This window comes from Aythya marila (assembly GCF_965140915.1).
Source record: "Aythya marila genome assembly, chromosome: 14".
NCBI classification, from domain to species: Eukaryota; Metazoa; Chordata; class Aves; order Anseriformes; family Anatidae; genus Aythya; species Aythya marila.
The window spans coordinates 19315450-19437345 of NC_139055.1; the positions used below are offsets into that span (position 1 = coordinate 19315450).

At 49.3% G+C, this 121896-nt stretch overlaps 3 protein-coding genes across 4 annotated transcripts; 1 reads left to right on the top strand and 2 right to left on the bottom strand.

Moving 5' to 3' along the window:
- Nucleotides 1-48642: 48642 nt before the first annotated feature.
- On the bottom strand, nt 48643-67224 carry PRELID2 (PRELI domain containing 2). 2 transcript variants are annotated; one of them, XM_082771622.1, is made up of 7 exons: nt 66892-67045; nt 62056-62113; nt 60010-60083; nt 58769-58929; nt 56287-56392; nt 50853-50918; nt 48644-50397 (listed from the first exon to the last, which is right to left on the bottom strand). In XM_082771622.1, exons 1-6 carry the CDS (start codon nt 66964-66966, stop codon nt 50874-50876), a joined length of 519 nt encoding a protein of 172 aa, XP_082627748.1. In that variant the 5' UTR covers nt 66967-67045; the 3' UTR covers nt 48644-50397; nt 50853-50873. The 2 variants fall into 2 exon arrangements, with proteins under 2 accessions (XP_082627747.1, XP_082627748.1); XM_082771621.1 differs by lacking the exon at nt 50853-50918 and having other exon boundaries at nt 48643-50397; nt 66892-67224.
- A 1458-nt stretch (nt 67225-68682) lies between these two features.
- GRXCR2 (glutaredoxin and cysteine rich domain containing 2) lies at nt 68683-73093 on the bottom strand (the record flags this gene model as incomplete). Its single annotated transcript, XM_082771316.1, has 3 exons — nt 68683-68862; nt 70504-70719; nt 72839-73093. 3 exons carry the CDS (start codon nt 73091-73093, stop codon nt 68683-68685), a joined length of 651 nt encoding a protein of 216 aa, XP_082627442.1.
- A 10864-nt stretch (nt 73094-83957) lies between these two features.
- On the top strand, nt 83958-121387 carry SH3RF2 (SH3 domain containing ring finger 2). The gene is made up of 10 exons (XM_082771852.1): nt 83958-84708; nt 97167-97436; nt 99869-99964; nt 101722-102045; nt 107126-107220; nt 109221-109391; nt 110978-111210; nt 113094-113461; nt 114118-114413; nt 118386-121387. Exons 1-9 carry the CDS (start codon nt 84337-84339, stop codon nt 114409-114411), a joined length of 2223 nt encoding a protein of 740 aa, XP_082627978.1. The 5' UTR covers nt 83958-84336; the 3' UTR covers nt 114412-114413; nt 118386-121387.
- The last annotated feature ends 509 nt before the right edge of the window (nt 121388-121896 follow it).

Consider the following 121896-nt stretch of genomic DNA (forward strand, 5'->3'; position numbering starts at 1 on the left):
ATCATGCGTGATGTGTAGAAATAAGACGCTGACAAGCATTCAGCTGGTAAGATCGTATCGAGTCTTGTGGGATTCTTAAACCTCCTGGCTTGATCAAAAGGACTAAATCCTGATGAATCCTGTTATAAAGTATCAGAAATGAAAGCTTAATACTGGGCTTAATTTTGACATCCTTATCTTGGAAACATTCCTAAGCACATTGCATAGCCAGAGCCAACAGCGTCAGAAAAGCTGTGAATTTCCATGGGATTTTCATCAGCATATCTAGACAGAGAAGTCTCTCAAATCATTAGAGAAGATGAAAAAAAAAAAAAAAACTTTAAGGGTATTTTTAAGTACTTCTCTACAGTAGGATAACTGATTCATCTTTCTCTCTGCAGATACAAGATGGGTTGTTATCTCTTTGATGATTTTTAACCAAGAAGCAGCCTCTTTAAATAGTTTTTTATCCCATACTGTAGATCATTAATTCCACATTACCTTGCTTATCTGCAACTGATAAAATAAGTAACAAGGCCCAGTTTCGTCTCAGTAGCTGTGGGAAGGACAACTCCCACTGTAGTTAGTCGTGTGTTAGAATGCGAAGGGCTGTTTCTATGAATACACACACATCCTTTAAAACAGGCTTTCAGCAAATGTTCATCCTTAGAGAACCGCCGTGCTGGCAAGTTTCTGGAAATCTCACATGTAAAGGAAAAAAAAATCATTTCACAATAAAGTGAATATTTGAAGATTCCCCCCCCCAATAAAACTCACATTTCTCATTGAATAGCACGTGCGGGAGGCGGCAGCAGGGATGGCAGCACGACCGGCTCTGGGTGAGTCCGCCAGGGCTCTGGGATGTGCCACTCGTGTCCTCTGTATTAATTCGGTCTGCTCCCATACTGGCCCGCCAGCCACCCAGTCCATGCAAGTGCACAGTCCCACCTGTTCTCTGCATGCTCATGGCCAAGTTCGGAGCACAGCACAGACAAGGGACTCTCTGATTTTATCTCCTAGAAAGAAGTTAGGCGGCATCTGGGTGTTTTGGCAAGTACGCCTCTGTCTTGAAGGAATGGCAGACTCCTACTGAAAATGACAGGACATTAAAGGTCAGCGTTGGGCAGTTCTGCAAGTCCAGTCCAAGCCTAACGTTTCTGCAGGTGGTGGGAATTATGAAAATAAAAGCCTTTAACATAGCCCAAAAGATTTTCAAATCAACGTGTTCTATAACCATTTAAGTGTAGTTTTGCTCATTTGCACCAGGAGGTAGCCAATTATCTTAGAATATTAAAGCTTCAAATTAAATCTATTAATTGAGGATATTAACTCAATTCTGCAACCCAGACTAGCAAACTAACATTCCCTATGGCATCCAGAAATTATCTCCTAAAAATATAAAAGAAATTATAAATCAAATTGCTGTTGCCTCCCTACCTCACCTGCTGTGAATTATTCCCCAGCCATACCAGCTGTAAGAGCCTCACACAGATGCTGCCCATCAGCGTCCAGCTCCCAGGCCATTGGAGGCACTAACAGCAGTCTTTGTGCTGTGCTCCCCACAGCCCTCCTGTCCAGAGGCACTTGTGCTCCTTTACATTTAAGGAGATCAAACATTAATGACTGCAGAGAAAGGAGACGCTGCTGTCCCATTCTGTGCGCTCTGGAGCATTGCTCGGCGTGGCACTGATCTCCCATGCAGACGCCTTTGTCCTCAGCACTGCTCTCAACAGATCCCATGTAGGGCCTGCTGCTGAGAGCAACGAGCCCTGCAGTGCTCACAGCCCTGCTTTGAGCTCGGCTCTCGTTGTACACACATCGTACAAAATGTCACTCTTAGTAACACTGCCAGCCTGTTATCACACCAAGAGACTGAGAGCAGCCTTGGTTAAACATTATATGAGCATTAAAATAAACATTATATACTGTGTATGCACATTTTATGTATTAAATATATATCATTTATATTAAGTATTAATAGAGGAACAAAAATACTTCAAAAATAAAAACATAGATGGCGGCAGGCCTCTGCAGGTGCACGTGCGCCAGCAGGCCAGAATGCTTCTCTGCAAAGCTCCCTAACGCCTGCTGACCCGAGAGGGAGCTCCTTCTATGCAAGGCATGGAAATCTGTATGTAAGTAAGACTTCGTTGTCTTGTATTTGGTTTGGTTTTAAGCAACAGCATGGTTATTCCCAAAATGAGTTCAAGCTTTTTAAAAAAATGTATCTTATATATAAAAGATCTTATCTTTCCTTCAGACACTCTAGCAGCCATGCTTTGGGGCTAGCAATCGAAATATTATTCTCCATGAAACTAGTTATGGGCTATTAGTTATTGGCTAATGGGCTGAATTAGTCTCCATGAAAAATTACCCCCGTTTGACTTTATCATAAGCCTTCGGCCACATAAGCCTGCTTAGAAAAGATAGAGATCCATTAATTAATACTCATTACAGTGGCCTCAGGCAATGTTAATTCTGTCTTAGCTCAGCCTCTTGGTTTTGCAATGAAATTTTCTTCTTGGAACACGCGTGCACCAGGCACCGGGACCAGCGGGGACAGCCCAGTGCCCAGCAGAAATGCCCTCGGAGCTGAAAACTGCAACTGCCACCTGCTGGAGCTCCGGGGGGGCGAGCCCTGAGATGGGGCAACAGGGAGCACCTCAGGAGTTCGTGGGTGTTCTCAGGAAAAAGTTGAATATTAACATCAACCATTGAGATAAACAGCTCTGCCACATTTAAAAGGATGCTCTGTTTACTCTACAGATTTTTAATTATAAAATCAATGAAGTGTTAATGATTGCGAGCATTACTTCAGCTCACTGGGAGTTCCAAACAACTTTTTTTAGTCTATGGCATAAATTCATAAGTTGCTCAGTTTGACCAATTTGTCAAGACAATTTCCATTAGTAGACATGAATATTTAATGAAAGGGAAAACTGGCATGAGCAACTTCACTTAAGCGACTAATGACTTACTGGAAAACAAAGGAGATACATTAATATGCCACTTGATTAAGTATTTGAAGAGCGCAACAATCTGAATATCTCAGCAAAAACCTCCTTTATTCTGCCTGTCTTTATCTATGTATCCACCATCACCACGGTATATAGATGGCAGCAAATCAGCTCAGAAACAAACACTTTGCAACTTTAAACAAATTACTGCTTTTTGTTTACTCGTAGCCTTCACAAGAAGATCTAAAAGCATTTTCGATTCTTTTATTCCTAATTTAGCTAGTATTTTTTGTTTGTATGTTTAAAGGTAAATACAAAAGCCTTGTGACTATAAAGCACTTGCTGTTAACATATGTGGAAGTTCTGCAAGGCGCTGAAAATAAAAAACCTAAGTCTCTTAATGCCACAGCACATCCAGATTTCCTTCAGACCACAGCTTCTCTGCCCAAGCCTCCCAGCGATGGAGATTTCTGTTGCACAAAGTGAGCTGGCACCGAAACCTCTGGCCCTGCATGAGCTGCTGACACTTCCTCCCTCTTCAGAAAGGTCCATGGGGTTTGGTTTCAGGAGATTTTTAATCTCAGACTGCAGAGCAGGCTGTGTGTGCCCTGAGAACACCGAGCCAATGCATATGCATTACATCTGTAAAAAGTCTGACGAATTCAGGTGAAAGTCTGATAATTCTAGTGAACACAATTATATCCACTTGAGAAGGAAGCCTGCTTTCTGCAGCAGGAGCTCCCTACCCAACTGACCTTTCTTTGCCACAAATCTCTTTTGACAGGCGCTCACAATTACTAAAGTGAAAAGCTGTTTCCTTTCGTCACTATCCCCATAAAACACACTGACTCTCTTAATTACATGCTTAGTTGTTTTCCAAAGGCTCTACCCATGCATGTAGGCAATAATTCAAGCTCCGAGGCAAGACACCATGTCACAGAGCAAGAGCAGCACAGGCAGATGGAAACAAGTGGCCACAGAGCACGGAGGGAGCAGGGGCTCCAGCAGGGTCTGGCCCAGGCTCCTGGGGCATCCCTGCACCCCGCAGATATCTGCTGCATGGGGGGTGCTGGCCCCCTGGGCTCTGGAGCCACAGACCCACATTTCAGGGGCTCCCAGCCACTATGTTCACATGCAGGTTGTGTTTTCAACTGCTGCAAGCCCGTGGGTGGCCAACCAGACTAAGGACCTGGGAGAAAATCCCTGCCAAATTCAGCTGTGACTCCCAGTGCAGAGCATCTCCTCTCTGCAGCTGCAAGTCCTCAAGGCGTGAGCCCCTGCTGAAGCTCCCAGATGGTCAGAGGCACTCGGTGCTCAGCACAGCTTTGTGATGCTGCACACCAAGTTAGAGCAAAACAGCCAGCGTCAAGTGATGCTGAATTATCACAGAATCACACAGAATCACAGAATTTCTAGGTTGGAAGAGACCTCAAGATCATCGAGTCCAACCTCTGACCTAACACTAACAGTCCCCACTAAACCATATCCCTAAGCTCTACATCTAAACGTCTTTTAAAGACTTCCAGGGATGGTGACTCTACCACTTCCCTGGGCAGCCCGTTCCAATGCCTCACAACCCTTTCGGTAAAGAAGTTCTTCCTAACATCCAACCTAAAACTCCCCTGGCACAACTTTAGCCCATTCTCCCTCATCCTGTCACCAGGCACGTGGGAGAACAGGCCAACCCCCACCTCACTACAGCCTCCTTTAAGGTATCTGTAGAGAGCAATAAGGTCACCCCTGAGCCTCCTCTTCTCCAGGCTGAACAAACCCAGCTCCCTCAGCCGCTCCTCGTAGGACTTGTTCTCCAGGCCCCTCACCAGTTTTACCCAGAGAGGTGATGGGTCCTCACCCATCCCACCCTCCCAACTCATCACTATGTCTTCAGGTCCAGTACTAATAAAATTATCAACACTGAGATAACATTTTGGAGCTTTGCCAAGCCTGTTTCCTGTGTGCAAGCATCAAGATATGATGTCTCATCATATATTAACTTGGGAACCAAACTCGAATCCTACACCTCTCAGAGCCAAGTGACCCAATGCTCCCGTGGGAATTCGGTCCCAGCTGCACCGAGTGCCGAGCCCCTCTGTTACACCTCATGCTACAAAGCAGGCAGCTGACTTTGAACACCTAGACCAGACAGGCATTGCTAGTATTCTGTCTGGAAACTGCTGACTCCAGTATCAAATTTTTTTTTACAGCAAAGTAGGAAGGGAACATCTTTTTCTGCCTGCACTGCTGGCAGTACTACTTTTGGTTCCTACAATCCCCTTTAGTAGCAGTGTCTATGCTGATCAGTCTACCCCAATCCAGTACTATCAAAGACATTTACAAACTCAGGTGCTAATGCTTCATTATTATAGTCATCAAGAACAGCAAATATGTAAAGTACTTCAAATTTCTACGGCACAGACAGTGCTACACTCTCTTCTAGCTGGGACAGTCTCTGATGCAAGAGCGTGGCGCAAACCAAAGAGCAAAGCACAACCGAACTGTGAAATACCAGCACTGTGAACTCTGCTGGCCTTTCTGAGCCATTTCAGAGAGATGGCAGGACTGGTTGGAGGGTTTCCTTAGCATTTAAAGAGGGCTTTAATGCAAAAGCTTTGCGTCATCCTAGGTGGAAGCTGTTCAGTAAACACTTTTTTTTTCTTGTTTTAAATATCTTGTTTAAAAATATTTTCACATCCAAACACTCAGGTTTGATTAGCTTTCCCTGCAGTGCCTCAGTCCTGCAAACTTGGTGTGCACCAGCAGTACCGTGATGAGTCCTCAGTTTTCCTAACAGGGAGAGGCAACTCCCCACCAGCTACAGACTGCCTCATCCCCCAAACCCTTCCAGAATAAAACTCCCCAGTCATGCATAGATGAAAGTGAGCAACTGTTTTCTCCGTGTTATTTCACTAAGACCCATGACCGTATTACCTAGCAATCCAGTGGCCTTCCATAATATTTTCTTCCTTATCACTCAGCACCCAGCATGGAAAGGGTTTACTTTACCCTTTACATTAATAGGATCAGCTTAAACCTTTCACCCTCCTGAAGGCACAGCTAGTAGAAGGGAGAAAGCACAGAGATGCCCATATATTTACAGAGAAAAAAATGCAGCTCCAGAGTCTTGACGCCATTCTCCTCTCTAAATTAATTTAATGATAATTTGGGAAGGATTGGGGAACAAAACAGAAGCAGTTTCCCTGGAGTACACCATCATATCATCCGGTTGGTGATCACAGGTCATCAACATCTTTAATCTTTTGAGAGAAATCTGGGTCAGTTTAGGACTGCCTCAAGGTGAGTGAGCCTGCCTGGGTGCCTGGCAGCCAGGGAAGGGAGGGCTCCCCTTTGGACCTGGGCCCTCCAGAGAGGGATTTCAGTCATCACCATAATCCTCCACCTAGGAGTAAAATAATAATAATAATATTAAATACTCAGAAAGGGCAGACTCCCTGAATTTCAGTAGGGGTTTAGTGTTTTTCTTATTGGTTTTTATGTCTTTTCTTCTCTGTTAACTGAGAAATCAATGCACAAAAGTCTGTTGGGCAAGCCAGCAGAACACGACACCCTCCTCAGGCAGCACCGCTTGCTTCTCAGCAGCAGGATGGCCTCCTGCCCACCCTTAGTAGCCCCCATACAAACACACGTCCTGAACACAGACCTGAACTCAGACCCCCGTGACACGTGGGCACCGCAGCCCCTGTGAGAGGCAGCGAAGGGAAGGGCAGAGCCGCGAGGGAGCGGGACCCTGCCAGGCCCACAGCAGGGTGCTGGATGCTGCCTTTGGGTTGCAGCAGCCAGCACTGCACCTATAAATATTTAGGATACAAAAAGAACATGTTGGCATGAGCACAGACTCCTTATTTTTAAGGCTTTGATCACCAGGAGTTTAAATGGCATTGTGTGGAAATATTACTTAACTGGACTTCAAATAAATTCAGCCCTTTCGTTATTGACCCTTGCTACCAGGAACTAGGGATCTATTTTTGATCTTCAGCCTAGAGAGAAATCAGCTAATCCAATGTTCAAAGGAAAGGGAGGGTAAAACTCATTTCAGTTTCTTTGCCCCTGGGCAGAAGCTTCAGTGAGAGGAAGCAGAGGAGCTGGGGGGAGGCAGGGTCCTGCCCGGCATAGCCCCACCGAGGGCTGCTCTGGGAGCTCCAGCTCTCCAGCTGGGGCCAGACCCAAATTCTCAAGGTTTGCCCCCACCCCTGCAGTGGGTCCCCTCACTGATGCTCCTCACCCCACCCCCTCCTCTGGTGCTCCCCACAGAGCCGCCCGAGCCCTGGCCCCGCAGCCCAGCATCCCGCCGCTGGCAGCAGCTTTCCACTCGCACACGGCTTCACCAAAGGGCTGCAAAGCATCAGTCAGCCCGAATAAACGTTAACTTTGCTCCTCTGGGTTATTTCAGAAACAAGCCTATTTTATGAGTGCTAGGAATAAAGAGAAATTTCATGGCTCTCCCAAGACCACTTCCTGGTACATCCGAGGACCCGGCGCAGAGCCACCAGCCCTCACCAGCAGCACGGCTCGCTTCCAGCTAACCCAGACATTTACAGCTTGGGTCAGACTGGAAGGACACAACTTCTCAGAAACATAAAGTCTTGATTAATAAACCCAGTTGCAGAGTATTTTTTAATCATCTCTTGCTTCCTTCATAGCAAGATGGTTATGAGAGAGATGGAAGAAGGAAAAAGTAGGGAAAATTGCATCCTCAGAACTGCACTCAGGGAACCAAGACTGCACCCCAGTTCTGACTTCACAGCACAGCATCCTTCCTGTTACATCACACACTAATCGCAACATCAGGTCACTGATTTCTTAACAGCAAGCTCTTCTGGTGAAAAAAGGCAGAGGATGACATAGAAAACACATTTCAGTCATGAATGGTGCGTTTACCCAGCACAAACGGGAATGAAAGCAGGGCTTTGGTTAGCAGCTGTCTGAGGGGTAGGAGGGTAAGGCAGAAATAACTGCAAACCATCTTGTGTCAGACATGAAAACCACATTCATAGTTTTTGAGAACAAAGTGAGGGAGGGAGCATGGGCAACTCCATAGTCCACTGCTGGAATCAGCCCTTCTGCAGGTAAGTGATGGAGCTAACTGGAGCTGCTGCTTTGTTCTTTTTTAAATATACATATTTAAAGAAAATGCTCCTTCTCTCCAGAATCATGCAAGGAAATAATTTAGGCTGACGAACTGATAAATACTCCTGGATTCCTGCAAGGCACCAACAGCCTCACTGTTTTTGGAAGTCGGCACGCGTGGATGGACAGCAGGGAATCAACATGCCTGCAGCACACTGCGAGCAGTCACCTCGTGCCATGCCTCCTACCACAGCCGTTTGTGCAGCTGCAATATTAAAAACACGTTTCCTGGACCCACGTACACTGGGTGCCCTGGAGACAGCTGAATTAGTGGAAATGCAGGCTGCTGTTGTCATACCATAAGTAGTGCGGGATGGAGTTGCCTGACTGCATTTCCCCAGTGAGCTCTTTACATCTATCCAAGCTGATTGATTTTCAGTCAGTTTTCCGTGGGATGAGTTCAGATTCCCCAGCCTCAGGTATGTGGTAAGAGCATGTAAGTTAATTCACTAAACCACACGGTAATCCATCCACAGCCTCTTCAGGAGATGCAATGTATGAAATGAAGATTAAGTGCCCAAAGTTGTTGGGGTTTTTTATTATTTTTAAAAAGTTATCTAACTCTGCCATCATGTTTTCTTCCAAACCTACTCCCCATAAAACCAACAAAAACATCCAAGTCCTTACAACTTTTCAGAGTTCCCTCCAGTTCTGAGTCACAGTCAAAATTTCTATTTGAGGCAGTTACTTATATATAATTTTATTACCAGGGAATGATACAATTAAAAATAATTTATTTTCTGGTCAGAGAGCGCATTGCTGTTGTTTCTTTTATATTTCATTCTGAACCTCATTTTTTTCCAGTACATTCTTTTTTTCAGAGCTATCATTCACAGAGCTGATATAAGCAGGGTGCTTCGACAATGGCTTTCCAGCACAGGGAATTTATTTGGGAGGGTATAAAACCCTAAGAGCTGATAAAATATTCGAGACTGCCCAAGGCGAAGCATGTGCAAGATAAGAATGGTCTCCCAAACGGATTACAAACACACACCATACATCATGCTTCTCCAAATTCCCTTCCCTCACTCCACCCACTTTTTAACACGAAATAAGATAAAATACAAAAACAGCTTTGAGCATACTCGGAATGTTCATCCAGCAGCAGTAGATCTGCAGAGTGCCGCTCCCCTTGCAGCCTGCTCAGCTGCAGCCCGGATTAGAGGAGGCTCCCCCCTGCCTGGCCGCCGGGCAGCCTTTGCTGGGCTGGGATGTGCCTCTCTGCAGCCTGCTGCTGCAGGTGTGAAGCAAGCTTATGGCAGGAGCAGCGAGGAGCAGGGGGAGATGCGAACGAGCCTTGCGGGATGCAAAGCAGGACTGCAATAACAATATCACCAGAAAACAGATGCTGGAAAATCTAATGTTATTTCCTCACAGCAATGACCAGACCCAAATCCAAGTCAGCACAGGAACGAGGCCGATTCACACTGAAGGCCAGGCGTGATAAAATACTGGAATTCATTGCACATATATACCCACACACACTTCAATTTAATAGGTGTGAGTAAAGCTTTCATTTCCATTAACTTGCACGATAAACATCTTCACTAATTATAAACTGTGCTTACACTAATCACCTGCCTGAAGCCATCAGATTTTATGCAGGGTTCCTGTCAGATCTCATAAACCAAATAGGGCTGGATCAGATACTTGGATGAAAAGCACCTTATGATACACCATGGTGCTAAAATAATGTAATCAGTTCCAATTCTTCCTTCTCAATGGGCAGAACAGCAGCTACTTCTCAGCTGAGTCTCCCTGTGATACTGTCCACTCATCCTCAGGGATTGGTTATTGTTTTTTTTTTCCTTCGTTTGGATGCTCATTGTTCCTTTCTACCCAAAATCCAGTTCCCTGCTGGTTTCACCCTCCTTATGTTCCTCCCTAGGACACCTTCTCATTCAGAAACGGGCACATTTCAGGAACAGATGTAGCCTTCTGTGCTTTACATATGATGATGAGAGAATTAATAAAAAAGACTTAAGACAAAAGACTCTGAGACTCTCCTTGTACCTTAACAATGGCTCACAGCTATGGTATACAGACACCGGTAAGACTGATGCTGAGGAGGACCTCACACAGAAACCAGGGCGCCCACCAGCAGCCCCCCCGCCCTCTGTTTCCCCCAGCTGCAGCAGAACACCTGGGGCGCAGCTCCTGCAACAGCGTGGGCTGCTTGCTCCGGGTCTAGCAGCACACACACCTCCCGGCTGCTGCCATGGCTCCCCAGGCAGCACCCACAAAAAGGAGGTGATGCGTTAGAGCGTCTTGCTCTAAACTGATGTGTGGAAACACGGGGAATGTCAGAGGGAACATCACAGGGAATGTCACCACCCCGGCTAACCCTGCCCTGCTGCCAGGCCTGGGCACCAGCCTCTGCACAGCAAGCTCAGACTCCAGCATATGACCAGGGCTGGATGAGTTTCTGTCTAGTTTGTAGAGAGAAAAGGGGGGGGGGGAAAAAAAAAAAAAAAAGAAAAAAAAAAGAAAAAAAAAGCAACCAAATTTAACAAATGGACAAACTTTGTCCTGCTACTTTTTTTTTGTATGCTCAGAGCAAACCTGTGATACCTTGTCACTTCCCCACAAAGAGCTGCACCACAGCCCCAGCACAACTCGCACCAAGTAGCTAACGTGAAGACAGGTTCTTAAAATTCAAATGCCCTCATCCTCCTCCTGCCACTCTTCTCAATTGCCCCGAAGCAATCATTTGTTTCAAGATGATTAACTCTCTGCCACAGCAGCAGCCCCACATGATTCTGAATGCTCTGTGCAAATGTTCCTTTATTAATGAAATTAAACATCAGAGACACATGCTGTCAGGATAAAGTGATACAGTAAGCTCTTCCTTAGCCCAAGTCTGATAAGTCACGTGCAACATTTAGGAAAAGATTTGTAAGGGTATATTAAGAAGCTCAGCTACTTTTCAAATCCCAGGGTCTGATCCAATGAGGTTGAAACTAGTATCCCATTAAAATTAATTGGAAGTGCTGAACCATTTCTTGATGACTTCATTTTATACTTAAATATACATAAAAACAACTGGACTGGAATGACCTCTGGCCATACATATCAAATACCAAAATTACCGTGTAGGCATACAAAGTAAAATGACTTCTACAATTTACCAGTACTTATAGTGATGGCAAGAGCAATGATATACAGCTCAGAATTTAACATGAAATAGTTTTGAAAAGGATGTAGGTAGCTGCAATTAAAAGTTTAGTTTCACCAGTCTGGAGGAGTTTGGTTTCCTTTGTAATAGCCAGCCTTCTGTGTACTGCCCAGCTGTACCCTCTTCTCAACCAGGGGACAAACACAATCTTTTCTTCTCTTATTTCATTTTTAGAGCATTTTCTTCTGGTTAAAATAGGTCTTCTCTAACCATCTTTTTTTTTTTTTTTTTTTTTTTTTTTTTTGGAGGAGGAGGAGGAGGAGTGAAGAAGGGACAATAAGTTTTGGAGTGGAGTTGTGGTTTTTTGGTGGTTCAGTAAAATAAATCAAGATGTAGAACCAAAATATATGTGTTTTAGAGATTCTAAAATGGAGTTTAACAAAAGGACATTAAAATTTTCACAGTATGCTGCAGAATCGGAGTCCAGAGGTAGAATTTGCTCTTGCAGTGCTGACCACCTGTGAAGATCAACCTGCTGTAGAGAAATGAGCTCCAACAGAAGCCAAGGCCATTATCTTCACAGAGCAAGTGATTTATCACCAGATCACAGAAGAGAAAACAGGCAGTAACATCTAGGCGATGAATTCACCTTCTTATTCCATCCCAAAGCCCTTTCTATACCCACAACTTTCAGCTCTATACCCACCTTACACAAGCACTTCATTGCCAAGCATTAGTGTTCTTTTATGGACTCAGGAGATTCCATATGTTTTAAATATTTTAGAAAATATCATTACAAAGACTTTACAAATGCAGCACTTAAGCATGCAGTTCAGCTATACAGAATGCAACAAACGTGAGTGCAGGCAGGCACTTCAGAGGTCTGCACTGGCATTTCAGATTCAGAAAGAAAAAAGTGCACAGAGTCTTTCAGCACTTTGCTCAGATACTCTCCTAGAGGGCTCCCACACACATCCATTGATGTGTTCAGGACCGCTTCCCTTTGGAAAGTGCTGTTTCATTAAGGGCACAAATTCCCCAGAAATGCTCATTATAGTGCGCAAGGTTCAGAGATCAAGATCTGGATATAATTGTCATTCGCTTGCAAGGATCTCCAAAGTAGCTCTGCATTTCTCATGAGCACTGGGAAAAGTTCAGAAGCTGACCTCTGAGTATTATTGCTACTCCATTACGAAAAAGGCTGAGCCATTAACAAAACACAAAGTCAGAGGCAGACTTGAGGAGAATGCTGCCGGAGCAGGACCTGGGGAGGAAGGATGAGAGCACAGATAATCAGACAGGTAGATCTGGAGCACTATTAAAGGAATATAACTAGACATGGAAATGGGCCTCTTGCTGCTTCAAGGCCTGCCAGCAAAGGAAGGGTTTCTGGGTTTGCCTGTGATGGCAAATTCGGGGTTTCGGTGTCATGCACTTCTTCTAAAAAGCCTATCTGCACCTTCTGTGTGTTCCTTAAAGCCTCCTTGGCAATTTATTCCCTAATTCTCACTGAAATTCATGAGAAGTTCTGCAAAAAAGTGATTTTTTCCCTCTTGCAATGCACAAACACAGCACACCATACCCCTCTGGGATGGATCTATTTGGACCCAGGCCAGACCAACCACTCATTCCAGATCCAGCTGCTCCCAGCTGTAGCTGGAGGCTGCCCTGAGCTGCCGCCCCTAGGCCTGAACCCTGAAAATGCAGCTGAAAAAGCAAAAGGCCGTGTCTAACAGAGATTTGGCAGCTGCAAATTAGAGTGGATTTGACAGGACAGAGCCTTAAAGTTACACAAATGTTGTTTTCTGTAATGTAAAATCTAACAGGAAAATAGCACATCATTATAAAACCTCCCAAGGAAAAGAACGTGATGCACCTCAGGTAGAACTAAAATTCACTTTCTTCCCCAGACAGCTGGCAAGTTTATGCACAAAGGTGACATGCACTCTCTGGAAAGGATCAGCAAAATAGACCATAAGAGGCATGGAGCAGTATTAATGATTTCTGCAGACCCCAATTCTCACTCAAACAAAAGAAATAGCAAACAAAATACAGCCATGGGTAGGTACAGTGGTTCCACGTGATTATCCACTGACTGTAGTGACTGATATTTATTTCTGCAGGGAGCAAACACGTTCATGACATTGAAAGCCTGGATATCGGTGTGCCATGATTCATTCTTTCTCCATCGCACCTGCAATATTTGGACTTCTACCAAACGCTGTTTTCACAGGAGTTTGGAAGATGGTTAATTTCATTTTTAACTCATTGAAAGTCATGTTATATATGTGTGTGTGTGTGTGTGTATATATATATATATATATATATATATATATATATATATATATTAAAGCAGCATTGTTTTTCTATTACCTACGTTAAATTCTATTTGGTCTGAAAGCTTAAAAATCTACTTCTGGCATACAATGAAATATTGTGAGTTAAATTCAGATGAGAGTTTGCAAGCAGTGTCTTGTTTAATTAAAATCAAAATACTTACATAGGAAACTATTCAAGTTGGCATATAATTTCAATATTACTGAAGAGTCTGTGGAAATGGAAGTAAAACAGGCCATCTTGACTGAGAGTTTGTCACTCCACTCATCCATCAGTGCTTTCTACACTGCCATGGAAATGCCATGCCTACGCAGAGCCCAAGAAATAAGATGTTGTTATGCATTTAACCAGCTGCCTTTAAGACCAGGCAGCTCCTTTCCCCTGAGCTGCCAGATTTTTCACCTTTTCCATCAGTTTCAATAACTGAGAGGACATCACACCAGGTCCTCACGACAGGGACATGGGAGGTCCCACTGCCAGCCCTTACTGTTAATCACTGCAGTTTTATCATCATGTATATGCTCCACCATAAAGAAGAAATCAATTTTTATACTTCTTTATAATACTTAAATTCTGCCAAATCAGGGCTGCAACCTGATATGTGCACTTGTGAGTCTAAATGTGGTCAGAAGCAAAACTAAATTAAACTAAATAAATAATAAAATAAAAAGTCCGATTCAAAACACATTTACAAATAATTTTCAGGAAAAAAAATATAATTCTTTAATCTGTATTTGAGCTTTCAAGGGTTTTGGGAATTGAGCACAAAAGAAACAGGAATGCAGTGAAGCTGATGCTCAATTTTCCACATGAAAGTACTTCATTGAACAATTTTCCTGCTGTCTACTGGAACTTTGGTTATTTTGTTATTATTTATGAGTTGTTGTTTCTTTAATTTGAACTTTTCCACATCATGGTTCAGCAAACTATAGTATGTTAAGATGTCATCTGAAGCTGCTGGCGTGCTGAGTTCTGGTATGACGTGTCTAAAATCCCTTTCATACGCCAGAGCCCGGTTCTGGAGCTCCCCCACAATGTGCGAAGAATGCCGCCAGGACAACACAGATTTAATCACACGCAGCCCTGTGGCCCACACAGCCCCTGTGAGCAGATCCTGCTCATGCAGCAAGGCACAGAAGCCATCCTGAGATGCCTGTTCCCTGATGAAAGCAAGATAAAGAGGAGAATGGTGGGGGTTGTTTTTTTGTAGTTTTGTGGTGTTTTTTTTTTTTCCTCCCATCAAACTCCCTGGTTTTTCCCCATCAAACTCAGGAGGTTGATGCCAGCATGCTAGCTGGTTTTTGTGACTGGTGGATTATTCATCTAAGCAGGGTTTGCAGATGATCATTTGTCTGTATTTGAGCAGTCTCATTTCGCTTTACAAATGTCCTTTTCCCCTTATTTATGAGCCCCTTCACTTTTCCACATGAAAACACAGGCTCAAGCCTTTCCTACTTGCTACACTGCACTATCTTCTTATCTCCACAAACATTTTTGAAGCTTTGTAGGGGATATGCAAGAGGAATGTTACGATCTCACCTTTTTATACTTGCTGAATATTTAAAGGTTTTTAGCTCCCTTAAAATAAATCTTTTCCATTCGGAAGGACAGAGGGCTACTGTTTCCATAACAACCACTCCTCAGCAAATTTACTTTTGGTAAATACAGTAGAATTAACTGCATAGTTTTAACATTTAATCATATTCTACTAGACACGGACTAAAAAAGGTAAACTTTAGTTCACCTTGCTTCTCTATCATCTGTCTCATTGACCAAAATACGGCTCCTTTCAAACAACTGAAAGACAGTAAAAGAAAAGCACCTGTGAACTCATTCATTATGCTGTTAAGCAAGCTGATAGGCACTGCCGGAAAAAGAAATAAGACTGAAAATTGCTGAAGCATCCTCCATCATTGCAATTTCCACAAGGTTAGAAAAAGTCATATTGGATAAAATCTTGGAAGTGCTAAGGCAATGGTCTGGGAAATAAATGCAAATAGCCATTTTGTATTAGGTGCAGAGAAACTGGAATTGAGTGCTCCTGGCAGAAAACCTGAAATCGAGGTGTGATTTCTGCAATCTGAATACGACAGGAGAGCAGGCAGCTGGGGGGGCTGGTGCCCAGGCTGGAGGCGTGAAATGCACTTGTACCCATCTCATCACAGATAAAAAAGTCATCTCACCCCCTCAGTCATCCTTCCCATGAGGTATCTTACTCAATATCCACAGGAACTGAACCGAGGTTTGTGTAGTGCAGCAGACTTGTGCAAGTCAGCGTTCCCCTGCTGGACTGCTGGCACTCGCACATCCCAGGCACCAGCTCTGCAAGGCCCTGAAGACATCAGAATGCAGCGAGTTGTTACTGCGACTGCTTATCTTTGCTGTCACACAGCTGGTGCCCAGTACTCCATGTTCAACACAGTAACAAAAAGAGGGGGGTTAATACTCCTTAAATCAGTCTACTTCATTTCTGAAGTTTCTGTCTTTGTATGTTCACTTCTATAAATACTCCAGTAAACAATTCATTGTCAGAAATGTTTACGTTAAAGGAAAATATTTTCTGTAGATGACCTGTAGAATCCAATTCCAGATGCCTAACCATGAGCCTTCACGCATACTGAAATCCAGCTCCAAGCTCAGTTTCTCCAGTGCAGACCTGGAAGACCACTTGACCCACTAATCAGATCATACTGCTCAGATTTCAAATTAACTCCCTACACATGAATGAAATATGAAATTGGAATTCACTGTCTAAAACTTTTAGACAAAACTCAGTTTTTACTCACTACAGTAAAAAAATGAAGTGATCTTAAGATGCTTTTTGTGAAGTTCAGTAGATCATTCCGTAGACACTTCTGCCCATTTTTAATAAGAAGAGCTCAGCATAAAACATAAGACAAGAAGTGGGTAGAATATATTTACTTTATATAGCTTTATTAAAAATCACTCTCATGACATTCTATGTTTCTGTTGCAAAAAAGCCTTTGGCTTCAGTCTCAGAAAAGATGAAAAAAAGCATCTCCCTCCTAAGTAAGTAGAGAGAGTACTATATAATGACCTGAGAAGAAAGAATATTACAATTCATCTATTTTTTAACCTCTCAGGATAATAAATATGAAGATCTGACTTGAAACCTCAACTAAAAAGCCTCTTCAAAGCTCCTGATAGAGAAAACATTTCATAAAGGCCATTTCATGCTCACAGCACCATTTACAGAAAATAAGGCGCAGTTCTGGTTGTGCCAGAACATCACTGAACATTATTCTGGGCCACTCAGCTTAAGTGGAGCCTGGATGTTTTAATCAATGCACAGATACCAGTACTGCTGCATTCTCTCATAGAAAAAGGAGCAGAGAAAAAAGAAATCAAGAGGTAGGTATCAAAACACTCGGTGAAAGAGATGCAATAAAGCAATTAGTCTCTCTGAAGTTAAAAGCTACAGAAATATTGTTATGGAACCTAATAAACCATAAAACAAGATTAAAGGATGTGCCCCTCATGCATCAAGAAGCCAAAAGGAAGAACAAAGACCACGGTAGGAGCTGGTTACTTCGTGCAGCTTCTCAAGTACATCTCTGAAGACTAAATAACTTGTTCTAGGACACGCTGTTAAATGCTGGCATAACAGCACCTGCCCTTACACAGCGGCTGCTTTATGAAACACGGCTCATGTAACTGGAGGCACGTCTCCATCGAGAGGAATCTCAGTGAAGTTGTCAGCAGGTCCCCAGGTGCTGCACCATGGGCGGAGAGCAGGGTGCCCAGCAGGGAGCTCGCCAGCTGGGAGCAGATCCCTGAGAAGCACAGGGCTGGAGGATCTGTCAGCTGTGTCCCCAGTGAGGCACCTCAGCGACTGGTCAAGCCAGCAGCTTTCCAGCACTGAAATGAGCTCATACATCTCTGCACGACAACACGTGGAGGAAGCTGACTGCTACTGCTCTTTCACCCAGGGTCAAGAAGATGAAATTGAAAATGGAAACGCTTGAGCAACCTGATTGCCTTACAACACGGACAGGTTGCCCAAAGGCCACCAGGCTTCAGGAACTTCCCATTTGCTCCAAGAAGACAGTCGTCAGGCAGCTGCCTCCCACAGTGCTGGGGCTGCGCCCGCTCTCATGGCAGCTCCCAAAACTCCATGCTCTGACAGGTTTCTTCCCCCACAGGTGCTCCAAGTCGTTATTTTTCACATCCTATTCCACTTTGACTTTCTCATGGCCTTGGGTGGGCACCTCACACGTGTCTCAGGCCAATGGATCTGCCACTCACTACACCTCCATGCTCACCAAAGGTCACTTCCAAACCTGATTCATCTAGTTTGAGCCCTAATTTCCTGCCGTGCCATTTTACAATCCAACCACAACAGTGCTACTCAAGACTCCCAAAGCTGAGAGGAGTGCCCGCACCCAGTTTGTCTCCAGCGCTCACAGAAACCTAGGCAGTGGCAGCGTGGCCATGAGGAAGAGGCTGGGCAGCTCTGCCTCCTCAGCTGACACCTGCTACAGCTCTTGTTGAAGGAGCAATTTACATTTCTCCCCCAGGCTCCCCCCTTCTCACATGCCACATGCAGAGGCACCGTGTACAAATGGCATGGGGAAGGCATGAACATGGATCAAACCCCACATCAGCTGCTGGGCACCCGAGGCTCCTTGCACAGCCACATCTCTGCTCACCAGAGCAGAAAATTCATCCTGCAGCTGAGGAAAACAACAACCTACCCTCTTCTCTCCTGCAGCACCTTTTTGCTGCTGCTTCTTCTTCAAAATGTTAAGTGCACTTTCCATATCAAAGGCAAGAGGCCGATCCAGCTGCATTTGACGTGCCGAGGGCTTTTTTCTTTTAACAAGCAGCACAGAGAGGATCCAGAGGATAGTGTAATCAAGGAAATACCAACACAATAGGCTCCCTTCGTGAAAGCTGCCTGTGTAGTGATACCTTATGGCATCTGCAAAGTAATAAGCAACGGAAAGAGTTGTTCAAGCTAAGAGAAATGTAAATTGCTGAATTTGGCATTATTGTACAATAAAGCAAACCTCAGCACAGTAGATAGCAGGGAAGAAAAAGCCATATGAGAAGTTACACGACATGCAGTAGCAAGCCAGGCTGTTTCATGCTTCTGAAGGCTGACATATTTACCAGCCAGCAGTAACTTTTTGCTTTATGTTTAGATATCAACGCATGCAATATGTTTCTGTTTCTCAAGCACCTTAAAACAGCAGTTGGTAATTATAATCAAGAAAAAGCTCATACAAAGAAAGCATCCAGGTTTTCTAGAGGACTTCAGCACTCCTTTATGCATTAAGATACAGATCCTCCTGCAGAAGTCCTGTAATTGTACATACACATCTCGCTAACTGGAGAAAACAAGTTCGGAGGGCTATGGGGAAGGCACTGTCCTGCCTCCAGACCCTGTAACATTACCTATTTGTGCACATTTCCTCCTCAAAACTAACATGTTCATATGGCCCCTTGACCAGGCCCTTCCCCACACCTGCCTTCACAGCCACTCTCCTTGACAGCAGCGTGGCACCAAGGACAGCTGTGATCTTGCCTGCACGTGAAATTGCAGCTGAATTATGAGATAGGGGTCGGGTATGAGTTGTTTGCTTTGGAAGCAAAAAGCTAAGCTACAGTCCAGTAGTTTTCACCTTCCACAAAGCCATCCACGTACCTCAGTCAGTTGTCTGAGGAAGCTAATGCCAATGTGCTACTGCGAAGGTTAGGCAGGGGCACCAAAGTCAAGAGGAAAGGGATCTGAGCCTGGTTTCTGAGGGCAGAATTCAAGGAATACCCAACAAAGCTACCAAAAGCTACAAGAAAATACATTTTTGAAAAGGCACCAGTCTAATAACTCCCTGGCACAGGTCATGTGGCAATAGGGCTTCTCACGCTGTCAGATTTGGAAAAAATGAAAGGATTGGAGCTAAGAACGTGAGTGTGAATTTCTGCAAAATACACAAAACTTAATCTCTTGGGAAGTGCTGCCATCCTATGAGGAACTGAATTCCTCCCACTTCCATAACATAGATGCAAATTACACACATTTAGATGTTTTTAAAGAGTTTGATTTATCAAGGGTCTAGGAAGTGGTGAATAAGAGTGAATCAGATGTAAATCAGCTGTCACAAACTTGGCTCAAACCACCTACAAGAAATTCAATCCTAGTTTGCTAATGCCATTATTAAGTAGTTTGGCAACATGATGTTACAGGGACTGAAAATGCGTTGTGTAATTGATGATTTTACACCGACAATACATCAAAGCAGCAGGGATGAGGAACGTTTCGCAGCAGGGTTCACCCCTTCGCTTTGCAAACATGTGGGGAACCATGCCAGCAGTAAGCACCAACAAGAGCGCTCTTGGGCATCTTCTTAAGGCTGTTAAATCAAAAGGAAGCAGTACGACTTTTATACAAATACGAATGCACTAATAGGAAACCAAAAGCGTGTCCATTGACCTGATGGCTTCATTAAACTGAAATGCTGTGTAACAAGTCCTGCCGATACAGCTTTGCATGAGAACGCCCCACAGTCTCCTGGCGTTCCATTGCACGCACTCCGTTGGCCATTACGGGTGGGTTTTTGCCTCCTCAATCACACACCTAACAGAAGAAGCAGCCTTTAGATTTTCTAATTTTACTTTGAGGGAGGATCCCACTGCAGGCCTTTTGTATTTCCATTTTGTGTTTTCTGCCACACAAGAATTGCTTCCCCAGAATGCTATTGCTCCCGGAACTGGTGCTTTAGGCCATTACTGAAATGAGCCTTCCCAAACAGCACCAGCAGTTCACGTTAATAACTATATGAAAAACTGTGCAGTCAATAGTATGCTCTACACACACATTTTTGGCCCATATTAAGAATTTTGGAAGCTGATTAAACTGCCATACATAAAGATTAATGCAGATTTAATGTCACAGTGTAAAGTTACTTGCAATGTTTCCTCTTAAACAAGTTCTGCTTTGAAAAATCCTTATCTGGACTGTTTTCAAGTTTTAGTATAAGCAAGTTCAAGAGCCTTCTGTCACTAAATTAGTTGCAACCGATTTTACTTAAATTTCTGTATGCTGCAGTTCTTAAAGGAGATGCAACAACTTCGGTTTAGAAAAATCATTAAATGCTACCGTGCATGTTTAAAGGCCAACAAACACAACAACCATTTGCCTACTGCTATCTTCCAGCTCTGTATAACATGTAAACAGGAATTTGCTTAAATTAAACTGAGAATGATTATTACATAGCAGAGAAAGCATAGAAATAATGCAGATGGCACCATGCTGCATTAAGCAGTTAAGGTCACACTAATAGCAACAGTTTCTTTCATAGGATTTTTGACACAAAACAGAATGATCCAGTGAGAGGAGAAATTGTGCCTTATGGATGTGGGCAATTGCATGTTCTCTCCATTATTTTTTCTCTTTATTTGTTCTCCTTTGTGGGAGGATTTTGTAGAGTACTGTTCGCTTGACTGACAAGTATATATGCACAGTTAACCTTCTCATTAGTTAAACATCTCCTTGGGGAAACCTGAAATCCTTCAATAATGACCAGTATGTATACTTTCTAATGCAGTTGATGGGTTTTTCCTTAAGAAGAGCTCATTTTAGCCCTCAGCCAAAATAGTATATTACTTAGAAATCCTCCTTTACTTTTCAAGCACAGGCTTAAGAGAGGTTTTAGTGAGCTCAGCAACGTTAACCCTCTCATTGCTAATGATGGGTACATTCACTGTGATGTCCTCAGTGGTATTCAGGAGAATATTGTAATTTAATAAATCAATATAGAGTATTTACGTAGGTGTCTATTACTTAACACATTCAATTATCTGTGAGAATCAAGACAAAATACATTGACTAAAGGTATAGAAACTGGCCATGGTTTAGATTTAAACTGAATGTTTGTTACCTGACAGGTGAAGGTGAGCTTTAATTTTATTTCCTGGAAAATTCATTTGTGCCATTTCAGACAAAAATAAAATGAAATGTGTTATATGTGAAGAAGTGGAAATCTCTCTAGTTAGCGGCTGTGGAAAGCAAAGTGATACCACAAGCAAAAGTAATGTTTCAGATAAGAAAACAGCAGAAGATGAAGGTTTCAGAAAAAAACGTGCCTATGATTTATCAAAACACAAGACCAAGATTTTATTGCACTTGCCCTCATTATAAGATGGAGTTGTTTTCTGTTTGACACATGCAGTGATACCTGCATTCGATTTTTAGTTGCCCATACTCAAATTTAAGAGTTTTGTGTAATGTAAGGGTTGCTCACCTGAACTACACAGAAAAGAATAAAAGGTAGCTATATCTAGGAGGGAACAGGAAGATGACAGATCACTGAGGTTATCTCCAACTTTGTCATATAGCATTGGGAATTGAAGGCAGAAAGTCAGTGACAGGTCCGTATACCATGGGAACAAAGGGTTTCTTCCAGACTGACTACCTAAGAAATGTTGAGGGTTTGTTCATGTAGCAGAATACACAACAGAGGAAATTAAAAACTGGAGGTAAATTAGGGTCAAGCATGCAAGAAACTTTTAGTTTTGCTATCACTTATGTAAATCAATTCAAGGTCCAAGATATGGAAGGAAGAGAACACTACCAAATACAGTGCCTAACGTAATCAGAACTCCTCACACTCAATATTTTTAAGAGGGAAGAGGAATTGGTTCTCTTCACAATTAACTGCACTGGGCTGTGATCTTATTTACAACCCACTTGGGAGGAAAAGTGTTGAGAAGAATGAAAGTGTCTTTGACCTTCATCTCCTCAGAAGGATGGAGATAGTGCAGCTATTTCCTGTTCCACCCTCATTTCCATGCCGTAGCACTGCTTATTTGGGAAACATGAAAAATATGGTTGAGTCAATTCCTCTGAGTTATTCTGGAGGAGTTAGGCTCTTCGTAAGATGGAAGGTGATTGAAATTCTATGGCTCCACTTTAAGTTATTGAAAACAGAAGACTGTCAGCTACACAGTACTGAAAACAGTGCAGTATCTTGGCAGAATATATTAGAGCCCATTATTTTGCTATTACTTATTATCCATTTTTAACCTTTTGTGTTCATGCAGGAGGTTCTTCCAGCCCATGTTGACATGAATGCGCACACAGCCATCCCCGCAGCAGTGGCTGTCCAGCCAGCCATCTCACCTGAACAGCACTGACCTCACAGGACTTCTTTTCACCTTAATGTCCTCCAAAAACAAACATGCTGAGGGGAAACTATGAAAGTTTGGGGAAATCAGGCCCTATAGATGTTATCATGTTTGACAAGATGCCTCAGCAACCCCTCAACAGAAACAGCCTGATGTGATTTCAGATTATTTCAGATTACACAGCTCATGCCTCCTGGGAGAAGAGGTGCAAGGGCAAAGTGAAGAGGTTCAATAACCTGTATTTGGAAAAAAGGTTTCATAAAAAACACAAATCCTGAAGGACAGTAACAAGTCAAAAGACAGTGGTCCAGGCTGCTATCAAAGGACTGGGACAGGTCCACCACTCTGGGTAGGCTCTGGGTGACATTATTTCACATGAACCCCATCTCACCCAGGGACACTTGGTGCCCAGTGTCAGGCTCCCATTTCAGCTCACCAACACTGCACGGGCTGACAGCTTTAGTATCTCAGCTCATACTTCTGTTCAAGCCCAACATGAGAGGGATCTTGCCTCTCAGATCTTTGCTGAGACAACAACACGCAGCAGAAGCCTCCCCCAGCTCCAGCTGGCGCCGCTCACAGGGACAGGAGCACGCACAGCCTGCGCCATGGGGGGAGCACAGCAGCACCAGGAGGTCCCTGGAGTGCTCACAACACGCATGGTGCAGAGCCTCACCCTCCGCAGTGACTGCTCACTCTTCCAAATCAAAGCAATAGCCTATTTCCAGAGCTCTGAGTTGTCTGGGGTTGGCTTGTTCCTCACACACCACGGCTACAAACCCCTGACAGGTGCCGTCACTCACCTCTGCTCGCTGCCCTCGAAGCTCTGTTCCCTGCCTGCTCCCCAGCCATCCACCATGAATAACTAACAGCCAACACTGCAGTTAAAGGATTTGGTTTTCCTAAGAAATTCTTCTCTTCTTATATCCAAGATTCGAAGCCTCAATAAATAGCTTTATCTGTAGTTGAAAATGCCCGGTTTGTTGATGCCATGTTAATATACCTCCAGCTCTAACCTCACCTTGCTCCCGAGGGTTAGTCAGAGCCTGAGCTGCTACAGCAGACAGAATGCGAGTGAAATGAGTTTAAATTTACACATGCATCATGGATTTGTGTTCCTCCAACTAATTTCAATTAGTAAGTTAGTAGTAAAACAAACAAACAAAAAACCTGGTGTTTTTATAACACAAAGTCCAAAACAGACTGTGCTATGGTGTCAGCCTGGAATCTGAGAAATCCATCTTGAAGTTTTAGCTCTACTAAAACCTTTCATAGGCCTGTGCAAGTCGCTGCCTCTCCACACCTCAGTTTTCTACCTGTAAGAGAGAGATAATGGATCCACCCTCCGTGGGCACGATGGGAGAGCCTCTACTGAGGCCAAAGTAACAAGCTACAGAAACAGTAAATTAAACACAAAATGCTAGAGCTTTCTCTTGCTATGTTACTTAGATTAAAAGTGGTTTACAACTTTTCATCCAGGAGATGAAAAGCCAATCAGCAACAGCTGACGATATTGGTGCTCTTCCTTCTCCTCCTCCTAGACTGGCAGCACACTTGAAGTATTAATCCACACTACACAAAGTATTTACAGCTATCCAGTCAGCTATAACAGAACTAAATTATCTGTCAGAAAGGAGAGGCGGCAGCAATACGTTTTGTCAGATTTCCAAGATATTTGAGCTTCAGAGATTTAAACTATGCAGTGTTTGTTCTCCTTACATGAATGTGGAGATGGAGACCTGATCCTGCCTCGGACTGACTCTCACAGTCACCTCAGAACGGGGACCATGCTGCTCCCAAAGGTAAGGAGCAGGTCTGCTGACAGCGACCACACGTAGTAAGGAAAGATGTTTTGCAAGCTCCCCACACAGAGAAATCAAGACTTCACTGTTGAAAATAATTGAAGCTCCATCTATCACGCTCTTCCTTTAGGGCTGATGGGTGGGAGAGAACCTAATCGTCTTCTCCCCTCAAGCTAGGCAGTCAATCAACTTCCAGCAAGCTGGCCGAGGAGCTGTACAGCTGGAAAAAGAGACTGATTTTGTCAGATATACAAACTCCCAGACACCTTTTAAACAGCCGCTGCCCATTATGACTATATGAAAACTTCTTCCTAGTGCCGGGAGCGCCTCCGTGTGCAGCAACCTCAGCGTGCTGCAGGATGAGACCTCTCCCAGTGCTCACCTCTGAGCCCCCTCTGGTGCAGGATGAGGCCAGGAGAAAGCAGTAACAGGGCCTCTGCCTACTGCCAGGACATTTTGAAACAGTTGATGAACTATGCTTAGGGGTGCCTCCACACTTACATTTGCAGTCAGTCTCGAACCCAGTCTAGCAGCTCACCTTGCCCGAACCGACCTTTTACCCTGCCCTGATTTCTGAGCCGTTATCAAAGCTGTCCATGTTGTGCTTCTCATCTCTTACATCTGGCGTGCTGTCCTGTGGTGACTGCAAACCACCTGGAAGTGTCTCTGAGTAACGTGGCCTTCTCCATCTTTGACTTCATTTTGGGGAAGACCCTGTGCAGGAAGCAAAGGGGGACAGGACCACTAAGGGAGGAATGAGAAATATGGGGACTGGTGTCGGATCAGCTCTGGTACCCAAAGTCTTCAGTGCCACAACAACTTCCAGACCTTGCAGGAGTTAGAGAGCCTATCCCAAAGTTGTGCAGAATTTCAGACAGAACTCAAGGCAGATGAATGGGTGTAATGATTAAAATAATAACCTGACTCCAAATTTAAGTGCTCACAAAGGAAAAAACCCACAGCACAGGTTTCATTAACTTCTCTGAACATAAAGAAAACTGAGGACAATGATCAGATAAAACAAGATGCGCTTACGTGAAGAGACATGCTAACCAAAGGAGACAACTCAACAAATTAAGATTTTAACCTATCTTTCATACACAAAAAAAAATAAAAAAAATAAAAAACACCTCTACAGTAGTCCTTCCAAAGCACGTAAGGCAGACAACTACAGTAGCCCATTTTAGCAGCCAGGTTTTTGAGGCATTCCCGTGGTATTGGGAACACATTCTGTCTGCAGCTCTCCTATTCCCCATGCAGGCACTTACTGTTTGTTCAAGTAAATCTCAAGCCTGACCTTGAAAACTGCAGACAGAAGTGAAGTGTTATATAACTACTGACAGCTGAAGTTAAACAAATATTGCAGAAGTAGAAGTAAGACATGCATCACAAAAAGAAGAGAAAGGTCTTCCACCCAACAAGAATTTGAAGCAGCAGCACTCCCCAGGTAAGGCCTGCTGTTGACCATACGTATTAGTACCAATAACCCTAACAGTGATGGAATTAAAAAACTATTTACTTAATTATTGGGCTACCCATACCTCATTCAGACAAACACATGTTAATGTTAAAACACCAAAAGCCAAATTTAGGCAGACTGGATAATTAAATTGCAAGATCACCCTGAGTACATTTCAAATTGGATTTTGCATGGGCTGAACTATGACATAATTAATCATCTATATTCACGTAAATAAAACAACGTGAAAATAAACATATTAGTGATTCTGTTTCAGGGAGATGGAGGTGTTGCATTTTGTAAGTCAGCAGTTCTCAGAGACTAAGATGCTGTTTACTACCACTGTGCTTTTACAGCACTCGCCTCAGTGGTCTGACTCATAAATAATTATGAAGCCTTGGGAATAACAACTTTTGTTGCAGCCAGCTGGTTTTATTTCTGAGCAGTTCAGGCACCAGTCACAGTGTGCACACCAAAAGGAGTTTACTGCTGCAACAACGCACCAGGGTCACTGGGAAGGCGCAGGGCAACGCATGGCACCAGCCAGGATCTGGTGCTTACTGAAGCCCTGGCACGTTTCTACCATCACCACCAGAAATCAGCACAGCACTTGGCACCCCTTCAGCACTTTGGATTGAAGTATTTCAGCACTTGTGTTTGCACACACGTGAGCGCACAGCCTGGTGGCGGGGCCACGGGGAAGCAAGCCGTGCTGCCACCGAGCAGCATCCACCCGGCTGGCACAGCGCGAGGGAAGGAGCAGCCAGCAGCAGCCCTGCCCCGAGCTGCAGGCAAGAAAAGCTCTCTGAGGTGGCTGCAAAACTGGCTACCAGGCAAAGCAATTTGTTAATAAAGGAAATGACTTCTTTGGAAGCACGTAGGTGCAGTTTGGATGTCATTTTGTTTAAAATCTACTCTATGAGGACGAGCAGGCCACACATATCCAAAGGCTTTGGGAATGGGGTGTGACCCACTTAACAAACCATTCACCCAGAATAGAAATGCACAGATACTTACAAAATTAATAGTAAGATGCCAAAAACGACATTACAGCCAGAGTGGCATGCTTTTTTGTTACAGGGTCTCAAGTTTGTCTGGGCTTTACCTTCCCTCCAGTAACTAACATTTGGTATTCGCAGGGCTTTTGCTACATCTCCAAAGTGTGATTATATATCACAAAGTGCACAAAGGTTCTTGTTTAACTTGGTTAATTTGCCATTTCAGACCTTACAGGGGAGGCTGCACGGAGACAGAGGGAATGGCCAGCAACAAGGAACTAATTATACCAGGAACTCTACCCTAGGGAAGCTCTGCAGACCATTGGGGGAACACTCCTACCGCTGAATGGGCTTGCTTCTTTGTTTTTCAAACCTGGGAGAGAGGTGCATACATCACACTAATATGTTTTCCGCCTTAGTGCACCCATCACTGTTGAAATATAGACAATCCCAAGCAAGGGCTTCAATTTCATTAGCCATATCAAGCTTTCCTCCTTCCAGAGGACTACAGTGAGATCGCTGCACACAAGTGCAAAGTGCAGAGCTTGTTGCTGCCAGGGTCGTTTGCTTCCTCATTGCACAACATGCAGAAGCCCGTGAAGGCACTGCATCACTCCACAAACCCTCAGCAGCACACAAAGCATATAAAGCTTATTTTTACAAATCTTTCCACCATCAGAATGGAAACTACATTACAAGCAGCACATGTACAGAAGGTGGCTGGGTTCATGAGTTTTTCAACAAGCTGACACCATCATGGCAGTCCCTGGGTGAGCAGATGTGCTACCTTGGGACTCATTTTGTCTTCACTTCCAAATGACTGATTTGAGGTCTCTAGCACTATTCATTAATGAATTTGGGAGCTTTCAGTCTTCTGGGCACAGAGTTTAATTTATTTCTAAGTCTTCATCTCCAGCGGCTTTCAGCTTACATGTCCATCACTGTGCAGGGGAAGAAACCTCAGCCATCCTCAGCTCGTCTCCATGCAGCCTGGTACTCATTTCAAACGTGTGCTTACTGTATTCAGCACTGAAGGGGTGCTGACCGTCCCCAGGAGATGCAGCAGCCACAGGGATGGGCTGTGTCCTGCTGCCCCGTACAGGGCACACTCAGTGTCACATCGTGGGGCACTGGCATTTCACCAGGTGCATCTCATAGCTCACCGGTGTGACCAGGTCTCCATCGCCACTCATAACAATAAAAGCCGTAAGGGTCTGTGTAAGAGGGAACAGCAGCCTTATCCTAGAGCCGGCATACCCTGCAGTAAGCACCACAGTGACTTTCTTCTCTTGAAGTCACTGTGTTGCTCATTGCTGTATAGTCACAGCAGAGCTGTCCTGCCTAGAAGTACCAATACTCCCTAAAACCTGGGGCAGTTGTCAATCTTACAGCCTTTGCATTGTCGTCTCTAGATCGCTTCTGTCAGTGACACTGTGCGGCGAGACACCCCCGACAGGACTGCCTGACCTGCTTTGCAGACAAAGCTAGACAGCAAGCAGTCCTCATCCGGCCACCTGGGGGCTTCAAGCTGCACCCTCAGTGTCCCAGCTGATCCTCATTAATGCCATGTTATTTAGTTCCAGAATTTCCAGACAGATTTTATATCTGCTTACTGAAGACAGTAAGTAGCCTACGTTACACCACCAGAGAAGAGGTTGTACTAAAAAGGGCCATCATAGTGAAAAGCAGAAAACAAGTTCTCAAACTGAAACATCGATCATAATTTTATTCAATTGCTCTGTTCGAAGGCAGAGCGTATCCTGATATTTCAAAATGGCTGAAAAAACATCGAAACGTTCACAAACCCAGACAAATTCACCCAGAATGAAAGAACAGAAACTGCAGCACTTCACATCATAAGCGGGATATTCCGAAGAGGAGCAGACATCTATGGTGGATGAAATAACAGACTCCAGTAGAAGTTGGTTTAAACCTCTGATCTGTGGATGATGGCGTAAATATTCATGAAGCATTCAATGAATTGTACAATGTAGCACGAACATCAGCAGAACTAATTGTGTCAGTAATTAAAGGTGTTTTATTGCACCTACATCAGAGGAACTTCACTGGTGCCAATCATGCTACGATGGATGCTGCTACCCACAGAAAACGCAGCAACCACACTACTACAGGAAGCATCACAAATTTTTATATTCATCATCATTGGTGCACATTAAAGCTGTCAAGCCCAATACTATTAAAATCAGTAAAGCTCTAAAAGATGCTCTTGAAATTTCCATGCTGCCACATCCATTTGAAAATCACCTAAATTGGATATTGCATTTCAGAACATAAAATAGGCCTGAAATCCTTCAAGCACATTACTAGATACTCGGGTCCTCTGTCCAGCACGTAAGACCATCCATGGGGAAACATTATCTCACATGTGCTCAGACGTGTCATTTACTTTGAGCTAAACAACCGGACGGGAAAACCATCCTCCAGGAGCTAGCTTAATGATATCAGTGTCTAAATTCACAAGGAAGAGAAGTGCTTCTGTCCTAGTTTTGAATAGGGTAGAGTTAATTTCCATTATAGTGTCTGGTACAGCACTGTGGTTTGGATTCAGGAGGAAAATAACACCGATAACGCAGCTGTGATTCAGCTGCTGCAGAGCAGTGCTTACACCAGGCCAAGCATTTTTCAGCCCCTCGCACCGCCCTGCCAGGGAGGGGACAGGAGCAGGACAGGACCCAACCTGGACAGAGGGATGTTCCACGCCACGTAGCATCATGCTCAGAAATAAAACTGAGCAGAGTTGGCTGGGAAGCTGCTGTTGCTTAAGCTGTCTCTCGCTCAAGCCATGAGTTTTTACTTTTTTCCTGCCCCGATCCTGCCCATCCCACTGAGGGACAGGGCGAGCAAACGGCTGCATGGTGCTGAGCCACCTGCCAGGCTAACCCACAGCAGCTGCCAGGAAAAACACTAATAGGAGTTCATGATCCACCAGCTTCTCAAAACACTTTGTAAGCGGAGCTACTTGAAAAATCATTTTTAGAGTTCTGTTCTTTGCATTCTTTCACTCCAGAACAAAAGCCCACAGAACTGTCCCAGGATCACAACATTTGCAGAATACTGAGCAGAGAAAAACACAAGCTTGCTTGGTGCGTCCTGATTTCAGATGTGATCAACTGATTGCTCAGCTTCCGCTGCTGCAAACAAAGTGGCAGAGAGATCACAGAAGTCAGTTCAGAAATACCTCAGCTCACTCAAGGAAAGTGAACAGCCCTTTATGAAATGGAGTAGCTGATTAGGGTGGCCACCAGGAGCGCAAGAGCACAGTTTCAGTGTTCTGGCATATTAAAAGCAGTTCAGTCCACAATAGGATAATCAGCTGGTAGCCACAAAGCATAATCAGCTCTATACACAGGAGAAACATAGGTGCATAGCAGAAGCAATTTAAAAAGCCTCAGAAAAGTAATATCTTTAAGGCCTTTCCTAGACACTAAAGTAACCTTCCATTGCTTGTTTAAATACCGTGAAGAGCTTTGTGCCATCACCATGCTGGTCATTGTTTAGCCATAGAAGGTGGACCAGCTCCTACTGGAAATGTGGTATCAGATGAAATCAGATGAATGCAGTCCCCCGGCCTTCCTCTTGTCTGTGCCCAGGAGGAGAGAAATGAGGAGACCCGTATCTGCAGCAGGTTCTGCAGGCAGGAAGAAATGCACATCTAAAACAGTAAACAATAACAGAAGGAACCAAGATTGGCTTCCAAGGAGGAAACGAGCCCAATTTCTACTGGGAAAATGCTAATATGCAGGCTGCCTAATTGAAATGAAGAGATACCCCCCTGATTTTCTCCATCTAAACAACTGGCATCTTGCCTCAAAAACACATTCTCGAAAGCTGCTGACATATTCTCAGAGGCATATCAATTTGTGCAGTGCAGATGGCATCCAGAGAGCAGGCCTTTCTCTGCACAGCTCTGAGGACACCGGCACAGCACAGCCCCGTGTCCCTGTGCCAGCTCTCACCGCCCGCTCCCGTGCTCGCCCTGCCGGGGCACATCCCCGCGGCCAGGCACAGCACAGGGCCAGCAGCCCCCCGGCAGCACAGCTCTGCCCGGCTTGCCTGTGGCTTCAGGTTAACACAGAAATCAGGGGAAGATTGATCTGAAGTGACCCGACTGCTGCTTACTCTGCTAAACACTCCGTTCCGCTCTGGCAGAACGATTAATACGTTTTCATTAGGCACTTTCATTTTAAACGGGGGGAAACAATTTTCACTTGGTATTGAATTAACCCCCTACCTGCCTCTTCTGAGCAGTACAGAGGCAAAGAAAAACAGCTGCGGTACAGAGGTTTTGCCTTCCCGTCCCAAGCAATCTCGGGAAGCGTGTGGATGAGGGAGGAGCTGGAGGTGCCTGCAGCCCCCGGTGCCAGCAGCTGCAGACAGCTCTTGCCAGTTCAGGAATCTGAACAACAGGAAACCTGAGCACTTTCTGGAAGCGGTAGAAAAATCTTCACCAGTTCCTAAGTTTTATAGTCTTAATATACCATTCAGAAAGCTTGGTTTTCAGCATTGCATTATATTTCTTGGGCTTTGTTCCCTCCCAAAAACAGAGATGTCTACATTACCTCTGACTTCAGGACCAAGATGATCTCATGCCTGGAGGAAGTCTCATCTCCAGTGACCTGCAGCAGAGCTCTGAAGAACTTCCGAGGTACTTTGGCAACAACCAAAGTTGGAGACTTTCGGAGACACTCAGTCTCCAATCACCAAAGCCAGGAGCTACCAGGCATTGCCCTGAGGCTCGGGAACAGCTGGCTCCTTGCAGCAGGACACAGCAGACCTAGGCCTTACCATGACACGAGCAGCAAGGCTGCAGTTTTTACCATTTTCTGTGTCTCCAGCCTGCACGCTGATGCGTCAGATAGATCTGTGAGCTACAATTTGCAAGGCTAACATCCTATGAGCTGGCTATCTTGGCAGCACAAATTGTAACTGCAAAAAAAACATTTTGTTCATCTGCAAATCCTGTAGCAGGAAACACGCACCCAGCACCGTGACTGGTTTGTTTCAAATTCAGCACAAAGCAACCTCGCAGTTACCAAAGCCTGCAACACAGCAGGAGCCCAACTGCAGCAGCTGACCACCTCAACCGCCCGCTGCCTTAGTGGTGCTCCACAGAAGGCACCCAGCGGCTTGGGAAGGAGGCTCGCTCTAATCCTACACATCTTCAGGGCACACTTGGACTGTAGACTCCTGTCCAAGAGGTGCTTCAAGGCAGGTAAAACAGCTCCAAATGCCACACAAGAACTCTGTGGAGAACACAGCTCATACTTCGTGCCACAAGGGGAGCGATGGCATGCCAGAGACAGACCCTGCTGTACACCACACACACGGACGGTGTTCTACACCATACAGAAAAATGCAGGCTCTGGCTTCTTGATTTATTTTTATTGAAGAGATATTCATCACTACGGCAGGTTTCCACCCGATAACACAAGAGACGTGTTTTATTCCCTGCACCAGATCCTGACATTCCAAAAGAGCACCAGGCTGAGCACCAAGCACCAGGCTGAGCACAGGGAGGTGAGAACGGAGCCAGCCCACGCCCCAGCAGCTGCTGCCTCCCCCGACCATCTACCACGTCCCTTGCCCATCAGTGTGGAGTTCAGCTTACCCACTGTCCGGCGCTGGTGTTTTTAAACCCCATACACAGGCCTGGAAGCGTGCTGCCAAGAGATCAGACTCCATGGGCTTTGGGGCAGGATGATCTCACCCTGCACAGTTTTGTTTCCAAACCTCCGTTATAGGGAAGCTCCATAAGAGTCACAGGACGCAAGGCCGAGGGTAGCGTTTGACCACCTGCAGTTCTTCTGCATTTAGGATCATTTTCTAACAAAGATGCAACCCCTCTCGCCAGATGGACCCAATGAAGCCTCCTTCCCCCGCCACCCAAGGGGCAGCCCTGCCCCTCAGCAGCAGCAGCAATGCAGCTGGAGACATGCTGCATGCAGGCACCCGCGCAGCATCACACAGACAGGGGCTGGGGAAGTGTTACCTGGTCAGCACAATGGCATTTGTATTAACTGCCCAGCAAGACAACACCTGGCTTGCTTCCCCCAGCTCCTTATTGCCAGCTTGTCATAACCACACGAGGAGTTCATGAGCACAGCCAGAGTCCACATGCTCTGATCTGTGCAGAGTCAGAAGTCATGCCACCATTTGCATACTGCAGAATAACCAAACATCTTATGCCCTGCTTCTAAGGGATCAGGCACAGATCACAGGGAAGAAATTAAGAGTGAAAAAACCCATACACCACAACTACCACCTGAGCTCACATGTGTGTTGCTGTGCACATGCTAGTAGTTAAAAAAAAAAAAAAAAAAAAAAAAAAAGATTAATTGATATTGTTAACTGCTGGCTTTTTTTGTTTTTCTGGCTGCTGCTTCTGAGTACAGTTCCAGCAGGAAGGAGAGGTGCAGACTGCTGACAACAGTGAACCAAGTAGCAGAAAAGCTCCAGTGACAGCTTAACGAAGCCCAGGATCCCCTGGCCCACAGGGACTGCAGTAGGACAGCTATGATGCAGCTACATCAAACCGTGAGCATCAGAGGACGTAACCAGGGAATTGGCTGATTGCTGTTTCTCATAATGCAGGAATAAGGAGGCATGAAATGAAGTGACAAGCAAGAAGTTAAACTAACAGATGGCAATCCTTTTAACACCAAACACAGATAAACTGCACAGAAGCCATAGAATGGGTTTGTGGAAATAATAGGCAAAGGCTGACACAATGCAGAGAGAGGCTCCTGCCCCATAGCCCCGGCAGGCAGGGATGTCCCACGCAGCACCGCACCCTGCCCTCGCCCTGCTGCAGCCACCTCTGGGACACGTCCCCCCACGCTCAGCAGGGCCTGCAGCAGCAGCAGGGTGCTCACAGCAGTGACAGCTGTGCCGCAAGCACAAGGTGTGGAGCAGAGCAGCAAGGTTTTAAAAGTCAGCCTTTGGCCCCCCTCCAGCAGCAGACAGGGACCGTGGCGTGCTGCTGGCCACATGGGCAGGGGCTGGGGACAAGGCTGTCAGGGCAGGAAGCCATCCCAGAGCCACTGAGGGGCAGGACAGGTCACAAAGGCAGCCGGACAGCTTTTATTTGTGTGGACGTATTACAATTAATGCTTTGTGTTCACTTAACAGGTGCAAAAAGCCACTGACTATTCACTTCCTATGGAGAGGAAACAAAATGGTTTTCCTCTTGGTTAGACGGAGCGGGTGCTGACACGGCTGCTGGGATTTAGCACCATCCCCAGCTTCCATATGCCCATGCATGAAAAGGCATTTTCTGCCTCTGTGCCAGCCCTGCTAATTGAAAACATTTACAGAAAGTTTACACCAAACCTGTTTTCCGCTGGAAGACATTACTGTATTAAAAGCTCTTAAATAACCAATTGACAACATTTCATTAAATACTGTCAGAAGTGTCAAAACAAGGCATTTTAATATTAGTTTTCCATTGCCAAGCTTGTTATTATTTTTAATACGAGGCAGATTCAGCACAGAAAGACATTTTTATTGATCTTAGACTTCCAAAATTTCACGTGAACTCAACAGTTAAATTTAATGCCAAAATATATGATTTCTGATCCCATTTGAGACCCTTTTCAGAAAGGCACATGAGATAGAAGTAACCAGGACCAGGACTTTTAGGAACTCCTTCCCCATCGTGCTGCTTGGTCCCCCCCTGCCCCACGTGGCAGATCCCTGCCCCACGAGGAGCCCGAACTGTTTACAGACTTCCCATCAACCATTTTGCAGCATGAGAGCCATAAAGGCAGGGATTATTCTGATTTTTAACGCAGACCTGGACCTGTAAGAGGTCCGTCAGATTTTGAACAGACATGAAGCAAAGAACAAGAACAAAACCCATGTTGCCAGCAGCCGTTCCGATCCTGCTCCGTGCACTACACAGGTAAAACCGTTCTGGCTGCAGAGCCCATGCAGCCTTAATTCAGGCTTATTCTGTAATGAAGATTAACAGCCTCCTGCAGCTCTGCATTAAAGAGGGGGGTGGAGGGGTATAACAAAGCCTTACTTTAAGAATGACCTCAAGAATTGCTTTCCTAACCTGGCCTAAATTAAATAAGTCTTTTTCAAGAGACTGCTTGCACAAATTAAAAGACCATTTGAAATATAAACCTTCCTTTCCACATCACAAAAGCAAGGCAAAAAGAAATCACATTCTGTTCTTTCCCAGTAATTGCACAAGGGCTCAATATTAACCTGGTCAATGAAATTCAATCAGTTGATCATCACAGGTAACACCAAACAGAGCAGGTAGTTCTTTCTTGGGAACACTTTGCTACAAGTGAAACAAAGGAGCATTTACCCGATACTCGCTCTTTGCTCACACATTTCGAGCTCACTCTGAAATTGCATGTTTAATGGGATTTTGAACGATCACCTGCTACTGCTGGAAGTAACCCCCAGCTCACAGGCTCACCTTTACAGGCTAAGCTGCAATCACTGGTCATTAGGAAGGGATTTTATAGAAGGAAAATGGGGAAGAGAAGACAGAAGAATTACTATTTAATTCATAATCTTCTGGGCCCTCGGTCAGTGGTATTAAGAAGAGAAATCTTCCAATAAAGAAAAAAAAGTAATAATTTCAAAGTGATGGGAATTTTTCCTAAAAGAAAAAGAAATAAAGAGTTCATTACAGTCTAAAGCAGCAACAAGTACAAAAGAAACATAAGATGAAATAGCAAGAAAAGAAAAAAAAAAAAAAAAAAAAGAAAGAAAATAAAAGAAGTCCTGCTCCAAATTGCAGAGTTTTCCCCTGGTTACAGAGATGAAAGCCCCCAAATTGCAGCCTAATCCACCAGGAGCCAGCTGCCCAGCACTGCCCTGCCCTCACCTGCAGCCGGCTCTGCCTGGAAGGAGGGGAGCAGAGAGCAGCAGCAGCGGCACCGAGGTGCTGCTCCAAGCAAGAGCACGCTGGAGAAAATCCCCTAATTGTTGATCCAGCATCAGGGGCTTATCCTGTTACTTGTCCCTGAGACCGTTTGTCCCCTGTTAACTGACCCCCTGCGTTTGTCTCTGTGGGCAGCCAAGAGAAGGGACGGGACCAGTGCTCGCTGCCACCCCAGCGCAGCCCCAGCTGCGGGCAGCCTCTCAGCAGCGGGCACAGCTGAGCAAGCAGAGCCCGCTGCAGGGCCCAGGGACATCTGATCCCACCGTGCAGCCGAGGAACTGAGCTCCAAGCTGCTGGTTTTCCCCGGATTCCTGGTTCCTCTCCCTGCTCACAGCCCTGCAGCCGGGCCCGGTGACCCGTTGGATGTGCTGCGCAGCACCGGGGGAGGACAACGGCAGTGCCACTTGACCCAGGCCACGCAGTGATGGGACCAGAGGTGACAACACGATTCAGAAGCCATCGATTACTTCTCATACAGTCAACAACAAAGCCAACACAAGCACTTCTCATTAGCTCCAGACTGTAGGGTCTCACAACTACGTGAGGCTCTCAGGCACTGGGTGTCCTTGCAGGATAAGGCTTGAAATGCTGGACACATCCCACAGACTCATGAGTTCAGAGAGTCCCCAGCACTAACACCACACCCAAACAGGTGGGAAGGAGGCACGACTCGTGGTGCTTGAGCACACAGCGCCCACAGTCTGGCCAGGAGCCCCAGAGCACTGCTTGGATAGGGAGCACCAAAGGGAAGGCGGCCCCTGATCCTCCCCACGCTGCAGGGAGACACAGCCCTGTCCCCCAACAGCAGGCTGAAATTTTATCCTGGTCACAAAGTACAGCAGCAGAGAGCTAACCCCAAAGTTCTCTTTGAGCCAGGGGAAGGAATCCACTTGGAAAGGGAACAGCTGCATTTTCCTTCTCACTAGCAGTACAAAACACCAATAATTTCTAATGTATTTAGATGGAGTGCCATACACACACACAAAAAAAAAAAAAATCACTGTAGAAGATTTTTTATCAACAATTTATTTCTAGAATAAGCTATTTTGGCCACTTATAACAGTAGTTGAGCCTAGCTTTCTTTTAAGATGTAATTCAGCACCAACTTTACAGCTTGGAGACTTGCTCCCAGGCAGATAATTCTGGCTGTAGGTTTCACACTCACAGTTTTGCCAGCTGCGTATTAGAGACCATGCTGGGACATAGCAAAAGGCAAAGCTTTCTTTGTTCACCTTTGGTTTATCTACAACTCCAGTAAAACCGAGATCCAAACAACAGAGCAAACATGTTATTTCGGTGACACCTAAAAAAAGAGCATTTGAAATCATCCAGCAAATCCTGCAGCCTCCTCCAGCTAACAAAGGCAGCAGACAACAAGCAGTTGGGGATCAGCTCATCAATAAAATCAGAGAAGTGTGCTGTCCATGCTCCTGATCTCTGGAGTGACAAAAAAGCCATGGACAAGTGCACTTCATTGCCACCAGATCAGGATTTAGCCCTCTCCCCCAGCAGCTAACGTCATCGGGCCTGGGTCTCATCTCATTAGGCAGGAGGTGCTCCTTCTGCCAACATGACTGGAAGTAGAAGCTCTCAATCCTCTTTTTCTTTTTTCCTCCAGACAAAAGAAAGCCCAAATAGTGACCGCCAGCCCTGGCAGGCAGTGCAGCAGAGCCTAGTGCCCACGCACCCCCACCCATGGACAAGGACTGCAAGCCCCGTGCCCGGATCCATAACCGGAGAGTGGCAGAGCAATAGGAGGTGCACCCACTGATGTGAGAGCTGTAGGCAGAGCCACTGAGCCTCATGTAAATACATTATTGATTTTTTTCCTCCTCCAGATGGTGCAATTCAGAAAAAAAAATTGTTTTTAAATTATGCCTTGCTGAAACACCAAGAAGTGCAGCTAATAGCAGGCATATTTCAGGTGAACACCGACCTCCTTTTCTCTCCCCATCAAGCACAAGCATCCAGAGTACTGCAAGCACTTTGTACGAATTACCTGCAGCCCGTGAACCTGAGCAGAAGGCACTCTAATTGGAACTACAGCGCAGCAACCTCCTACCCAGTGCTCATTTGTGTTCCCAGCGCTATTCAAAGATGGCCACAGAAAACAACTCAGGTTAGTTGCAAAGTTCAGCGCAACTCTTGCCTTTCCTTTTAAAGTAAAATAAAGTGTACCCAGGAAAAAATCATTTTGACTATGAGCCGGCATGCCCGTGCCTTAAGCGTGCTCAGAGAGGCTTCAGCAAACAGCGAGGACAGCAGCCACGAGCGGGCTCCTGCTGCCTGCCTGCCTTGGGCCAGGCGTCCCCACACAGCACAGCCCTTGGCACCACCCCAACACCACCACACAGACAGTTCTTTTGGTAAGGCACTAATTAGGAGCTGGGACTTGTTACCAGAGGCTGCTTTAAAATCAGCAGGTGGAAGACCTGGTAGGGCTGCATGAAGCTGATGCTGCTGCAGTCTGGGGAGGAACAGGGAAGTGCGGTCCCCTCTGGAACTTTAAGTGGGAAGAAAAGGATTTGAGTCAACACTTCCCTGCTGTTAGAAGCTGGAGCACCTCTGTCCTTTGCCCACCATAAAGGATGGGAAGATTGCAACTCCTCCAGCAGGAGCTGGAACGTGGTTTCTCCATAGCAAAGCAAAGGCAAGACTGAAAACACAAGTTCCACAATAAACCATTCCCAGGTTTATCCAACAGCTATGGCATGTTAAGGGCATTATCCAAACACCTCTTCCTCTTCACTGAGGAATTTGCCAAGACCTGGGGACCTGAGCCCCCCAGAGGGTCCTTCCCATCCAGGCTCCCCCATGACCTTCATAGAGGAGGCCACTGCAGGTAGAAAAGGCTTAAGCTTTTTCCCAAAAAGTTTTGCTTTTGAGAAACCAGGAATATGCCTTTTTTCCCCACTTCAAACTCTGTACCAGACCTATTAATAAAGTGATGGACTTGTAGGTACAGGGATCTGGTACACAAACGTACCCCCCTCCTAGCAACACACTGGGCTGATCTTAGAGAAAACTAAATGGATTCCACATATGCTCAGGAATATTTCTCAGCTAGCCCTGGGATTCTCTACATATAAAAACTGCATCCTTGTAATTCCAGCTCCTCTCAGAAAAACTGACCGGCTATTCCTGCGTCCTGCAGCTCAGTAGGTACAGGCTGCCCCAGCTGAGGAAGGACAAGCCAATTTCAAAGCCCTGGGCATACAACAGCCCCCCCAGGAGCTGCACCATGCTCTGGGCTCACCTGGGGAGCAAGGCTGCAGCTGCGACCCTAACACCTGCTTTGCATCTTGTAGGGAACAGCAGAAGCTAATGAGCAACCTCAAAAAAAAAAAAAAAAAAAAAAAAAAAAAAAAAAAAAAAAAAATTTAAGACTTCGCTTTCTGGCTCTTTTCCCGGTACTTTAAAAAAACTGCTTAAAGTAGGTCAGCATACAGCGTGGAATTTCCCAGATATTTGCACCATATAAAGGTGAACACCAGAGGGGAAGGACTTGTACTGTGAGTGAAAAACAGGCTCGGGGACATCTCAAAATACGAAAGGTGGCTTTGGGCTGATGCTGTGCTCAGGAAGCCTGCTCCTGGAGCAGCCAAACACAGCCGAGATGTCACAGTCCCAGACCCAGGGGGCTGAGCCCCGTAAAGCTGCAGACACGGCCAGCTCCTGCAGGACAGGCCAGGAGCGCGCCCTGCCAGACCCCTCATCCCCACTCCTTCCCCAGCTCTGTCTGACTGCAGAAATGCCACACTGTCAGCCCCAGCCTCCTCAGGAGCTCCTGCTGAGGGGCAGCGGGGCTCTGAGCACTGCAGGGACTGAACAGCAACAAGATATCTTATTTATCACATTAAAAAAAAAAAAAGAGACCTGATGGCTGCAGAAAGTCACTGAGACTGGATGCATGTGGATTTTTAGATATAACCATTGGCTCTTATGTGCTCATGTATTTTAAAAATAATACACCTGGCAAGATTGATTGAGGAAAAAAACATTGGTTTCTCATGTTAAAAGCCAGGCTGCATGACTTGATGTTATGCGAGCTCTGTCAGGCAGACCAAGGGGAGCATTTATCTCTGAGAGCTCTGCATCAACCCTAACTCAAGCATAAACACCCTGGAAGCTTCTGCATTGATCTTACAAGCACGAGGAAAACGGCAGCCACGAGGAGCTCGCACCAAGCAGGAGCCCACAGCAGGGGAGCAGCAGAACGGACCAGCTGACCCTGAACCAAGATGTCCGAGTAAAAGCATTTTCCCAAGACATATAATGAAGGATAAAGTTATTGTGCTTACTGACATAAATCTAAACACGTATTGCAATACAAAACACATCAGCCTCTGTAGGAAGCAGCTTTGGGGATCAGAGGTTAAGTTGATCGCACAAACCGCAGGGATGCCCGTGTTGCACCATCCCGTCCTACACCTGGGCTCCTTTGCCAGCCCCGCGGCCCAGCGCCCTGTTTCAGCCCCCCTCTGGCACAGAGGCAGACGCAGCCGGCGGAGGACGGCTCCGCTGCGGAGAGGCTGCTGCAGGCAGCCGGGGAGGGATGCTGCAGGGAGGAAGCGGCACCAGCAGGGGAACTGGCAGCACAGCTTCTGAGAGATCTCCCTCGTGTCCAAAGCCTGCGGTTTCAGTACCAGCCTTTAATTCATATTTAAGCACAGTTACATTTTTTATCCTTCCTTGGATTTAGAAGCAAAGAAAAGTACTGAGAATCTAGATGTTGCATCACGTTCCCCAAACGTTAATTTCCCTCCTCTTTCTATTTTTACTTCCCTCTCTCTAAAGAGATGTTAGGCTCCTGGCAGAAGTAATTGCCACGGAGTGATTTATTCACCTGACAGGAAGAAGACGAGAGGTGAGATGCTCGCTCCTGCCCCAGAGCAAGCGTCCCCACAGACCGAGCCACCCTGAGCAGCGGGACAGGGAGCGCCCGGCTCTGCCCTCTCCACCCCATCACCCCACGGCTGCTCCGGCACCACCAGGAGCCAGGGGACAGCTTTGGGGCGGATTTGTGGCAGGCAGCACCCGCAGCACAGCCAAACCCCGGGGGCACAGAAAGGGTGACGGGACCCTGATACAAAAGGCCGGGCTGCGGGCAGCGCAGGGCGCTACAGAGCCAAAGGGCTGAGCTGGCAGCAGCCAGCCATCGGCTGGTTTGGTGTCGGTGGCTTTTTCCTTCCTACTGGGGCACTTCTGCTCAGAAGGACGATGGCAACGCAGTGAGCAAACCCCAGCCACCAAACACTTGTGAAGCCCCCCAGGAGCAGGTCCTGGTACAGACACCCACTGGCAATAGCCCAAGCCCCCCGCCCAGCACCCCCAAGGTGCTCCTCCAGCCCAGGCATGAGCCCACTTTCCTCTCCTTATACAGGGAGAGAAGCTGGTGGCCAGGTGGTTTGTTTGCAATAACAATAGACGTACTTGATCAGGTCAAAGACTAAAGAAAATTTGGATAACTAAATAAAACCCATGACTATATATACATATATATGTGTGTGTGTGTGTGTATATATGTATATATATATAAAGTTGTCAGCAATTCGCTGTTGTGCTTCTGAATACAGTTGCAGCACTCTCCTGGAGGCTCAGGCTCAGCTGCTACAACAGAAAGAGCTCATCTGTATTTAAACACAATTTCCTGCCTAGCAGAACACTTCCCATCATGCTGGGTTATTATTAATTACTGCCTTTGCTTTAAATTTCCTCACAGTAAAGGGCAACTTGTGGGTCTCCGCAGTACCTGTGGAGAAAAGCAGTTACAGCCTCGTTGCTGACAGGTAGCAGAGATTTTATGGGGCTTTCAGAACAACATACATTATGCTTACTTGTTAATGAGATTTATTCTAGTCCTTTGTTTTATTGTAGCACACCAACTCAGGAGCAACACAGCTATTACATGACAGCTTATCTGACCAGCTTTTAGTATTTAAAGTCTTTTTTCTGAGGTGTTACAAAGGGAAAAGCTGAACATGGAGAAGGAAAGAGAAGCTTGCTTATAAACCTCACACAGAATCTAGAGTTAAGCCAGCTTGATTTCAGACAGCAGTCACAGCGTCCAGCTAAAACCGCAGGACACGGCCGTCCCCTCCAGCACAGAAACCCCAGAGCCAGAGGCCCCTACCTGAGGTGCTCAGGGGCAGGCAGAGAGCGGCAGCAGCCAGCAGGAGGACGAGGCAAACTCCAAGCCCCTGCAGCAGCACGAAGCTACCAGGACAGGCTCAGGCCCCAGATGAGATGCAGACACCTGTTTCTCAACAGCCCCAGCAGGCGACTGAGAGCATTAAATAAAATCCTGGCAATGCCCCCAGGTGTCTCCATCACAGGCACCAGCAGAAGCCTGTGCTCCTGCAGCACCGAGTGCTTTCCTGGTGGGCTGAGGACCAGGTGGCATCACTGCCCCGTGGCACAGGAACTCTCCCTTCTTGTCCCTGACGCTGCCTCTGGATGAGTGTTTTGGTGGGCAATTTCTCCACCCATCCACCTGCGATAGATAAACAGCTTTTCCTTCTCACGCCAGCTGCAGGAGCTACAACCACACAAATACACACAATTGTTTTTTAAACGAGATACATTACAGTTTGATCGATTTTCTGTGCATAAATATTTGCAGAAGCTCTTTATCTTCTTCCTAAGAGTTGCATCTCTCTCCCCGAGCGCTCCGGAAGCTGGCTGCTTTTCATATTAGCCACGAACAAAGTGCTGTAGGCTTAAAAAATACAAAGCAACAAAGCGCAGCAATGCGAGCAGCGTTATTAGCACAGCGGCACACCTGACAAGGGCTCATTGCAGGCTCTGTTCTCACTCCAGGCGGGGAGGGAAGCGTTTCACAGCAGGCACCACGGCCACGGCACAGCCCCGCTTGGCCAGGGCCTGCCTGGGCCGGGGCTTGGGCTCGCAGCAGGCGCGGGGCTTCAAGGCTGCAGCCCCGTCACTGCAAGCAGGCAGTGATCCTGGAGGGCTGCCACGTCCGAGGGCACAGCCAGGTTAGAGGCAGGCCTTTTCCCCCAGCTGGGGAAGGAAGCAGAGCTGCTGTCAGAGCAGCACAGCACAGCGGTCCGTGCGTTAGGCTCACCAGGGCAGAAGGAAGGCTGCCAGTCCCACTCCTCTGGCAAGCAGCAGAGCAGGCCCAGCACCAGGCAGATGACCCAGCACAGCTCCGTGCCTCCCTGGGAAGGCTTTTCCCCTGCGATGGACGAGGACAGCAGGGAGCTGACAGCCTGCTTGACTTTGGCTGTGGCACAAACCATAGGCTGGGTGTCGTGCCATGAAACCTGCCATGCCACAACACCAACATGGGGGTGTCCAGCTGCTCGCGGCCATGCTGCTGCCCTAGTTAACCTAGTACCCAAAACTACCCAAAATTTACAAGGCACCCCAGGTGGCTGCTGCTCATAAGGGGCCAGGCTGGAGCCCGCGGCACCAGGCAGCAGCGTGGCTGTGAGCAGCTCCTGCACGGGGCCTGGGGAAGCAGGGGGAGAAGCTGGGTACGGTGCTCTGGGCTGTCCTCGCTGACCTTCATCCCAGACAATGTCCAGCACACAAATGCTGGTACTGGTGGGGCCATTCCACTATCATCCCTTTGTCAGTATCCTCCCACCAAGTCGTTGAGGATACCATGAGCCCAAACAAAGAAATGCAACATCATACACGGATATAGATCAGAAGAGTGTTGGTTCAGCTTTTAGGAAGAAATAACAACATTAAAAATCCTTTTCTATAAAAGTACATTTTGTCCAACATCCTGTTTTTGTAAGACTACACCATAATAGAACTGAGTCATCTCATGGCATTATACCACGATTTGATCTGATTTTCCTAATATTTCCCCCCTATCTGTTCCATCATTACAGGACAAATTGTCACCCTGCGAGTGAAGGATAGAGAGAAATGCCATAGCTAGGGATTATTATAATTTCTACATAGAGTTCATCTGGTTTAAATGCAGCAACTGCGTGGAATGGCCGGGAAAACAATGTGCTCATACAAATGGCTGAGTCCAGGGAGAGACCAGCACCGGCCCTGCACCGCTGCTGGCAGCTGCCCCGGCACCAGGCAGTACCTGCAGAGACCCGAGGGGCCCGTCAGCCTCCTGGGCAGAGCCCTGACAGCAGCCAGGGGCTGGGCACGGAGAGAAAACGTCTGCAATAGTGAGGGGTGAGTGTGGGAGCAGCGGGGGGAGCGGGGTGTGCTGCCCCTCACCAGGTGCACCCAACCACACGGCCTTTGGTCCGGGCACCCAGCCCGCATCCTGGGGAGGACAGAGCCTGGAGCCCTGCTCAGCCCTGCAACTGCAGGTCTCAAAGCTGGGACAGGTGAGATGCATTCCTCAGACCTTGAAAACAAAGCCTTTGGCTTTTCTCTTTTTTCATTTCTGTACGTACACAAATACCCGTATCACAGGCCTGACATCTGTCACTGCCTCACACTCACGCTGCTCTGGCACCACCTCTGCTGCCTCCCAGCTCCCTGGAAAGCCACCGGTGCAGTCGGGAAACACAAGTTAAGCATCCTTGCCTCTGAAGCAAGGGAATACACTTGTCCTTTCTATTCTCTTTAATTTTTGAAGCAAACAATTTATCCCCGCTGCTGTGCCAGTCACCTTGGGCTGCCTATTAAATTTGCCAATAACCTCAGGGATGGTTGCAGAAAGGGTAGCAGCGTTTTTCTGCAGCACGTAGCTTTAGTCAGCTCCACGTGTCACACGCTAACACAAATGGGCAAAGATCACCCGCTGCCGCGGAAGGTTAAAAGCTTTTCCATTAGCAACTTTGTTGGATGCATTTTGTAAAAAGATAAAGCACTATGAGAAAATAAAGACTTGTCATTTACCTCTGCAAATAATTCAGGGCTGATAATAAGAATGAATCAATCAAGGCAGGGCAATCGCATTGCAAGGTCTTTCTGAGCGGTGTGAATGGAAAAAGCATATAAAATCCTGGCACTTAAACAGCTTCTCCACATCGCTTTGCAAGAGACCAGGATTGCCAAAGAGAGTCCAGTCTGCTTCTCTGGCTGAAGACTCTCCGGTGTTTAAAACAAATGAGAATCAAAGCAAAAGGAAGTGAAAAATGGGTTTGAAGGAGCTCTACAGAGAAATGTGAGAACATGCCTCTGAAATTGAAAGTTTGTGCTCGGCGCCTGGGTCGGACATCCCCAGCTGTCTGTTACTAAACCAGAAATCTGTGAGGGAGAATGGGACAGAAGCAGTAGGGAAGGGCCAACACAGAAGCTGAAAAGTGCCTGCCAGGACGGGAGCCTGAAGTGGAGGTGGCCCAGGCCCTTCAATGCCCCCAGCACAGCTCCGGGGAGCCCCCACTGCTCCCAGCAACTGCCAGGGAGGAGGATTAGGAGGAAGAGGAGGAGGAGGAGGAGGCAGCAATGTGCTGCAGCCACCTCGCATCCCCAGAGCAGGACCCCCGTGGCAGGACCCCAGCCAAGGTCCTGGGAACCCCTCCACAGCCTTTAGGCACACAAACACTTTCTCAAGACCGCTGGTGGTTAGCCCCAGCGACACCAAAGGCACACGGCAATTCCCAGGTTTCCGTGCCGGCCACCCTGTGCGCAGCTCGGGCACCGAGAAAGGTCCCGGCTCTGCAGAGCCCGGGTGGGCGGTAGACCCTCCACGTGCATGGGAGAGTGAACTGTGCTTTTAAAGGCCAAATCATTCAATTTCTGCACAAAGCAGAGCCATTCTTGACATTTGGAACAATTTATATCTCATGCGCCCGGCGTCTGGCAGTTAAAAAAAAAAATCAGTGGAAATTTACTGTCTCTTCCCCACAAAGACAGTGTTAGTGACCTAAGATTACAGTGATGTCCCTCCAAATGTCAGAAACATTTAAAACACTTTCTGTTTACAAGGCAGCAGCAAATGTGACAGTTTTTTCAATGCCATGCTCTGAAACACATCCTGCCTCTCAATAGCAATGTCCCTTTTCACAAGGCGTTCCTAATTGATTGTGGGAGCAAATGAAATTATTTTCCCTTTGAAAGGACTGAATCATGCATGTTCTTTATTTCCTTCTAAAGTATAATGGAACTTTTGTTGATTTTTTTTTAAGGAAAATACTGTTCACCACACATTCAGCGCTTTAAAAACTTGATTTCTAAGGAGCACAAAAGATCAGTGCCAGTCTGCAGAGTCCATTTTTATCTGGGCACTTTGTTTCTTCAGCTAATGCAAAACAAAGCATAATGGCATTAGATGGATTTAGAGTGTTCTGCGTTTAATTGGTCTCTTGTCTGCTCGTTGCTTGCCCATGTCTGCTGTTTTAGGCTCCCAGCCAAACCAGGTTTTCTGGTCTGCAGTGAAGGAGAGCAGTTTATTGGCTGGAAGAAAAAAAATAAAAATTAAATTAAAAAAAAAAAAAAAGTTCCAGTCAAATTCAACAAAAAGATTTATCTGCATAGATAACCATGAAGCAAGATACTGCGAAATTTCCAATGGACATAAAAGTTTTAAGAATCAAACCAGTGGGAAACAGGACGTTGGCACAGGCATGGGGCAGCGGGCACCGAAGGCTCCTCGCTGCAGCACCGGGAGCCCCACGCCCTGCCGCGATTGTGCTCTGCACAGGGCATCGACCACGGCACCGGGGAGGAAGATGCCCAAGCAGTCCTAGGAACCCCGCTGGATGGGGTCTTGTCCCCATCCCTGCCCCTTCCACCATGAACCCCCCCGCATCCCTTCCCCAGATCCACTCCAGCTCCTTGCCCACTTTTCCTCTCCTAAGCAGGCTCCCCTAAAGCAGCTTTAATTGCTGGACGTGTCCTAAATGTTCCCATGGCTTCAGGCGCTGCCTGGCTGCATGGGAGCAGTGCAGGATCGTGGCTCCCACTTTGCCTTGGAACGTCCCCAGGGGCAGGCAGGCTCCATCGCCGGCACAGCAAGCATTTACCAGGCTCACTGCATCAGGGGCTCTCCTGTCCTTAACAGTAGGGACTTTTAATAATATAAAATAAAGGGGAAATAAAGGTACAATAAAGGGGAAATAAATGCAAACTGCAGGCCTGGGCTCTGCTTGCTCCCTCTGCGCCCTGGGGGACCAGCACCCGACGTCCTTCACTTGGCGACAGACACACACGGTGGCTTGCTGAGGGAAGGTTTTCTGCTCAGCTCCTTCCTGGAGGGCAAAGCTCTTCCCACAGCAAAGGGAGCTACAAGCTTGGCTTTCCCCAGGGCCCCGTTAGTGCTCCCAGTAAGGCAACTAATTAATATTAAAATAGATAAGTGCTCTAAATCTTGCCACTCCTACAGAAGTGTTTGTATCATTAGGCAGACAAACATGAAACAGAATTCACAAAACAAGAAACAAACAGGAAAAAATAAAAATAAAAAAAAAAAAAACATACCTGGAAACTGGGAACGAGCCCTTTCAAAGCACGGGGGCTGATCAATCTGCATCCCTCAGAGCCGCCAGCTCCCCAGCACGAGGAGAGCGGCTGCTTCGGGGAGGACAAACCTCGGCTGCTGCCCTCCGGCCTCGCAGGTGCCCACCAGGAGCAGCAGCTGCAGCACCCGGCCACTGCTGGGCCACCGCTGGGCCACTGCTGGGCCACCACTGGGCCACCGCTGGGCCACCTCTTGGCCACCACCACAGCCCTCCAGGCCCCAGCGCTGCCTCTGCCCTGCACCTCCCGGCCCAGCCTCCTCCCTCGCGCTCCCCTCACGCCACGTTTCCCTCTTGCACCTTCTGTGGGCGCCCCCTCAGCGCCACGCGGGGCTCGCTGGAGCTCCCACCTGAACACACAAAGGGTTTGTTTTTAACCCAAACCAGAGCAGCCCATCGGATCCTGACACTGTTGCTGTTGCAATTAAATGTCTGGAGCAGAAACCTGTTCCTAGTGAAATTATTTTCCTCCGCCAACTGTTCGATTTCCTCGTGTAATAAAATGTGTCATCTTTCTGGATACACAGAGCTGTGCATATGTCACAGCAAGGAAGGGTTTGAAAACTTGCAGGCTTTTTTGCAGCATTTATGGTGATTCTCCCAAACCTCAGCCAGCAGCCGGGGTGTGATATTTAAGGCACCTGCACACATTTACAGTAAATAGACTAGAAAATACGAATCATCTGGCCCACTGGAGGGGGAAAGCAGGCAGCTGAGAGAGAAGGGAAGGAGTGACGCAGGGGCAGCTTCGGCCGTGTGAAGCCGAGCCCCAAGAGCTCATCCAGCACCTGGAGCCGAGGGGCTTTTAGGTGACTGCAGGGGTGGTGTCGTGCCAGCAGCGTGAGCACTTCTTTTACATCCTTAACCATCCTGCTGCCTTCCAAAGCCAGCTGCAGGTTCCCGTGTCCCCGCTGGGCTCACACATCCCCACCACATCCCCACCCAGCCCAGCCTGACGCAGCGAGGGTCGGGGGCTTTGGAGATTTCACCCAAGAGGCTGAGCACAGCAGGAGATGTCTGAAGAGGAAATTGTTCATAAATGCAGCACATTATGAAAATGCTCTGCTACATCCGTGAAGTTAAAGCACCCTAAGGTTTTCCTAAGAGCGCCACGTGGGGTTCAGGCACTGAGGTGAAATGAAACCCAGCAAGACGGCAAACATCCCGAGCGAGACGCGGGGCAGCCGCGGGAGCTGGCTTCACAAACACACCACAAACCGAGAGATGAACTCCAGCTGACACCCGGCATCATCCGCCAGAGACAAGAGCTGGTGATCAAAGAAGATGGCTTTTTAATGGAAATGTTCACAGAGTCGCTTTAGTACAATAATTAAGAGAATAAAATACTAATTTTCTCAATTTTTAAATTTGTTACTTCAAGGCTTTGACCAAAGTTACCTGTGTGTGTTTTTAGTCCATGCATTAAGCAAGAATTAATTAAATTCCTAGAATTAAGCAAGTGTGTATTAACTACTCTGATAAAACAATCTGAAAAAAAAAAATATTTCTTTTCCTGCTGCCATCCTGTTATTTAGAAAAGGAGGTCTGTAGAAGTGCTGGGACTGATTTTGGAGGGCCAGAGCTGCTCAAGGCCCCGGCACCATCTGGGCCCCAGGAATAACTCACAGCACTATTTAAGCAATCATGACTGCAGTCTTTGAAGAAGGGACTGGATTTCACTGGGGTTTTACTATTCACATACTACTACTTTCAGGGTGGAGGGAGAATGCCTATGCTTACTATTCTAATCCCAAAATCCAGAGCACTACAAGAATAAAAATGTTACTCCTAAAACTGTACTTTGTAACTAAAAAGGAAGTAATTTGATAGTTTCCTCAGGCACACAAAGCAGTAACTCAAGAAGAAGAAATACATTAATGAATGCATTTAGTCTTGGCCTTCGTGTTTCATAAATATGTACCTTTTGGCATCCAGAGTCTAAACTCACAAGAGCCAGTTACCAACGAAAGTAAGAAGGAAGAAGGGAAGTATCTTGTTCTGCTGTGCCAGTACAAAATCCATCCAGCACAGAGGCCCAGGTCTCGTCTCGTTCATCCCAAGGCAGGGGCCAGAGCTCGCCCTGCAGCCGCAGCCCCCTGGGCCGAGTGACACCACGCCTGGCAGCACCGCACCTGGGCGCAGCAAAGGGAAGAGCCCACCCAGGGTTCACATCGCATCTGGGAAAACACCCAACCTGCCCCCAAGAACGGCAGCTGGCCCTTCTGCTTTATGGCAGTCAGCTAATGGGCTCAAATTTCCACAGATGCTGGATTCAAGGCATCCGAATTCAAGTGTGGTGTCAACCAACTTCAGTAAAGGTATCGAAGCTGGTCTGTGCTCACCTGAATTTTCAATGGAAGTTTAGAAATAAAACTATCCTGTTGCAGTGCACATAACAAAAGAAAGAAAAGCAAATGAGACACGGTTGGGAACTTTGCTTGCACTTCACCAGTTTTCCTGCGGCTTTCTTCCCCTGTTCAGGCGCAACAGGAGAAAAATACTTGCTGAAAGAATTCAGACGTATGTAATTTAAAACTTGTATTGAGGCAGGTCTTACAACTGAAAATAATCACACTGGCAGGAGCATAACAACCAAACATTTCCAACACAGCAATCAGGGCTGAAATAATGAGCAATGTTGATTCAAGCAGGGAATAGTAACCCTACTCCGCTGTTGAAGCTGAGCTTCATTTTTGTACAATGAAGCCTCTATCCCACAGAATTAAGCTGTGAAATAAACAGCACACGGGGCGTGCTTGCACCTCCCTTGATAAGATGCAAAGCAACTGGTTAACGAGACAAGGGTCTCTTCATAGCAACGAGGGCTATTTTGTTGTTCTGCCTTCCCTTATCGAAGGCTTAATCTCTAGAGATTGTAGAACAAATTCACAAGATGCTTCTGCTTCCAAGCTTGCATTTGTTTCTCCGTGATTTTCAAGATCAACATTCCCTTACATAGCATGATTCCTTAGTCTTCTGTAAAAGGTTTGCAGTCTACAGTCCATTTCTCCTATGCACATTAAATTCTCTTTCCTCGATAAAACGGCACCAGCGAAGTTCAGGTAACAGCCACAGAATTCCGACGGCAATGAAGATAGGCTGCTCCAAGGAAACTACACAGATGCATTTTCTCCTGCAAAAGCAGAGAAATAGGTTTTAGAACATTTATTAGGAGGTAATCAATAGTCATTTGCTCTTGTCCTGAAGCTACTTAAAGAGTTGACCAAACATTCCCGCCACGGATAAACCTTGAAGATACTACTCTTCAGGAGGAAATCTTTAGAAAGAAACAACATCTTATTTTACCAAGACTTCCACACTCATATATTCACGGAGAGGAGAGGACAAAAGACCGGACACAAGAGTTGTCTTACTGAATACTGTTTTAAACTTTCTGAATTATGTTAAGCCTAATGCAATAGTAGATCACTATTTTTCTTGAAAAGTCTATAAAAATTGCCTGCTATTTATAATGGAACAAAAAAAAAAAAAAAAAGTTTATTTGTGGAATTACAAAGACCACAATGTGCAATAGCTATCACAAGCTTTGAACAATTTTCCTCATCTGTAGACGGATGCTGCACTTACAATAGCTCATAAAGAGTGCAATCAACCACACTGCTCCTGAAGAAGAGTCTCCATTATTTTAATACCCTGAAAAAAAGCACAAATACATGCCAACTTTACACACGGTATAACTATTTCACACATTCAAAAGAACAGCCCCACGATATACCAGTAAAACCCTAAAAAGAACTGTGTTTTATGATCCTGTACTAGCTCAGTGTAGTTCTCTCTGCTGCCTGGATGGCACAAACAGCACTTACAACGCTGACTTCTCTGACAGGAACCTGGAGAAGACAAAAGACTCTTTGCAGCTTCCACATTTTTGCAAGGCAAGGCAGCATGAAGCCAGGGCACTCAGTTAGGAATGGGAATGAGAAATTCCTCTAAAATGGAAATACTGTCACTTGTATTCTTCACAGGCGATTGGGTCTGTGCAAATCAAAGCTCTACATATGAATATTTCTACTAATGCAGGAAAGAAATACTGAACACAGTCAAAAATACCATCAGAGGACCACAAGAGTGAATCTTTCTTCTAAAGGACTGATTTGTGAAGAGAAGAGGAACTGTCAAGCATTAAGCTGTTATTAAAGCAAAATTTAGGTTGATTCTAGGATTTTTGTTTGTTTGTTTGTAGGAGTGTGGGGTGCAATGCAGGTCAGCCCGAGGTGCTTACCAACCAGCAACAACTGTTCGGGCACACTGCACTGCTGGCAACAGAGCAGCCATCAAAAAATCTGGGGGAGGCTTTGATGGTACCAAGTGCTCTTCCCATATCAGGGCTAAAAACTGCTCCACAGCAAAGTTCTTCCCTATTTTGAAATGAGCTCTTCAGTACAAAGTGAGAAAGAAGCAGCTTCGCATCTGGTGGAAAAGCAAAACCAGTCACTGTAGTGAAGAAAATCCAGAACATCCCTTCCTCCCAAATGCCTTGTAGGACAGTTACAACCATTTGCCAGCCCTGCTTCTAATGTTTGGTCAGATCTTGCAGACGCAGCAAGCAAGCCTGGAGCTTACTTATAACCTCAGTGGGACTGAGGCTTACCCTAGGATGTTCTTTGTTTACCAAGATAAATGAAAAAGAGGGTTCTCAGTTGGAGCCATCATGACAGAAAACAACAAAAGAAAGACAACTTTAACAAATAGGTCAGGAGAACTTCTTTCCACATCTCCATGACAGATGGACAAGATCTGTCTACAAAAAGCAGCTCCTCTTCCATGGCTACCCTTCACAGAAGGCCATGAGCTGACTACCTCAGTCTATCAGTCTAAACCAGACATGCCACTGTTTGCAGAATAAAGCACTAATTGACATAAGTGAGGACTGAGGTTTGCCTAGGGAATTTAAAAATGTTATTTATTGAATCAATTATGTTCACAGCGTGACAACTGCTTTTTCTTTTATTTCTCCTCGTAGCACTGCAGACTTTTAGGCAGAAAAGTGTTGAGGAAGAAAAGGGGAATGAGAGGGGAATCCATTAAATGAATAAAAATACGAAAGGGCAGGTACAACTCATTACCCAGTATCTTTTCAGCAAGGAATGACTAAATCAAAGCCTAATCAATATATTCCTTTCAACTGAAGTTCAAACACTTAAATCTCAGCCCCAGGAGATCAGGCTTAAAGGAGCTAAATTTACACTACTTAGAGTGCAATGATGCACTCGAAATGCAGAGCAAACATTGCCTACCCATTAAACTCTGCACCTCCACAGCTACAGCTTAAAAGCTTCTCTGATTGACAAGCCACAGAGTAGTTCCACTTTTCAAAGGTGGAGGAACTCCTCTGCTGTGAGGAGCCAACGTGCTGCAAGCATCTCCGTGCTTTTACCGGGATCCCTGCAGCAGCCCGAAGCACCCACACCGCCGGAGCGCTGCGGCCTCCAGGTGACTGCTCCAGTGGGGCCAGTTTGATGCTGCTGACAGCACGCAGCACAGCAAACAGGGCACAGGACACAGCAGCTGGGCGACAGCATAGCTAGGGAAACGTGGAACGGCAGTCTGAGGAGCTTCCCACACCATGGACCTGTTGAAGAGCCGATGTTTGTATCCAGATATATGCCACGAGCCAAACTGGAACTGCAGCTGGGTGGGACAGAGAGCAGGCGTTACGTCTGCAATGTGCTCCACACCTCCACGAACACTCAGGTCTAAGCAAGAGGTTAAGTGATACGCAGGAAGGTGTAAGTGGCTTGTTTTAATCTGAAGGCAATGCACATTGCAGCGCACGGCCCATTTCCATTCCCAGCACAAAAGCAGGGAACGTTTTAATGGACTAACAGAAAATGTTCTGCTGCCTCTGAAAAGAGCACCTAATACCTTGCATTCTTGCTGTAACCATGACAAAATGTTTCAGTTAAATATTGTTATTTGAGCTCAGCTCCATTTACCAGACTACGTTACAGCCTTTCGTTCCTTTCCACCCCTTACATATTCAAGTAATGGAAAAGGAATCTAAAAAAGAAATCAGGAAGTGAAAATGACAGAAAAGTTGCAACGTTTAAGAGCCAATGGATAAAACATATCAATACAACAAAAATGTATTGCTAGACATGCTCCTTCATTATGCAGCCTTAAAATCGCTCCTAACGTTGCTGTTTGTACTGCTTAACACTAGCAGGGATCATCGTAACTTGGAGAAAGATGGGACGATCGGGTCGTGTTTCAAGCTCTGAACACCACACACACACCAGCTGACTGCTGGCCTCCAGCACCCCCCGGCAGGAGGCTTCCTGCAGCCTTTACTCACCTGCTGCAGAGCGATTCCCCTTCCAAAGGGAGCCAGAGCCCACGCCAGCAGGCCCAGAGCAGGCTGTCCTGGCAGCTGGGGTTTACTGGCGTATCTGCTCAGACTTTTAAATTGTTCAGGAGGAAAGTTTTATTGGCCATTATCTGGGTGCGTATCGTTCATTAATAGCCTTTCTGAACAGGCAAGAAAATAAAAAAAAGCATAAATGCTGCAATTTCCACCAAAACACACCATGACTTCTACAATCAAGAGCAGGGAAGGGGAATTTTATCTTTTTTGTTTTGTTCATGGTTGGAATAAAGTAAGAGAAATATAAAAACATCACGGTTGTTCTGTCATGCATTAAAAAAAAACACTACAGAATAGGCTCATGTCAATAACAAACAACGGTTAAAAAGATCTGCCTTTCGCATCGAAGGATAGCTCTATTAATCACAACTTTGCCCTCTCACTCTGTAACACAGAGATATTTAACATTGATTGTGTGAATATATGAGTTTTCTGGTATTCATTCACAAAGTTTAAGATTTTAACATTACAGCATTTTCTCCTGCTCTCCAGGTAGCTCACTCTTCTCCCTTTCCTCTGCCCCACACGGGTTGCTGCCTCCCACTGCTTTCTTACCCCCTTGCTCCACCACAGGGATGGAGAAGCGCACTGCTGTCAGGATGGAGGAGATAAAGCAGGAATAACGCTTTGGCTTTGGCAGCAACATCCTTACTTTTCCCAACCAGGTGTACCAGGGGCAAGAAAAGCACCTGTTTGATCAGACCGTTAGGAATGATGTAAATCAGGCTCCAAAGATAAGAAGTAAACCAGCCACAATGGGAGCCCGGAGAATGCTTATCAGGCAGTGTCACTCACGCGACATTTCTTTTATACCTTGATATAATACCTTTGCATTGCTGTTTATTACATTTGGGTAAAATGTGTCTCAAAATTACTCTCTAGCCAAGCCACAAAAGAAATCCTACCTAACAGCTCAGAAGAAATGAAATGCATACACGCAGCTGTTGCCACAGGGAGACTGACGTTGTAGAGGAAAAAAAAAATACCAGGCAAGTCTGTAGATGTGTACCAGACACCCGTTTGTGTTTTTCAGAGCTCTGCAGACATAGCCAAAATTGTTAAAGGGTTTCTAATGCAGCACTGAGATATGCTGTGAGCTCATTTGTCTCATCTGCAAGCTCTGCACTGGCCTAAGCTTGCAGGACGGGTTTCATTACCCAGCCATCGCTCCATTGCTTCCACCAGCACAGTTGTCTGCTTTTCCTTTTTTTTTTTTCTCCACTTTAAAAAGCAACAAAGATCTTACAGTTATCAAGAATAAGCAAAGGAATAAATGGTCATGCTGTGGTTTGAACTACATTTCCATCCACGGCTCCTGGGGCACAGACTCCAACATCAGGAGGGAGAGGCTGAGCTGCCAGCCCCCCGCACTGCCCGCGGGGACTCCCCCAGCGCTGCTCGGGGAAGGGCTGAGGCTGCTGCGACACTGTGTGCTCACACACCTGCTGAAGCAAAGGGAGGAAGCACGGGACACTGGTACGGACACAGTAAAATAAAAAATAAAAATAAAAGTTCTATTTTAAAAATTTATTTAACACTACTAACTGCTTGGTCCGCATGAAAAATTAAAGAATGGCATAAGGCATGATCTGGCATTGGACTTCTAAGTACACCTGAACAACAAATTTCTCCAATAGATAACTTAAAAATAATAAAAATAATGGGATAATGGTAAGTGTAGGTTCATTATAGTCTCGCACACATGAGATTCATAAGCCCAGCTGTGAAACTGCCATGTTTTCAGGCTCGAACATATGCTTTCACTCATCTGAAACAATATACAAACTGTGTGGGAGGCAAAAAATATCTCATTTACATCAAAAGGGTTTAACTAAATACTCCTTTCAGCTACTCCTCTTGCTCCTTTTTCAGCAGGTACAAATTTTAAACATTTTATTTATCACAGCCTGAACCCCCAAATCTATCCAAGTCACAAATATCCCAAACCAGGATTGCCGTGTAACTGCATTTCCCAGCGAGCGCTACAGGAGACACTGCCGTTAAAACCAGTTTATCAATATGACACGGCTCCCAGAAACTGAGGCCTTTGAACGCTAATTCCTCTGGGATGCACTACTGGATAGCTTTTATCCTCTTTCATAATTCTTGCTGAAAGACAGAACTATTGAAGTATACAGAACTGCTACAGGGAGATTGACTGTGGCTATTGTAAATACATCAAGCTGCCAAAAAAAAATCTAATGTTACTGGAGAAAAATGTGTGACATGATATAAATTCATGTTGGCTATTTTTGACTATTTCAGTGTGAAGGTGCTATAGAACCTAAAATTATTATTACAGTATTAGCTGGTACAATAAGACATTAGGAAGAAAAACTGTTTCAATGCCTCAGGGAAACCAGGAATAAGAATGAATTACAGAAATTGATACAGACACATATACCATGCTTTAAAATGTATTTGAAATAAAACTATTACCATAATAAAACTAAATCCATTTCTGTTCTGCTTGTTCTCTGTAGGCAAAAGAAAAGGTCAAATATTTTTTCAACAATTACAAGATGTTAGGAATCCAGGCTTAAAACACCAACTTAGCTTTAATCCCAGACAATGCGGTGATTTGGAAACATTTTGAATATAACTCCAGGAAGAAGCTCAGGCAGTAAATAAACCTACCTTCTTCACGCCTTGCTTTAAGAATGACTGAGCGAAAGCTTCCAACACACGGTTGAGCAAACCGGCCCCCGTAACCGATATTCTGCCTTTCTGGGTGAAGTCTGTCCTACGGAACAGGAACACAACACCAACTTGTTTCTCCGCCTACTTAGTAATCAAACATAAATCTTATAACGTTTTTGTCTTGACTCCCAAGCAAGGCATCACGCCGTCCCCCCACGCTGTGTACAGGCTCTGGGAGGCGCAGGCACGGAGCAGCACAAGGCACGTGCCAGTCACGGCTCTCGGACCAGCTCAGACGGGAGCTGCTGCAGGTGCCGGGAGCAGCAGCGCCAGCCAGGACTGGGCCAGCGAGGTGCTGTACCCTACGGGCAACAGACCGAGGCTTCTAAGTCATGGGAGCCTACCACAGAAACAGCAAACAAAGCTTGTGTGATTCTGCAGGTCTTCGGGACATCGAGCTAGACAGAGGCAGTGACAGCGGGGGGAAGAGGTCCGACGTGGACACCTTCCCACTCCCACCACAGCAGCACTCGCCTGAGCCCAGCACCACCGATGCCCCCAGCGGGCCACAGCCACTTTTTATACATGCAAGCCATCAGGAAGAAAAACACACGGAGCTCAAGTGAAGGAGCTGGTGCAGATGAGGAGCCTCCCCCCGGCACAGGACGGACGTCAGCAGTGAATGCTGGGCACCCCTGGACCTGGCTGTGCTGGCTGGGACTGATCCATTAATTTTGCTGTTTCACCATTCTTGGAGACCAAAAAGGGCAGCTCAAGGAAAATATCGATCTGAGATTGATTTCTGTAGCACACAGCTGGCAATGCTGCTTCGTTACAGCACAGTCACAGGGTGAAGTCTATTAATGAGACCCAACTACTAAATTATTGACTAGTTAAGTACGACAAATTTGCTCTAATTGTTTTCGTGATGGGAGTTTAATTAAAGCGTCTTTAGCGATATTGTTCAGGTGGTGTCAGGGAGGGTCCCCAAAGCCTGCAAGGCTTTCAAAACATCCGGCGCCTGGCCCTTCACGAGGGGCAGCTTTTGTGTGGGAGATCCTTAACCCCGCTCTGTGGTGCAGGGCACCGTGCACACATCGCACGCCAGGTAACCCTCACTGCCCTCCCACGGCAGAGCGCCTGTTTCGCCAGCAGTGCTCACTGCATCTGATGCCCGAGAGGCACGGGGGGCCCTGCAGCAGCGCACAGCCTGCTCCAGGGGCTGTGTCACTGCTGAGGCTGCCCCGTGCTGCTGGCAGCCCAGCTACACAGCCGGGTTTGGAGTTCTCTGCTTTCCGGAGTGCCAGTCTGCCTCAGGGTCAGAGCAAGCAGCAGTGCCTGCCTCCGCGGGCAGCTCTCCTGCGTGGGGAGGCAGAAACACGCCGAGGACAGCATCTTTCCTCACCTGGAGCAGGCCTGAAAACAGGGCGGGGGGCTCTGACCAGCTGAGGCAGCCCGAGTGTCTGCACCAGCAGCACCAACACCTACAGCTGCAAGGCCGTGCTGGTGCAGGGGAAGGTGCGTCCTCCCCGGAGGGAGCCGTGGGACAGGCTCCATCCCTCTGCAAGGACAGGGGGGCTCAGCAAACTTCTGAAACACCGTGACTTAAAAACCAAGAGGAACATATCCTTAAACAGCAAAGTCCCAGCACTAGGCTTTCAAAACTGCTTGAACCCCCAAAACTGAATTTTGTCTGAAGTTGTAGGTTTTTTTCTTTAGCATCCTGAGAGCTCTCAGAAGCCAGGCAGACCTTGCTGGACAGCCCTGCCACACTTCCCAGGGAACATCACACGGCAAAAGTAAAGACTAATTGCAGCGGACACCAGAGCATAGTAAAAACTAATGGGGTTGACATCAGCTAGAAACAGATCTATTTTTAAAGACGGTTGCATGTATTACATAGCTGCTCGTTTCACTGCTGCAGGAATTAGAAATTCCACTCCTACCCCGTCATAAACATGCATTAAGACATTTTTGTGCTCCACTCAGCACAAACACAAGTCTATCTTTCTCACAGGCAAAGTCCCATGCCAGCTTACACCTTTGGGTCATGGTGGGCCAAACACCAGAGAAAGAAAATTGTTTGGGAGCAAGAGCGCTCCGTGCCAACGACTGGCAAGCAGGAGGCAGCTGATAATTTTTAAACTGCTAGCCAAGCATCTGCTGGTAGACATGAGAGCAAAGTGAATGCTCTGGCTGTGCCTGCTGTGCAGAAACAGCGGGGCAGCCTTCTATGACTGCAGAGGAGCACATGGAAAATTAATTTCCAACAATTATTTGTGCTCTGGCCAGAGAACCTAGCCCAGCGTCTGAAGGAGCCAGCGGAAAGCCACAGAACATTTATAGTAGCTGCTTTAAACGCAGTCAAGACTCAGCAAAGAATTGTTATTCAGACCCTTCCAAGCATTCAAAAGGCAACAGAAAACACTTTTTGGGCCAGGGGACCACAGCAGCCTGGAGCAGGCACCCAGGCACTCACCAGTTTGGGTTTTCCAAGCTCTCCCTGAAGACAGACTCCTCGCTCAGGGACGCATACTGTGTCCATGTGAGACAGTGAGTTTTCATAGACATATTTCTTTTCTGCATATTGAGCCATGATTCCTCTTCCAGGTAGATGTCAGGCACTTTTAAGGCACTGACCTGCAAGTAAAAGAATTGGAGAGCTTTGAAAAAAGAAAAAAAAAAAAAAAAGAAAAAGAAAAAAAAGCATTTTGAGAGGGTAGAAGCACTTCTCAGTACCTGGCATACACTTGTAGCCTCAGGGGGTAAGACTGAGGACCACTGAGGAGGGGACATCAGCTCTGGCTCACGCTGACGAGCAGAGCCAACCTCCTCAGCACGCACTGGAGGCCATGCAAAAGCTCCAAAATTCCTGGGGATTGCTCAGCCCCCAGCCGGACTCGCAGGACTGCTCGGCACCAAGTTACCTGACCCTTCGTGTCCCCTGCCCTGCTGCCGACGGCTCCCTCACAGCCGGGGGGACAGAGCCCACTCCCACGGGGTTACCTGCGAGCCGCCCCCCAGGGCCACGGGGACGGGGGGGCCACGGGCACTGCCCCCCTGCACGCCCCTGGCAGCCCTGCCCCAGCCGCCTCCTCTAGAGCCCACTCAACCTGCGAGGCTTTTATCTGGCAACGTGGGCTGCGGAAGGGATGGAAATCTCACCATCGGCTTATTTTACATTCTGCATGTATAGGGCAATGATATGTTCTCCTTGGCGGATGAGGCTTGGAAGAGACAAACACATGTTTAGAGGCAAAAACACACAGAGACTTCAGAGTACCAGGAAAAAGAGCTATGTATACTTTGAAGCATGCAGGCCTTGAAAAACAGCTATTTACCCATGCACGAACATAAACATACTTTTCTGTATACAGGCTGTATGCTGCCAGATACTCTGCAACAAACAAATAATAAATCGAGGTTAGTCCTCTCCCACAAACTGTGAGGAAAGGACTGCTCTCACCAGGCACGGGACTGAAACACCACGGGACTGCACACCCCGGGTCCTTGCATTTCCTACAGCCTTTAAGGACTCGCACCTTATCCTCCTTACAGGGACTCAGCGATGCCATGTTTAACTTGTAACATGCCAGAGGCACACTGAGCATTATTTTAATTCCCTCTGAGTTTCCTTTCAGAGTGGCTTTTTGTTAGAGACAACGGCCCAGCGTGGTCCAAGTCAGGGATCAGACATCCGACAGGAGCTCAAGCAGTTACCTTCCTCAGGATCTCAGGAATTACATTCTTGCACGTTGCAATTCTCCTCCGGTAAACAATCCCTGTAGACAAATCTGTTGGTAAAAGCCAAGCAGAAGGGAAGAGTTACGGCAGCAGATATTACCATTTTTCAAAAAAAAAGAAAAAAGTAGTTGCAAGACTTCACAGACAGCAAATGTGCAAGCAGAAATGTTGGCAAATTAGCAATGCAGTAGGGTTTTTATTTATTTACTTTTTTTTTTTTTTTTTCCTAAGTATAACAGAATACGCCTGCTGCTTGCCAGACAGGGCTGTAAGCAAGGCTGCTACGGGCACTGCCTCAGGAGGGATCAGCACCCAGCACTGCACCCAGGCACCCTCACAGAGCGTGGCACAAACACCTCCCTGTGCCCGCCCCGGTGATCCCGGGCGGCCAAGCCCCGCAGCAGGCAGTGCCAGGCCGGTCCTGGTGCCGGTGGCAGCCTTCAGAGCCCATCCTGGTCCTGCCCTGTCCCGCAGCACGCCGCTGGCTGGGGCGAGGGAAGTGCTCAGGCCCCTGAGCTGCCGGGCCAACAAGCAGCCTGAAGCTTCCCTTTATTTCTACCCTCACCCCGATTTATATTCTCGAGCTCGTTCTCCGGGCAGACGTACTGCACACATGATTTGCAGAGCCGCCGTGTCTCCTTACGCATTTATTTTTGCATTGAATTGGAGCAGCGACAAGGACAAAACTATCTATTAGGAAACAAATTACAGTTATTTACCATCTCAGAAAATGGCTGGCTTTTAGAACCACTTTGCCTTTTAATATTTAATGACCCAGATCAAGAACAGAAACCTCGGGATAGTACCACACGAGAACCCAACTGGCAGGCAGCCCAGGTTAAAGACTTGTCAGAGATAGAAGAGTGTGTTCTCAAACAGCATTTGGTTGGGTCCGTGAAATGAAAACTTCATGGGGTTTGGTTTTCAGGACTGGAACAAACACATCACATAAATAATACGAAGCATCTCCATGCAACGGAGAGCAGAAAAGCATCTCCAAGACGAGTGGTTTACTCCCTTCGATAAAAATGCCAGGGCAGCACTAATGTTCTGTTTGCTTTAATCTCAGAACAACCTCACTGAGGGCCACCGCTAACCCTGAGCTACAAGGCAGAAGACATCTCCAAAAGTACAACAAAGAGCAGCCACAAGCACTTGGGACTAAGATTTAAGAGTCAACAGGTTCTTACTTCTTTCCAAATGAGAATTCGATCACTAATCCAGTATTTAGAAGAAGGGAATAATTACTGTGCAAAGTCCTACGGTATTTGATTCCCACGTGGTGACACAACAGTTTAATACCTCACAGGCACGTTACTTGAAGTGCCTGAGTGCAAACACATCTTGCAACCTCAGCAATGGGAAACAGCCCGTGCAGGACCACCAGACCTCATCTGCTAACCATGCTCTGACCTGAGCACATTTATTTGCCCGTCACTATGACTGGGAAGTGGTAACGTCTAACTCTTGGTATTCCAGGAACCCTGATAAGGGGCAGGCTGAGGGTCCGGGTTCACCGGCTGACTGCCTGCACCCTACAGGGCCACCGTGCAGGTGGCTGGGCCCTGGAACCACCTCGCTGTGTGGTGGGACAACAACACGTCCCCCGGGCATGGACCTGCACAGCGAGGCAGGGAAATACCTGCGGAGCGCCTGAGGCCTGACCCCAGCGCTCACCGTGCTCAATTCCAGCTGCCTTACCCCTGGTCTGCAGAGCACTACGGCTGGAAATTGTCACAGAAGTGGCAGGGAACAGCACAGCAGCAGAACGTGCTGCAGGAAAAGTAGGCAAGCCATCTCTGACAGCCTCAGATTACGCTGAAAATCCAAATGCTTAATCCAGCTAAAACACATGCTTGTAAGGGCAGGTTAAATATTTTCTCAGTCTCACTTATGCCTAGGAGTCCTGCATGCTGGATGTGTGCAGTGCCCAGCTGCTGCTGAAATAAAGCTGTTCAATAGTTAACACTGAAGGTTATGAGAAGCGTTAGTTAGCTTTTTAAGAAAAGTCAGGCAGCTTACCTGTTTTCTCTTCCACTGTTTCTACAGCCATGACGTGTTTGTCCATGGGACTGGGGTACTGGGACAAAAATGCACAGAGTAAACATTACTGCTCGCCACGTGGGTAACAGCACAGGGCTGCCTGCCACGCGGAGAGCCGAACGCAGTCGCATCGCTTCTCTCAACAGGCACAGGCTGCTTTGCATCAACAGCCTGCAGACTCCATTCGGATCAGGAAGAATTTGGTAAGACCAGCTTAGTAAGATTAGAAGAGAAATGAGAGAGACAGGGCTACAAGGACCTTACTTCCACTGCACAAAGCGATCAACACTTAGGTCAATAACAAAATCTAAAATGTAAAGCACAAGAAAATTTATTGAACTCAAATAATACTGAAAAGTTACCGTAACATCCATGGTAATAAAAATGCCAGATTGGAGAAATGCTGAACACCAAATTAAAATCAGCATTGAACATAATAGGGAGCTTCAGAAAAGGTGGAGAAATTGCATTTTAAGACCAAATCAATTTGGGTAATGCAATTACGATGTGTAACCATGGGTGCTCCAAAATCCTGACGAGATCTTCGGTTCTGGGCCAAAAAGGTCGACAACTCAGAGCAGGCTGCTCTACAACCCAGCTCTCCTGCTTCTCGCTGCAGAACAAAAGTCAACTCTAAAAGCACAAGGTTTTCAAGTCCTGTTCTGCACAGGAGCTGGAGCCTTCCCCACAACACGCTGCTGTGAAGTGGCAGTACTGGCGTAATTGCATTATCAACGTAACTCACGCTGTTAGGCCCAACCGTGTGAAACACAGAGCCATTTCCATAAATCTTTCACTAAATAGCAGGCTCTATTACCCAAGTACTTAAACAGACATAGACTCAATCTCCTACACGGCTCAGAAAAAGAAATAACACGAGAGGCCCACAAGCAGATGTAGCGGCTTGGAGAGCCTGCCAGGCTCAGGAGCAGCCCTGCCAGCCGCAGCCTCCCTGCGCGGCCCCACTCCCTAAAGCTGCGGGCAGGGCACAGCGAGCCCCAGCCCTGCCGTACCCGCTCCTCACAGGGCTGCCCCCACACCCCGGGCACCATGCCCAGCGCCACTGAGGGCTTTGGTTCCCCCGCTGCTCATCCACGGCGGTCATTCATGCAGTTCCAACAAGTTCCCTCAGTAAATTGCCTTCCCGTGCTTCCCCAGTGCCTTGAGGGTCGAGGTTGGCAGGGACCCCAGGGTGTCTCAGGCAGGGCCACCCAGGACCACATCCAGACAGGTCCCGAACACCTCCAAGGAGGAGGGAGACTCCCAATGTGCTCACTTTAGAGACGTCTGTCCCTCCATCGCTCTAAAAAGACCCCAAACAAATCATCAACAGCAGAAGCTGTGAAGCTGACTGTCCTTAAAATACTCTTTTTTTTTCTTTTTTTTCTTTTTTTTTTTTGTGACTGCCAGTCGTGTGTTTCCCAAAGATGCTGAGTCCGTTTTAGAGACTTAGTGCACAAACGTGGCACCCGCAAACAGCATTTCCGAAGCTGAGTCCCACAGCCAGAAAATCCCTCTGCATTTCCAGCACGGGGAGTGTCTGAGCAGTCACCACACTTATTGCCACATTTCGCTGCTTACTGAAATTGAAGCTTTCCATTCCCTATTTGCAAAAATGTGACAATTAAAAAGGGAGTAATTCCTGTGCCCCTACTCGGTCTTCCTGCAAATGTATTGATTGTTTTCTACAAGTACCAACACCGAATTGATTCCATCAGTCATTACTCTGAATCCAGGGAATTAAGACCCTACATATCCTTCCTAACTGGAATGCATCAGATCATTTATCAAAAGCAGCAGTTTCTAACCACAGTGGTGTTTCTTAGAAGTTATTTGAGGGAAATAGCAGACCTTTAAAAGCAGCACTGTGTTTAGCAGCAGAGAGAAATCACTGCAGTTACACATAATGATTTGTACAAAAATGAAGTATTTCAAAGCAATGAAGGGCTGGTTTTACATGCAAGATCAAATGGAGCCCACATAAATCAAAATGACAGCTTCAAAGACTTGCAAAAAATAATAATATTTAAATTCATATATATTCTGATTCTTTCTTTTCCAACAGCAAGGAAATGAAGTGGTGACACTGCGAAATCAGCTAAACCTTTCCACATTCCTTCACTTTATTACTGGGTCGGAAAGGTGGTGGTTGTGAATAAACGTGAATTAAAAAAAAATTCTAGCAAACCCACTGCGTAGATTACTTACTGCAATGAAAATCAATACATGCATAGGCCTCTCACATCCGGATACATTTATTTCAAATACAAATCAATCTGTCACACTTGAACTGAGCCTGAGTTACTGCTCGTGGGCTCAGCCTGAGGTGTCACCTCAGCCACCACGTGTCCACCTCACTCAGCACGTCCCTGAGGAAGGATGGAGCTGGTCCTGCCATGCGCTGCAGGACTTGGATCCTGTGTCTCGAGAAATGCATGACACAGGCAAAAGGTTTTCCAGGGTATTTGTGAACTGACGTACAAGTATATACCTCAGTATCTGAGGTAGAAGGCTGTCTGTCTGATGACCACTGATTTATCAAAGTGGAGGAAGCATTCCGCGGTCAGGGCACATTTTTAGAGAGGCTGGGTGAAAACTTTGCTGCGGAGGGCAGCAGTGCTTTAAACTGAACCTGAGAGGTGTGTAAGGGGGACGAGGATTGCAGGGGGTGAGGAACAAAACACACCAATGCCTTCCAGAGTCAGAGTGATCCTCTTGACTTCTGTGATCAATCGAGAGAGGTCGTAAGATGCAGTCAATACAGAAAATGCCCCAGTACAGGCAATATGTGGGACTTCTGCGAGCCAGGAGATGACTTGACACAAACATGCCCTTGAGGAACCCTGACTGTGGCCTTCTCTGAGAGCAAGCCCCGTTGCACCCTCCCACACTACCGCAATATAACAGCACTCAGTGGTTCAACTCGCAGGACCCTGACAGAAGGAACAGGATCGGGAGCACTGAAAATCAACTTTAACTATGGGATTTATGAGTAACTAAGCCAATCCTTCAATCATACTGAATTCCTGGTTAAAAGCAAGTGATGCGCTTTGCTGGCACATACAAACAAGGATTATTTTAACCTCCCTGCTCTGTGCCTCTGGCTGTCATAATCAGCCTCACTGTTCACCTCCAACTGCCCTTCTTAAGTCACACAGAAGTATACTACAGAATACAATTTCTATGCGTATTTCTACTCTGGTTCGTATCTTTCACAATGAAAAGCACTAACCCTGCTTCTCTTCTGATGGCTAGCTCCCAAACACTCACAAAAACCAGCAAAAGATGCCTCCTGCCTTTTCTTCTCCAAGTTCATTCAAAGCTTTCAAATTAATATTTCAAAGCACATCCATTAGTCAGCCATAGTGTGGCAGTCTAAACTACATGGTGAGTAAATTTGACTACCCAAGCTTGCCAACTATACAGCTCAGGCTTTCTGCAGCAGGACAAAAAAGATTTTCTTTTGCCATTTCTTTTTTTCTGTTTTTAAAGGAAACCTTAAATGCATCTTTCTAAAGTCCTGTGCTAGGACAAGAAAAGAACATCTGTAGATGATTAAGAGAAACAGAAGAGAAATAGAAAGATTCCAGACAAAGCATTTTTAGGCAAAATTTTTTTCCTTGAGTTCCACACAACACATATTTGGTCCTCATTACAGGCCAAGGCACCACCACAGGGATTCGGTTCCCCTTTATAATGAGCCGAACACCAGAAAAAACGAGGCAGTCAATTAAAAAAAACCACGCCACATCTTTTAGAGCTGTGTGTACCTGGTCAGTCATTATCCCGCGAAACTGACAACGCAGGCAGGAAGCTGACCCCACTGAGACCACCGGCAAAAGCCTGGTGACCTCAGCAAGTTTCAACACAGTCTTCAAAAGCTTTCAGCAATAAAAGCTTGTTATTTCTTGGATGAAAAGCCTTGTGCTCCTACCACGAGCCATAAAACCGATCCCATTGTTAATGGCCTGACAGCTTCAGCGCAGAGCTCCTTGCCAGGAGGCGGCTGTGCCCGCGGCAGGCAGGCCGTGAGGAGCTCGCTGCCGGCCGTCACCCAGCGCTGCTGGGCCGGGGCTGCTCCCCCGGGGCTCGGGCTCTGCTCTGCCGGGGGTGGACGCGCTCCCGGCTCCCCTTGGCATCGGCTCTGCCACAGCCTGACCACTGCTAGCGGGCACCTGGGAGCCGGCACCTCCCCATGGCAGGGGCATGGGCATGGACACGGACACAGCCTTCCTCGCCTGCACGCTGGCTACAACAAGGGCGAATTCAGCCCAAAGTCAGCATTTGTGCAGACTTCTTGTCCTGATGAGAACAGTCACAAACCCCCGGGGCTCTGTGCCAAGGAAACACCCCGCGCTATCCCCACAGTCCCATTCACTTCTGTGGTTAATGTTTAAACACCTGTGGCCAGACCAACCGTCATGGGGCCCACTCCTGTTTTCCACTTCGGTGTTCCCAAGAGCTGGTTGCAGCAGGAGGGCAAACGCCCAGCACCAGTTTTTCATGAGGATTCCACCTCACCCCTACTTCTGTGCTACTGTTCAAGGAAAGCACCAGCAGGAAGGGCAGCCCTGATGCACAGCTCGGGGGCCGGGTCTGAGAGCAGCGTGCACAGGCAGCGTGCAGGGGGAGCTGCAGGGGGCAGCCCCGCACGGAGCAGCCCCGCACGGAGCGCTGCCCCCTGCCCGCTGCCCCCTGCCCCGCCGCCCCCTGCCCCATATAGCGCTCCCCGCACGCCCACCCGAGCCCCGAGCCGCGATGGGGCCGGGCACTGCCCGCTGCGAGGCGCTGCAGCCCCGCGGCGGCCGCGGTTACCTTGCGGAGGTAGCTGGCCACCACCTGCTCGAAGGGGTAGCGGTACACGCGGTGCACCTCCACCGTCACCCCCATGGCGGGGCCCGGCCCGGCACGGCCCGGCCGCCCCTTCCTGCCCCGCCCGCGGGCCCGCCCCGCACCGCCACCATCTTGCGGGGCCGGCCCCGGGGCAGCCCCGGGAGGGACGGAGCGGCCCGTGAGGAACCGCAGCGCTCGTTGGAGGCGCCGGCACCTGCCCCGGGCCCCCCTGCGGCCGGGAAGGCGCTGCCCCGACGGGGGTGGCTGGAGGACAATGAACACGCTGCCTAAACGCGTGTGTGCGCCTGGTTTTACTGTAAACGTGCAAATATCGGGCAGCAGCACTGCCTGATCGCCTCCTTCTTATCTGAGGCTGGCGAACTTCTAAACGACAGCGGCAGCGACCAAACGGGCCCGCCGGGGGGGAGCTGCTGGCTGGGTGCACACACAGCCTGGCAGAGAAATGAAGCGAATCCAGTATCGGCTACATTTGTGTTTATTTGTAATTAAACCCTTGGTACCCACTGAAAAATTTCAGTAGGAGACACATGGAAGTCTAAGAGCTAAAAGGGCGTTATTTCTAGTGATTTCAGTACTGGGGAGAAGTTTTATAGTCTCCCACAGAGAAGGAGAAACTTGGCCGTAAACCGCCCTGCCAAGGCGTGCAGCCTCAGCACCGAGAACGCGCGAGCAGCCTCTTAACTCCTCAGTCTCAGCGGTAATATGCAAGTGAAGGCTGCATTACCATTACTCATGAATATGAAATGTAATGATTTAAGGCTATGGGGAGGGAGGAAAGAAAAAAAAAAAAAAAAAAGACGTTTCCCCTGTTTGCCTCCACCTTTTGAAGCCCTTGTGTTCTGCACCACCAGTGGCAGCCTGCAAAGTATTCAGCATCATTGCTTCACCTCAACTAATTAGAGTTTACCTCTTGCAGATTACAACATGGGATTAATATTAAGCAACAAAAATCCTGCTCACCACCAGCCTGATCCTGAAAAGTGCTGAGCATTGGAGAGGGGAATTTTAGTTCAGCACTTCCTCATAAGTAGGCCAAAAACTCATTAACTTCTATTTATAATAATAAATTACTGTGCATTTTTATAGCTCCAGATTTGGGAAGAGTTTTCAGTTTTCCCCCATAAATCAGACCCCACAGGAATCACCGTGTCCATAAAAGCAGATGTAAGAATCAGCAAAATCTTCGGGAAACACTTGTGACACTGCAAGGCAAGTTCAGAGTTAATCGCAAAAGATGGTGTAATGTTAAAACGTTCAGCAAATTAAAACCCAGAGGAGGCACCACTCTGGTTCTGCCCTGCTGTCATACAAACACACTTCACACCCTGACTGTTAACGACGTGCCCAACCTGCGCCTACTGCTGCTGCTTTTTGTTGCACTACCACAGTGCCTGCTGGGGGGATGCGGCTGCGCTGAGGGGCAGTGCCAGCAGACCCAGGCCAAGCTGATGCAGGAGACATTTACGCAGATCTTGTCATGTAGCAGCCTGGATATGTTCACCCCACAGGGCTACAAGCAGCATGTTTGCAAAGCAGGGTCTGGGCTGATTAAAAAGCTGGACAGATGTGTGTAACAAACAAGAGGAACAGTTGGTAGCAGAGGTGCTGTGTTCGCATTACAGTGAGACGTGTGTAAGGCGCCTTTCTCATCTTTAAAAAACTTTCTGTTAGAGCGAGGCTGCTTGAAGATGAAATAATTCAAAGTTCTTCACAAAGTATCGGTGCAGTGCTTGTGGACTGCTGCAGCCCTGGTCATGCAGCACAGATCTGGCAGGGCTGCACACCGCTTTCATTGCAAGCTGGGCATCGGAGAGCCCTGTAGGACTCTCTGAATCTGTTTGCTAGCATTGAAAACTTGCTTCCATGGCACAGCGAGCAAGGCGCAGAGCCTGATCCTTTACACTGGGAACAAGCGTGTTCAGCATCTCCTTCCTGCAACAGAAAGATCACAAACAAAATCTGTACTCAAGATCAGACATCACAGTCAGTAACAGCTGAAAGCAGGAAATTCTCTCCTCTGGTCTTTAAAGCAATCGTGGTTCCTGACACGCCACTCTGCCAATAGCATTTGGTTCTCTATAGCGAGATCTCCAAGGTAAAGGCTCCTGTGTGTCTGGGGACGATTTGTGGATACTTCTGCAAAATGGAAAGTTAATGTGGCTGGGTTTGAAACACAATACTTTGAAATTCAGCTTTTCTCCTCTTGCAAGGGTCTGCATAGCTCCCCATCTTCCTGTCGTTTCTTAATGTGGCCGTTTTACCAGCTCTGTGTTAAGCCACGCTTCCTTCCCTCGTGCACTGCTCCTCACCCTCTGCCCCCCCCAGTCCCCCAGCATTGACACACGCGCGGCTTCTCTCAGGCTTCGCCTTGTGCCTGCAACGTGCCCCAGGGCTGCCAGCCTCTTTCAAATCCCAGCTTAAAATTCACTACTTCCACAGAGCCCAGGATTGAAAATCTGCAGCAGGAAGCACGTACCCGGGCACAGGCTCACCATTTTGGTGTCAGTTCAGTGGCCTGCATCATTCCTGTGCCGCGGTGCTGCCTTACCCAGCAGAACAGAATGAGGCTTAACTAAGACATGGGAGTTGGTGCTGGGTATGCTTTACATCATGCCTACATGGTAATCTGACAGGCCAAATTAGCTGACTTCTCAGGAGAATAACCTTCCTGTGGTTTGGTCATCTCATTGATTATTTGTATTACCAGTGCATAAAGAATCCAAAACTATTCTGGAAAAAAAATATCCACAGTCTTGGTTCTTTCAGATTTTACTCTTTGTTCCCAAATATCTCAGACAAGCAATTCTCTCAGTAGATGGGATGAATCTTACCTTTGATGTCAAAGCCCTCTTTCTGAAAATTATGTTTATTTCAATACTGACAAAGGACAAAAAGGCTGCTTAGCTTCTCAGGGTTGTTCTCACTTTTCACGGGGTCTTTACGTAAGTGAGCCCCAAGCAAGGCTCATGGCTGCAGAGCATCCAAGGCAACCTGCATTATGCACAGGAGGTTGGTTTCAGGTTGGCAAATTTGTAATGCTTGGTATTTACCCTGCATGACAACATTGTTTTGTGGGATCAAATTATGGTCAGACTAATTGGGATTCTGACCAACAAAGACTAACCCGTGAGAAAATAAGGGGAAGACACAATCCTATTTCAGCTGATATTAAAATTTTAGCCTCAGGCAGTCTCAGCCACACGGCAGCTGTGTTTAGCCTTGTCAGGCTGGAGAAACTCAGGCCTGCTCTTATTCCGCTGGGAGAGAGTGAAGAAAGATGGACCTAAGCCAAACTACATAAATGTCAGCGATCTCCGAGGGAAACATCAAGTGGGAGACATGAGGACGCTGGAAACAGAGCAGCTGTCCCCAGAGTGCAAACCGTGCTGCAGCACTGATTAGTTATCTCCATGTTGGAAGAGGAACAAAGTGATGCTTTTAATCCAAATGTAGTTGAAGTGTCAGATACAGACATGGATGGGGCTTGGATGGGAATATTGAGCTGTTTGACGGGGGCTGCAAGACCCAAAAGCCTTGGGGAACAAAAGCAATTTTGTTTATATATGCACTTACCTGCATATACTGGTTGCAGGCAACCTTTCTCTCCACCTCTTTTTTATGTCCAGTGCCAATTCTGTCTTTCCTTTCGTGGTATATGAAGGCCCAGTCATTTATTCCCTCAGTCTGGATGATTCTTCTCATGAGCTCTTTCTGGTCCATCGGTGCACGGATGATTTTCAGGTTATTTGTGTAGATGATGATCTTACCAAAATCTATGACTGGGGAAGCCTGTAGAAGGATTTAATCAACGCCTTGCCCGTATGAATACACTGCAAGCACTGCCGACCCCTGGGTTCCCAGAAGAATTTCCCTCCTGCCTGGCCACCCCGAGGCTGGCTCTGCCCCACAGGCCAGCTTCCCACGGCCCTCCAGAGCACGGTGCACACAGGGGCACAGGGGAGGAGAGATGGAAAGACAGGCCATTAACGCTGGCAAAGTGGTCAGATGATTTTAAAAAAAAAAAAAAAAAAAAAAAAAAAAAAAAAAAGCTTATTTTCTAATGTTCTAATGTTAAATTTTGATCCTAGCAGCCAGGCTAAATACCCATCCATGGGGAAACTCGAATTTGCATTCTTTTCTAATTATTTTTAAACTAGCCTTGATCTGGTCAAACACATTTTGAAAGCAGCATTTTGCTTACCTGGTCCCTCTTTCCCTTAGCATTTTACCAGGTATCATATGGCAGTTGCCATAGCCTATTGCTTTACACACTCTTCATATTTCACTCTGTGTAAGTGTCTGTCAAGAAGTGATGCAAAAGGAGATGCTCTCCTAAGAAAATGCCGTGACAGACTCCCACCATCCAGCGCAGGTTGGCTGATGGCTCTGCTGGCAGCCGGGCACCTGCTGCTTTGCACCAGCAGAGGCATGGAGGGGCAGCGAGCTCAAACTCTGCCCGTTGGCAGAGGGCTTTAAACACCTTGTATTTCTTATGCAGACGTGGTGTCTCCAAATACTGAGTGCATGTTGATACAAAACAAAACAGATATTGGATAGCATGATTACTCAAAGTACTTACGGTTAGGGAGACTAGGGAATAGAGATGAGTATTACCCAAGAATGCAGAACAAATTAATGGTATAGATAGGATCACATAAGTGCTCTGTCTTTGGGCAAAAGACATTCGTAGTGGTTTGATATTTTTGGTTAAACTAGATGCCCAGCGTATCAACTAAACATACTTCAAGTATCAGCGGTCTGGTGTTCCTACATGCAACTCTGAAACTTTGATTAGCACCAATAGACTTTTAATGTATTTAAACTAAGACATAAAACGCTTTCTAAAGCACTCCCAAGTCCCTTTAGTTGTGGTCAAAGTGTCTATTCAAGAGACCACAGCAGATGACGGTACGACTTTCTGTGTGTTTCAGCTGTTGGCGTACTCAAATTTCTCCCTGGAGACATTCTTAATTCTTGACCTTTCTGCTAGCAACTGGGGCAGTACCACCAAGCAGCCAGTGTAGGACTGGGATGGTGTCTGCAAGGGGTGTCCTGGGCAAAGGACAGACCAGCCTCTGAATAACAACTGCTCATCGTTCAATCTGAACTGGATTTGAGATGAGGTATCTGCCAGGAAAAGGCCTGGTATATTGATTGAACAAGCTAGCTACCTGTTGCTGTCTTCCTTTTTATCATTTTTTTCTGAGCAGACCCACCTTGAATTTCACAAATCTGCTGATTACATCAATCTATCAATAACACACTTCATTTGGAGTTTTTGTTTCCGGATAACGTGGTTTTTAGCAGCAGCACCAATACACCACGCTGTTACATGGGTTGTTTGGCTGGCACACAGAGGTTTCATAAAAACAAATGGCAGTAAAAAATAACAGAAGTTTAATTTGACTGGACAAGAAAATGAACATAATCCCCGTATATGAATCAATTTAACATATTACATGTGTACTTGCTTTTTATTATGGCTAAAAGGACACTTCTATATCAGTGGTGTTAATTAGATGTTAATAACGTATCCAGTGAAACTAAGGTGGGATTTTCAGAGCGGGTGTAGGGCAATTCTGAGTTTCCAGAGGATGCCCATGACTCGCTCTGAGGCTCACAGGTAGGCTGCCAGGGGCACTAACCTTTTTGCCAGCTCAAATCATGCAACTTTTATGTTTAAAATATAACTAATTAAGATAATATTCACCTTACTTTTGACTGCTCTCGATGCGTTAGGATTACTCTGCATAGAAACACACGGAAATGCTGCATCTCACTACAGAACAGGCAGAAGCCGGGGCTGGGCGTTACTCACCCTGCAGTGGCCGGCACTCGGGGGGCAGTTGCTGAGGAGAGGCGAGGTGCTGGCGAGGCTGTATTTCTGATCCTCTTTGAATATGCTGATCCGCTGGGCACTCAGCTTGGCTGGCGGGCACAGCCTGCCTTCTGCCGCGTCCCCCGCCGCGCACGGGCGGTTCCCCGGCTCGAAGCTGTGCCGGAGGAAACGCCGGGACTGCTCTTTGGCCGGGGGCTCCAGCTCCTGCCCGTCCTCGTAGACTTGTTTCAGCACTCGACCACTGTAGGATGATGATATTTTGAACCTCACTTTGCGGGGCCTTCCCTCGTGCCTTTGGTTGAGCTTCTTCTGGTGCTCATCCATGATTATGATTTCAAGTCGCAGGTCCTGGAGATCAACTGGAAGAGCTTTGGGCCCAAAAGAAAACCCTCTGCAGCCTCCCCCAGACACGCCATGTATAATTCAAGGTTGCTAGTAGTTCCTCTCATCTTACGGCAAAACCGACACCACTGTATTAAATATTGATAGATATTCACAAAGAGAAAATATCTGTGGTGCTGAAATAGAAGGCAAGTTTTGCTGAACTCTGCTGAATTGTGGACAGGCTGGCCTACGAAATGAGAAGTGGAGTTACCGTGGGGAGGAGAGGATTAAATGGGAAACCCTGCCTGTGTTCTGCAGCCATGGAAATGTTTCTGCCGTGTCCTGTGATAAGAACTATCCCAAATACACCATCCCCGCAGCTTTTCACCGTTTTCTGACAAGGTGAAAATTTAAAAAGACAAGTTCACAGAAAAAGCAATCCAGCTTCACAAATAGCAATTGTGAATAATTCCTCTTCCATTCTTGCTCGGAAACCCAGAGAGTACAAAGCTCCATTTCATTTTAATCCAAATGTGTTTCTCTACAGGTTGGTGGAGATCTAATTAAGATTTTCTCTCTCTTTAGCTTTCAATCCCTACTTGTAATTCTTGCTGGCTTTCCAGGCCTTTTGACCGTTCTGGTTCGCTTTTAATTTCCGAAAGCCAGCTGCCTCCTCAGAGAGGCCAGCGGCACAGCCCCTGCTCCTCACAGCCCCGTGCACCAGGAGCACCCCCCGTGGCCGCCCCACTGGGTCACTGCTCTGCCCAGGGACAAGCAGCACGGGGCTGCGGGGGCCCAGCTGCTGGGCAGGGAGCTCTGAGCCGTGCTGCGGGCAGACGGCCTCCTCCAGCACCCCACAGGGCCACATTTCCCTGGTGCTGGTGCAGCCGCGTGCCCCACACACAGCACCCCTCTGAGCGCACAGGAGCCCCCCGCCCGCGGCTGACACCCTGCTGCTGAAGGAGGTGCTCGGTCACCGTGCCCCTCTCCTTCTGAGAGGAAAAACGAAGAGTGCTTCGTGCAACATGCACCCATAAAGCAACTGCTGGCCGGCTTTTAAAGATCTTCTAATACCTGGTTTTATCAGGTACACACAGCAAGATTTCAAATCTCTCTTCTTCCAAATGCCAACGCTTCATTTAATTCCTGTTCATGACACACTAGGCAGGCCGTTCAGAAGCGTGTTTGTTGTTAAACACGGAGCACACGCTCGGCCCTTGGAAGAAGCCTCCTGCAGCAGCCCTCCTGTGCCGGCCGGGCTGTGCTGGGGCAGCCTCGGGTGCCTGGGGCTGTGCGAGGGGTGCGCTCTGCAGAGAGAACCTGCACGAACCTGCCCGTGTAAACACACAGCCCCGGACACACCCTGTGCATTTCCAAAACATTTCTGTAATGTTCACGTCAGGCTGCCGTCCTATCTCAAACGGGAGGATCTCACTTTATAAGAACACGTTGATTTGCATTAATCAAGCTCAGCTCTTTCTGCATTTACTCGAGAAGCTTGATCCACCCCTTTCTCTTACATGTCCTGCGTGAACCAGGCCTCGGCATCACTGCTTTTCAAAGGCACACCAGCAGTCTTAATTGACACAAATCACACTTTGTAAGATAGCTTAATTGGTGTTCATTTTCTTTTGATTAAGGGAACAATCAAACAGGAAAAGAAGTTGAAAGCAGCAATGAGAGCACCACAGTCACAAGCTACATTTGCTAGACGAGCAAAGTGGCTTCCAGTACACACAGTTACTTACAGGTGCTGTCACAACACAGCAAACCTACCACGGCCCTGTAATTTTCGTGTGAGAACAATCCCATCCTTGGAGCAGTATCACACAGCTTTCCTCTGGCTCCAAGCCGCCTGCGGCTGCCTGGGCCACGCTCCCCAACCTTCCCACCCCGCGTGTGCCCGGCTGGGGCTTTCCAGGCAGAGGTTTTGATGCCGCATCAGCCTCGCTCCTGCAGGGGAGCACCGCAGCGTGCTGAGGGAGGCAGCACTCGGCACGGAGCCGGGAGCAGGGCAGGGATGGGACGGGACGGAGCACAGCGGGACTCGCTCAGCAGCGCTCGCTCTGCTCTCCTGCATCAGCCCGGGCTTGTCTCCCGCAGCCAGTCAGTCCTCACCAAAGATGTAACAGCGATTTTGCATACAGCAGTGAAATCATTGTTTCGTGATCTGGGTTATCACCGCACTGTGCTTTACTTCAGCCTTTTTTCCAATGAATTCTAATGACATCTGTCTTTCAAGCATGCACCCTGTCTTCATCCTCCTCTCCACGTCAAGAGACATTAACTGATTGTTGGAAGCGTGCTGGCTTTGCAGAACAAAGAGATGGACAGCCCTTGCCCTAAGGAGTGTAACATGCTGGTTTAGATCTATTGCAACAAGGCCGGGTATGTACAAACTAGGACAGATAGGAAAGCAAGCGCGAACTGCCCTGCAACAATGCGAGGACATGTTTCCACCTGCACATTTTGCTGAAAAATGTTTTGTTGTGCTTTGCCCATTTTTACTTCCTTACAGCAAGCACTGCAGTGCCCGTCCTTGTGCAAGCACCGGGCAGGCAACATGCAGGGATGTGGAAAGGCCTCACTGGCTTCAGCTGCTGCAGCGCCAGAACGCCGCAGCCCTGCCCCACTGGTCGCATTACTCTAAGCACAACATCGGCTCCTTACAGTAAGGCGGAGAGGGGACACGAAAGGGCCTGAGCCAGCTTTGGCAGACACAAAGAGAGGCCAGAGGGCCATGGAGCAGGCAGGCATGGAGCAGAGGGCAGGGCAGATAGGAAGGAAGCAAAGGAGCAAGGTAGAAGCTTGGAAGGACACAAGCATTAAGCTTGTTTCAGTGTGGGAGTAGCAAGCAGAAAGGTTCAGATCAGCAGGTCAAGAAGATAATTTTAGCCAATAATTTAATGGAGTTGGAGAGGGCCCTGTGTGTGTGTGCTGAAGAGATGAAGTAAAAGCAGGAGAGAAGAGATACTGCACAAAGTCACAGACAGAGCTACTTGCTGCTAGCCTATGGAAAATATATTTTTTAATATAAATGCTGGGAAAAACTCACCGGCACTTAGACACCTCCTGGATGCACAAAGAGAAAGGGAAGGAATCACAAAGCAGTTGTGAGACCTAATGGTGAGGAGATAGTGGCATTACCACAGTAAAAGTGGTGGTGAATACGAGGAAATATCAGCATGCCACATTAACCATAATTGTGTGTTAGCAGAAGGAAGCTTTCCTCCTCTCTGCTGCTCTGTGTCTCCCCGCAGCAGGGGCAGCCCGTCCCCAGGCACCCCGCGGGCAGCACGGAGCAGGCAGCCTGCACGGCCAGGGCTGGCCCCAGACCTCGCTCCTGGGGGGCTCCTGACCCCGTGGTGCCTGCGCTGCCCCCGTACCGCAGCACCGCGCCGTGGGGAGCTGAGCAGGCAGGAGCACCTGCAGGCTCTGGCCCTGCGGCTCTGTCAGAGGCTGTTTCAGACCCTCGCTCACTGCATGGTTAGGAATGTTCTGGTTTCTTGACTAGGTCTATTCGCAGCCAATTGGTGCACATTTGTGCCTGCACAAACACAGTCCTCCAGTGTAACAGCACTTCTCCTTTGGAAGATTTACCTCCTGACATCCTTACAGAGAGCAGCCACAGCCTCTCTCCTCCTTCAGATGGTGGGTGCAGAATGCCTGTTAGCCAGCAGCTCAGGCTTTGAGATAAGCCCCTGCGAAAGCAGAGATGCAGATGCCAAGCAGCAGAGCCAGAGCCCTGCACAGCAGCGTGGGCTACCCAGCCAAGGCTGGTTCTCAGCTCTTGGCCTGAGAACCATGAATTCATGTGCTCACAGCTCATTCCAGCCCCTGGGCTCCCTTTAGCTGCTCCCCGCTGTCCCCAGGCTGCAGAGGGACCGCCAGCAGCACCATGGTTGGTGGCACAGCAGCAGCGAGCAGGGACTTCTCCCAGCACCGCGTGGCAGCCGGGCACAGCAGGGCTTGGCATTCCCAGCAGGGCACGGCAAGCAGCACTGCAACCGCTGCACCTGTCCTGACAGACAGAGCTTAATTCCGTCACTCATTGCAAAATGTGTTTTTTTCCATCCCCTGCCAAGCAGACCGAGCACAGCTTCCCCACAGCAGCATCAGCAGTACCGGACTGGCTGCACTGAGCTGCCAGCCACAGGGACCCAGCACCACGCAGAGCGGCTGCCACAGCTCCTTGCCACACGAGAAGACTGCCCAGCAGCCTGCCTCCATCGCTGTCCTCACCCCAGGGAAAAGTATCCTCCTATTTCTGATCTCATAAGCTAAAGAGGACGAGTTGCTTCCCTTTTAAAGGCACCGGCTGCCAGCACAGACTGGGGCCCACCCCGAGGACGAGGTGTGAGGGGCCAGGCGGGGGGGCAGGCACAGGGAGAGGCGCCTGGCCCTGGGGACAGGACGCTGCTGTGGGACCGCTTCGGGGGCAGTGGTGCTCATGGGGGTCTCGCAGCGCCTGCAGTGCCGCAGCAGGAGCGGGGTGGAGGTGGCTGAGACCATCACACCACCAGCCTGAGGAAAGCATCTCTGAGCCTGGCGCCTGCTTTTCAAGTCAAAGTAGATTCACGAAGGCACGTTGCATCATTCCTACCAGGAAGGGGCTAGCAGGGTGTCCTTTTCGGGGCTAGCTTCCCATTTTCATAAAAGTTACTGGATGTTTAAAATTCTGGGCACTTTTCCTCCCCACCAAACTGGCTTCACAAGGTGCGGGGGTGCACAGACAGGCACAGCTACACATACCCACATTCTCATCCACCGCCAATCCACAAGGCTCCATTTTTCTAGGAAAACAAGCCAGGAACGTCTCATTTGGCTGGCCGCTTCCTGGCTGACGTGCAAGGCAGGGCCTGCCACGCATTCCTGCGGGCTGAAGTCAACGGGAGCGGAGGATGCCTGGCACCTCCAGGAGCGGTGCAGGCTCCGGATGAAAGTCAGCTCGCTGAGCACCCACCTCAGCCCGAGAGACTGCATGGGCAGGTGAGGGAAGAGTCCTGAGTAAGCATAAAAATCCTGAAGTCACAAGGAAACAAAAACCAGGAAAAAAAGTGCTTCAAAGAGGGAAATTCCCAGGGCTTGAGTTCTACCTTGAGAAGCAAACCTCCCTAGGCTGCCTCCTGGGAGCAGCGTGAACTGATCTGCATGAAACCAGAGCCCAGGAAAAAAAAAAAAAAAAAAAAAAAAAAAAAGAAAAAGCACACCCAACGACCAACAGAACACTTTACTTCCCAGTGAGCATTCCCAGCAAGGTGGTGACACGGAGCCACAGCTCCTGCACTATCACCGCCTCGCATGGGAGGCGAGCACACAGCCACCACCAGCCTGCAGCAGGACTGCGGCACAGCCCCTGGGTGCTCCCAGCACAGACACCAGAGCACCCCACAGAGCAGCCCTGCTCCCCAGACCCTGCCACGCTCAGCTCCCGCTCCCCAAACCTCCCCCAGGCAGCACTGCTCGGGCAGGGGCTGTTAGGAAAGCAGAGCCCTGCTGCCAGCCCCCAGCCACAGACCCAGCGAAGAGGCAGCAAATAGCTGGACTGGTTGCTCCTTAATTCAGCAAGGCACAAACACATTTTCAGCAGATTTATTTCTGCACAGGCTGCTAAAGCCTCACCCCCACACTCCACACCCAGCACTGGTGCTCACTGTGCATTTATAACCCAGCTCGCCTCCCTGGCTGGGCTGCGGCAGTCGCTGCCTTCCTGCTGGCCAGGAGCACCTGGGAACACTAAAGGGAGATGTATCCTTGCAAGTAGCGTTGCTATTTGCATCTGTGTTTAATTAGGTAACTGAAGCCTGACATTTTCTGTGGTCAGACCTGTGTGAAGAGCAGCTGAGAAGTACTCACAGCAATGTTCAAAGGCCTGCTAGGCTGGTGCTCGGGTCTATTGCTACTCGAGAACATTTATTTCTTCTTGTCTTAAAAAATGGAAATTGCATCCCTGCAGATTCAGCCCTTATTGGGCAAATCCCAGTGAAGGAGGATTTAGTGCCGCACATGTTGTGGTCCTTCAGTGCACTGCAGGGAAAGGACCACAGCCCTGAGCCAGCCCAGCCCTGCCCTCGGCCCCGTGTGGGGAACTGGCTGCGGGGGCCAGGGGCACGGGACGGTGCCCATGCTGCTGCTAATGCCAGCTCAGCGGGTGTGTAGCAGGCTATCCTGAGGAAAATCAGCATCTGAGCTTCATTTAAAAATACTTCTCTCTTTCTAGATAGGTACCACTCTGCTCCAGCTCCTTTTGGATGGGCTGAAGGCTTCATGTCACCCAGCAGCAAGCCTGTTAAAGGCCATTAGGTACAAACGGCATCATTTGACTTGCCCTAAGATCAATGACCAGCACTCCAAAACACTCTTCTTGTCTGGTGCAGGCGGCTCCTCGGTGCTTGGTGCCCCTCCATCCGCTGTGGCACACCTGGCCGAGCACTTCCCATGTCCCATGTGGGTAGCAGCACCCCATGTCCCCGCGCTGCCTCGGCGGCACTGCAGCCCAGGCGGATGGCACAGGGTGGCCTCTGCTCTGCTCTGCTCTGCTCTGCTCACTGCAGGGCCCCACGCTGCACAGATCCTGCAGATCCACGCTGCCTTGTTATGTCTAATTGCTAAACGTGCAGCAGCTTCTCTCCCTCAGCACAGGACTGCCCGTGCGGCAGCCACACCACAGCCCCGGTGCCGCTGCCCGCAGATGGGGCGCAGCCGCGCGAGCAGGGCAGTGCCTGGGGCAGGCGCCCCCATCCCTGCCCCGGGCAGGGGGCAGCGGGGGCTCCGCTCGCCTCCCCTCGCAGCCACCACAGCCGCTCAGCATGCCTGGGTGGTGGGTGGTAGGAGGACAAGCTGTTAGCATCAGATCTATAATTTGTAGCAGCGTGTGAGTGGCACCCCCTCTCCCTGCCCTCCAGGATCTAAAAAAAGCACGAGAGGTCCCTTATTTCCCCGGAGGAGGAGGCGTGTGGCACCCACTCGCGATAAGCAGTGTGACAGAAGGCTTTTTATAGGCTCCTGGTGAGGTGCTGCCGAGCCCTTGCCCTCTGCCAGCTCTGGCTCCTCGCATGCAGGCTGTGGCTGCAGCAGCCATGTAACAGCCCCGTGCCCATCCCGGGGTCCCCGGGTGCGGGGCTGGTCCCCAGCCACCCAGCAGGTCGCCTGGAGGGACAGAGCATGCAGGCGAGGAGAAGGACCCCGAAACACAGGCTGTAAGGGCTGCTGGGGGAAGCTCCTTCCACCCGCTCACACCGTTCAGCGTTGTTATTTCAAGCGGCCAGCACGAGGGATGCGGGAAGCAGAGCTGCTCCATGCGCCCCGGGGCCCCCACGGGCAGCCCTGCACGAGGAGCCACGCAGGGATGCGCCCGCGCCCTCACGGGGTCAGCCGGAGCATGGGATGGCAGCAGGGCACGGCGAGGTCCGAAGGAAGCTCTTGTTTGGCACAGCAATCAGCTTAAAAGTTAGCGGGGCTGTGTGAACCAGTTGCATGTTCACTTTGCCATGGCATCGGATTTCCACAGGTTCATCACCCTTCAACACAGAAACTGTACGATAGGCATGAGGTGAGAGGCGAGGAGGTTCCCATTTCCTACAGCAACGCTTTGTCTTCTGTTAACCGTGCCCAGGCAGCCGTAGGAAGAGGAAATTCATTTCAATGTTATAAGGATGCCTCACAGTATGCCAGGTCGTGTGTGAGGCAAGGCTGATCACAGCAGTTATTTGATGTCGGGCCCCTTCTTGACTGCCGCTGGTCGCTTTTATGACCTTGCGAAGCCACCCCACCTCTGGTTTCCCCCCTCCATAAAAGGCAGTAATTACATCTAGCTGCGTGGAGTTCTTTGTGATCTAAAGGCATTAAATGCAAAGCTTATTTATACCTTAGTGTCTCATAATCACAAGAACTGGAAATAGCGATGTTAAAATGTGTGAAATTCAAAACTGGCAAAAGGAAATACTATTTGCAGTGGTGCGATCGTGCGCTGGAAGCTCGCAGGCAGAATGTTTTAGCAGCGGGGTGGAGCTGCAGGCAGGTGAGCGCCGGGTGGGCTCCGGGGACCCTGCACGGGGAGGTCAGGAGCGATGCGCCGGGACGCGGGGCTCCGCCAGGGCAGCCCTGAGAAAACACCGAGAGCTTCTCCTTGTGGCAGCTGACCTGGGTGGACAGAACCCCTCGCTAGGCATGGGGCTGCCGCCAGCCGAGGTGACAAAGCGTGCTTGCTGTCCGGGATTCCTCCGAGCCGCTTCCTGAGACAGCTTTGGAGATGGGGCCAGGCCAGAGGACGCTGCTCCCTGCAGGCACAGGCGCTGAACCAGAGCGGAGCGGCTGTTTCTGCCCAGAATGCTGCTTCCCAGCTCCCAGCGGCACGATCCACTGCCTCAGCCAGGGCAGCGTGCCCTGCCCTGCCCTGCTGCCCTCCAGCACAGCCCCACGGGCAGCCTGGGGCCGAGGGCACCCCATGGGGGCTGGGGGCGACCACGCTGGGTCATTGCGGTGTCGCTGCGGGGGAGCAGCGCCTGTCGCATCCAGCCCTGAGCTAATTACAGCATCGGCATCAAGCGCAGACGGCTGAAATGAAAGGGGAGCCCTGGCAGCTTTCTAGCTCTGCCTTTGTGTTTCAGCCCCAGTTATGAGACGCACCGCCAGGGAGAGGCAGCGGCAGGCAGTGGAGCCCGGTGGGACGGTCTGAGCACCGGGTGCAGAACCAGCCTCACAGCCTGGTCCCGCTCGGGCACTGATTTGCGGAGTGGCCTCGTCCCCTGAACAGTTCCATACAAGGTGGGGGTGACAGCCCAAGGGGCGTTCCACAGATGAATTAGTGTTTGGAAAGTTTGGAGTTACATAAATGCTAAGAGTTGGCATCATCATTTTTTTATATTGCAGCAGAACCCAGAGACTGCAATCAAGATCAGGGCCTCACTGTACGGGGCGATTTGGAAGCTCCTGGTAGGAGAGGTCCCCGCTCCCTGCCCGACAGATTCCCAGTGCACACTCTCTGGGCAGGCTGGAGCTGGGCTGTGATCACTACTGAATTCATGGCGAAAGAGCTGCCCAAAGTTCTAGCATATCGTGGCATTCTTGGGAGAAAAAAACACTGCGGGCTGCCAACAGCGACACATTTCAGCAGAGAAAATGAAGATGCAGCCCTTGGAGAGCCCCAAGACTGCTGCTGTGCTGCTGCAGGCTCACAGACACCGAGCACCTGGCTCCTGCCCTGGCCACAAGTGCTCAGCACGGCTGGGAGGTGGCAGGAGCACGGCTGGAACCGGCTGGGACACAGGGCAGCAGCACACCCGCCCCCACTGCACAGCACCCAGGGATTTCCATGGAAATCTGCTGTTCTAGAGAACTGCCCCGTGAAGCAGTGTCCTCTCAGGCAGACTTTCAACCCCACCCGTTGTTTGGACAGCACAATCAGACTAGGTTGGGCCTTACCAAAAGTTTAAGAAAAATTGCAAAAGGACTCACAAACAAATTCCGTGAAAGATTATCATTACCTAGCATGCACAAAATCAGCTGGGCAGCTTCATCTCCCACCATTTCCTAGCTGCAAGGTATTTCACAATTCTCTTCCATTTCTAAGCAGATGAAAATGCACCGTGTAGGTATTAACCACAGAACAGAAATAGGGAAGAATATGTAAAAAAGGAAAGAACTTCAAAAACTGTTTTCAATGTAGTTGATGTCACACGCTGCATTTTATAACGCCAGTCGATTAGATGTTTTCAACGTCATTCATTAAAAATGGTGCACTCAGTCAGCCAAGCATGAATCAACACATGACAGGCTACAAAGAAATACCAAAGTAGATGGAAACCTGAGATGAAACAGAGTGAAGTAATTGTGTTTTTTTTGCATTATCCTGAAGATGTTCATCAACGTTTTAATTTAGCCAAATGGCCACCATTAAAAAAAAAAAAAAAAAAAAAAAAAAAAAAAAAAAAGAAGAGAGAGAGAGAGAGAGCAGGAGAGGGAAAACTTTGCTTCAACAAAATCATGATCAGCAGGGAAAACTTTTAAAAGAACCATGTTAACAGCGCCTGCTGCAGTAGTCCTTCATGAAGGGTGTCCTGTGCATTGTCTGCAGAAGGACCAGACTGAAGTAACTCCTTTAGATTTACAATCCTTTCCTCTAATTCATAGTTTGCAAACACACAGCTGAGGAATGGAAGAAATGGTAAAGGCAAATCTCTCAGATCTTTGCTCCACCCGCCGCTCGCTGTTGTAGGGCAGCAGAGCAAGGAGCCGGAGCGCAGCCGGAGCCGTCCCGCAGCGCGCACCCAGGGCAGGCCGAGGGGCGCACGAGTGTCACGGCGCTGCTGGCTGCAGCATCTGCTCCAGCCCAGGGGTGCTCGGGAGATGCGCTGCTCCCACAAGCTGTGACTTGAACCCGCAGCCGCCTGCTTGAGTGAAGATCGGCGCAGCCCCGAAGGAGCCGAACGGGTTGAGTGACTTCAGGCTGGGGGTGGAATTGGGAGCAGTAATCGTCCCGGGCTGCAGGGAGAGCCCAGGCAGCCCGGCTGGGCGCGGGTGTCACTGCAGCTCCCCGCGTCTCTCCAAGGTAAAGCAGGATTATATTTGCGTTTGGAGGGCTTTTTATAGAACTGCTGTCAAAACCGGTAGATAGAAAGCTTAATTAGGACTGATCTTGCAAACAAGGCAGTGTGTAGGTGTGTGAGGGGCTGCGGGCAGCCGGCGGCTGCTTTGAGCCAGAGCCGAGAGAAAGCAGGTTCAAGGCGATGTTTAATGGGGCTCGCATCGCTGGGCTGGTGGCACCCGTGCGGTGCTGCCAGTTATGACCCACAGAGCAGGCAGCGTTTGAGAAAACTTTGCTGGAGCGTGAGTGGGAAGGATGGCACCCGGCCTGCCCCAGCCGCCCTGCCCGGCACGGAGCCTTCGGCCTCGCCGCAGCCCCTGGCCCACCGCGGGGCTCCCCGGCCGCTGGCACCCGCCTGGGCACGGCCCCCTCGCGCTCCTGAATCACGGATGACTCACTTGGGGCTTGGAAGGGAGCGCAAAGCATGCATTTGCAAATTGGCTCGTGAGGCACTGCCTTGCGATGTAGGTGGGATGTATTACATACTCCGGCAGTCGAGCTCTGCTCTTTTTTCCTCCTCCCCTCCTCTCCGTGCAGGGTAGCTGCCTGAGCCCAGGGTTTCGGCGCCGGTCTCGCGGGTGCGCAAAGGCGTCGTGTCGGCTGCCCGTGTCATGTGGATGTCCCCGGCGCGGCCCGTGACGGGAGCCCCGTGCTGAAGATGGATGATTTGGCTCTGCTCGACCTGTTGGAGTGCCCGGTGTGCTTTGAAAAGCTCGACGCCACAGCAAAGGTGCTGCCGTGCCAGCACACTTTCTGCAAGCCCTGTCTGCAGAGGATCCTGAAATCCCAGAAGGAGCTCCGGTGCCCCGAGTGCAGGACGCTCGTCCTCTGTGGCATCGAGCAGCTCCCGTCCAACCTGCTGCTCATTCGCCTGCTGGACGGAGTCAGATACGGACAGAATGTTCCCCGGTTCGGCTCAATGCAGAGGTCGGGGCTCCTGTCCTCCCCCGCCTCCATCCGGAGGCTGCCGCGGGGTCTGCAGCTCCACCAGCACCGGCTGGCGACCAGCCCCAGGATCCACATGGATGGGGTAAGCACCAGCCACATTCTCCACTTTGCCGTGGGCATACAGATCTGTTCCTCTGTGCCAAGAGCTATGAAACTTCCATGCTAGCACTGCTGCTATGCATACATGCTGATGTTTGAAGTAAGAGAGATTGTCCTTTTGTTTGCAAATCTGGCTGCTGTTTCCTTGTGATATTTGACTATTTGGAGCTCATCACAACAGTAATTGCACCGAATCCCAGGCTTAGATAAAGACAGCTTGCCTGTCTCCTTACAAAAACTTCACAGCAGCTGTTTTTCTCTGGAGTTTTCAGGTGCTTCTGACATTTGGAGGGCATTTCAGATGCTTTAACTTTCAGGCGATTCACTGATTTTTGAGTGATAGCAATTAAATCAGCTGTTGCAAGGCTATTAGAGGTGGAGAAAGGTGTTTCTCATCTGCGCCTCAGTTTCCCCAGGCTTTAAAAAGGAAGGAGTGGGCATAATGATGTTTATATCCCTGGTAAAACACTTTGAGGTTCACTAAGGAAAAAAATTAAGCTCAGCTTCATCTAGTGATGATTTCCTAGGCTAATTTTAAAATTGTAAGTTGTTTCTGTAATTTTCTCTAACAGTACAAAAGCTTTCCTGAAATAATTAGGATGTGGTATGAGACCTGGTAAGGAGCCTGGCTCAGCTTGCATTTTGAGAGCAGACTGACTCGTGGCCTCACCGTTCCTGTGCTATATTCCTGGATTTCCATTTCTTTCACCTGCACTGTTCTGTACAATACCTCTGGAAGCTTTCCGTAACATTCACAAGCTTGACTCGATTGGCTGATAAACCTGAGGGCACTCCTCAGAACTGCAGACACAAACTCAGGGGCAGACCCGTAGCAGGTGTTCTGCCCGGCGTGTTGTAAAGGCGTATCCTCGCGCGTGAGGCTGTACGGCTGCAGAGGGCACCGCGCGTCCTGTGGGCCCGAGCTGCTGCGTGCACCGCAGGGAAGCTCTGGAGCACTGATAGCTCATCCTGAACGTGTCACACACAGCAGCCAGACCCATCTCTGGAGCTCGTGCCCAGGTTTTCCCACTGGAAAACGTGGCGGTGTGGCCCTGAGATGTGCAATGAGTCCCTTTACCACAGGCAGCAGACACGATTCCCGTGCCGTGGTGCCCAGTGCCCTACCCTGGGGCACATCGCAGCAGTCGGGCGAGGAACAGCGGCTCTGGCGTGCGGGAGCACCACGGCTGCTGCCTCCACGCGGCTGTGTGTGCCCACCGGTGGGCAGGCCGGCCCCACAGGTGTCTCCCACTTCTGCCCCATGCTCCTCCGTACCAAGAATTCGTGCCTCAGCTCAGAGAGGCAGCCCGATCCCTGGCAGTGAGCGGCGCTCCCCATCAAACATGCTCATATTTATTTTTCTTCTCTCTCGCCCCTTTTGCGTTTCCATACTAGCTCTTAGGACAGGTAGAAACTTGCTGCTGGTGCTGCACCGTGGCAGCTCTCCCGTTGGCAGCTCCCAAAGTGTTTCTGCCAAAGCTGAGCCTGGCTGTGGTGCTCAGCAGGGCCGGCACCGCGTGGTGCTGCCGAAAGGCACCGGATGGCCCCAGCTCCCCATGCTCTCTGATGAAGGGGTGTAAAACACAGTACACTGGAATGCTCTTGGACTTAATGAGTTAATTAATTAGAAAATACTTTGAAAACCTCAACTACGAGGTGAAGAACGCGACCATTAGTCACGTTTGGATTCTGGTGATTCCAAACACACACTGCCAGGGCTGTGCCACTACAGCTGCCCGAGGGGGCAGGAGTGCATGCACAGCATTTGCAGGGCCGACACCTGGCACCAGCAGCTCTTCCCCTGCAGCAGCAGGGACCCCTGCAAGTGCCTGTGCTGCAAGGAGGCCAGGACACAGTAAGGACGGCTTGTCTGCTTGCAGCATCGAGCGCACAAACACCAGGAACAAGTGATGAGTTACATCGCTGAAGCAATTTGGATACGCAGAGGCCTCCAGCAACTTGAACTTCAGAGCAGACACTTCTGTGGCAGCTGGCTTTTATAGAACCAAACAGTGCCAGATTGTCAGCAGAAGAGGCTGGGAGGCGGTCTGTGGTCGTGGCTCCCATGAGCAGGATGGGCACCAGGACTGGAGCCTCACCTCCCATCGGAGGAGCAGCGGCAGCAGCGCTGGCTCCTGCCACCAGCACTGCCCAGCCCTGCGGCCAGCTGGCACCAGTGAATGCTCACAAAACACTTGAAGACTTCAGTGAGCAGGAAAGGACCCTTTATGATGTCCGTCTGAGATCAGCATCTCTCCACGGGCTTATTTAAGACCATTGTACTGCTGCTGCTACTACTACTACTGTTATTATTATTATTATTACTACTCCTACTACCATTATTATTATTATTTAGCAAGCACAAAGACATCTTCCAAAACAAAAATCTGGCTTTAAGATTATTTTTAGATCTCTTTTGTGGAAAAGTTCAAACTTCTGAGCTGATTTTAACTTTCTCATCTCTGCATCTTCAAGGATTTGATAGTACTCTTGAAATGACCCGAGTTCAAAAAGCCCAAACCAGGGGAAAATGATGAGTAGTAAAACCAGCTGGTCAGATGCAGAGATAGCTCGTGAGCATCTTGATTGCAGCCTCACTGGCACCCAGACACTAAGAGCCCCAGGAACGTGACCGGTGCTTGCCTGTCCCCACCACCCCGCAGGCAGCGCGTCCCCATCCTGTGCCCGTCCCTGTCCTGTCCCTGGGCTGGCACGGGGGGAGGTGGCACCATTGCGCTGAGGGATGCACATGGCCCTGAAAGGCATTTTTTTTGCTTGTATGCACATAACCAAGCGGCGTTTCAGGGCGCACTGAGGTTGTTGCTGGGTTTTGGGTAGCGCTGGCACTGGTCTGGCCTTCGTGTCATCAGACAAGACCTGCTTCACCCCAAGGGGCATGGAGCTCCTGCGGCCCTGCTCCAGCACAGCTGCCCCACAGCTGCTTCCTGGGTAACCCCAAATGCAGCGTTCGTCTGCAATGCGCTGGAAGGTGGTGTGGTCTCCAAAGAAAGACTGCCCCAGTCCGCACAGACTGCTAATTACTGCCAATATTGCACACCACGCTACAAAACAAAATTAATGTGCACCATGCCGCACTGCAGCCAGATATGCCATCAAAAGCGGGATACAGGACATGCTTTGCTTTTACAAAAAGACCTTCTATAAATAAACTGAATTACTCCATGGAGCTGAGAAATCACAAGTTAGACTGAAGTTTCTCCTCTCGGAGGTGTTTTCTTGACAGCTTGTTGCTCTTCAGCCTCACAAGTGTCCATGAAGCCAACAAAAATAAATAATTAACAAAATAAATCCCCTCATCACACAGCAAGCCAAGAATTCACAACATTCGGCGTGAAGTGCGAGCAGTCCCCAGCAGAGCTGCTGCACAATCAACACGCCATGCCGGCTGCAGGCAGGAGCTCCAAGGAGCCGAAGCCCTGAGAGGACAGGGAATATTTCAGTTGCAGCCCACCCCAAACTCTTTCTCACTGGGTGGCACTGACAGCCCTTCTGAACGTGCCTCCCAAGTCCCAGCACAGGCCAAGCGCGCTCCAGCTCTGTGCATGTGGCCGGTGAGCACTGCTTGGGAAGCTGCTCCGGGGACGTCTGGCCAGGCTTAAGATCTTTAACGTCTATGCCAAGAGGCCAAGACTTAGGATTTTCAGGATCTCCACGTAATAAACTGTCTGGAACTCAGAAATGAAAGGATTTGCTGGGAGGTGAATGCGTAAATAATTTACGCTGAATCCTTTGAACTCTGAGGAGCCGCCCCTGGCGTGTGCGAGATGCGGTTCCTGCTCTGCCGAAGTGTCCGTCCCAGCAGGCTGCAGCCCAGCACGGCCCTGGCGCTGCCGGGGACGAGGACGCTGTGCTGCAGCGCACAGAGCTAGGGCAGCAGCCGCCGGGGCAGTGGGCTCTGTCCTGCAGCAAACACAAGGCCAAATGAGACGGAGGAGAAGGGTTGCGAGAGGGACGGCTTGCCCATGGAAACAGACCGTGCCTCTTTACCTGTGACTTCGGCTGTTCTCTCTTTGCATGAACCGAGGGCTGCAACAGCCCCCTCCAGCACTTCATGGAGATAGACAGATAACACCTCTATCGGGATAAAAATACACCACACTCCAACATCGCCACCTTCACATGGGCGTCTATATATAGTGCCTGCGCCTTGGTATTTTCTGCTCCTCCAGAAACATCTCCAGCTCCTTTCTGAATTTGACAGACAGGATTTGGATTGCTGGCTCTTTTCAAAACCTTATTCAAAGCAACCTTCATGCTTGCACCCAGCAGGAGCAAACGTTTTCTGACCCCGACCACTGAGCAACTTCCCTAAGGAAAACAAAAGCCGGTTCCTGCGCCATCGCAGGACTGAGACGTGTCAGGGTTGGGTGGCACTGGGCAGGAGCCGGATGGGCCTTGCAGTCAGGGGAGCTCTGCACATCCCATCAGCTCCACCTCGGGGTGGTGCAGGCTGCCCTCCGGCTGCAGGACATCCCTGAGCCTGGCAGCCACCTGCCCTGGCTGCCTCTTCCCCTGGAAATCAAGGCGCTGCATTTTGCTGCACGCTGTGGGGTCCTGCGACCCTCTGGGAGGACGGATTTGCCCCATTTCTCCTCCAGCTGCCTCCATCAGGGCAACCTGAGGGATTGTTCCCTGCTTGGCCTCATACGCACACCCCATCATATGGCTTCTCCCTCCTTTGCATGTAGTTTCAACATCCTATATCTATCGAAGAGAGTAAAGCCGCCTCAGTATCGATCGCCTGACAACTCGCACCCCACAGAGGTGCGTTCCACAGCAGCGCATTCGGCCGCCCAGAAGCAGGTGGCTACGAGCAGAGCCGGTGTTACACAGGGCGGTACAGAGCCACTCGTCCTCCTGGCCAGGGGTCCCTGTGCAGGACGCCAGCCCCAGGGCCACGGGAGGGCATGGGGCAGACGGCTCAGCCCACACGGGTGGCTCCGCGTAGCTCCCACCGGGGCCTGAGGCCGCAGCGGGGCCGGGGCGCTCCCGGGCTGCTCTGCGCAGGGCACTGGGGCCCGCAGCAGGAGCAAGTTTCCCTGGTTCCACAAAACTGGGCGCTGAGCTAACACATGAAAGTGTTTTAATTTGTTACCAAGGCAATGAGTCAGCCTCAGCTGGCAAGTCAGGAATAGAATAACAGGATTTCTGCAGGGTAGCGCGTTCACCTATTAAGCGCCGTGGTCAGCGAGGAGGCTGAAAGTCTGAGGCTCCCCTTCTTCTCGCCGAGCTTCCCCGCCCGTGGCCGGCACATCCCCGGGCCCTGCCATGTGGCACCTGCCTGGTGCTGCTCCCCGCGATGGCTGGGGGCACAGGGACAGAAAAGCTCTTGCGTGGCACTGCCGGGGCAAACCTCAGAGGCAGCCCCGGGGGCTCACTGCCGGCAGGGAGGACGCCGATGCCCTGCTGCAGTCGGAGCCTCCCCTCCTCTCCCTTACATCTCCTCTGCTCTTCTCACAGGGGAAGCTGCAGCACTCGCCCTTAAATGCAGGCTCTTGCTGTGCTGTTACTAACTGTCAGGTACTCAAACTCCACTGAGCATCGGAATTCCGCTGTGCAGCTGAATAAAGAATCATAGTCTTTGTTCTTAAGAAAACTTTTTCCTTAGGACCCTGTGAGTGGATATTTGAGCCTAGCCTTTTACTCTTAGCTCAGGGAATCTCCCTCTTGTTTGGGTGCCAGGATGGGCAATGCAGTTTAGGCACTGTTTTTAAGAGACAAACATCTGTCCTTTGGAAATCAGATCCCTTTGCAAGGGTTTCCTTTGGGTCCTGAACAACTGATGGGCCCAGAAGTTCCTGCTGGCTTTGCAGAGAAGGGAGAGCAAGCCCTGCCTGCTGGGAAACCACATCTGCTTGGTTCTTGCATAACTCAGTTCCAGAGTCAGTCAGCCTCCTTCAGGAGATGGAAGTGCAGAAAGGGCAGAAGGGCTCCTGCTTCCAGGTCCAGCTCTGGGTGAGAGTGAGCACAGCCAAGGCCGCGAGGACAGTGACCTCAGAGCAGCAGCACAGGGAGCTGGGGCGGCAGCACGATTTCCCCTTCCCGGCAAAGGGAGGCAGCACAGCCGGCAGGAACACGCGAGGGCAGAAAGCGGAGAGGAGCAGTGCCTGGGTTTCCTCCCTCGTGGCACACGGCCACGGCTGAGAAGCAAGGTCCCGAAGAATCATGACCAGGCATGCTGAGGGCTGACACATTTTGTTTTCCGTGCGGCTTAAAGCCGTGACACACAAGGTAGCCACTATCCCAGAGTGCTGACTGCAGCAGAGACACGGCCATCTGATAGCAGCCGCCGGCGGGGAGGAGGCGGGGGGCTCGGTGCGGGTGCTGCAGCCACTGTCCCGCACTGGGTGCCTGGCCGTGCTCACGCTGCGCCCCCCTCACGTCTCCAGCACTCCCCTGTCCCCCCGCCTGATCCCCCCGTCCTCCCCTGTGCAGCTCCACCTGCGCCCAGGAGAGCACATCCCCGAAACGAAGCCAAGCCCTGGCGTAATGCCTGCACTGCTTGCATCTTGGCACTCGTTCTGCCTGCCTAGAGTCTCTCCTGCGGTTTCACGCGGGCCAGGTGAGGCCTAATATGGCACTGTGCTCTTCTCAGCCGCTGGGAAGCTCCTGCAAGCAGCCGCTGAGCTCCACCTCAGGGGTGGGTGCGCGTCGGCACTGAGTCAGGCAGCTGCTGGGTGCAGAATCCTCTGAGCTTCTTGTGGTAAAAGCTGCTCTGCACTTTCTTTAACCATTTTCCCCGTTTCCCACTCCCCCCCTCCTGCATTACACAGCCAGAATAACAACAGGCAAAGTTCAGAAGCAGCCTCAGGAGGTCTCAGCACAGCTCCCATCCTGAGCCCAGTGGTGAGCAGGCCACGAGCGCTCCCCCCGCTGCCATCACCCCACAGGGCTGCGCCAGTGCCCAGTGCCTGCTGCCTCGTGCCCCGCTGGTCAGGGTTCATCTCCCCAGCTGGTGAACACACCCAGCAGCACCCGTAGCTGCAGACAACGCTTTCCATACCCGGCCGTGTCTGTGTGCTCGCCCCCAGCCCCTGGCCGCAGCCCGTCCCGCGCCCCCCCAGCTGCTCCGCCTGCACGAGCAGCCTGCTGGCGCCTGGAAGATGCGAGCCGTCCTCCTCAGGGAGAAGGAATGCCGAAACTACCCAACTGTCTGAAGCCTCAGAACATAATTACATGAGGAGATTGAAATGACAAGTTCGCTTTTGATGGTTTTGTTCTATGTGACAAGGCTGGAGTTATCTCCTCTGCTGAAAAGCAGAAAAACAGAATTGTAATGGCAATTAATTTACATTCAAATAGCTCTTTTCATCCAACTGGATCCTAAAGAGCCCTAAAAACTGCACTGATCACACAAAGGAAACGAGGCAGGGCTCATTCATCCCAGCTGAAAGGCTGGCAGTCCCTGGCAGGACGTTAAAGGAGGCTTGCAGAAATCTAGCCATCAAATGGATGCAGCTTTTAATGATTATTTTTCGTTACCAAAGGCCGCCATGCCCTTTGGAGCCTGATGTGGGTGGTGGGTGCCTGCAGCTCGGCATGCAGCAGCACCGCGGGTCCCAGTCCCGGCTCAGACTCGGGCTCCCGGCACGCAGGCACGGAGCCAGCACGAGGGCGTCAGGGGCAGGCAGGGCGCTGCCTCGCATCGCCCCGTGGGTGAGCCCCAGGGATGCAGCTCCTTGTGTGCCCCCCGCCCCGAACAGCGTCAAACACTCCAACAGCCCCGAGGCGTTAGAGCCTCAAATGAAAAACAACCCCAAAACACTTCCACACAGAATCCAAAGTGTCTACTGGGAGAGAAACCAAGCTGGAAAACATCCAGGAGTGGATTTCTTCTCTTCCTGGCAATGATTAGCACTATCCTAGAATAAATCTCTCCTCTCAAGGAGTCTGTTAGGTGTTAGGGAATGGTGGGGCCGTGGGAATGTCGCTGCCTCTGCACGGCACGGATGCCAACCCTCCTGCAGCAGGCAGAGCTGCTGGGAAGCGCTGAGCTCAGCACCGTGGCCGCTCGGGGTGGGCGCTGCCTGGCCAGGCAGGAGGCAGTGAGCGGAGCCCAGCACAGGCACGTGTGTCTGTGTGTCTGTTTGTGTGTGTGTCTGTGTGTGTCGGCCCCCTGCTGCCCAGCACCGCCGTCCTGCTCAGGCACAGGCACTGCCACCGGCACAGCCTCATCGCCTGGCACCACCAACAGGGTGCGCGGGGAGAGCGCTGTGCTGGGAGCTCCCCTTCCTCGCCCCTGGCACCGTGAGTTGCCAGCCCCCGGTGACCCCCACCCCGCAGCCCCGTACACTTCTCTTTTTTCAATACCAGTGCTGTGAGGGCGTGCTCTTACGTTAACCCTCTGTCAATAACGAGGACGTTATAACTAGCTCATTTAAGATAATTATAGTGCACATTTCTCCCAGCTATGAAGGGATGCTTTGAATCGCTTCTTTACACACACATGTGCATATTTTTAATTTGCGTCTTTGTTTTGTACGGAGGGAAACTCAGATGTATTGGATGGCTGCCTAGCACAGCCAGTGCCAAATACCAAGAATGGTCAGAAAACCCTTTCTCCCCCACCAGCCTCAAATCCACTGGGTGGGGAACAGCCACAGGGTGCACCCACCTCGTGGGCTTACCAGCCTTGTAACGATTCCTGGCGAGGTGGCCATGAAGGGACACACCGACCTCACCTTGTGAGTGTGCAAAACGACTAAGAAGTCCCAAAAGACCAAGATTCTGAATATTTTTTGGGATGCTAAAGAAGCATATAACCATTAATATTAAGTATAATTTTGCATCCACATGTTTTGCAACAAGTTTCAGTGAGCGAATACATGCTCTGCTCACACAGAATCTGGGTGAGATTCTGCCAATTCATCGTTACAAGCTCCAGGACACAGCTGGGAGAAAAAACGAGACTTAGAGGGACGCTGGAAAGCAGAAGGAGCAGTGAGATTTGAAAGGGCATGGAAGTGAGAGGAAGGTGAAAGAAGAGGTAAAGAAGCGAAGGCTGTGACCGCGGCCAGAGGAAGAAAGCCCAGTCCAGCCTGGCCCAGCCCGTTACCCCTCACGCCACTTTGGGAATGTCCCAGAGGGCACAGCCATGGGGTGCCCAGGCCACAGGCTCCCAGCCGGGGGAAGCAGCGGGGACGAGGAACCTCAGGGCTGCGGCGGCGAGCTGGGAGTGCCGCGGGCCCTTCTCCCAGGACGGGTTTGGGAGGCTCCGCTGATGCTGCCAGGGGCCCCGCCGCCGGCTGCGCTCGCTTCCCCCGCAGCCTCCCAGCACCGAGCCACAAGCCAGGGCCATTTCCATTGGCGTCTGCCCAGCCCGAGAGCACCAGACCTGCTCGTCCTCCCCAGCCAGGAGCTGTGGCTGGGCCCCCCACCATGGGAGCCAGCAGCCCGTACCCCAGCGCTGGCTGCATCCCGCCTGCCCTGCACAGCCAGGAGACCCCCGTGCGCTATTTGCCAGACAAATCGGCACTTGTGGCAGGGCCACGAAAGCGCCAACCCTGCCCACCAGGTGCACTGCTGCTGGTATTTCTAGCAATGCCAGAAATACTCTGCTGCACCCAGGGAGACAAGTTTTCCTATAACAAAACTTCAGCTCTGCATGGGCATGTCTGGAGGCAGGGGTCGTGGCCACACACAGCTTCAGAAACTTTATTCCCATCCTGCAGGAGCAGTTCTGCCTTCCAGGAGCTCTTGCGGACAAGCACTAATTGCTCAGAGGGTACCTGACCCTTTCTTCACGCACTCAGGGGTGAGTTTCTGCAAGCCCTCATGTCACAAACACCTCTGTTCCAGCCAGGTTTCAGTCCTCTAGTCAGGCCCACACTCCTGTCTCATTAAAATTAATTTCTCAGGGTATCTGATCATCCTTTTTCTTGCTGGAGAAAGAACATTCCAGACTACCCCATTGCTTGTTCACCATTTCCCAGCAGTAATAGGTTTGCATTTCATTTCAGAGTTTCTCTTATTTTTAATACATTTCCATAACTCGTTCTTGGTGCCTTTTATGTTTGGCCTTATTTCGTTGTGCAACCACTCTCTCATCTTCCCGGACGTTTGCGTTCCCCTTCTAGGAGCCCTGCTCTCACAGTCTGCACGAGTCCTTTACGTTTTCTGGTCACTCCTAAAGCACTCCAGCCGTGCTCCTCGTCCTGGTTTGACACTGGGAGTGTCTCCGAGTCTCGCGGATGCGGCCGAGCCCTCCCGTGACCCTGCAGGTTTTCTCCCCCGGAGACCCGCAGCCTGGGCCCTGCTGGAGGAGGTGTGCGTGCCCAGGCAGGCATCTGCAATGGTTTCTTTGCTCGAGTGCTGCCCAAGTCAGTATTTCCAGTCTGTGCTCTGAGGATGGATGGCAGAACAAAGCTTGCCTGACTCTGATTTTCATTATTTCCCTTTTTTTCAGCAATGTGCTTTCAGTGTTAACAAGCCAAGCGCATGCATTTACTATTAGTGCAAATTAACGGACGAGTCAATTAGAACTAAACATTAAACTAATTGCTTCCTGTTCCAAATGCTTTGAAGGAAGCACAGTACATACAATTTTTCCACTTATTGGCTCCTTTTCCCTACCAAGTGTCAGCATTTGGGAGTGCTGAAAGATCTTTTCCCCAGACTCAAAACATTTTCTGTGGTCTTTTCCACACTCCAGGAATCAGCGCTGCGTCTCCCTTCCCCTTCCTGCCCTCCCAGGGGGACCAACCCGGGGAAGTGAAGCCCCCAGCCCCGCGGTCCCCTCGCCACCCACCCGTCCATGCCGCAGCCCCCCACAGAAAGCCGGGAGATGGAGCCCCACGGCAGGCAGGGGGACGCGCTGTGGGACCGGTCCGTTCTGCCAGCGCTGCTTTCCCCAGCCCCAGTGCAAAGCCTCCCCTCTGGTCCAAGGAGCCCTGACACTGCCGTGTCAGAAGGCAGAAAATGGATCCGTCCCGTAACGCAGGATTCGCACCGAAGGCAGCAAAGCTCCCACGGTCAGAAACAGCGTTACTGTTAATCAGGAGGGATTAAGGAGAGCAAACCCACAACACAGGATACTATCAAAGCCAGGAATCTGGTACAGTTCAAAGAAAGCAATACCTGCACCTCTAATAGTTCAGATTACAGTTTAGTTCATACTGCTGCCTTACTTCACGCCAAAACCAATCACTATTTGCCTCAAGTGAAGAAGCAATTTCTCCCATCGGCACACCACTGCCAAGCATCTTGCTGTGCCCGCTGTTCCCAGCTGGATGTGAGGCAAGGACTGCTCACCCGATACATGATGGAAATGTGGTGTACAAACACAAGCCTGTGCTAAAACAGCATCGGTACGCACGTAATGCTTCACAAGCACACACGAGGACGTCTGTTCCCCTGACTACGACTTCCACCACCAGCTACCTGCAGAGCCAGGGCTCTGCACCCACTGGGGCTGTGCCAAGGCTGCGGGGCCCACAGGAGGGATCCTTGTTTCAGGATGTGCCTCTGTGGGACACAGCACCATGCTCGAGGGATCTCCACACAAGTTCATAAAGAGCAAGCCTTTCGGCTTTGCCGTTTCAAAACACACATCTAGAGGACCTCAGCAGAAATCTCCGTCCTAACGGCGCTCCTTGCAGGAAAGCAGCTGCAGGCAGCCCCAGAGCAGACCGCCTGGGTTCACAGCAGCAAGGCCAGGGCTGGCTCTGCATCTATTCAGCCATCTAAATGATCTGTTGCATTGTGTATTAAATTAAATTGAGTTTTCTAGTACAGATAAAGGTCAGGAAAGCTGTTATTTTAAGTGAACCTTGTGGCTTCATTTCAATGAGAGTCAGGATAGTAAAGTTCCCTCATTTCCGCTAGGTTTAGTATCTCTCTTCTTTCTCATATTATACTGCAGCAACAATAACATTAAGAAAACCTCTCTTCCTGTAACTCAGATTAAAGGCTGACATAAAACCACGGTCACGCAGTGTTGAAGTGGGGCAATGCCCACAGGAAGGCACCTGCACCCACCTGCTTCCCGTAGCTGCTCCTGAAGATGCTGTGTTGGGCCCTGCAGGTGACAGCCATCAGGTGCCCCACAGCTGCTGTCACCTCCGGACATGCTGAAACAGAAATACCATGTTCATTACAACAGGCATTTTATTAGAAGAGAGCTTAGAGCAGGCAGAAAAATCCCATGGGAAGACTAGTTTAAGGCATTAATTGTTTCTTAATATTCTCAGACAAGTTCAGCCTGCTTTTCATCTAGATACAAATTTGGAATAAGTATTTTGGAGCTTCTTCATTAGAAAAAGACATGAAGAAAGGATGTGGGTAGTTAATCACTGTAAATGCATGCTTCAGCCTTAGACCTCTAACTTTTTCCCAGTAATTACCAAGTACTTTTGGGGAATTCTGTCTATGTGAAACACCATTGTCACAGCTGAGCTCTAAGGGTTGTTTCTCATCCCACAGGTTCCACGAGCCAAGGCACTGTACACCTACCGAGGGCACAATCCCGGCGAGCTGAGGTTCAACAAAGGGGACATCATCATGCTGCTCCGACAGCTGGATGAGAACTGGTACCTGGGTGAGGCCAACGGGATCAGCGGCGTCTTCCCAGCCAGCTCTGTGCAAGTCATCAAGCACCTGCCCCTGCCACCACCCCTCTGCAGAGCACTTTACAACTTTGACCTGAGAAGCAGGGACAAAAGTGAAAACAAAGAGTGCCTGACATTTCACAAGGTAACACCACCCTGCGCAGCCAAAGGCTGGGTGACACGGGCTGGGCTGGCTTTCTTCTGTGGATTGTATCGCGTTTGGCTGCTTCACAGCGCTAGAGCAGCTCTTCTGAAAGTCAGGAAGGTTTCAGACACTGGCAGCAGTGGCTAAAGCCCCATGGCTCCCCGAGGGCACGCACAGACACAGTCAGGATGAGGTCATCTTGAGCAGCAATTTCAGCCCCTGGGTTCAGCTGCTTTAGCTGACGAGGAGCAGCTGCTGGTGGTGGGCTGCTCTCAGCACCACAACGCACCAAAAAGATACCCACTGACACGTTACAGAAAATTGCTTCCAGTCTGGTAATACCTCACTTCTGCAGCCCGAACATATTCAGCCAATGCACACACTGGCAGGGTAGGACCTGAACTTTTACTGCCTTTGCTTTTATTCCCCAAAGGCTGCGGAGCTTGCATTTGCTCTCGGTTAGAGGACACACTTTTCTGAGTAACTGCACCTCCCAGCAAAGTCAATTGTCCCTATACTGTCAAAAGGAGGTGAGGCATCACAAAGCACAGCAGAGAAAGCAGTGCCTGGAGGCATCAGTGTCCTAGCAGGGAAGCCACCTCTGTTCTCTCCAGCTGGCAGCACAGGCCGAGGCTCTTCGAGCTCTCCCCAGCAGAAAGGAGAGGCAGGGGAGGGAGGCTGTGGTCCAGGCCAGGTGTCTGAGGAGGCAGAGCCGGATGTGGGGAGGCCAGGGGATGGGAAATCAAACAGCCAGGAGCCAGATGTGGTTTCTGACTAAGAAGGGGAGGAAACAAAAGAAAAAAACGGTTTGGAACAGCGCTGCACATCAGCAGCAGCCCTGTGAAGTGGGGGTTTTCAGCTTGCTAGCGCCGATGCAGAGAGCCTGGGCAGCCAGCAGTCCTTCCTTTGTCATTAGGATTTACTTATTAGCAGGAGGCGCCTTCCTCAGCTTCCTGCTGTCTGTGTGTCTTTTTTCTCTTCCACTTTATTTGCCTTTGTTTCAGGGCTTACTCACTCTGTTTATTTGCTTTTGGGAGGCTGTGCTCCTCTCCTCTCCCACAGCAGAGTTCACACACGGGGAGTGAGCACACATCTAAAACAAACAGATGCTTCTTCAAAGAGGCACGAACATCCTCCTCTCCCCGAGCTCTGCAACACCCATCAGTTATTTCTGCATTGAGTTTGGGAAGATTGGCACAGGAACTTCAGCAGCTCCCCTCTGCAGAAGCCTCCAGGTGATGCGATGCTCAGTGATGCAGAGCAGCCTGGGGAGCCCTCTCACTGCAAGCCCTGTAAATGATTCCCTCCAGGAGCCGCAGCAGGCAGGGGAACCCCAGCAGAGGCACAGCGGAGCCTTGGATGGGTGAGGCCAGAGTTCACAAAACCACCAAGTCACAGAATGTCTGAGGGCCGCCGGGTCCATCTGGCTTCTCAGGAGAAGCTGCAGAGAGCTGGCCACAAGCCTGGACCTGTGTGCGGCACTGAAGAGCAATCTCTTGCTCTTGTTCATGGAAGTAGCCAGTAGCCAGCTCCCATTTGCCTGTCTGAGCCTGAAGAGTCATTCACCTGCTGCAAGAGAAACATAAAATTTCCACCAATTCAGGTAGAAGGTTCGTGCTTGTACCCTGCATGGGCGTAAATATTTTGGCCGGCAGGACCCAGCCTTCTCTGACCCCTTGAACCTCAGAGCAGATAAAAGTTTAAACCCAAACTTTGTTCATTGGTTCAAAAGAGATAAAAAAAAATCTTGTAGAGTTCTCTTTACTTGCCCCCCATAAACCTACAGCAGATTTCATTAAAATGATGAAATCAAAGCATATTAAAAATTGACAAGATTTAATTTTGCTGGATTGCTCAGAAACGTGAGTCTTTCTAAAGAGATTTAGCTATTCGTCAACACAAACTAGCTTTTTTTCCTCCAGAGCATTTCAATACCTACACGCCAGCAACATCAGGTTATTTCAGCTCCTGAAGTAATGATCGGAGTTTCTTGGCATCATGACACCAATTACCTGGACACTTACACAGGGATTTTTTGCTTAATTCGTAGCTAAAATACCATTTTCATTATTAGTTCTGGGCATGGTGATTACAGAAGCATTTCCACGCGGTGGAAACCTTCAAACAAGTGGAAAGCTCCTCTGCTTTTCATGTCTCCTCTGTCAGACGCGTGTCCATGGTCCCGATTCAGCCACGCTTGCACCTTTAAATTAAAAATGTGTTTGAGCATTGTGCTGAATAAGGACAGAGGAGCTTGTGTTTCAGAATAAATACATACCAAAAGCTTTGCCAAACAGAGGACTTTGTAGGGGACACCGGCAAGGCTGCCTAACAAGGCTGCTTTGTGAAATTACAGGGCAAGCCCATCTTCACACCCACCATCCACCTCTCCCACAAGAGACGGCTGGTAACAATGTGCTCCTGCCTTTCAGGGTGATATCATCACCGTCATCAGCAGAGTTGATGGAAACTGGGCAGAGGGCAAGTTAGGCGACAAAGTAGGGATCTTCCCTGTCCTGTTCGTGGAGGTAGGTACAGCCGCTCTCACCTGCGCTTCCACCGCGCCGCGCGCTGGCTGCTGCCACATCCCAGGCAGAGCGAGCCCCTGTGCCCCGTCCCACCACAGCGAAGCCTCCTCGGCACAGAGAAATGGGGGGGGGCAAAGCTCCAAACCCCGGCCGAGCACCAGAGCCACCCCTCGCAGGCGCCTGTCCCGGCGCTCCCTGGCCGCAGCGTCCTCCCCTGGAGCCCCTGCAGCCACCCGCTCCCGGCCAGCCCTTTGTGAGCACCGGTCTAGACATTAATTGTGTTCCTACGGCTCAGCTGGGGATGCAGGGTGTACATGGCACCAACAAGAATTCCTAGAAATAAAATTAATACTTATAATCATCATAATTACAGCAAGCGCCTCTTTGTGGCTATTTTATAAAAGGACATCAGTAAAACATCTAATTTGAAGCTCTAATACATTTTGTAGAACGTCTTTTCATTTAATGAAATCATTTTAGCTTCAGAAATGACTTATTTAACTCTGGCGTTAACAGAAATAAGTTAGCTAGGGCCATGTAAAGACACCAGGGAATTCGTTATGGAGAAAGTTCTTAGTTATGGAGAAAGCAAAGGTAGATCTACTTTGGGGAACATGAGGCTTTCTTTGGCTTTGATGTTCCAGTTTGTGCCCCTCTTTGTCAAGTCCCCTGGTGTTAGAAAAGGCAGAAAATTGGTTTTGGTTCTGGCTAAAGTTTGATTACATATATAAATGACAATATTACCACCTTATATGTGTACGTATGCATACACAATGCTTTTTAAAACTTGCTTTAAGAAGTGAGGAGGAGGGAAATGTGAAAACAATCCATGCTTTAAAATGATAACGCTTGAGAGACAACTACCTGTTCTGTGTTAGCCTAATTCTCCTTCATCCGCGGAGCCAGGCATATTGCCTCACATGAGTGGGTGAGAATCTCAAAGTTTTGCAATTCGTTAATGTCAGCAGTAAATCATGATTAATTCCTTTGGCAGTCATCATGGTGAAAAACATTGTCACCACATGCCCTTTGCTATTAATACTGTAGTGATCAGCAGTTTCCAAGAAATACTGCTTGATTGTTGCCTCTGTGCAAACTCAGGGCCTGGCTCTTCTCTCATTAAAACCGATGGTTACCAAGCTGGGCTCTTTTCAGGGGCAACAGCAATGAACCATGAACATCCTGGGCTACGGAGACGTAATGGGAGGCTCCAGCTTTGCTTGGGAAGCTGCTATCAGTGAGAGCTTCTCCAAGTCTGTTCCTAAATTCGGCAGTAGAGATGCAGCATCCCATTGCCAGGTGCACCTGAGCTTGCCAGCATGACGCAGAACAGGAAGGTGTGCCCAAATGTCCCCTCTGATTTATTGCTGGCTTTATTGCAATGCTGCTAGTGAGCCTGCCATCTTTGTGCACCTCTGCAAGTCAAGGGCTTAGGCAAGGGATGAAGTTTCCGCAGAGTATCGGTGGGGAGTGGGGCATTTAGCCTCACTGATGTTCTGTCTAAGCAACAAATGTTTCAAACCAATTAAAATTTCACTGTGAGCTCTGCATTGGTAATTTTGCATTCAGAATTTGTCACTGAAAACTTATCAAGGACATAACTGAGCCACAATTTGTACAGATAACCTGTAAACCTGCAACCTGCCCGCTGCTGTGCTGCTGGGCAGCTTAAAGCTCCTGAGCAGCCCCTGGGCTGAGCCTGCGGGAAGGGGAACCACTGCAGCGGCATCACCAGCCTTTTCTTCTGCCTCTTCCAGCCCAACACGACAGCCAGGCAGCTCCTGCAGACCAGCAAGAGCCACTGGCCGCCCCCGTTTAAGTGCGCGTCGCTGCGAACGGCCTCTCCCAAAGCGAAGGGCAGGGAGCCGCCCGCGCTCCACAAGGCGCCCGACTCCCGGCGGAAGAGCCTGCGGCCGTTCTCCATCACCACCGCCCTCAACACCCTGAACCGCATGGTGCACGCACCCGCCGACCGGCCGGTGCTGGAGATCAGCTCCCCGGTGCTCATCAGCTCCAGCAACCCCAGCGTGGCCACCCCCAGCAGCGAGCAGGCGGACGCCCCCCAGGGCCCCCCTGCCCAGGTAAGGGAGCGGTGCGGTGCGGGGTGTGGGCTCTGGACAGAAACACTGGGTGTGTAGGCGGGTGCCCAGAAAGCTGAAGCACACACATACAGAGACACAATACCCAGGCTGACAGCATCAGTGAGATACTGTCATCCGCAGCATCAGGCTGCCTGTGATGTTTTCCCCTCCTTCTGAATTGAAAGGTCTGTCCGTAGGTCTGGGGACTCTGGGGAATTCACAGAAAGAGAAGTGAAGTTATCAGAGTAACTAAACTCAGATAAAGTGCTCCTGTTCCAATTCCTACACTACTGCGGTGAGCTCTCAGAGAAAACATAGACCTTCACTTGCAAAATCCAGTATTTTTAATTTTAAAAGGGTCAGTGTGGAACACAAATCCCCAGGGGCACTCACCAGGCCTCACTCCCACCTTGTGTAGGGGAGGCAGTGGCTGGTAACAGCCTTTCCTCTGCATGGGGATTTGGTCCAGGTGGATCCGGGGACGCTGGACACCTGTGGAGCGCTTCTGCTGGCACCACGCACGTGGCGCAGCCCGCAGCAAATGGGGCCGCACGCCCAGAGCCCACCAGGTCCCTGGCACCGAGGCACAGCCCCGTAAGCAGCTGGCAGCGTGCTGCTCTAACCCTCAGAGACAAGCTGTCAGCAGGACAGGCTTCCTCACAAAAAGCCGCATTAGGACGTCTGCTGCAATAGTGGTCTAGCTTCCTGTTGCTCCTAAGCAGGGATATCAAGCCTCCCGAAAAGCAGTCAGGGTTGCTGCGCTGTCCTCAATCAGCCTGCCTCTCTCAGATGAATGGCTCCTGCCACGGGAGGCCAGTTACCAGGGAGCCCCTGCCTGCCGGCAGGCTAAACCCAAGCCTGTGCTGAGAGAAGCTGAACTAGGGGCTGAGCTAATAAAAGTAGACTGACCTTTTGGACTATATCCTCTCCTTATTTTAGGAGGCGAAAGAGTCTCATTCCTTCTTCACACTCTGACTAAAGATCTCAATACAGGATCTTCACAGATCATCTGAAATGGGAGAAAAAAGGTTTTGTTTAGATTTATATGGCATCTTTCATACTCAAGGTTGCTCTAACATTTTATAAAGCAATAAGCCAGCCCCTGGTAGTTCAGTGTCTATGCAATAAAACCCAGCAGGCATTTTGTACTTAGCAATAGCCTGTGAAGAGCCTTGGATGTTAGATCCTGGTTTATGTGAGAGGAAATGAAGCCTTACAATAGAACTATAATTCAATTGAAATGGTATCATGTCTCATGAACCCAATATAATTTTACCAAAAGTGTCTCAGCGTGAGCTATTGTCAACAGCATAAGCAATAGAGTGAATGTGTTAACTTGTTGCCTTAGAACGGTTTGAATTTCCTTTCTTATAAACAGTAATTTTTCTCCTGCAGATTTAGGGGGGGATCTATGTGCTGTGCACGTGGCCACGGAGGTTGCAGCTTTTCCTCTTTCCATCTCCATCTCTGGGTTACGGTATTTGACTGAGGTGGAAATCTGAGACTCTAGCGCAAGCCTCGATACGAACTGCCAGCCAGATATTGCTGGTCGTATCCCACTGAGGACGCATACAGCTCCCTGACAGTAATCAGCTTGAACAGCCGCGGTGCTGAAGTTGCTGATAAGGGAACCCTCCTGATTACAACAGAAGCTGCAGGACTGAGGAGCAATGGAAGAGGCGAGAGCTGATGCTGTCCCAAGGGCTAGTCTGCCCAGGCGGCAGCCTCCTGTGGAGGTTTAGCCTTGGTAGTAAGTGCTGGGGCTTTGGAAAAGCCTCGTGTGGCTTGTGCGTGTCTGAAAGGGCGGTGGTTCCATGACAATTCCTTTCACAAACAGAGCATCACTGGGAAGGAAAGGGAAATCACCGGCTGAGCAAGTTTCGAGAACAAAGTAGGCCGCGGTTTATCCCTCCTTTCCTGTGCAGAGAGGCTGAGGGACCTGGGACCGTTCAGCCTGGAGAAGACTCGGGGGGTCTTATCAGTGCCTATAAATACGTGCAGGGAGGACAGAGCCAGGCTCTGCTCAGTTGTGCATGACACCAGGACAAGAGGCACTGGGCACAAACTGGAGGAGTGCAATGGTGGCACAGAGCAGTGAGCTCAGTAGCCTGGGCCTTCCTGCACCAGCGCCGGGCACCGCTACTCCTCACCCTCAACGCGCTTTGCCAGTGGCCGAGGGACGAGCCCACGGGCCCAGCACTGGTGAGGGCCAGGCAGCAGCGCTGCTGCCTCCGCCTCACGCCATAGGCCTCGGCCTCCGTCTGTGAGACAGAGATAACGAAACCTCCCCGCCTGTGCGGGCTGAGAGACCTGGCTAATCTCCTAATGTTTGTAAAGCACTTGGAGATCCTCCAAGCAAGGCGTTGCAGAAGTGCAGGGTGTTACGGCCACGTGCTGCCCCCTGCCTGGCACCACTCCTCAGAGGAGAGGGATTGCGTTGTCCTTGTTCCAGTTAATCCTCTGTCTCCCTGCCGAGCGTGTAAACAAGGCAGCCAGCTAAAACCAATCAAAAAAGTTCAGATTAAATTGTTTGGCGTTTGCCATTTGAAAGATAATTGGACTTTCAAGTGAGAGGGAAGAGTCCACCTTCCCAAGAAAAATTCTATTTTCTTTGAAAGGCCTTACACCTTGATTGATGAATCAGTTTGCAGCAGCAAGGAAATACATGTATTTCCATTAAAGCATGCTGTCCTGCAGCTCCCAACAGGATACAGGCCAGTGCCTTTCCCTCCTGGTACAGCAGGGACCACCACCAGCGTGCTGCAAGCCTGCTGGCTAGGGGCAGGTGCTGCTGTATGTGCCAGGGGACACAGCCCGAGGAGAGGGGAGAGGGAGCAGGAGGCAGCTCACAGACCTGTGACGTCCTTTGAGCCCTTCAGCAGAATTCCTTAACTGAAGAATGTTGTCTAGTTGGTATAGTTGGCTAATATAGTTTGTTGGATTTTTTTTATCTGCATTTTTGTATATGCTTGTGGAATAGGATTAGCATTTCCCATATCTAGTAGCTCCAGTACCCATTTCTACTGCTCATTCCATCAAGCAGCTCTGAACGCTAACCCACGTTGCACTGGCAGCTGACTGAAACATCTCCATGTCATGCTCCCTACATCTGGAAGCTTCCTTCAGCCTGCAGAGTACACTGCAGATGGAAGAGCAGTTTACTAGCCTCAGAGAGGTCATCCTATTTATCCTAAACCCTTGAAATTAACTGCTGAACTAATGAAATGGTAATCACAGCCCTCACATTATCCATATTTAGTTTCCTCTTTGCTTTTTCCCACACCACCTCTCTGGTTCCCTTTCCTAGAGGAAGGATGTACATGAGAGCCTCTGACCCACCTGTGCCTGTCCTCCTTTACTGGCCTAGATAAATTAGCCACCATGCTGAGCAAATGTTTTCTCCCAAGGCAAGCAGATGCCATCTGTTAGCTGCTGGTAGCTAATGAGCACGGGCTGGCATTGCAGGGCACACCACCACCCAGACTGCCCCGAGTATGGAAGTGCTGTCACAGCCTCTCAAGCTGATGAACCCCATCTGAAGCATGTTTTCTCTCCCATAACTTGGCCTCATCCCACATTTTGTGTTTTTGTGTTTGTGCACAAGAACAAAGACAGAAGTATCTGAAAGAGATTTCTTTCAGAACAGTAGACAGAAAAAGGGATCTAGTATCTGTCCATCTGTCCTCAACATCTAAAGCCTGCAGCAGTTATGCAGCAGGACTTCAGTGCTGTTACCCAAGCAAGTTTTAAACCCAGAACTCCGACAGCAGAAGGGGGCAGAGGTTCTTTGTTTAAGCACAGAAGAGTCCTGCGAGGGGAGGACATGCTGGGCGCTGGGGCCCTGGTAGCTCTGGGCGGTGGGGAAGGGGCAGCTCCAGCCAAGTGCCCGTCTGCACGGGGCTCTCCTCGCTGCTTCCCTCCTCTGCCCAAGGGGGCTGCACTATGCACGTGCAAGTGCTTGTGGAGCTCCTCAGCCACGGACATGGTAAACAGCTTTAATAACAATTATTAAAGGATCACTGGGGTGAAGGCTGTATTTTTTTGAGGTTTTAGATAATGCCAGTGCTCCCAGCTGGAGGTAAACAAGTAAAAGAACAAGGATTATACAGTCCCTCACCTGGCAGACGTGACAGTCTCCTCCTGGTTAGCAAAGTCTGGGTCAGAAATGCTTTTTTTCCAAGCTCCTTTTTATTCCTGAATCAAAGATGAACCTGCACCAAGAGCTGCAACAGCAAATCTAGACATATCCCACTTATACATAGACATGATATTTGTCTGCTCAACGCCTTGTTTCTTTATTTACTTTAGGGAACTCATCCTCATTTTAGCAATGCACACAGGGGGTGTAAGTGCATCGGACACAGGTAGACAACCTCATGGGGAGAGGGAAAGCTGAGTTCCTTGCTTACAGAGTGGGAGAAGCTCCACCAGCCCCACCGAGCCGCACCCTGGAAAGTGTGTCAGTGCTAAATCAGAAGGACCACAAGTCCTCCTACTACATTTTGGACTTTTATTCAACTCCTCTCACACCTGAAATGTCTTTGTAAAAAAGTCAAAGGCATGTACCCTAGTTGACCCTGTACCGAGGCCAGTGCAGCTTCAGGCAGGGAAGGGACCAGCTGAGCCAGAAGACCCCTCCAGCAGCAGGTCCGTGGCTGCATGGCAGACGGATGGTGCACACCAACCCTCTTCTTGTGCACCTGCAGCTCCACTGCTGAGACTGAGACCAACAGCCAGCATTACTTGCCATGTAGACCGGGGCATGGAGCCAGGCAATTGTCTCCTATGTAATACACTGAGATACTCATTCCATTCCCCGCAATCTTCTGGAGATATCAAGAGGAGCAAGTAATTGCTGCTAGGCGGGGTTACGCTTGAGTCAGTTGTCTCCTCTAGATCCACCATTACATGGTGCTCCTCAGAGCCACAGGCCAACAGAAATCCTCTCTTTAAGATTGTGTCTTTCTTTCTTCGTTTTTTTGGAAGCATGGGTGAGGCCTGTTAAATGCTTTCAGTCGCTCTCCCAGTGGCTAAAATAAGCCTATACTCAGACTAACAGTGGTTTTCTTTCTCCCTGCAGGTCAGTGCATCTTACTACCCCGCTTCAGGATCGCTGGGGCACTCAGCAGCCATTGTCACTCTCCCCCACCTGCAGCACCACCTATCAGCCAACATGTACGTAAGGAAACAAACACCGGGGTGTCGTGCCATGTCCTGTACCTTCACCTGAGCTGAGCCAGCCCTGCCTGAGGCTGTCGTGTGCCAGGAGATGCAGGCAGAGCAGAGCGCGGGTGCCGTGTGTCCGGATCCGAGTGCCCATCCAGGCATGAGTATCCATGGCAGTTCTGAGCAGGAGGTCGCAGAGACCTACTGGGGCAGCTGAAGATTAATTTTAGGGAGATCAGGGGATATGGAAGAATTTAGATACACTGCTGGAAAGATTTGAGACAGATTCCAAATTACTGTGCTCATCTTTTTGAATTATTATATCTCCCGCAGGTGAACTATCTTTGCACCTTACTACCTCACTTACATATTTATGTATATATAGTTTCACCCACTTATCAATGGTACATTTAAAAATTTTAAATATTAAGAAACTAATCACACCTTAAGTGAGCCTATGTATTTACTCTAAGGCAGTGAAGGTCACTGATGTTTTGAATGATCCAATCTTTTAAAAGTTTCCCAGAGTTAAAATTAGTAGGTAAGTATGTTGTGATTATTTGTTTTCCTCTGAATAGGGTTCAGCAGCCTGGCACTGTGGTAAGCTACACAATAACAACCAAATAGCAACAAGCTGTCTACATGGTAATTAGCACCTTCCCAGCATTGAGCCAGACCTTTGGGTACAGTTGTACACATGAGCAATATCTAGAAATCTGTTCTATGTTCATGGTATTTGCTATTTTCTTGCATTAGCATAGGTCATCCAAGACTGCTGCACACAAACGCAGTGATTTCTAACTATAAGAACGCTCCTGAAGCCTTAAAATAATTTTCAGAATGAGGATTGTATTTTAGCGTTTTATCAGCTGCCTGTTCTGCACAGCTCCTTTTTCAACCCTACAATATGAAACCAGTCTGTGCCTGTCCTGCCCCTGAAGACAAATCCTGTATAAAATAAGCCGCTGCAGAATCAGAACACCCTTACGCTGAACTTCGTCTGGTCTGTGCAAGTAGCAGCAGCAGAAGTTATCTTAGACTTTTTTAGACAAACTGTCAGCTGATTGTTCTGAACAACAGCGAGAGAGAACAAACCATTTTAAAAGTTATGGGATAGTCTTGGACAGTCCCCTGTTTTTGTTTTTTTTAAATAACCACTAATTGCCACACAGTCCATAATAGTGGGAGCAGATCACATCTCCCTCTCCACGGAAAAATGAAATTTCAAATGAATTTCTAAACCAGTTTCCTCACTAGTCCTGAGGAGATCCATCTCCCTCCTCATTCATCTCCTTCTCTCTTAACCACCCCCCCCAGTGTCAGTGACTGGGGTCCCAGCGTGTTTCTGCACGGTCGTGGCAGGACAAGAGGAGCGAGGAGGACGGGCTTCAAGCACTGGCGCTGCCTCTGCCGCCCCGTGCTGCCGTGCTCCCTCCCGCACCTCCAGAGGATGCTCAGGGCAAGCAGTCTCAGGGCCTCTTGCTCACGGGGTGCTTCAAAGGCAGAACACATTCCTGACGCTATCGCCTGGGCAGGGCACCATGCTGCACTCTTCCAGGGTGCCTTGCCTCAGGACAGGCCCCCGTTGGTCTGTAACCAGTTATTTCAATGGAGCACCTGCTGTGTAAGGAGAGCAGCCTTCTCCTCCCCGATGCTTGTCGCCCTTGGCTGGCTTGGCTGGCTCTTCTGGGACAGAAGCCATTGATGAGATCTGCTTTGTTCTTCATTCCTGCTGGCTTTTCTTTTATTCATATCCCCTTTGGCCTAAAGTTACAGGCTGTTCCTTCCCTGCACATTCTCTCCACAGTACCAGCAACACCCAAAGACTTGATGCAAGCGCTGGCTGAGGAGGCTTCAGGCAGACAGCCTCTCACCCAGACCCCGCAGCATCACCTCTTCAGCACGGCTAAAACCAGGCGCTTCGGGACGTGCTCCAGGCGCTTCACACGCAGGCAGTGGCTTCTCTGCAGGCTGCCTTCCCTCCCTTCACCCCCCCTTTGTCTCCCCAGGTGCGTGGCTCTGCACTCCTACATGGCTCATGGGCCGGACGAGCTGGAGCTGCAGAAAGGAGAAGGGGTCCGCATCTTTGGGAAGTACCACGACGGCTGGCTGCGGGGCATGTCGCTGGTCACGGGGAGAGTGGGCATCTTCCCCAGCAACTACGTCGCTCCTCTTTTCAGGTCTGATTTCTCTTATATGGAACGGAGACATGTGGAGAGGGGCGGGTCACGTGTAGGATGCTGTGTCTTCTCATCCCCCCGGTGGAATCACCGCACGGGATTCCTGCAGCACTGATAACAGCCCGTGACTGCTCACGATGACAGAATCATAGGGTGGTTTGTGTTGGAAGGGACCTTAAAGATCATCTAACTCCAACCCCCTGCCATGGGAGGGACACCTCCCACTGCTCTTTATTTCTCTGCACACCTGCCTGGCTGTGTGCACTACGTGGGAATCACATCTCCCCCCAACACCCAGGGGCTGGTGCAGGGAGAAGTCAGGCAGCTGATGGGTTCAGCAGCACTGCCCTGGGGTGGCACACAGCCTAAATACACCAATGGTGCGGTCAGCCTTCGTCTGCTGGTTTTAAGTCTGGGATATTGGCAGGGACATCTCTTTCTTCTCACACGGCTGATTAATGCAGGCCAGGAGCTTGGGCAGAGACCTGCAGGTGCCACCACACAGTGATGAGTTAGTCTGGGAGCCAGGCTGAGCAGCAGCTGGTCTGGTCTCAGACTCGCCTTTGTTCATTTTGGATGACACCACTCTTCTTTTTTCTGCCAGAAGGGAAACTATAAGCTGAAGGCTCTCTTAGCATCAAAATACTGTCTTTAGAGCAGGCATTTAAATGCTAGAAGCCGCTGATCTAACTAAACAAACATACATTAGAAAGAGCAATAATTAAAATATGCAATTTAGGTGAGGGAAAAAAATTGCCTGTGCCCTCAGTTCCCCTGATATTTGCTCAGGTTCGGCAAAGACATGACAAAGAGCTTAGAAATGCAGTGCTGGGTCTGAAACAGAAAGCATGGGGATGAGCCAAGAAGCCTCTTTGCAGATTACCACATTGTTATTTAGAAAAGTAGCGCCCAGTGCCTTGCTTGTCCCCAGCCCAGAGCCAGCATTCCCTCTCCCCCATTTCCTTGTGAGGTGGACAAAACAGATCCCCTCCTTCCCTCATGAGCAACTTTGCCTTGTTCTGAGTAACTGCCATCAGAAGATCAAGGGGATCTCAGCCTCTGCCTCTTCGGAGTATCCTGATGTCAATCCAAAACTTACTTGATCTCCAAGGTGCTCTTGCCACTTTTGGTTCATCTTCCTCTCAGCTCCTCGCTCCCTGTTTATGTTCTGTTCTGCCCAATCTCCCAGTTAGAACCAGAAGTCCCAGTGCTGCTCGGGTCCCCGTGCTGCCCTCCGTGCACCCACACTGGTGGCTCACCTGCACCCCCAATCTCATTTCACAGCTCACAGAGTAGCTCCGATAACACCACGGCCCCACCTCACTGATAAACAGAGCAGAACAAGCAGTGGAGAGCACAGCTCAGCCACCCCAACGAGCCTCAAATGTGCTTCAACCACTGATCTGGGCGCTATATTCCACCCTCCTGAACCACCTGTGCCATCTGTAGTGTTTTCCACCAAAACCCTGGCACAAGAGCAGTGCAGGAGCATTTAAACCCACGCAGTTCACATTTGGGGCCAGCTGCTGCTTTCCTTATGGAAAGCCTCTGAACGCCAGCTCACACCCTTCCTTCTCCCTTGCCAGCAGGAAGCCCAGCCTCTCCGACTCGAAGCTGCCTTCCCTGTACGCCTCGTGGACGCTGTCGACCTCCTCGCTCTCTTCCCAGGGGAGCATCTCAGAGAGCGGCCAGCGGCAGAGCCGGCCGCTGAAGGTGGCTGCGCTGCCCGTGCCCGTGCCCTCGCCTGGCAGGAGCGCGGCCGCGCTGGGGGGCACGGGGCAGGCGTCACTGCGGCGTGGCCGTGGCAGCACCAGGAAGAGTAAGTGCGGGGCCAGGGGTGCTGCCGGGGGGCTGGGAGGGGCCTTGAGCATTACGGGATGCTGAGCAAAGGGCTGGCTGTCAAAGTAAGTGAAACAAGTGCCAGCAAGCTAAAGGTGGACTGTACTGAGACCATACGATCGGTCCCTAAGTGGAATCAGAGGATAGGCAGGCGAACCTTGCACATGGTGGGGGAAAGGGGAATCAGAGCAGTCTTTTCAACAAGCCTGAGCTCCCTGAAGGAGCTGGAGTGCCTAAACAGGTGGCTGCTGAGCACAGCGGACGGCCAAAAAGCTTCCACCAGCGCTGCGCAGAGCAGCTCGCTCGCGGGCCCCCGGGGACAGCCGTGAGCAGCGCCCGCACGGAGCGCGGCTGGCATCAGGCACGAGGACGGGGATGCAAAGTTTGCCGCTGGTGTTGGGGCTTTCAGCACAGTCATGTCTGAGGTGGGCTGCAAAGATCCACGAGATAATTTCACAACACCAAGCAACACGGGGAGCTAGAGCGGTAGCTGAAACATCCATACAGGGATGTAGAGAAGAATAAGCCCTAATTATGCACACACAGCACTGGGCCCTAAATTACTTGCGTCCCTCTAGAGAGGGATTTTGGAGTTGTCACAGATGACTCTGAGAGCTCCAACTCCATGCTCAGAAGCAATTTAAAAAGGTTAATTTGAAATGTTATTTGAAGCAGGAATTATTAAGAAAGGAACTCAGAACAAGAGAGTAAAACTCAGCTGTGTCATTGTAGGAGTTCTAGTGAACTCATATCCCAAATACCTCACATTTCTCTTACCTCAATAAGAATACAGTACAATTAGAAGTAAGTATACAGAAGAATGATCAAGAGAATGGAATAACTTCTATTTCTGGAGCAAAATTTTTCAGCTTGGAAATATCCAGGGTGCATAAAATCATCAATAGGCTGAAGGTGAGAAAGGATACTTCACAAAAATAAGGAGCAGGGGTCACTCTGTGGTCAGCCGTGCTGCCAGCCAACGCAGCTCTGCAGCCACTGGTCCCACGTGCCCGGGCTGCAGGGGATGCCCAAGAAAATGCCCCATGAAAGCACTGCGGGCTTTCCCCAGCTGTGGTTATTCTGGTGATTCCTTTTTTAATATATTTTTTTTTGAGTTGGCAAAGAAAAACTCTTTTTGAAAGCTTATTCAGAGCTCAGTTGGTTAAACGCTTTCCAATGAGACTGGTGGGGTTTATCTTCAGAACATACATGCTGCTCTGGAATATATTTCCAAGTCTATTTGAGCAACTCTGGCATACTCCCCGATACTTCCAGGCGGAGCTGCCGGCTGGAGATAGGCAGTGTCACTGGCAGGGGTGAGGCTCATTTGCAAGAACTATTGTCAGTGGTTTTAGACTCAAAATTGGATTTATCTTAAAAGTTATTTTACTGCAAAGGACTCCTTCCCCTGTGGTGGCTCTGTTTAAAAAATCAATCTTGCAAACAGCAAGAAGCTGCAGAAGAAATAAAGTGTGTGACTTCCAGCACTGCAGCCTGGAAAGCAGGTATCAGATGGAGCAGCCAAAGTGGGAACAACAAACAGCACCAAACCATGAGCACTGTGGGGACGGCTCAGGCATAAGGGCTTGTGCTTACAGTTCTTGCTTGTTCAGAAAAAAAAAAAAAAAAAAAAATGGCAGAAGGTGCCCAGACCCACGGGGATGTGCTGCCTCCCCACTGCGGGTACTTCCCAATGAGGGTCTCTGCCCGGCACAGGGCTTGGGGAGGTGAGGACCAGCCTGCGAACAGGGCTGCTGATACATAACCACTGCTCACTTCTGCTCTTTGCTTTGCTGTTGTCTTCCTCTCGGGACCCACCGCATTCCTGTTAACTCACCTCCTCCCGTGGCTCTTGCTCCCCAGATGGGTCCCTGCAGAGGCCGGGGCAGCCAGGGGGCCCCGTGCAGGCTGCCGGCTCCCTGCGGCGTCCTCCCACGGCCGCGGTGCGCCCGCTGCAGTTTCAGCTCTATCAGCACATCAGCGCCCAGCCGCACAGCATCCCTCCTGGAGCTGGCGTGGCTGAGGCAGGAATGAGGCCAAACTTCTCCCACGATGCTTCACCAGTGCTTGTGGTCAGAGGAGGGGAAAGCAGAACGCCTTCTGTCTGCAGCTCAGTGATCCTGGATGCCAAAGACCCTCCAGCAAAGAGTGAGCCAGCCCCAAAGCCGCCTGCATCAGCTCCACCGTCCATCCTGGTGAAACCAGACACCTCCCGGAACAGCACCGAAAAGGTACGGCCGGGGGGACCTCACAGCCCTCTAGGGACCCACAGCTGGTGTCAGCCCAGCACTGGCCATGGCCCCAATCCCTTACGGGCTTCGCTCCCTTCTCACCAGGTTTTTTCTTGATAGAAATCGGCAGGATCCATACCTGCATTAAGTGATCAGGTAATGGTGTTGCTGACTCTGCTGTTCAAATTAAGCCCTTTGGAAAGGCCGGGTGCTGCAGGGTCTCCTTCGGAGTGAATGAATGAACATTGTACGTGATCAAATTTTGAGAGTTTCTGAGGTCTTAAATGAGGCATGAATCCCACAGAGGTCGCCAGGAGTCTGGTATCAAATGAGCAGATGCCAGACCCGGATGTCAGACCTTCCGCTGGGCCGGGCTGTGCAGCACTCCTGTGTGCCCCCAAATCTCCCTCACATCACTGGCTGAGCTGCCTGGAATGGAGATTTCTCTCCCCATTGGCAGCCAGAGAGACATTGCCTGGGTAAAAAGGCAGACACCCCATCATTGCCCTGCTGACAGCTCTCCCCTCCCGGGGCACCCAAAGGGCAAGTCACTGCACCGACCCCGAGGGGGGCAGCCCTGGGAGCTCAGGGGGGACCACAGCGTTCCCGGCAAGCCTCCCGCTTCCCCGTGGTGACGTGTTCCCTTCTCACTGCAGCAGGTGAAGACGGTGAGGTTCCAGAACCACAGCCCCCCGCCGCCCAAGCGGCACAGCCTGCAGCCCTCCCCGCGCCTGCTCCGCAGCAGGACGGAGCCGGCACCCGTGGTGGAGCCCCCGCTGCCCGAGGGGAGCCCGCCAGGCCCCGAGCTGCCAGCGCTGCCCTCGCCCCGGCTCGGCGCCAGCCCCCTGCACCCGCGCAGGGCGCTGCACCCGAAGGCGGCATCGCTGGACCTCTCGGGCCAGCTGACCTTCCCCATCAGGAAGAGCTACAGCAGCGTCTCCGCGAACTGACGGTAATCCCCGCCACGCACTGTGTCCCCCCGCAATGTGCCTCCCCGTCCCACCCGCTGCCACCCCTCCTTGCCGGGGAATTTTCCCTGTGGGCCATGCTGCCGGCACCCGGGCCCAGCCGAGAGCTCGGGAGCCCCACAGGGCAGCGGCTGTCCCTGCCCCAGCCGGCCGGGCATCCCACGCTGGGCTGTGGGACCCCCATGGGGAACTGTGCAGAGCAGCAGGGAGCTGGGCTTAGGGCAACACGAAGCCAGCGCTCCTCGGCACGGCATAGGGCTGCCTGTAGGAGAGTCGGGGAAGGAGCGGGAGAGGGAAGAAAGCACACAGGTATCAGAAACAGTTAAACTTGTTTTGATCTCCTCACTGCCACAGGAAGACCCACAGAGATCAAAACAGTGGTTCATTACCTTCCTACTTCTGCAGGATAAAGAAACCATAAATCAAAATCAGTCAGCTTCTAGCTGGATGCTCGCGTTCCCTTCTGAGGGGCTTTCACTTGGATTTTTTGTTAGGTCGGTTGCTTGCTTTTCTCTCTGGTCTTAGCCCAGGAGCTGTAACTCAGAAAATAGTTTGAAAGGTGATTTGCTGAGGAAAGGGACAATAGAAAGGGACATGTCCTCACAACATCCACTTAGACTGTGCAGACGAGGGTACTGAATCTTGCTTCTCCTCGTCCCTTGCTTTCCTCTAGCTACCTGACAGCCGCTTCCCAGCTGGCCATGAGCTTACTCCAATTTCACCACCCACCCATTTGGATATTGCTTTTGTAAACACCCTAAATGGGATTCTTGGGTTTGAGCCTACATTAGGATGCCTGAAACATCGTCCAAGGAGCAGAGAGCAGGACTCGGCGCTCCCCCAGCACAGAGCACCCCTCTGCCGGGGCAGCCCCAGCCCCAGCCCAGCCCTGCAGCCACCCCCCTGGGAGCACACGGGCAAGCCGGCAGCGCCCAGCAGGCTGCTGCACAGCAGGTTTTGGCTCTCACACCTCGCTTTCATTGCTGGTTTAGAGACCACCGGTTCCCACCTGAGCCACAACAAACAAACATTAGATCTCCTAGCAGCTCCTAACAGCAGCAGCTGTGCTTCTTCCGAAACTGCTGTAAAATCACACCCTTGGTTAATCACATACAGAACCTACAGAATTAACTCTGCTGGTGGATGGAAACTCTCTGAGGCTGTGCCTTGGAGAAGGAGGTTTTCTTCTGGAATTAAGGAAATGAAATGGATAAAAACCTCCACTAGCCCACAGACCCTGCTTTTTGCTCTTTCAGGCCTTTTCTGTTTGTGAAGCAGGAAGCTGGCTTCTCCCCAAGAAGGGATTTTCAGTAGCACAGAAATAACCACTGGTACTGATAAGTTCTTTGCCTGCTGCTGTCTGTCACCATTTAAGGTCCTGCAGAAAAATCCTGACAAACTGAAAATGTGCACTTTTCCCAGGTATAAAAGGTGGTGCAAGTGGCAGTAAGAGGGTGAAGACAGCTCTTAGCAATGCCATTTCAGTGGGAACTGAACAACACAGAGAAAATGGCAGCTCTTCGCTGGAGTTTCCTCTCAACCCTTTAAAACTAAACCAGAAAGCCTCATACATTGTCTCTATAACCAAGAACAACTGCGCTTCTCCCAGCCACGGTCAGAAATAAACAGAATTGCATTAAGTATGTCCAGGATCGTCCCAGTCGGTAATTTATAGTTAGTGTGGAGGGGAAGGAGGGGCTGCTGGCTCACGCCTGGCTCCAACCATCACTTGGTGTGTGCTGATGAAAGGCCGGGTGGCTTGGTGTGACCTGACCCGTAACCTGCTGACAAAGCATCCAATGCGTTTCGCCAGCTGACCTCCCTGAGACTCGTTCAAGACAGTGGCATGGGTGGCTGGAGCTACACGTGAGAGTTAATTATGCAGGTAGAAATGCTGCCAAAGAGGAGAAATGGGAAGGAAATGTGAAGCTCAGCTCGGTGCTGAGAAGGGACAGCACACGTAGGGAAGCAAGGGGAACGGCTGTGTTTGACTGCCCCCAGAAAGGAGCATCCTCACCTCCTGCTAGCACAGCAGAGCCCAGCCTAACACAAGGGCCCTGTCCACGCTGCTCACAGAGCGGGGCACCTGCTGGTGCCTACTGCCCCTCCTGGGTGGGCTTCTACACCCAGCAGCAAGAGGCAGCCTCGAGCCTGCCAGGACCAGCAGAGCACAGGGTCCCTCGAGAGCCAGCAGTGAGGCAGTGCCCGGGGAGCCTGCAGCAGCTCTGATCTGAGATCCTCGCCTGTTGCCAGCAATTAGCTCTGCCCTGCGAGACCCCAGAGCCCGTTCCATCAGGACCTCAAAAGGAGCCTTCCTCGAGAGCAGGGAGCGCATCAGTGACTGCAGACGCCCGGGGGCTCAGCACAACCTGCATGCAGAGAGGTGTTTGAATGCGAGAGACAAGGAGAAAACAGCACACGGGAGCTCCCTGGGGCCTCAGGCAGAGATGTACGCTGAAGTCACCTTGTAAATTTAATCTGCACATGGGGTGGGCTCCCACAAGAGGCAGGCAACAAGGAAGAATCTGAAGTTGTTTGGGGCTGCAAAAAGAGAAAAAGAGAGGGACACCTGCAGAGCTGCCTGTGGGCTCCTTCTCACGCCTCAGTCCTGCCACCAAAGCCCAGGGGGGAGGAAGCACAGCATCACCCAATTTGTCAGGTGCACTAAGCCAAGCCTCAGTAGACTCCGTGAGCATCAGGAAAATCCAAAGGTGCTCAGCATGCCTTAAGACTTAATAAGCCATAAAGTCTGAACATCTGAGCTCACAACAGCTGGATGCTGCTCATAACGTTGTCAGCTCAGAACATTGCCTTTCATGGAGCAAAGCCACCCTCTTCCACCAAGATAAACAGCAGTGAGGTTTCACAGACCCATGTACACAGGGAAGCTTGTAAAACTGCTCAGCCCATTACACGGCACTGGAGACTTAACACAAAAACACCAAAAGCACACAGATCTCCCCCAGAGCTGACCCACTGCGTTACGGCAACACGTGACAGCGTTGGGCTGATGGGGAGAGAAAAAGCTCTGGCACTTGTGCCCATGCGTGCACACACGCACAGAGTCACAGGCACCAAGAGGGAAAGGAAGCACTGACAATGAAATTGGTGCCTTGGTAAAAAAAAGCAGGAATCTATTTTGGGACAGATTTCAGAGTCTGTTGCACAGGGTATTTCAGTGCTTTGATGCTATGGTGATAAGTTCCCTAAATGTATCCACAATGTGCAGGAAGAAAGAACAGAAAACAGGACACATTTTAAAGCAACAGCTCCAATAAGCATCTTACTGCCAGCACCCAGCACTCCCAGCCACACGCCTACCTCCCACTGGTTTAATCCTGCAGCCCAGTGCAAAATGGTGGGGTGCAGCATCTGGACTGGAGTATTTCACTGAGGAACACTGCAGGCAAAAGGAGGGAGGGTTCAAGAGCTTTCTCCCAAAAACCCAGCCTAAAGGGGAACCCCCAATGGGAGCTAACCTGCAGCTGTGTCACAAGCGCTGAGCAAGGCAGTGCCCCACAGGCAATCCTCATCGACACGGGAAGGCTGCTCACACCAGGGGAAACATCCACGGGGTCTGCCAGGAGCAATTCTCTAAGTGCACCAGACCAGAAATGTCTCTTCTGGAACAATTACTCTAATCACCTCTGTTCTGTGAGCAGAACAGCCACTCAGGGAGAGCCTGGAGCACAAACAGCATTTTCTTGGTTCAGCTCTGGGCTGGGGACCAGAAGTGTACTCCATCTCTCATGAAGATCTGCTCCAAACCCCTGTCCGTCCTCTGGCTGCTCTCATTTTTTTTTTAATTTATTTTTTTATCGTTAGCAATGTAAAGGGAGCATCACATGTTGGCAGGAGGGTGGTAGCTCTGCATGGAGGCGGGTGAGCTCTTTAAGGGTGTGTGTTCATTTTCATATGTATATATTTATCTTCTCTCCTCTCTTGCCCTCTTCCAGACTCTCTTCAGCCCAGTTTCCCCAGTGAAGAGAGGTTGGACACCAGCACCGTGCCCCTGCTGCTGCATCTCCTCCAGCAGCCCGGGAAGGGCCGGACCCCACCCGTGCTGCTCCCTGCAGTGGCCCCGGCCCCACTCACTGAACTGCCCAGGCTCAGCCCTGCCTCACCGTGACCCAGCTCAAAGGAAACAACAGCGGGAAAGGAAAAATACAACTGCAACTGTACTGCAGCATAATGCATTTCTGTAATGAAAACACATTGCTCTCTGCCTCCCCGGCTGAATGCAAAGGCACTCGGTTGCTGGGGCTCCAACCATCTGCAGCATCGCATTGTCAGGGAGCGCAGGGAAAGAGCTCTGGAAAAGCACACAGGGTAGCACATGGGGACACAGGGACCCTTAACGAACCTCTCTCAAGTCCCTGAGTTGGGCTTATTTTCTGTCTGCTCATTTCTTATGATTAGTTAATGAATTGGAGCTGAATCAGACCATTCATCAGCTCTGCTTTAATTGCCTGCCTAGCCTGGCAGAAACCTTGGAGCACTTCAGTAAGTAACCTACCCCCCTGAGCTTGAACTGCAGTCATGTTTCCTGATGAATTACGAACAAAGGCAGCAGAGGTAACAAAACAGCATTAACTAACTGCCTCCCCACACTTCACGCAGTGGACAACTCGTCTCAGGCACAGGGGTGAGGGAAGCCCCCCAGCCTCCCGGAGCTGCACCCAAAGGGCTCCCTCCCACGGCTGCCCTGGGGAAAATAACAGCGATAGGGCACCTCAGGAGGGAATTCTGCACGGCCATCTCAGGGGGAAGCTGGCAGGCTGCTCTCCTAGGAGCCTGAGAACTGTAGCCAGACTGGGGTCTATAAAACGTCCCTGGGGACCGGCGCCTGCTCTGTGGTGAAGAGGATCTCGTTATTCCTTGGTGAGAGGACACGAGTCACGTAAGAGGATGCTGCATCCAAAGCAATGCAATGCCTTTATGATCACATCTTGTCATGTGCTGAAAAATTACAGAAAGGTGCTACTGGAAACAGCGTTGACTTCAAGAGGGCAAGGGCAGGCTCGAGGCTTTGCTGGCTGGAACCACGTTGGTCTGACAAACCCAAGTGCCACCGGTAGCTCAATAATTATGAAACCCTGCTGGGCTGTGATTTCTATGTCTTCCAGTTGCTGAGCCTTTGACAGTCATTCTCAAGAGTTTCTTCCTCTTTTATAAATGGAAGTCAAGGGTTTGTTTTTTCTTTCTTAGATGATCACATGATTGCAAGAACATGGGACTTTAAAAAAGGTATCGCAATACCGCTAAGTTAGTGAAAGACCACGTTGTGCAACACCAGTAGTTACTTCTTGCACTCTCCCAACCACCCTGCGCTCCCTTTAGTAATGGGTCATTTCCTAAAACATTAGAAAACAAACAAACAAACATTAAGGCTGTAGCTCATTGAGACACCCAAGCCGTGATATATTCTCAGTCACCAGGTGCTCTAATGAACACTTATTTCCACGTGTTTCATTTCCTGACTTGATCTTGTTTAGTTTTTCATAAGCCACCAACCCAAAACCACAACAGTTAAAGCACCAAGCACCTCAGCTAGATTCAGAAAAAAAAAAAAAAAAAAAAAAGAAAAAGAAAAAAAAAATTAGCTGGAGAGAAAAGCCCAGGAGCACAAGCAGTCCGTCCCGGCAAGCCCCCTCTCGGGGGGGCTCCTTACCCCAAACAGCCCGGGGCAGAGCCCCTCACCCCAGCCCTTTTCTGTACCTAGCTCCAGGAAAGTGAAAGGGACAAATCTGACCTCAAAACATTTAGGTTGGAAACACCAGAGCAGCCCAGGAATGAGCAAGTTCCTATGCACATTTATCAGTATTTTGGAAGGTTTATTTGTTGCCAAATATTTGAGGTTCATTTGTGCCACTACATATATTCAATGTAATAATAGCTGTATAGACTTTAAGTCATGTGTCCTGTCCCGTCCCGTCCCCAAGTCTCAGTATGTCCCGTTTAAAAGGTAACATTTCCAAACACTCGGCAAACCAGCGCTCAGAACCCAGCACCCCCGGTGAAGCGATGGGGACTTACAGGACGCGTTGGCAGAAGCTTCACGGGCGATCGCTCCGACTGCGCCTGCTTCAAACAGAAAGCTGTGGAGAAACCAGAGGCCTCCGCTTGGTCTGGCACACAGGGCACCAAACAGCGGTCACACTGATGAAGACTATACACTTAATAAAAGCAGACAAAAGATCTGTTAATACCAAACTTCCAACCTGAATATATTTTAGAGACAGGAAGGATCAATGGATAGTGATTTACCGTGGTCACCTGCATAACAGACCAGTGAATTTTGTTGCCTACTTTCTGCATTGAGCCCAGGAAACATTACAGTGAAATGTTACTGCCATGTTACTATAAATAAGAAAAGAGAAATGACTATTTTTACATGCATATGTTTAGAAACAGTAAGATATATAATCGTTTCTTATTTGGTGATGGGTAGAAAAAAAAAAAATAGAATACATATATTTACTTTATTGTTTGGAAATACTTGTACAAATTCAGTGATGCTTAATATTTTTTCCATGATGTGAAGTTCATTTTTTAAAAAGGCTTTTTCAATTTATCGTACTATTAAGGAGAAGAAAAAAGTCAATAAACAAAGATATTAATTTTCTGGTTTGTAATAATCTTCAAAATATTTATTTTGTATTTCTGTAACTGAAAAACAATGGTTTAAAAATATTTTAAGTTCTCAAAAGTTTACTTATCTAAGTTTATAAAACTGCAGTTTAGGTCTGTAACCTGTAGATTAATTAAGAAGTTAACTGAAGACAAGTGGATTACTGCACCTTGTACCCGGAAGTGTAAGCGGCAGAACCGATTTGCGGCATGAGCGCTCTATAAAACTCGCTCACTAGCCTGGTGGAGGTCAACGGGTGGAAAATACGGGTCTTGATGACATTTTCAGAGCCAGACGTGCATTATTCCATCCTGTAGAAGCTGTTGTGCTACCATTAAAGTTTTTGCATGAAAAAGCAGGAATGGTTATTTCTGATCTCGTCTCAGTTCCACGGTGGCAGGAGCCGGAGCTGCGCTCGCCCCCACCTCACCCGCGGGGCTCCGGGTGCCTCGGGGCCGCGGCTGCAGCTGGCACCATGGCCGGGCCGAGCGGCAGCCACCAGTCTGTGCTGGTGACGTTCTGTGCCTCCCTACAAGCAAATACAACAATCACATTAAGCACTAAGCAATGCTTGACTTTAAAAAAAAAAAAAAATTTTTTTTTTTTTTGACTGCTTTGAAACCTCTGGATAAGAGAGCAGCAAGTCACCTCATTCCGCTCTTGCTTGGTTAAAGGCAAGTTGCAGGAGGCACTGACACAGTGCAGGGAGGGGAGGGGAGGGGAACTCCTGCCCCGCTTTGTCCCATCTCTTGCTGTTGCGCTGTGTTACTGCCCCCTTTGCTGCAGGACTGGGTTGCTGCTGTTCCCTCTCAGGAAAGCGAGTAAATCTGCATGGT

What these genes read in the sequence shown, in the direction of transcription:
- PRELID2 (XM_082771621.1), bottom strand. Translation starts at nt 66,966, where the DNA reads ATGGGGGTGACGGTGGAGGTGCACCGCGTGTACCGCTACCCCTTCGAG. An exon ending in TGGCCAGCTACCTCCGCAAG is followed by an intron (nt 62,114 to 66,891) that starts GTAACCGCGGCC and finishes TTTTTGTCCCAG; the next exon opens with TACCCCAGTCCCATGGACAA. An exon ending in TTCCTGAGATCCTGAGGAAG is followed by an intron (nt 58,930 to 60,009) that starts GTAACTGCTTGA and finishes TTTTACTTGCAG; the next exon opens with GTCAGTGCCTTAAAAGTGCC.
- SH3RF2 (XM_082771852.1), top strand. Translation starts at nt 84,337, where the DNA reads ATGGATGATTTGGCTCTGCTCGACCTGTTGGAGTGCCCGGTGTGCTTT. An exon ending in TCCCTGTCCTGTTCGTGGAG is followed by an intron (nt 99,965 to 101,721) that starts GTAGGTACAGCC and finishes TGCCTCTTCCAG; the next exon opens with CCCAACACGACAGCCAGGCA. An exon ending in CACCACCTATCAGCCAACAT is followed by an intron (nt 107,221 to 109,220) that starts GTACGTAAGGAA and finishes TTGTCTCCCCAG; the next exon opens with GTGCGTGGCTCTGCACTCCT.